Consider the following 144,179-nt stretch of genomic DNA (forward strand, 5'->3'; position numbering starts at 1 on the left):
CACTTTTTTTACCTTCTATCAGTGTTATTTTTATAAACATCAAGATTTCTGAAATGCTACATTCAATCAAGGATATTAAGAGGGTCAACTGACCACTTCTTCAATTTTTATATAAATGTCCACTTCTTCAGTGAGGAAAAAGTGTTCTAAGATGACCTCTTTGAACAACCTGTTAAATATCATTATATGACACATCAATTTGGTCTACATTCAAATCTCCAGTATTTTACAAGATTGAAATTGTTTAAGATTAAATGTAAAATTTAAAACACTTTTAGAAGTAAAAATCAATATTATTACTTTTTTACCTTCTATTAGTGTTATTTTTATAAACATCAAGATTTTGTAAATGTTACATTTGACTGATCAAAGATATTAAAAGACTGAACTGATCACTTCCTCAATTTTTATATAAATGTTAACTTCTTCAGTGAAGAAAAAGTTTTCTTAAGATGACCTCTTTGAACCACCTGCTCAACATCAATATTTATCCCATCAGAGTTGGCCAACATTCAAGATTTCCGGCATCAACTCCAAAATAAAAAAATGGTTAGCCGTGCGTCCGGCGAAAGAGTCACGAACATCAATGTTCCGTGCGTACGTAACGACGAAACGAATGCCTTTGCACACACGAGATTATCATAAAGAAGAGTTGTTGGCAATCGGGTCGACATAGAAATAAGTAATTTATTACGGGCGCAATAAAAAAAGGAGCTCGCCTCGTCTCTGGCGTGGCGATCTGTGTGCGTTTTCCTGGGGCATCGTAAACGTCAAAGTGTAACTTATGCGCTTCGTGAAAAAACTACTTGTATGGAAATGGTGCGTTGTAAATTGTCACATTTATATACAAAATACATTTTTATCTGTTATTGATTTGGTGATGGTGCTTTGAGGTGGAGTATTTTTGGAATCGCAATCGAAGCACCTTTATCATAAGATTCCAGAAAGTTTCGGCTTTAATCTAATTGACGTCAATTGCTTTTCACCTTTGAGGGTACTTAAGTCAAGGATATAAAGACATCCGATTAATTTATGAAGTAAAGTCTTTAAAGGGACATGCTCTGGAGTCGTTCGACTAGTTAAAACTCTCGTTCAATTTCAATGTACCATTTCGCAGTCATATTTGCAGTTGCAGGCGTTCTCGGGGCATTTAGCTTCGATCCTGTGCTGCAGGGCACGTTTGCAAAAAGCCAAACAACCACTGCGGTGCCATCTGTGTTGCAAGCATCAAACTGCACATTGTCGCAACGCACAGTGGGAAATTTGGGCAACAATCTTCACAATTATAAATTATACAAAAGCAAAGGAATAAATATTTATACAAATTATTTTAATATAAACATTATTTCCAATATTTTTCCATCAAATTATTTAATCTCTATCAAAGTCTGTCATTATTTCTAATATGGTGGCGTTATTGACAATATTAAATGATGGTTCAATTAGTAATCTAAATTCTTCTTTCACTTCTAACGTCAATCAGCACCTCATAATTTTGAGGAGACGTCCATACTACAAACATTGCATGTGGTAGTCAGTCACTTTTAATTCTCATTAATGATACATCCAAGAAATTATTTATCTTAGGACCCTTTAAAATCCATTCTTCCATCAAAGTAATGTCACATTGTGGAGTATCTCCAATATTTCTATGTAGATTTGTTGGCATGGTCAGTAAAATATCCATACTTCTCACAAAATGAGCATATATGGGACATCTTAGACATGAGACTTGAAATGGAGGCAACGTGGAATGAGGTATATCAGGACGAAATTGACCATCTCATTAAATTGATGTCGAAACAAGTCAATGAGAGTCTATATCATCGTGAACTCATCATTGTCAAATTAAAAATTGAGTATAGTGTGACAGATTATTGGTCTAACTAAAATGTCTGTAAAGCCATCAATTTTGAAGTTGGAATGGTCATTTTTGGCATACATATTAACCAAAGGCCATCCTCTGAAGAGTCACTAGTACTCCCAAATATTATACAGGCTGTTCGTTATTGACCTTTACATTGGTGCATCTTCAAACATAATAAATATAATGTCTGCATTCTTACAAAAATTGTGACAGATTATTGGTCTAACTAAGATGTCTGTAAAGCCATCAATTTTGAAGTTGGAATGGTCATTTTTGGCATACATATTAACCAAAGGCCATCCTCTGAAGAGTCACTAGTACTCCCAAATATTATACAGGGTGTTCGTTATTGACCTTTACATTGGTGCATCTTCAAACATAATGAATATAATGTCTGCATTCTTATAAAAATTGTGACAGATTATTGGTCTAACTAAGATGTCTGTAAAGCCATTTATTTTGAAGTTAGAATGTTCATTTTTGGCATACATATTAACCAAAGGCCATCCTCTGAAGAGTCACTAGTACTCCCAAATATTATACAGGGTGTTCGTTATTGACCTTTACATTGGTGCATCTTAAAATATAATAAATATAATGTCTGCATTCTTTCAAAAATTGTGACAGATTATTGGTCTAACTAAGATGTCTGTAAAGCCATTTATTTTGAAGTTAGAATGTTCATTTTTGGCATTCATATTAACCAAAGGCCATCCTCTGAAGAGTCACTAGTACTCCCAAATATTATACAGGGTGTTCGTTATTGACCTTTACATTGGTGCATCTTAAAATATAATAAATATAATGTCTGCATTCTTCCAAAAATTGTGACAGATTATTGGTCTAACTAAGATGTCTGTAAAGCCATTTATTTTGAAGTTAGAATGTTCATTTTTGGCATACATATTAACCAAAGGCCATCCTCTGAAGAGTCACTAGTACTCCCAAATATTATACAGGGTGTTCGTTATTGACCTTTACATTGGTGCATCTTAAAATATAATAAATATAATGTCTGCATTCTTTCAAAAATTGTGACAGATTATTGGTCTAACTAAGATGTCTGTAAAGCCATTTATTTTGAAGTTAGAATGTTCATTTTTGGCATTCATATTAACCAAAGGCCATCCTCTGAAGAGTCACTAGTACTCCCAAATATTATACAGGGTGTTCGTTATTGACCTTTACATTGGTGCATCTTAAAATATAATAAATATAATGTCTGCATTCTTCCAAAAATTGTGACAGATTATTGGTCTAACTAAGATGTCTGTAAAGCCATTTATTTTGAAGTTAGAATGTTCATTTTTGGCATACATATTAACCAAAGGCCATCCTCTGAAGAGTCACTAGTACTCCCAAATATTATACAGGGTGTTCGTTATTGACATTTACATTGGTGCATCTTCAAACATAATAAATATAATGTCTGCATTCTTACAAAAATTGTGACAGATTATTGGTCTAACTAAGATGTCTGTAAAGCCATTTATTTTGAAGTTAGAATGTTCATTTTTGGCATACATATTAACCAAAGGCCATCCTCTGAAGAGTCACTAGTACTCCCAAATATTATACAGGGTGTTCGTTATTGACCTTTACATTGGTGCATCTTAAAATATAATAAATATAATGCCTGCATTCTTCCAAAAATTGTGACAGATTATTGGTCTAACTAAAATGTCTGTAAAGCCATTAATTTTGAAGTTGGAATGTTCATTTTTGGCGTACATATTAACCAAAGGCCATCCTCTGAAGAGTCATTATTAGTACTCCCAAATATTATACAGGGTGTTCGTTATTGACCTTTACATTGGTGCATCTTAAAATATAATAAATATAATGCCTGCATTCTTACAAAAATTGTAACAAACTATTGGTCTAACTGAAATGTCTGTAAAGCCATCAATTTTGAAGTTGGAATTTTCATTTTTGGCGTACATATTAACAAAAGGCCATCCTCTGAAGAGTCATTATTAGTACTCCCAAATATTATACAGGGTGTTCGTTATTGACCTTTACATTGGTGCATCTTAAAATATAATAAATATAATGCCTGCATTCTTCCAAAAATTGTGACAGATTATTGGTATAACTAAAATGTCTGCAAAGCCGTTAATTTTGAAGTTGGAATGTTCATTTTTGACATACATATTAACTAAAGGCTATCCTCTAAAGATCCATTATTAGTACTTTCAAATATTACACAGGGTGTTCGATATTGACGTTTACATTTCATCATCAACTTTTTTAATTTCAATAATAATTAATATTAACTTTATCTATTTCATTTCTAAGATCATTCAGATTGTCCAGCTATTAGAATTTTATACTTTATACTACTAAAACTCTTCTTCTTTCTTTGGCATCCACTTCATCGACAAATTTATTGGCTTCATTTTTTCAAGTCTGCTCAATGTCCATACTTTTGTTTCTTGTCTTAGTTTTATCCTATCATCATACTAATATTCCAGTTTCATTAACCATTAGCTAACTAAATTAATATTTCGAGTACTGAGAGCAAGTGTGAGTTCCAAAACTATCCATTCAGTTTTTAGTATTATTTTAAGCACACAAAATTTTCCCCTGTGCGTCCCACAGTATCGATTCGTGCGAATCCTGCTGCACAGTTATTTACATTGTGCAACGAGTGAAATTACACAGAACGACGCTACAATGTTGTAATTGCGACATCGCCTTAATTACGATTGTTTGACGGATGGCGGTGGAGATAAATTTAATTTTTACGATGCAAATACCGAAATTAAAAAGTCCGTTTTTACACGGAATAATCGGACAGTAAACTAATGTTCGAATTTAAAATTAATTTAATACCACGCTCAACGACGGATTTACAATGGACAATCAACGTTTTATCTATTTTTTTATGGCACGAAATGTTCGAATGTGTTGTTTTAAAATCAAGATTTACGATTAATGTTGAATGCGCCACTCTTTATGATCTGCAAAAGTATATGGATCATTTTAAGTGGAATCGTAACAAATCTAAAACTATTAAATAATATATTCATTTTTATTGTCAACTGAATAAAATTATTCAATAGAATTGTCAGAGACGAGTATAAGTATCACTCAGAATTCATCTGGGTAATAAAATGATAAATTTGAAACAAAAACATCAAATGTACTTTAATCACAAAATTGGATATCAATAGTGTTATACATTATCAACAAAAAATAAACAAATATTTGACTACCCCTGTTACTGCCTATTCTAAAATTATTAAATAAAGTATTCATTACTATTGTCAATTGAATAATGTTATTCAATACAACTGTCACAGTCGAATATGAATATCACTGAGATATTTAATTCTGGTGATGTTCAAAGTATAAAAAATTGGCATCAGAATTTATGTAAATAATAAAAATTAAATTTGAATAAAGAAAATAAAATACAATAGGATTAAATATAATTACAAAATTAGGGATCCATAGTGTCACACAGTAATAAAACACATTACCAGCAGAAAATATACTAATATTTAAATACTTGTGTTACTGACTAATCCAAAATTATTAAATAAAGTATTCATTACTATTGTCAATCGAATAATGTTATTCAATACAACTGTCACAGTCGAATATGAATATCACTGAGATATTTAATTCTGGTGACGTTCAAAGTATAAAAAATTGGCATCAGAATTCATGTAAATAATAAAAATTAAATTTGAAAGAAGAAAATAAAATCCTATTTAATTACAAAATTAGGGGTCCATAGTGTCACACATTAATAAAATACGTTACCAACAGAAAATGTACTAATATTTAAATACTTGTGTTACTGCGTAATCCAAAATTATTAAATAAAGTATTTATTACTATTGTCAATTGAATAATGTTATTCAATACAACTGTTACAGAGGAATATGAATATCACTGAGATATTTAATTCTGGTGACGTCCAAAGTATAAAAAATTGGCAACAGAAAACACGTAAATAATAAAAATTAAATTTGAATGAAGAAAATAAAATCCTATTTGATTACAAAATTAGGGGTCCATAGTGTCACACATTAATAAAACACGTTACCAACGGAAAATGTATATAATATTTAAGTACTTATGTTACTAACTAATCCAAAATTATTAAATAAAGTATTCATTACTATTGTCAATTGAATAATGTTATTCAATACAACTGTCACAGTCGAATACGAATATCACTGAGATATTTAATTCTGGTGACGTTCAAAGTATTATATAAAAAATTGGCATCAGAATTTATGTTAATAATAAAAATTAAATTTGAAAGAAGAAAATAAAATTCTATTTAATTACAAAATTAGGGGTCCATAGTGTCACACATTAATAAAACACGTTACCAACAGAAAATGTACTAATATTTAAATACTTGTGTTACTGCCTAATCCAAAATTATTAAATAAAGTATTTATTACTATTGTCAATTGAATAATGTTATTCAATACAACTGTTACAGTGGAATATGAATATCACTGAGATATTTAATTCTGGTGACGTCAAAAGTATAAAAAATTGGCAACAGAAAACACGTAAATAATAAAAATTAAATTTGAAAGAAGAAAATAAAATCCTATTTGATTACAAAATTAGGGGTCCATAGTGTCACACATTAATAAAACACGTTACCAACGGAAAATGTATATAATATTTATGTACTTGTGTTACTAACTAATCCAAAATTATTAAATAAAGTATTCATTACTATTGTCAATTGAATAATGTTATTCAATACAACTGTCACAGTCGAATACGAATATCACTGAGATATTTAATTCTGGTGACGTTCAAAGTATTATATATAAAATTGGCATCAGAATTTATGTTAATAATAAAAATTAAATTTGAAAGAAGAAAATAAAATTCTATTTAATTACAAAATTAGGGGTCCATAGTGTCACACATTAATAAAACACGTTACCAACAGAAAATGTACTAATATTTAAATACTTGTGTCCCTGACTAAACTAAAATTATTAAATAACGTATTCATTACTAATGTCAATTGAATAATGTTATTCAATACAACTGTTACAGTGGAATATGAATATCATTGAGATATTTAATTCTGGTGACGTCCAAAGTATAAAAAATTGGCAACAGAAAACACGTAAATAATAAAAATTCAATTTGAAAGAAGAAAATAAAATCCTATTTGATTACAAAATTAGGGGTCCATAGTGTCACACATTAATAAAACACGTTACCAACGGAAAATGTATATAATATTTAAGTACTTGTGTTACGAACTAATCCAAAATTATTAAATAAAGTATTCATTACTATTGTCAATTGAATAATGTTATTCAATACAACTGTCACAGTCGAATATGAATATCACTGAGATATTTAATTCTGGTGACGTTCAAAGTATTATATATAAAATTGGCATCAGAATTTATGTTAATAATAAAAATTAAATTTGAAAGAAGAAAATAAAATTCTATTTAATTACAAAATTAGGGGTCCATAGTGTCACACATTAATAAAACACGTTACCAACAGAAAATGTACTAATATTTAAATACTTGTGTCCCTGACTAAACTAAAATTATTAAATAACGTATTCATTACTAATGTCAATTGAATAATGTTATTCAATACAACTGTTACAGTGGAATATGAATATCATTGAGATATTTAATTCTGGTGACGTCCAAAGTATAAAAAATTGGCAACAGAAAACACGTAAATAATAAAAATTAAATTTGAAAGAAGAAAATAAAATCCTATTTGATTACAAAATTAGGGGTCCATAGTGTCACACATTAATAAAACACGTTACCAACGGAAAATGTATATAATATTTAAGTACTTGTGTTACGAACTAATCCAAAATTATTAAATAAAGTATTCATTACCATTGTCAATTGAATAATGTTATTCAATACAACTGTCACAGTCGAATATGAATTTGAAAGAAGAAAATAAAATTCTATTTAATTACAAAATTAGTTAGGGGTCCATAGTGTCACACATTAATAAAACACGTTACCAACAGAAAATGTACTAATATTTAAATACTTGTGTCCCTGACTAAACTAAAATTATTAAATAACGTATTCATTACTAATGTCAATTGAATAATGTTATTCAATAGAACTGTCACAGTCGAATATAAATATAATTGAGATATTTAGTTGAGTTGACGTTCAAAGTATAAAAAATTAATGCAACAATCACTTTATTTTAATTCAATTTATTTAATTAAATCTTTTTTAAAAGTTTCTTAATTAGATATTTGATTAACTATCATTAATGTCTTTATTGTTTGTCACTTGAAAAATATTATTCATTATAATTGTTAAAATAATATCTAAAGTTGAAAAAATTTGCATAAAAAATAAAATTACAAAATTAATCACAGATTAGTAATAGAACAGGCTGTTGGACAAAACTTTTAACAATTAAAAAAACAATTACAATTACTTTTAACAATTATTATTTCATAGTAAGTATCACCGAAACTAATCTGGATTAAAAGAAAATGTTATTTACAGTAGTCATATAACTTTCAATAAGAAAATTATAACGAGCTGTTGCAATAAGTTTAAGCAAATGCAGCTGCATGCATACATAGCTAATAATATTACAAGTTGTAGTGACATTCTTACGACTTTACAAACAAAGCAATAAAACCGTAGTAGACTATTAAAATAAAATCATTCGGTTTAGTGTAATATATCTTATGTTCAGTTGACGCCTAAAAATTAAATGACCAACAATAAACGTCTATTTTCAATGTTTTGGCGAATATCTCATAATTTACAGCCGCAAAGATAAACAAAAAGGAATGCGATGCAGATAATAATAGTACCCCATCAACAATTAATGCCAATGATATTTAGAGGTAAGGTAAAAAGTGTTTTTGAGGTTTAAGTTTTAGTGCTTAAGCATTAGGATTCCGGAGTTACGACAATCAAAGGTGACATCCAACAAACATGTTCAACGTAATGCACTCTTATCTTGAAGTGTATCATTGTTTTTAACGAGGGCACTTAGCATTTAACTCATAAAAAACTTTTCGTAAGGACTTTGTATGTTTAAACCCCTTACTTTTTATTACCGTGACGGAAATGTTTTGTGTTTATAATAATTTTATACCTATTTAAGGAGAATCCATTACTATACCCTAATGATGTTAATTGGATGTTTTTGACCTTACTGGTTTGGTACAAGGAATAAATCATCAATTTATCCTTGTTTCCTGAATATCCTGTTAACACTGTATTATTTTTTCTCGGTTCGTCGGTCTTGATGCATTTTAAATTATCCAATTTAAAAGTTAAATATGAATGCTATCTGAAAGAATAATAATTCTAATACCATTAGACTTCAAAAATCGTCCTCTGAGGAGATAAAGTATCAAGATACATAAAATTACCATAGTGTAGTGCCACGCATCACAGGCTTTATCTCTCACAGACTAACTGGCAAAACAATCGATATGATGCTGGAGTTCGTGTTGGATGGGTTTAATTTTAAAGAAGATAGTTTTCGTTTTATGTCGGAAGCGACGTATCAGCTGTGAAATTTAATTTAACTTCCGGAATAACACAAATAAATATAAACTTCCAGCAACTTCAAGTGTCATTAAACAGATATCACCTTTTACGAACATTCATGAATCCCGTAACTGATTTGTATCTTCTTCACTTCAGTGGTTGAACACCCCACCAACGAATTTGTCTTTAAAACTTTTATTAAACGGTGGATTTATTGAAATAAATAATAAAACATCCAAAGCAAATGTCTTTGGTTCCTTCAGCGTTCATTATTCAATCCCTCTAATTACAACCGAGTCCACGTTACGTATAACTAGAAAACGGTCCATAACGACGATAATTTAAATGCAAATGCGAGTGGCCATTATGCCCCAACCCGAATGAAATCCGAATCGGTGCTTTACGCAAATATAGCAGAAAACGTCTCTTTAGAACTGATTTTAAGGCAACTCGTGAGCGTTTCGTTTACGAGGTGGATAGCTGCATTCTGATATGGAGTCAGGATGCAACGTCGCGGCAAAGCGTCGAGACAAGTGCCATATATAGGGAATGAGCCCCCCCATCGGCCCACCGCCCTAAAGTTCTGATACATATTACTCTTTATAGTAAATCGGGGCGAATTGATTGCGTCCACCTAAACGTAAAATAGCTTGTTTATACAAACATATTTTAATTTAAAGTGATGATTAATTGAATGATGTGTCAGTAATGTTTAAGCAGTGAAAGGAATTCCCTTAACTTTATTGCAAATAAAATTTTCAAGTGCTTTTGTAATATACAGAATAATGAATAAAGCGGAACATCATCTACAGATTAAATTTATGGATCGTAAAAAATTTAATATGAAGTTTATCCTTAAAAACCGTAAGGGCTTTGTGTCAGTTCATAAATTAGTTATTTTAAAATTATTTGCGTTTAAAATTGATATTTTAGTGGCGAATCGGTTTCATAAAGCAATTTTGCATAGAAATGTTTAATTTGAAGATTTATTATTAAACATAATACATGTGGAACTACTTAATTTTATTAATACTTCCTTTTAAAAATTGCTCTATATATTTTCACTGCTTAATTTCTCAAAATATTACATTTAATATTGTAAAAAAATATTTTTTGATTTTAATACATCATTAAAGGTTGGGTTATTAGTTTATTTATTGAAATTAAACTTACTTAACAAACAAGTCAATTAAATATGAGACAATTTGACAGGACAAAATTGATTAATTTATGATGACTGAAATTATGATTTTCAATAAATTATTGTTTAACAAAAAAATACTTAAAATAAAAAACAAATAGAGATATAATATGTTTAATTTCAAATAACATTTTAATTTTTTAAATCAAAATTTGCTTCTAATTATTTTGATAATTAATTTAAAAAAATATATTTAACTATAATTTTTAAATTTTATTTTAAATTCTGTATTTTAGTTAATTTTAAAACAAGTAATATAATTAATAATATTTAATTAATATAAATTAATATCTATATTTAGAAATACCACATTAAAAAATATATAATATTTAACAATAATTTAAAAATTAAAATATTTAATAATATTCTTAATTTTCGATGGTTAATACATATATTTTTAGTAAATTATATTACTTTATATTCGATTTTATTAATATTCTACACTAAAGAGTTTAAAACACACTTTTTAATTCTAATTTTGAACTTATTTATACAAAAAAAAAAAATTAAATTATCCTAGTGTTAAAAATTTCACATTAAAAAAGTAACAAAATTAAATAATATAACATTAAATCATCATATCATATTATTAGAAATTCTACGTTAAAAAAGATAAAATTTAAATTAAATATTTAATAATAAATTTAAAATTGAAAATATATAATAATACTCAATATATTGATTAATATTTTTTAGTAAATTTCAGTAATTTTTTATTCCACTTCAATTTCATCCCCTAAACTAAAGAGATTAAAATACGTTTTTTATAATAACATTTTTTAATTCTAACTTTGAATTACATATTGATTGTACATATGTAAAAATAATCATTAAATAGAAATTTCAATTTAAAAAAATATTAAAATTAAATCATATTTAATAATAAAATAAAAATTAAAAATATTTAATAATAAGTAAAGTAGTAAATTATATTACTTATATACCCGATTTTATCAATTTCATCCTCACACTAAAAAGTTTAAAATATCTTTTCTTTGTACAAGAAATAATTAAATCATTTTTAATTCAAATTTTGAACTTATTTATACAATTTATACAATTAAATCATCCTATTATTAGTAATTTTACATAAAAAACAATAATAAAATTAAATAATCTAACATTAAATCATCATATTATTAGAAATTCCACATTAATAATAATAAATTAAAATAATAAATTAAAAATAAAAATATTTAATAATACTCTTTCATATTGATTAACATTTTTTCATGAATTTTATTAGTTTTTACTCGACTTTATCAATTTCATCCCCTAAATTAAAGAAATTAAAATAAGTTTTTTATAATAATTTATGATAATAATAATAAATATTTTTATTATTTTTTAGTAAATTATATTACATTTTTTCTACTCTATTAATTTAATACTCCACACGAAAGAGTTAAAAATATATTTTTATAGTAATAAAAATTTGATGATTCAATCTTTGAATAACATATTTATCAAAAAATTGTAAAAATAATAAGAAATCAATATATTATTAAAAATTGTAGGTTAAAAAATAATAATATTAATATTAAACAATGTTTAATAATAAATTAATATTATGTAATAATATTCTTAATTTTCATAACTAAATATTTTATTCTTTTTATTCCACTTTATCAATTTCATCGCCGAAACTAAAAAGTTTAAAATATATTTTTATCATAATATTTAGTAACATTTTTTAATTAAAACTGTGACTCAAAGTGTTAGTTTATTGTTTATTGCAGTAATGTAAAAATAATAATCATATTATCAGAAATTCCACATTAAAACTTAAATAAAATTTAATAATATTAATTTAATTAAAAATATTTAATAATATTATTATTCCAATTTATAACATTTTTGAATTTTGTTTGTTAAAATAATTTACTTTTTATTTGATTTTATCTTTAAGCTTTTAACATTTTTAAATTAATCTTTATCGTAGAATTAAATAATATTAATTAAATGACTAAATTATTCACATTACTACAATCTTAGTTCCGTTATGTATTATAATTATTAATTTTAAATATAAATTCGTTAATTAAATAAAAATTTAATAATATATTTAATTTTCATATATCGTTTATTATATAATAATGTATAATAAATTAAAATGCGTTTCTTTTAGTTAGAAGGTAATAAAAATTATCGTTTAAAATCATTAAAATGATAAAAATAATAAATTTTTACTTTTAATTAAGTTTTAATAAATAATACAAACCATTTTATTCGGCATAATCAATTTGATCCCATAAACTTTGGGTTTAATTGTTTTTCTTTTCCTTTATTCATCTTTAAAATTATATTTTAGAATATTATTTTCAGCAACTAAATAAAATATTAACATGTACAATCCACACAAGTGTTTTTTAACAAATTTCCATCCATTTAATTTTAGGTTCAAAATTTATTACATTTAATAAATTAAACTTTAAATTTAAATTTAATTATGAAATAATGACTATAATAAACAATTTATTAAATATATTATGGTATAAACTATATTTTAATATTTAGGCTGCAGAGTTTGTCAACTATAAACCTAATTTAAACAAAATAAAAATTATAATATAACTCTCAATAAAAGTAAGAAGAAAATACCTCAAATATTCAAACATGGACTTCCATCCCCCAAACAGGGGGTTTGTTTTCGAGATCAGAAATGCCGAAAGGGACCTCTAGCGAATTATCCGCACAAGTTGAACGCTCAATAATGCGAACAACCCCCGGCGACATCTTCCGCCGTGGCCGCAAACCCTCCGGGGACCGGCGGGCTCTAAAATAGAGGGTGAAAGTTTTCTATTTTTACGCCACTCGAAACGCAATAAACCCCGCACGACACTCGTAAAAACGTGAAGTGTCACATTATGGCACCGATGCCTTTTTTAATTACCGCCGTTTGATTTTCGATTTTTGATTCGGTCACGGCCCGGACTCGTAAATTCGGTTTATTTCCGGCAATTGTTTATTTTCCCTCGTTCCGTTGTCGGATCGACGGCAAGATTCCAATCTTGTCATCCAATGCAGAGCCGGTCTCTTGTTTTGATTATTTTTATTGCGGAATTTACGGTCTTGCGTGGCTTTTACAGTTTTATGGGTTCGATAAAAATGCAGAGCAGTATTTTTTTATTGTGATATGATGATAAACTAGAGTGTGGCTATTTATTGTACATGTAAATAAATTAAATAGTTTATTTAATGGTCGAAACTATTATAACCATTATGTGTTAATTGAATCATAAAACGTGCAATTTACAAGTACAACTCCACATAGTTGAATATTATTTAGAATTTTTATTTGCCCATAATATTAATAATTTAATTATTATAAGTTTGTAAAATTCATGTAATATAAAAAAAAATTGCAAAAATTGACGATGCAAATTTTAATAAATGGTGGAGGAGCCGGTTTGTAACTACTTATTGTTATTGCAGATTTTATTCAATGGGATCAATGAATTGATAGTCATTTGCATGGAAATATCTTAATGCGACTTTTATAATTAATTTTATTATCTTGATATTGTATATTAATTAAACTCTTATCTATGTGCATTGGCAATATTGCGAAACTAGAAGTGAGTAGGAGTGAGTGCAATTTCAATTCGAGTGCAATTCTTATTTTTTGTAGGGATACTGTCTATTTATACTATGGTCTATTTATCATCATGTCTTATATCAATAAAATTAAATACAATATTTAATAGAAATTATTGGTATATATATGTAACTTTACAATTATAATTTTGAATAAATAATTATATTTTTTGCAATAAAAGATATTAAAAGTAACAATAAATTGTAAAATACTTCATAAGAATCAATTAAAACATAATCTAATAACAAACAGTGATTTGAAATAAGTTATTTGTATATATAATTAATATATCCTTTTTTATTAATTTAATTTTATTTTATTAATATTTCATAAAAATACATTATTAAAATTATTTTTAAAAAGAATCATTATAATTTAATTTAAAATTTTAAAATTGAATGAAGAATAGTAAACACAATTAAAACAATTTAATAAAATTTATTAAAACAAAATATTTTAAAATAATTATTAATTAAAATTAATAAAAAAATAAATAATTAAAATATGTATAAGAAATTAACAAAATAATTAAGATTACTTTATAAAATACGTATAAATAAAAATAAAAAAACTTCGTCCCTTATGTAAATAATTTTAAAAATTATATAAAATATTAATTAACTAAGACTTTTTTTATTTTATCATAGGTACTTTTGTATTTATGTATTATTAAAAATAGCAAAATAATTAAACTAAATAATAATTTATACGAATTTATTATCATAATATTTATTAATTTTTAAAAATATTTAAAATTAAAATAATTCAGTTACGTGAATAATAATTCTGAAATATTTAATAAAAATAAAACATTAAAATTACTTATTATGAAATAAAAAATAATAAAATGTTTTTTTGTAGTATACATAATTCAAAATAGAAAAATCAGTAAATTAATTGATTTATATAATTTTATTAACAAAATATTTATTTATTATTAAATATAAAAATAAATATTAAGTGATAATTAGTTTTTTTTATTTATCATAGCAAAATAATTAAATTAAATAATTGATACGAATTTATTATCAAGAAATATATATTTATTAATTTTTAAAACAGTTAAAATTAATTCTGTCAAGTGAACATTAATTACTTATTGTGAAACATAAAATAATAAAAAATTATTATTTCATAATTCAAAATAGTAAATTAAATGATTTATATAAATTTATTAACAAAAAATATTTATTTATTAATATATGAAAGAATAATGAAATTACTTTAACAACTGGTAAAAAGGAAATTATTTCTTGTATTAATCTTTTTATTAAATATAAATAAAATTTATACAATATTTATGAACATTCATTGAAAAATAATATTTCATACATATATGCAATAAATAATTATTAATTTATTTAATTTTATTGAATATAATTAAATAGATCATGAATTTAAACATTAAATAACTAAGATATAAAATTAATTTACAAAACATTATTATTAATAATTGAAGTTATTTTTTTTTATAAATGAATGATGAATTTTTAACATAATTTAACAATAAAATATTAATATATTATTTATCAAAATAAATTTTATTAAACATTATACAATAATTGAAAATTTGAAAATAAATAAATACGAATTATAATTCACATTTTACAATTAATTATTAATTAAAATTATTTTTAAAATAGGAATAAAAAAATTAATAAATAACATAATGAATTTAAATATTAATTAAATTTAAATTTGATTTTTACAAAAGATATTTTATAAAATGTATTTTATTTATTCAATTTTTTATAATCCGAATTATTATATATTTAATATAATATTTACTAAAATAATAATCAGACTGAAATTTATTAAAAACATTATCTAAATATTTTTAAGATAATTATAATATGAAACATTTATTATTTACTTTTACTTGAAATATAATTTTTGAATGTAAAATTGAAAATAACATACATAATAAGATTATTTAAAAAAATAAGTAATGTTTTAAAATTAGATAATTTTTAAAATAAAAAATGGTATTTTGATTCATAATGTGGAATGTACCATACCATACCATTAAATTAAGAAAATAGTTATAATAGTTAAAATGTAGAAAATAGTATGTTTATATTAAATTTCTAAAAAACATATAATTTAGTTAGAAGAATGCTTAATATTTTTTGTACTAAAAAATATTAGTTTTATGTTGATCGCATTTCATTTCAAAAAATTCTATTCCAGATTATGGCGCAATCCTTAACCAATTTCGTCAACACGCCACGTTCAACGATACCTCCCTCTAAAAGCAAGGCGAATAACAATTGTCTGCAACCCTTTTATGAAGTGCTTGTCTGCATTCAAGACATTTACGGAAAGGCGTAACAGAATTCGTGAAATTCTTTGAATGGTGTTTCTGACCTTCGGACTGTTCGTTTGACATGGATGCGAGTCGAAACTATCTCAACAACTAAACAAATTAAACACGAACAATTAAAACTAGTTTTACGTTACCTCGAGCAAAAAAAAAATTGATAGGTTGAAACGTTAATAAAAAATATAACGGATGAATCAAAGTTTGTTGAGTAATCCAAATGACCTCTTAAACAAATTATATGGCAATAAAAAATAAAGATACCTCTATGGTATTATCACATGAATATTGATTTCCGATTTTTTATCTTTTATTAGCGTTCTTTATGGCTCCGTTAATTAATAATATGGGTTTTAAATATCTTATCTTGGATAAATTTGAATAATGGAGCTAAATTATCTTTGATATATACATAGATGTATATATTTGAATAATGGATTATAATTATGGGGCCATTAAGTTTATTCATATCCTTCTTTTACTGTAAATATGGAGGGACCCACGAATTAATGCCAAAAACTTGTAGCATATATTTGTAAAAAAAGTTGGCACTATCTGACAACAAATTGAACAATTACCAGTGCACACGCAGGAAGGCCACAAGGCAATATAAAACCCGAACAAAAGTACTACGTACCGTTGTCCCAACAGGAAAATACGGTGGCCTCGTAAAAAAGGGTTGTGGGCCATTAAAAGTGCCCTTGTCCGGCCATTTGTTCGGTCGCAACGCGATTTTTTTTTTACTGTCGCCCTTACCTACGCATTTTCGAGTTCGTCCGTCCGATGCAGTCCTTCCGGAGCGTCCGGACAGTATTGATTATTCTATCGAAGTCCAATTCCTTAACATGCCTTATTGGATAACGTAAGTGTTTGAATCAATTTAATTTATTTTACATTAAATAATAACATGTGGGTGTAATGGTTTAACAATTGCAATTAATAATGTTAGATACTGACAAAGTTAACTATTAAAAGCCAGTTTTACTGTTTATCTATTTACTAATATTGTTTTAGCCGCCATTTTATATAAAAATCAGTCTCATAAATTTGTCACAATAATTTTCTTCAATTCTTTGTGTTGTTTTGGATTCAAATTTTAGATTATTAATAATCAGTTTCAATATAATCGATGAAATAATATTATTCAGTCGAACTGTCATTTTATAATATATAATTCACATTTATATTAATAAAAATATGAGTTAAATAATGTATAATATCTTGTTGTTAATATGAAAGGAAAGCTAAATATTTTTTTTGTCGTCTCCTCTCTCCTGACTTTTCAGTATAAATACAACACCAAAGGATTATGTAAATATATACGAAAAGTGCCACCATAATACGTACCTCCAACTTTAAATTAAGATAGAAGATAAGATGTCACCTGTAAATTTCCTGATCCCGTGAATTTCCCCCTTGTCTGGTGAGAGCAAGCAAGGAGTTTGCAGATTTTAAATAGAACTTTTCTAAAAATCAATACAGGCGAAACGTGATTGAAAATTCAAGGGGAATTGTATAACTTTATCCGTTTTATAAATACACGTTATGTCCGTCTTAACATTTTAATTGTGTTGCCCAAATACGCCGAAGTAATGAATAAATTACTAGACTGGAAAAGTTTTAACGAAATTAATGCGGAGGTTAGATTAGTTTGCGTTGGGCTAGGTTAAGTTAAATTAACTTTTTAACCAGCTGTTTAATTAAGCAAAATATTAAAAATAATAAAAATAAGAATGTCATAAAATAAACAAAGTATTATTTTCGTATGTAAATATTTCCTTAAAAATATGTTTATAAAATATATTGTGTAATTTTTAATTAACTAATATGTTCAATATATTTTAATATTATAATTTTATGGCGATTAATTCTTTTATAATTAATGGAAATATTTCGATAATTGTCTAAAATATTTAGGAAACAAAAATATTTTATACAAAAACATAAAATTTGATAATAAAAATTATTTTATAATCATTAATTAATTAAATATTACTTAAAATAGTTATTATATTCTACTTTTAATAAAAAAATATTTTAATAAATATTTATAATTTTATTTTATTTAAATCATTTGAAATATTTTCTACCAATTAAAAGTTCTACAAAATATTATAAAAGTATTTCCAATGTAATGTAAAAATTATTTTATTATAAATTAAAAAAAATAGTAATCTAAAAATGTTTCATTATATTATACTATGTATAAAAATTAATTAATTCTAATATTAAATTTTAAATTACTTAAAAAAATCTCTAAAAATAAAATTTATTTGGAAAAAATATTTAATTAATATTTATTTAATTTTTTAATTTTAATTAATTTAATGTTTTAAATTTTATAATTAAACAAATATTAAAGTAATATTACTTAGATAATTTGAATTTTACAAAAGAAATAATTATTTTAATTTAATAAAAAATAGAATTAAATACAATGAAATGATCTTTTCATTAATTTAAAAAAAATAAATTTTTATATAAAAAAAACTCAAATTAAAATATTAACAAAAACTAAACATTTTAATTTTAATTAATTTAATATTGCTTAATATTTATTCTACTATAAAATAATTACTATTTATTAGTAAAAAAATATTTCATGACATATTTTAATAAATATTTATAATTTTATTTGGAAATAATATTTTATAGTAATACTTCTTAATTGTAATTAATTAAAATTTTTAAATTTTATAATAGAACAAATATTAGAGTAATCTTACTTTCATAATTTAATTATGAGTTGAACATTTTACAAAAGTAATAATTATTTTATTTAAATAAAAAATTAAATTATAGAATTAAATACAGCGAAATTGATTTGAATTTTATTAATTTAGAAAAAAATAAAATTTTAATAAAAAAAACTAAAATTAAATTTATTAGCAAATACTATTTAACATATTTTTTTTATAATTATTTTTTGAAATAATTACTATTATTAATAAAAAATATTTTATGCCATATTTAATAAATAGAAATTTTACAAAGTAATAATTATTTTAATTAAACAAAAAATTAAATTATAGAATTAAATACAGCGAAATTGATTTGATTTTTATTAATTTAGAAAAAATTAAAATTTTAATAAAAAAAAATTAAATTAAACGTATTAACAAATACTATTTAACATCTTTTTAATTTTAATTATTTTATGATATAATTACTATTATTAATAAAAAATATTTTATGTTATATTTTAAGAAATATTCATAATATTAATTTATTTGAAACAGTAATAACTATAATGTATTATACACTATTTATTAATAAAGAAATGTACTCTATTTTAATAAATATAAATAATTTTAATTTATTTGAAATATTTGAAATATTATTTTACCAATTAGAAGTACTACAAAATAATATAAAAGTACTGAATCGGTAAAGTAATAATTATATTATTAAATAAAACAGAATCAATAATAATTATTTATTTTTAATTTTAATTATGCATTAAAATGTTAGTATTAAGATTAAAACTGCTATTCGAGAAGATAAATAACAAAATTACTTCAAAATATATCGAAAATATTTGATAGCAATACTTTTTAAACATAATTAATTAACTTACATACTTACATAATTAAATTGCAAATATTTTTTTAAAAAGAAATAATTAAATAGATAATAGAATTAGTGTATATTTAATGATTTAATTTTTATTAATTAAGAAGAAATCAAAGTAAAATATTTATTCATTAAAATAGCATATAAAAAATATTAATATTAATCATTTTTTATAATATATTGTATATTTAATTTCAAATTAATAATAATTTCTATACAAAATTTACAAAAAATTATTGGTAATTAGTTTTTTTTTCTTTATGTAATTCTAAATAATTTAATATTGTTTGAAAGAATTTTATAATTAACTTAAATTTAAAATAATAATTAAAACAAAATATATATAAAATATATTTTTTTTTTAATTTCTATTCTTAATATTTAACATAATTTTATTTGTCAGATTAGTTTATTGATGCATTAAACAATAAAGATAATTAAACGTCATTTATTTAAAATTATTAAAAATAATGATGAAAATAAAATGATTTAAAAAAGTAAATAAAAAGGACAATTAAAAAAAAAAAAAGATGAATTCATTTAAATTAATCGGAACAGCGCTCAATATTTCTTTTAAATTATCTGAACAAAATAAAAATATTTTAAACATGTAAATTTGTTCGTGCGGAACAACAACATATTTAAATTTAATTTATTATAAAAAATTGAATTAATAATTATGGCAAAGCACGTTATTTTAAACGTATGAGTTGTTTTCGTGTGTAAACATAGTAATGATATTATCATGTGTTATCTGCCACAATAACAATATTTTCAATTAGCTAAATTTGTATATAGATCAATCGACTTCGTTTATTGTATGTGGTATGAAAGAACACCTTAAGTTTCAAAGTAAAGTAAGTCCATGGATGTGTCTGCAGAGCAATTTACGGCCTCACCATAATGAATATAAATACGTTTAAGCTTCACTAACCTGACTGCTTAATATTCCGAATGGCCAGAAATGCTGCACTTATTTATTATTCTGGTCCAATTAAATGTTTGTCTGAGTAATATAAATTAGGTAGAATGTTATTAATAGCACAATATCCCGGGCGTGAAATTTTAATTGCTTTCCCATATTTAATGAAGTAAATAAATATTTTGATGCTTTATTAAATATAATTGGTGCCAGATAGTCGATCCAATGGTGACAATTATCGATTAAATTCATGAAAGCCGTGAGAAAACGTCGCGGCGAATCGATAGTAAATGTCGTCGTTATAATGACTTTTCTGAAACACAGACGCTTAACGGGGTGGAAGGATTCCCTGAAAACCGTTTTAAAATTAGATGTAAATGACGGCTGATATTGCAAAAACGATTTTTTTATCGATTTAATAATGTAACAACAATCAATTCCGAAGTGTATTAAACGTTAATCGTTAAAAAACATCTCTGGGAAAGCTTATCATCTGCGAAGTCGAAGATGGTCGGAGAATTAAATTACCAATGACCTTGACCAATCGGTGATGCATACGTGTATCAGTGGCGTCACATTGTGCACCAAAAAAAGGAAATGTGTATAAAAAATATTAATAATTTTGAGAACATAATATAGACAGTTTTTTAAATTTATTTAGCTAGTTTTATTAATTTTAAAAACTTTTGAATAAAGCTTTGTTACTCGACAGTATACGACAAATAATATACGGGGTACTTAACTACTTTTATGTACATGAAGTATAAAAGATAAAAAAATGTGTTCAAAGCTCAATTTGTTAGAACTTTCGTTGCCCCAAACTTTTCAAAAAAGGTGTAATAACTTTTTTATTTAATTGTCTTTTGATATAAGATAATTTCTTCATAAAGTCTCTTTAAAATTTTGAAGTAATATCTCTGACCGTGACCCTGAAATATTTATGAAGTCAAATTTGACTGCTTTAAAAAAGGGACATAACTCTTTGACAAACGGTACAATTTTTCTAGAGGCACTTTTTATACCTAATTTTTCAAATTTTTCTTCTAAATAAATTTGAGGTTATATCTCTGATCGTTCCTGAAATATTTTTGAACTTAAGTTTGGCTGAAAAAGTTGCATAACTTTTTTATTTAATTTTCATTTGACAAAAAAATTTTGCATATAAAATTTCGAGTTAATATCTCTCCCCGTTTCTGAAATATTTATGAACCCAAATCTTCTGATTTAAAAAAAAAGTGGCATAACTTTTTTATTTAATTTTTATTTGATAAACTATAAAAACCTTTCACAGGCATTTTGTATACTATTATATAAAAATATTCCTTAAAAAATAAGGTTTATTATATAAAATTTCATGATAATTAATAACTCTGGACTGTTTCTGATATATTTTTAAACTCAAATGTTCTGAAAAAATGTTATAAGTTTTTTATTTAATTTTCTTTTGACAAATGGTAAAAAATTTCTGGAGTCAGTTTTTTATATTCATGTATTGTATATTTCTGACATGAGTTCAAATATGGATGATTTAAAAAATTTAAATTGAGATAACTCTTTTATTTAATTTTCTTTAGACAAAGCGATAAAAGCTTTTTACGGACAGTTTTTATATCTATATCTACAACTACATAAGATAATTCGTTAAAAAATATTTCTGGAATTTTCCAAACTTAAAAGATGGTTGTATAACTTTTTTATTTAATTTGTTTTTGATAAACCTTAAAATGTTTCTATATGCACTTTTTTAAATTATTTAAATAAACATCCTATAAAATATCAAAAAATCACTGTTTCAAGAAATACATAAATTGTATAAATATAATAAATTATATTTACTATAATATTAAATTATATATAATTTCGAGATTATAATATTATAACTATATTAAATAACTCTAAATTTATCAAAAATAATATTGTTATATTTTAGCTAAAGATAAATTAATATATTATAAATTACATATTTTTAAAAACCTTGATTTTTCCACTATTTTAAGGGCAAATTCCAATAAAGTAAAATTGGACATATTATCTCAAAATTTTAAGGATTTTAAGAAAACACATAATTTGAATAAAATAAATAATATAATAAATCATGTTTAATATAATATTAAATTATATTTAATTTTGGTAAATTTCTAGATAATAATATTAAATAATTGATAAAAAAGGGCGTAACTAAAATTTAAGGTTAAATTGTGTTATTTACATTAGTCCCATATTTAATATCTCTAAATTTATCAGAAATAATATTGTTATATTTTACTTAAAGATAATTTAATAAACTATAAATTACGTGTTTTTGAAAACCTTGATTTTTTCAATATTTTAAGGGCAAATTCCAATAAATTAAAAAAAAAGGATATATTATCTCAAAATTTTAAAGATTTTAAGAAAACATAGTTTATATAAAATATATAACATAATAAATTATATTTAAAATAATATTTAATTATATATAATTTTGACAAATTTCGAGATAATAATATAAAATTGTTACTTATAAAAAAAGGCGTAATTAAATTTTGTGGTTATTTCCATTAGTCCCATATTTAATATCCCTAAATTTATCGGAAATAATAATGTTATATTTTAGCAAAAGATAATTTAATTTATTATAAATTGCACATTTTTGAAAACTTTGATTTTTCCAATATTTTAAGGGCAAATTCCATTAAAAGTAAAAAAAATTGGACATATCTCAAAATTTTAAGGATTTTAAGGAAACACATAATTTGTATATAATATATAATATAATAAATTGTACAACATAATTTCGGTAAATTTTGAGATAATAATATAATATTATTTATAGAAAAAGGGCGTAACTGTAATTTGTGGTTAAATTGTATTATTTTCATAAGTCTCATATTAAATATAAAATATAAATATTAAACCTTGATTTTTCCATTATATTATGGGCAAATACCAAAAAAGTAAAAAAAAAAAATGGGCATATCTCAAAAATTTTTAGGTAAGTATCTTATATTACATAAAAAGTATCTGTTGAATATTTTTATAGTTAACAGATAATTTAATATATCATAAACAATATGTTTTTGGAAAGCTTTTTTCAATATCTTAACAGCAAATTCAAGTAAACAGGTCATATTATCTCGAAATTTTAAGGATGAAGAAGTATCTGTAGAAGGTGTTCATAGTATGTTAAAATTAAATAAAAATTAGTTTTAAAATAAATGAGTTTTGGGCAGTTATCTTCCACCTGATCTGGAAATTTTGTAACAAAATTAAAAATTAATTCTTCTTAAGATATTTATTTAAACATTACCAAAAATTGTAATGTTAAAAATTTGGTTTAGAAGTTTTCTATCAAAAGTCTGAGAGTATTTCAAAACGTTAAAAGTGTTGAGGATATTATCGTTTAGATTTCCCCCTTTAAATGTCAATAAATTTCTTATTTCAAATGGACGATCATAAATAAAATTTTCACACCATTCAACACGAAATTTTATTTCTATATTATATATGTTGAAGCATATCTTATAGCTAAAATAAGAATTGACAAATATGTGAATAAATATTTTTATCCTTTGGTCTGTTTAATATTTTGGAATACTCTAAAATGTGTTCTAACAGGATGTTGCTTTGTCAATTTGTATGACAAGAACTCTTAAATATTAAAATTATACATTATTATGTATAATTTTAGTTAATAACTCTATCTGCAAAAAATATAATGAATTCCTTTAAGAAATTTCGGCTGAATTTAATTTAATTAATAAAGTTAATAAAACTAAGTTAGTGTAACGTCTATTTGTACCAGAAGTGATAACGCATTTCAAGTGAATTAAAAAAATTAGCTTCATGGTGGTCTATTTTAGTTTTCAAATAAAACTCTTAAAGAAGTAGTTAGTTCTTAAGAATAAGTAAATCAACAAAATGGTTTTCTTACTCATTTATTCATCGATCATTGAAAACTTCATTTTCTTAATTAATCACTACTGAAAAATTTGTTTCAAGTTTTGCCTTCAGTCGACGAAGAACGGCAACTTGGCCAAAATGCACATGCGACGTCAATGCAAATCAGAATGCCGCCGCATATCAGCCTGGAACCGTCGGACGAGCGGCGTCGATGGCTGAAAGAAGAAGAAAAAAAAAAACCAGAGGAGAACGCATCCGAGCACCAGCTGTTGATTGTCACCCGGAGGGTAGTTCTTTTTAAATTTCGCATCGTAGACGGTCGTTAGCTGAACAATAGCCCCAAACAACTGACAAAGGCCCCAAAACGGGTTTGGGCGTAACCTTGTGTCGTTGGTCGATATGCCAACATGGCCGCCGGTATGGATCCAGCGCCGAATTCATCACACACTCACACAGGAAAAAAAGTCCGAATCAGTGTCAATTTGCATCCTTTGCCGTCCTATCCGCACAGTGCATGTAGAATGTTATTCCATTATCATTTTTTTTTTGCTGGTGATCCGTGGGATAAAGCATTTTAATCGGCTCAGTAACAATAACCCCGATCCGGTGAATGTCGTGACTGGTGAGCGTTTTGTCTTGTCATTGAGGTAGGTCGAATAAAAACAAACGAACGAAATGTCAAACTTCAATTTTATTGTCGCGCCACTTGAATAGAAATCGTAAAATTACTCGGTCGGTCGTAAAAAAAAATTGGTAGTGGATGAGTTACGGTAGCCTGTTTATTTTCGGATTGGTTTAATTATGGCTTTTAATTTAAGACGGAAGTTGAGCCTAAATTTATCATCGTGTAAAAAATATAACCGTAAAAGTTTTACGAGGCCATAAACGGCTTGAGCAGATATATGACTCTTGCCACTTTTTTCTATTAGGTCCACGGACAGGACGTTTTATCAATATTGCCGCCCTCACCGTCATACTAACATTTTATGCAAAACTCTATTCTAATTAATTTAATTAATTTCGCCCCGTTCAAATGAAAGCAACCACATTAATTTTACCATTAATGAACGGCTGACATCTTTTATTTAGCTGCACGAAGATAAAACGAGGTAAGACTGCGTGGAGATATTTTTAGGCCTACGTAATACTCCCACACATATACCACAATAATTAACGACCAATTCTCCTAAAATATTCTATAATATACATATTTACTTATTAACATATAATTGCTTTTATTATTTCAGGCGTTTATACTAAATATTTAAAATTGCTCACTTGTTTGTTGTTTGAGAAAACTTAAATTTCAGTCGTAAAGCTTTGCCAACTTTACTCTTTAACTTATCCTACTGTACTTTTTTAATTATTTAATTTAATTTTGAAAACACCATTAAATCTACAACTAATTTACGGTTGTTCTGTAGAGTTTAAAATAGTAATTAGTTGTACAAATTTAAAGTTAAAGTTTGTACCAGTCACTGATATTTATTGTGAATGAATTGTGTGTTCATTTAAATCAATAAAACGTTTAATATACATAAAATATACTTTGTTATAAGATTATTGTTTAAGAAAATAAGTAAAGCTTGTCATTTACTTCTTAAAGTTCTAATCAATATCTTTAAAAATTGAGGCAGGTTAGTTTACACATAAAACAAATGTCAAACTAAAATTTTACTACTTGTTTTATTGCGCCTATAAAATTATTACTAGATCATAAAAATCTGTAATAAATTTAGACTCATTAAATAGTTTTATTATCTGTATACAAACATTATAATCGTGTCGGTTTAAACTTTTATTTGACACTTATTGTTATTTTATGACCTAATTAATTTCCATATTATTATAATTCAATTAAGACATAAAAACCTACATTTATTGATAATTGAATTTAAATTGTTGTGTTTGTTCACTAAAATATTGAGGATTCATGCCGTAAAGAGAGTCATTCACTTTGCTACTTTTTGCCTGACTTATTTAATCCCACTTGAAATGACACATTTTGTTTTTAAAACATAAAATATCGTCCAAGTTCACACATCATCATTGATTGATATGTTTTTATAGTGTGGATTACACTATATGATCATATCGCTTTCATAAGTAATCACTCCCTTAATTAATAGTAAGTGAAAACATTTAATATAATTTTTGAATAAGAAGATAATGTGCCAAATTTGGAAGTTGTCGTTGCTTAAAATATTTTTATAGCGTTATTAATTAAATAATATGTTTTTATTAGTACATTAAATATATTACTCGCATCATTAATTTTAAATTAAATTTTAAAATTTCAGTTGTTATAACGTTTAAATAAGAAAATATAGTTAGATTAAAAATATATGTTTATATCGGCACACTTACTACTAATGTTATTATTGGTTATAATGTTTTTATAATGTTTTAATTAAATAGTATGTTTTTATTATCAAATTAAATTTATTATTTGTATAAATTGCTTTAAATTAAAATTGAAAACTTTGGTTATAATAAAGTTCAAACAAGAAAACAAAGCAAAAATTAAAATTGGATGTTTTTATAGATACATTAACTAAATCTAAGAATTTTATAAGCAGGCCAAATGTAACTCTTAACTAACAATATTATAAAAGTTAAAAACTTTAGTTAATGCAATTTTTTACAAGATAATGTGGAAATTTAAAAGTGGTCGTTGGAGAAAATGTTTTTATAGCATTATTAATTAAATAATATGTTTTTATTAGTCAATTCAATATATTACTTGCATAATTTATTTTAAATTAAATTTGAAAACTTCAGTTGTTATAACATTTAAATAAGAAAATAAAATTAGATTTAAAGTGCATGTTTTATAGACACATTAACTAAACACAAAGGTTTTTAAAAGTAGGACAAATTGTAATGTTTGAACATGATTTTATAGCGTTATTAATTAAATAATATGTTGTTATAAGTAACTTTGGTTGTAAATACCATCAAATTTAAACTCTTTGTTTTTATAATGTAATTAATTAGATTAAGAGCTTTTATAAGCAGGGCAAGTCAAAGTCTTATCTAATAATATTATGAAAATTAAAAACTTCAGTAAATGTAATTTTTTTACGAGTTAAATTAAAAATTGTCGATGGTTAAAATGTTTTTATAGTCTTATTAATTAAATAATATGTTTTTATAAGTAAATTAAATATATTAATTGCATAATTTGTTTTAAATTAAATTTGAAAACTTTGGTTACCATAACTTTTAACACGAAAATGTCATCAAATTTAAACTGTTTTTTGTACAAATTAACTAAATCTAAAAGTTCTTAAAAGAAGGACAAATCATCACTTGTATTTTAAAAAAATGGAAAGTTTAGGTTATTATAATTTTTGAACAAGTAAACGGGGCAAAATTAAATTTTGTCATTGGCTATAATATTTTTATAGTTTCACAAATTAAATAGAGTGTATGTTTTTATTATTTAATTAAATTTATTATTTGCATAATTTGTTTTAAATTAAACAAGAATATAACATAAAATTTAAACTGTTTGTTTATGTTTTTATAGACACATTACCTAATCCAAATAGTTTTATTCACAGGAAAAATCCAATACTTGTTTAGTATGTTTTATTTATATTGAAAACTTTCAATTTTGAACAAGAAAATTCAGTGAACTTATCAATAAGTCCTTGATTAAAGTGTATTTCATAAATTGTAATTAGCTAATGCCATTATTATCAAATTAAATGCATTACTTTCAAAATTTGTTTGAAAATAAAATTGAAAACATTTGAACTGTATATTTTTATAGACATATTAACTAAATCTATATTTTACCAAAAAATTAAATTATAATTGTTATAATTTTATTATAATAATTTTTAAATAAAGTTGAAAACTTTTGAAGTGTATGTTTTTATAGACATATTAACTAAATCTATTTTTCAAATGTATATTTTTATAGACATATTAACTATATCTAAATTTTAACAGAAAATTAAATTATAATTTATTAATATAATATAATTAATAAAATTATATTTAATTTTATTATTATTATATTTTTTAAATAAATAAGTCAAATTTGAACTGTATGTTTTTATAGACATACTAGCTAAAAGTAAATCTTCTAATGTATTTTTTTCCAAAGATATTTAGCCAAATTAATCATTTGTTGTTAAAATATGTTAATTAATTGATTCATGATATTAAAAGCAAAAGGAAGTGGATACAATCGACTTCTTACGCAGTCATAGGCTGATATGTTTCTGTATTACCCTAACTTATGGTAATCATAATATTTTTACCAACAAGTATGGTGTTGAGTTTAAACTCCATTACTTACTGTTAGTTTCTCACATATTAATTTTAGTAAACAAATTAATATCAATAGATGTTAAAAAAAACATTTGATTATCATTAATCCCTTTCATCAATATGTATATTTATTATAGAAAAAAATAAATAATACAGATAGAAAAATATATCACAGCAGAAAGTCGTTATCGTATTTATATGTATACATAAATAAAATGTAAAGCTTGTTTAGTTTATTTGATTGGATAAAAAAATGTTTGTTTGTTAATAAATAACTGATAATGTCACAGTTGACACGTTTTAAATATGCATTTGACCCATAATTCAGATAACCCTCCTTTTTGATCGAGACGTATTTTTTATATTCACCATAACTAATACTTGAAAATACGTACTTTTATTTGGTTTTCTAAATATATTTTAGATTTTACAGATGTGTTTGCAAATCCCTGAAACCTCCAAAATTATTCTACGTTTCAAATATTTAAATTTATCTAGTTCAAGGCGGATCATAAAAATTTAAACAACTTCCTACGATTAAAAAGTGTATTTTAATTATCCACACGCGTGTTTTTGGCAAATGTAAATTTGCTTAACATCGCATTAGCGTCCATAAACGGCTCATTACAGACAATACTTAAACAAAAGTGTGTGTAAAAATGTCTAAAATGGCTTAATTTACCATCGTATTTTTTATCGCCATAATAAAGATTAAGTTAAGTTTTAGGCGACACCGTATAACGAATTTATAATCTTTATTGTTATTATAAATTTTATTTTAGCACTCAAATAATTTTTATAAACAATTTGTCATGTCCAGACCAAAGCTACCGGCGTACCAGATGTCACCATAAACATTGTGGTCATGTGGTTAATTTTATTTGGTCACAAAAAACCATGTTTACAAAAAATCTGGCGGATATGCCCCGACCTGCGGCTTCGTACCCTTTAGCCATGGTCCTCTTGTAATTTGGCCGGTGACCTTAAGAAACGTCGCCTCAACCCTTTTTATGGACACATTTTTTTACCGTGGCGTTTACCGAGTAACCATAAAAAAACATTACGGCGGATTTGGAATGCATTCGAAACCGGACAACGTGATTTACAGTTTAATTCTTTAAGAGAGAAAGAAAGAAAGAAAAAAAAAATGAAACGGTCAAGAGTCAAAGCCGAAGAGTTATCTAAGATGGAACGAAAAATAAAGAACTGATTCTCTGTAACCCGTTCACAGGAATTTATTGCATCTTAGGGGATTCAATGACCTCCTCAAGGATTATTACCAATTCTAATAAGTTTGTGCCGTATAGGTTACACCGATTATGGGAGAATGCCTCGTACGCAAAAGCGCCTAATAATTTATTCGGTTTAAGTCATTGATTAAATGTTACGTGTTTTATTAATTTCGCATAGCCCTCCACGTCTTATCGCACTATTAAAGGTTAATCGTGCTATAAAAAGTGCATCGCATGCCTTTTTACTTTATCACCGCGAATTCGTTATTTTCGGTTGAGTCGATGCATTTTTTTATGATTACGATGTGTCTGTAAAAAGGAGTTGTTATATAAAATGCTCTCTTTATATGTCAATTGTCAATTTGGGCCATCATAAAAATAAGCCATGCAAAAAGCGAAATCGACAGTTAGAAGCCATAAAAAAACACTAATCATAAAGTTTAGTAGTACTAAAATGCTTCAAAAGTTTCCCTTTTGCATAGCAATAATTTCGTATGGTTTTGTTTTATTTTGCCCCCAACATAAAATTAATTGATTGCCAATTTTGTGGCTGTAGGATTTGTTTAATTAAATCATAAAAGTCTTAAGCTGCTTTTATATAAAAATCTTGTTGCATCTTAAAATGGCATATAATATTTATTAACAACAAAACATATATGGTACTTTTCGATTAAATTAACCAGTGTCAATTTAATGAGCACATTTCATTTTTTTACTTTGCTACAATATACAAGTAATAAAAAATTATACAAAAATGCTTCAAAAAACTCTTAGAACAGGAAGAATAAATTATAATTTTATTAATTATTACTTTTTTATTTTGAATAGCATATTGTAACATACCTTTGTCAATGTTTAGGAAAGAACTAATACAAAAATAAAAGTGTTAATAATTTTTAAATTTTATTTTTTCACGAAAAATTATTGTATTACATAAAAGTATTATTAATAATTCATTATTAACAAATATTTTAAATTAAAAACAGTTCAAATTTCAAGACATTCAAAATTTCAAGAAAAAGAATGAAATATAATATTAATTCTACTAAAATATGGCCTTAAATTTGGCTATAAATTTACAAACAAAATTTTAAAAGACGAAATTTGTTCATAACATGAAGTTTTTTTAATAACAAAACTAAAGATAGAAAAAATGAACAATGAATGTATATTACGTAAATACATATAAAACTATTATTAAATATCGTGAATTCTCAATAATAATAATAATTTATTGCATAAAAGAAAGGTTAAAATATTTTTTTTTTCAATTTTAAATTTTCTACAGCAATTTTATTTACAAAAATTTTATGAAATGAACATTGTATATAAAATGAAGTAGATTTTTTATAACAAAACTAAAGATATTTTCAAAAATAATAATAAAATAATTGCTCGCACAAAAATCTATTTATAGCATAAAAAATAATTTCAATTAAATGTAGTTCAAGTATAAAAATTTCAAAAAATAAAAATATTATATAGCAATAATTCTAGTTTTTTACATTTATCAATAAATTATAATACAAAAATTTAAAAATTAAAAATTTTTCAAATTTAAGTTTTTCATAGAATTAAAATTTATTTTACTTTGTTTAAATCTATTTAATGTTAATTATTCTATTAAAATAAATTTAATTATTTTTGTAACAAAATTTTAATCCCTAAAAATGATTTATTTGAACAATATTTATTAGTTATAGAAAAATTAGGAAGGTAAACAGAACGTTAAAATATATTTAAAGCAAAATGTATATAATAAAATTTTAAACCTCAAAAAAATTACTTTTTTTGTTTTAAAAAACAATTTAAATTTGGTCAACAATAAAATATTTAAAGATAAAAATTTATAAAATTATTTTACAGAAAATTATTATTAATAGGCTTTATAGTATAATAAAATATTAAATCTTAATAACAAAGATTTACCTATTTATATATATTTATTAATTATAAAAGCATCTTAATTAATTTTTTTATTAATTTAGCTATTAATTATAAAAGAGAAATTTGAAAAAATCTTTTTTCAATCTTAAATTTTCTATAGATTTAAATTTTATTTTATTTATATTTAAAAAATATAATATATAAAATGAAGAAGATTAAAGATAAAAACATGAACAATGATATAATTAACTAATATCAATAATATTTGATAATAATAATTAATAATATTATAATTATTATATTATTATTAAGTACCCCTTTTTCAATAATAATAATAGTTTATTGCTCCTACAATGAAAGTATAAAATTCTAGTAAAATCTATCTTTATCTATAAACTACAAAACTTATTTTAACTTAAAATTTTAATAAGTAATATTTTTTTAATTTTAAATTTTCCATAGAATTATTTTTTTTAATTACAAAAATTAGATTATTTTAATAGCAAAACTAAAGCTAAAAAACATGTATGTATTCAAATCAAAGATCATCAACGTATATTTTTTAAGTTAATTTAAAATGAATGAATGAATTAAAATGAATCAATGAATGAATGAATGAATGAATGAATGAATGAATGAATGAAATGATATTACTTTACAATAAGTTCAATAAATGAATTTTTATTTATCAAAATTTGAACTAATTACTAATTATTTAAATCTATTCAGTGTTAATTATTCTACTATAATAAATAAAATTATTTTTGTAACAAATTGTTATTAATACGACTTAAAAATTATAATTCTTAAAAAATTATTTATTTGGACAATAGTTATTAGTTATAGAAAAAATTAGTAAGGTAAAAAGAATGCTAAAATATATTAAAATCAAATTGTACATAATAAAATTTTAAACCTTAGTGTTTTAAAACACAATAATTTAAATTTGATCAACAATAAAATGTTTAAAGATTTGTAAAATTATTTTGCAGAAAATTCTTATAATTATCATAATTAACAAAGATTTATTTAAAAAATATTTATTAATTATAAAAGTATCTTAATTTTTTTGGTTATTTGACATGAAATAATTTATTTTATATATATAATTTGACAATAGACAATATTTTATACAAATAATGTTATTTTAGAGTACCACCTAAAAATAGTTTCAGGCAAAATATTTATGCATTATAGACACATCTTAACTTCTTCTTTTTTTTTCTTAAAAAATAATTTATGGGATAGATTAATAATAATAATAAGATAAATTATTTCTGTTTAAATTTGATGACAGGCTCTATTTTATGAAAAAAATGTTATTTTACATTATTTAAAAAGTTACAAAAAATATGAAAAATATAGACAGTAATTATTAAGTAAAGTAAAAGTGCGAATTTCACTTTTTATATTTTCGCAGGTATTTAAAAAGACGTAAAACATTAAAAAAAACCTTTAAAGACGGATTTTATGCTTTTACAAGCCTTTTTATTGCAGATTTATTGACGCTAAAGAGTTATTAGTCAATTATTCACGACACTGTATTGTACAGTCGGTGTTTGCGAATCCCTACCTGTTTGCCAGCAAACATAATAATTACCTTTACAATTTTTTATTTTGCAAAACGTCCGTTGACCTTCAGGTGTACCGTCATTGCAGTAATTTATTAAAAGCAAAAGGGTTTTTTATGGCACGACAAAAAATGTACGAGTAACTGACCTAACCCTTCAACGAAGCTCGAATAAAACAAACCCTTCCGTGTGACTGTAAATTTCGAGGCCAAGTGCCCAATTTGTTTTATTGGTGTGGGACTGAACTTGGGCTATTTTTTGGACACGACTTATCAGTCCCTTTTCGAACTTTAATCAGTGTAGTTAGGTTCCAGTGAGTTTTGTTGTTGGACCAGGTTAGTTAATTTTGTTTTACCGTATATTAGATGCATGTATGTGCAGAGAATTACACGAAAAAGAAATAAACCTTTAAAATAATTGACTGGAAAAGTGACTATTCATTCATAAATTTCTCTATTGCTTTTATTATAAGAAATATTAGATATTATTTTATAAAGAAAATAGGAACAGAATTGGTCAAGTTGTGAAACATCCTGAATTCTTAGATGATGTGATACAACTAACCTCTAATTTTTTAGTTGATAGAAATCACTTAAATGTAAACCAGATTAGTCGGTTTTTTTAAATAACCTGACTTAGCAGTAAAAATCAGAGAATGAGATGAAAAAGAAAAAGCAATTAAAATAATTGATTGGAAAAGTGGCTATTCATTCATAAATTTCTCTAATGTTTTTATTATAAAATAAATTAGAGATTTTTTACAAAGAAATTAGGGACAGAATTGGTCAAGTTCTGAAACATCCTGAATTCTTAGATAATGTGATACAACTAACCTCTAACTTTTTAGTTGATAGAAATCACTTAAATGTAAACCAGATTAGTCGGTGTTTTTAAATAACCTGAATTAATAGACAAAATCAGAGAATGAGATGAAAAAGAAAAAGCAATTAAAATAATTGATTGGAAAAGTGGCTATTCATTCATAAATTTCTCTAATGTTTTTATTATAAAATAAATTAGAGATTTTTTACAAAGAAATTAGGGACAGAATTGGTCAAGTTCTGAAACATCCTGAATTCTTAGATAATGTGATATAACTGACCTCTAACTTTTTAATTGATAGAAATCACTTAAATGTAAATCAGATTAGTCGATGTTTTTAAATAACCCGACTTAGTAGTCAAAATCAGAGAATGAGATGAACAAGAAACAACAATTAAAATAATTGATTGGAAAAGTGGCTATTCATTCATAAATTTCTCTAAAGTTTTTATTATAAAATATATTAGAGATTTTTTACACATAAATTAGGGACAGAATTGGTCAAGTTCTGAAACATCCTGAATTCTTAGATAATGTGATACAACTAACCTCTAACTTTTTAGTTGATAGAAATCACTTAAATGTAAACCAGATTAGTCGGTGTTTTTAAATAACCTGAATTAATAGACAAAATCAGAGAATGAGATAAAAAAGAAAAAGCAATTAAAATAATTGATTGGAAAAGTGGCTATTCATTCATACATTTCTCTAAAGTTTTTATTATAAAATATATTAGAGATTTTTTACACATAAATTAGGGACAGAATTGGTCAAGTTCTGAAACATCCTGAATTCTTAGATAATGTGATACAACTAACCTCTAACTTTTTAGTTGATAGAAATCACTTAAATGTAAACCAGATTAGTCGGTGTTTTTAAATAACCTGAATTAATAGACAAAATCAGAGAATGAGATAAAAAAGAAAAAGCAATTAAAATAATTGATTGGAAAAGTGGCTATTCATTCATACATTTCTCTAAAGTTTTTATTATAAAATATATTAGAGATTTTTTACACATAAATTAGGGACAGAATTGGTCAAGTTCTGAAAAATCCTGAATTCTTAGATAATGTGATATAACTGACCTCTAACTTTTTAATTGATAGAAATCACTTAAATGTAAATCAGATTAGTCGATGTTTTTAAATAACCCGACTTAGTAGTCAAAATCAGAGAATGAGATGAACAAGAAACAACAATTAAAATAATTGATTGGAAAAGTGGCTACTCATTCATAAATTTCTCTAATGTTTATATTATAAAATATATTAGAGATTTTTGACAAAGAAATTAGGGACAGAATTGGTCAAGTTCTGAAACATCCCGAATTCTTAGATAATGTGATACAACTAACCTCTAACTTTTTAGTTGATAGAAATCACTTAAATGTAAACCAGATTAGTCGGTGTTTTTAAATAACCTGACTTAGTAGTCAAAATCAGAGAATGAGATGAAAAAGAAAAAGCAATTAAAATAATTGATTGGAAAAGTGGCTACTCATTCATAAATTTCTCTAATGTTTTTATTATAAAATAAATTAGATATTTTTTACAAAGAAATTAGGGACAGAATTGGTCAAGTTCTGAAACATCCTGAATTCTTAGATAATGTGATACAACTAACCTCTAACTTTTTAGTTGATAGAAATCACTTAAATGTAAACCAGATTAGTCGGTGATTTTAAATAACCTGAATTAATAGACAAAATCAGAGAATGAGATGAAAAAGAAAAAGCAATTAAAATAATTGATTGGAAAAGTGGCTATTCATTCATACATTTCTCTAAAGTTTTTATTATAAAATATATTAGAGATTTTTTACACATAAATTAGGGACAGAATTGGTCAAGTTCTGAAACATCCTGAATTCTTAGATAATGTGATATAACTGACCTCTAACTTTTTAATTGATAGAAATCACTTAAATGTAAATCAGATTAGTCGATGTTTTTAAATAACCCGACTTAGTAGTCAAAATCAGAGAATGAGATGAACAAGAAACAACAATTAAAATAATTGATTGGAAAAGTGGCTACTCATTCATAAATTTCTCTAATGTTTATATTATAAAATATATTAGAGATTTTTGACAAAGAAATTAGGGACAGAATTGGTCAAGTTCTGAAACATCCCGAATTCTTAGATAATGTGATACAACTAACCTCTAACTTTTTAGTTGATAGAAGTCACTTAAATGTAAACCAGATTAGTCGGTATTTTTAAATAACCTGACTTAGTAGTCAAAATCAGAGAATGAGATGAAGAAGAAAAAACAAATAAAATAATTGATTGGAAAAGTAGCTATTCATTTATAAATTTCTTTAATGTTTTTATTATAAAATAAATTAGATATTTTTTACAAAGAAATTATTGACAGAATTGGTCATGTTCTGAAACATTCCGAATTCTTAGATAATGTGATACAACTAACCTCTAACTTTTTAGTTGATAGAAATCACTTAAATGTAAACCAGATTAGTCGGTGTTTTTAAATAACCTGACTTAGTAGTCAAAATCAGAGAATGAGATGAAAAAGAAAAAGCAATTAAAATAATTGATTGGAAAAGTGGCTACTCATTCATAAATTTCTCTAATGTTTTTATTATAAAATAAATTAGATATTTTTTACAAAGAAATTAGGGACAGAATTGGTCAAGTTCTGAAACATCCTGAATTCTTAGATAATGTGATACAACTAACCTCTAACTTTTTAGTTGATAGAAATCACTTAAATGTAAACCAGATTAGTCGGTGATTTTAAATAACCTGAATTAATAGACAAAATCAGAGAATGAGATGAAAAAGAAAAAGCAATTAAAATAATTGATTGGAAAAGTGGCTATTCATTCATACATTTCTCTAAAGTTTTTATTATAAAATATATTAGAAATTTTTTACACATAAATTAGGGACAGAATTTGTCAAGTTCTGAAACATCCTGAATTCTTAGATAATGTGATATAACTGACCTCTAACTTTTTAATTGATAGAAATCACTTAAATGTAAATCAGATTAGTCGATGTTTTTAAATAACCCGACTTAGTAGTCAAAATCAGAGAATGAGATGAACAAGAAACAACAATTAAAATAATTGATTGGAAAAGTGGCTACTCATTCATAAATTTCTCTAATGTTTATATTATAAAATATATTAGAGATTTTTGACAAAGAAATTAGGGACAGAATTGGTCAAGTTCTGAAACATCCCGAATTCTTAGATAATGTGATACAACTAACCTCTAACTTTTTAGTTGATAGAAGTCACTTAAATGTAAACCAGATTAGTCGGTATTTTTAAATAACCTGACTTAGTAGTCAAAATCAGAGAATGAGATGAAGAAGAAAAAACAAATAAAATAATTGATTGGAAAAGTAGCTATTCATTTATAAATTTCTCTAATGTTTTTATTATAAAATAAATTAGATATTTTTTACAAAGAAATTATTGACAGAATTGGTCATGTTCTGAAACATTCCGAATTCTTAGATAATGTGATACAACTAACCTCTAACTTTTTAGTTGATAGAAATCACTTAAATGTAAACCAGTTTAGTCGGTGTTTTTAAATAACCTGACTTAGTAGTCAAAATCAGAGAATGAGATGAAAAAGAAAAAACAATTAAAATAATTGATTGGAAAAGTGGCTACTCATTCATAAATTTCTCTAATGTTTTTATTATAAAATAAATTAGATATTTTTTACAAAGAAATTAGGGACAGAATTGGTCAAGTTCTGGAATATCCTGAATTCTTAGATAATGTGATACAACTAACCTCTAACTTTTTAGTTGATAGAAATGACTTAAATGTAAACCAGATTAGTCGGTGTTTTTAAATAACCTGACTTAGTAGTCAAAATCAGAGAATGAGATGAAAAAGAAAAAGCAATTAAAATAATTGATTGGAAAAGTGGCTACACATTTATAAATTTCTCTAATGTCAGAATTGGTCAAGTTCTGAAATATCCTGAATTCTTAGGTAATGTGATACAAATGACCACTGAGTTGATGGAAGTCACTAAAACGAAAAGTTAGACTGTGTTTTTAAATAACCTTACTCAGTCATTAGTTTAGTAGACGGTTATTGTTGAACAAGAGTTTATTTGACCACATATCAGTCATAAAATTCAAGACTTTTGTAAGTTTAATTACAAGTTAAAAGTTAATTTTAGTACTTCACTGATTCCCAGAAGCAATCCTCAAGTAAATATGTCTTATAAATAGCAAAACATCGTAAATCTAATCTGTCATGCTATGTAAGTATATAGAAAATACATAAAATCGATTAAAGTGCTAATTACGCTTCTGTATGACAAGAATTTTGTTAATGTATTACGATCGTAAATTAAAGTCGACAATAAAATCTTTTATGTTTCCTATAAATAATATAGGTATATATAAGGTTTTATAATAATAACAAAACAGTTTATATTGGGTGTTAATTGTGACGATATTACGTTATGGTCGTTAAAATAATAATCTTGCCACATATTGGCCGCTTGTTAAACAATTGATTTCATTTTAGTTTAATCACCTCGTAAATTGTCTTTTTTTTTTTGAAGAAATGCCACACAAATTCTAACGATTATATCAAATTTTATTATCTCTTTTATGGGGTCTTATGTCACTAATAAAATATACAAAGACTTTTTGTGGGATGAAACAAACTGTCATTAAAAGTTGTTCTTCAATCTTTGTAAAACACCCATTTTCGGACCCTATAAGCAATTTTCCTTCAGGTTCCCATGCTAAAATTTATGGCGAGGAGATGCAAATACTTGGGGAGGGCAAGCCTCTTGAAAAATAGATTCGATCTACCCTCTGTAGTTATTATTTTACTCAGATTTCAATAGATTATATTTTTAGACATAAAGTGGCAATATACCATCAAACATTGACGTTTTGTAAATTGGTTTTCTGGAAATGATTCCAATTTTCTCGATGTAAGTTCTGCAACAAACACAATACGAATTTTAATTCAACTTCAAAAATGCAATAAAACTTTCAGGCAGCACCGGAAAACGTGTAAAATCTAAATTGTTCTTTGGTAATTATCGTTTGAAATGCGCCAAACTACCGCTGTTTTGTTTTCGATATTCTCGCATGCTTGGAAACTTCGTAGACGTCTTTATAAGGAAACTTTCCAGTTGCTAGATATATATTTAGTTTTCCACTTCCATTAACGAAATTTAATTAAAACGATTATTTCAGAAAATATATTCTCCGGTTACTTTAATCACGCAAAAGCTTTTAGGGTAATGTTATTTATTGTTTTTGCAAGTGTAATAAACAAATAGTTCCTACACTTTCTAATATTAACATGTTTAGTGCTCACCACAAAATAAAATTTGAATGAAATTTAATTGTAACTCAAGTAAAAAAAAAAGTGTCGGGTATGGAAATAAATGGCACGTTCCAAAGTTGTATCAGTAATGACCTCCATTTTTGGCAGTGCAAGTCAAGAATTAAATTGCCATGAAACTTTCCCGATTCGTAAAACGGGCAAACGAAAGACGGGACCTGAATTCGCACGGGGAACACATGTTTAAAATGGCAGGGCTTCTTAGGAGCCCGCCCAAATTGAATAATATATTCACGTAATATTTCTTATTAGTCAAGGACAGCTGTGCACACGCAGTGTGTTACAATGTAAGACAAAGTAGCTAATGATACGGTTTTAGCTTATGGAATTTGATGTGATTTCGGCAGGCCTTCGCCCAAGAAATTTAATTTCCGTTATGGGGCGCTTGGTGACTCTAAAGCGTGTTTAGTGTTGTATGTTAGGAGGAAGGTCTTATATTATTTTTAATAGTGGTAGCTTTCTTAAAAAAAATTAGTAATATAATAGAACATTAAAATTAACAAAGTGGAACCATATTTTGGCCATTGACCATAAGGGGATTACCTGGTTACTTAAAACTGTATCATCTTTAGTTAGAAGATGCAGTTTAAAAAGTTAAAAAATGTGTTTCAATTAAAACATATTTATTTTGTTTTGGTTTATTATAGATTTACGTTTTACTTTTACCTAAATTCAAAAAAAAAAAAGTTTAGGAGTAAAGCTTAACTAAATTTGTGGGTGTGTCTTCTTACACAGCTTGCCACGTTTGTGGTACAATATGGAATGACATGCGCAGTGTTTCAAGTACAGAAGCTTCAGTCTTCAAACATGGCGATATCATTTGATATTTAGTTACTTGTTACGTTACAATTAGTATTTCGAAATATGTAATAATACTAGAACAGCATCCACAAACAAATATGATAGGCGCAATCTATCAAATAGAGGGAACTCTATCTTGTAACATGGAGATATTAAATGAAATTTAATTACTTGTTATCTTACAATTAGTATTTCGATAAAACTGTTCTGTAGCTTGGATTATTTGCGAAGGAAGACTGGACAAGATCCGATGCAACTCTTCAATCATTCATCCCCAATTTAAAAGATGTTCTGTACTTCCTCGTAAACGAAACAAATATGTAATAATACTATAACAACATACACAAACACGTATGACTAGCGTAGTCTATCAAAGAGATTGATCTCTACCTTGAAACATGACGATATCAAAGGAAATTTAATTACTTGTTATCTTATAATTAGTATTTCGTGAAAACTGTTCTGTAGCTTGGATTATTTGCCAAGGAAGACTGGACAAGATTCGATGCAACTCTTCAATCGTTCATCTCCAATTTAAAAGATGTTCTGTACTTACTCATAAACAAAACAAATATGTAATAATACTATAACAACATGCACAAACAAATATGACTTGCGCAGTCTATCAAAGAGATTGGTCTCTATCTGGAAACATGGCGATGTCAAAGGGAATTTAATTACTAGTTATCTTACAATTAGTATTTCGAGAAAACTGTTCTGTGGCTTGAATTATTTGCCGAGGAAGACTGGACAAGATCTGATGCAACTCTTCAATCATTCATCTCCAATTTAAAAGATGTTCTGTTCTTCCTCGTAAACGAAACAAATATGTAATAATACTATAACAACATACACAAACAAATATGACTTGCGCAGTCTATCAAAGAGATTGATCTCTATCTTGAAACATGGCGATATCAAAGGAAATTTAATTACTTGTTATCTTACAATTAGTATTTCGAGAAAACTGTTCTGTGGCTTGGATTATTTGCCGAGGAAGACTGGACAAGATCTGATGCAACTCTTCAATCATTCATCTCCAATTTAAAAGATGTTCTGTACTTCCTCGTAAACGAAACAAATATGTAATAATACTATAACAACATACACAAATACGTATGACTTGCGCAGTCTATCAAAGAGATTGATCTCTATCTTAAAACATGGAGATATCAAAGGAAATTTAATTACTTGTTATCTTATAATTAGTATTTCGAGAAAACTGTTCTGTAGCTTGGATTATTTGCCAAGGAAGACTGGACAAGATCTGATGCAACTCTTCAATCATTCATCTCCAATTTAAAAGATGTTCTGTACTTCCTCGTAAACGAAACAAATATGTAATAATACTATAACAACATACACAAACACGTATGACTTGCGCAGTCTATCAAAGAGATTGGTCTCTATCTGGAAACATGGCGATATCAAAGGGAATTTAATTACTTATTGTCTTACAATTAGTATTTCGAGAAAACTGTTCTGTAGCTTGGATTTTTGCCAAGGAAGACTGGACAAGATCTGATGCAACTCTTCAATCATTCATCTCCAATTTAAAAGATGTTCTGTACTTCCTCATGAACAAAACAAATGTATAATAATACTATAACAACATACACAAACAAATATGACTTGCGCAGTCTATCAAAGAGATTGGTCTCTATCTGGAAACATGGCGATATCAAAGGGAATTTAATTACTTATTATCTTACAATTAGTATTTCGAGAAAACTGTTCTGTAGCTTGGATTATTTGCCAAGGAAGACTGGACAAGATCCGATGCAACTCTTCAATCATTCATCCCCAATTTAAAAGATGTTCTGTACTTCCTCGTAAACGAAACAAATATGTAATAATACTATAACAACATACACAAACACGTATGACTAGCGTAGTCTATCAAAGAGATTGATCTCTACCTTGAAACATGACGATATCAAAGGAAATTTAATTACTTGTTATCTTATAATTAGTATTTCGTGAAAACTGTTCTGTAGCTTGGATTATTTGCCAAGGAAGACTGGACAAGATTCGATGCAACTCTTCAATCGTTCATCTCCAATTTAAAAGATGTTCTGTACTTACTCATAAACAAAACAAATATGTAATAATACTATAACAACATGCACAAACAAATATGACTTGCGCAGTCTATCAAAGAGATTGGTCTCTATCTGGAAACATGGCGATGTCAAAGGGAATTTAATTACTAGTTATCTTACAATTAGTATTTCGAGAAAACTGTTCTGTGGCTTGAATTATTTGCCGAGGAAGACTGGACAAGATCTGATGCAACTCTTCAATCATTCATCTCCAATTTAAAAGATGTTCTGTTCTTCCTCGTAAACGAAACAAATATGTAATAATACTATAACAACATACACAAACAAATATGACTTGCGCAGTCTATCAAAGAGATTGATCTCTATCTTGAAACATGGCGATATCAAAGGAAATTTAATTACTTGTTATCTTACAATTAGTATTTCGAGAAAACTGTTCTGTGGCTTGGATTATTTGCCGAGGAAGACTGGACAAGATCTGATGCAACTCTTCAATCATTCATCTCCAATTTAAAAGATGTTCTGTACTTCCTCGTAAACGAAACAAATATGTAATAATACTATAACAACATACACAAATACGTATGACTTGCGCAGTCTATCAAAGAGATTGATCTCTATCTTAAAACATGGAGATATCAAAGGAAATTTAATTACTTGTTATCTTATAATTAGTATTTCGAGAAAACTGTTCTGTAGCTTGGATTATTTGCCAAGGAAGACTGGACAAGATCTGATGCAACTCTTCAATCATTCATCTCCAATTTAAAAGATGTTCTGTACTTCCTCGTAAACGAAACAAATATGTAATAATACTATAACAACATACACAAACACGTATGACTTGCGCAGTCTATCAAAGAGATTGGTCTCTATCTGGAAACATGGCGATATCAAAGGGAATTTAATTACTTATTATCTTACAATTAGTATTTCGAGAAAACTGTTCTGTAGCTTGGATTATTTGCCAAGGAAGACTGGACAAGATCCGATGCAACTCTTCAATCGTTCATCACCAATTTAAAAGATGTTCTGTACTTCCTTGTAAACAAAACAAATATGTAATAATACTATAACAACATACACAAACACGTATGACTTGCGCAGTCTATCAAAGAGATTGATCTCTATCTTGAAACATGGAGATATCAAAAGAAATTTAATTACTTGTTATCTTACAATTAGTATTTCGAGAAAACTGTTCTGTAGCTTGGCTTATTTGCCAAGGAAGACTGGACAAGATCCGGTGCAACTCTTCAGTCGTTCATCTCCAATTTAAAAGATGTTCTGTACTTCCTCATAAACGAAACAAATATGTAATAATACTATAACAACATACACAAACACGTATGACTTGCGCAGTCTATCAAAGAGATTGGTCTCTATCTGGAAACATGGCGATATCAAAGGGAATTTAATTACTTATTGTCTTACAATTAGTATTTCGAGAAAACTGTTCTGTAGCTTGGATTTTTGCCAAGGAAGACTGGACAAGATCTGATGCAACTCTTCAATCATTCATCTCCAATTTAAAAGATGTTCTGTACTTCCTCATGAACAAAACAAATGTATAATAATACTATAACAACATACACAAACAAATATGACTTGCGCAGTCTATCAAAGAGATTGGTCTCTATCTGGAAACATGGCGATATCAAAGGGAATTTAATTACTTATTATCTTACAATTAGTATTTCGAGAAAACTGTTCTGTAGCTTGGATTTTTGCCAAGGAAGACTGGACAAGATCCGATTCAACTCTTCAATCGTTCATCTCCAATTTAAAAGATGTTCTGTACTTCCTCGTAAACGAAACAAATATGTAATAATACTATAACAACATACACAAACACGTATGACTTGCGCAGTCTATCAAAGAGATTGATCTCTATCTTGAAACATGGTGATATCAAAGGAAATTTAATTACTTGTTATCTTATAATTAGTATTTCGAGAAAACTGTTCTGTAGCTTGGATTATTTGCCAAGGAAGACTGGACAAGATCCGATGCAACTCTTCAATCGTTCATCTCCAATTTAAAAGATGTTCTGTACTTACTCATAAACAAAACAAATATGTAATAATACTATAACAACATGCACAAACAAATATGACTTGCGCAGTCTATCAAAGAGATTGGTCTCTATCTGGAAACATGGCGATGTCAAAGGGAATTTAATTACTAGTTATCTTACAATTAGTATTTCGAGAAAACTGTTCTGTAGCTTGGATTATTTGCCAAGGAAGACTGGACAAGATCCGATGCAACTCTTCAATCATTCATCTCGAATTTAAAATATGTTCTGTACTTCCTCATAAACAAAACAAATATGTAATAATACTATAACAACATACACAAACAAATATGACTTGCGCAGTCTATCAAAGAGATTGGTCTCTATTTTGAAACATGGCGATATCAAAAGGAATTTAATTACTTGTTATCTTACAATTAGTATTTCGAGAAAACTGTTCTGTAGCTTGGATTATTTGCGAAGGAAGACTGGACAAGATCTGATGCAACTCTTCAATCATTCCTCTCCAATTTAAAAGATATTCTGTACTTCCTCATAAACAAAACAAATATGTAATAATACTATAACAACATACACAAACAAATATGACTTGCGCAGTCTATCAAAGAGATTGGTCTCTATCTGGAAACATGGCGATATCAAAGGGAATTTAATTACTTATTATCTTACAATTAGTATTTCGAGAAAACTGTTCTGTAGCTTGGATTATTTGCCAAGGAAGACTGGACAAGATCCGATTCAACTCTTCAATCGTTCATCTCCAATTTAAAAGATGTTCTGTACTTCCTCGTAAACGAAACAAATATGTAATAATACTATAACAACATACACAAACACGTATGACTTGCGCAGTCTATCAAAGAGATTGATCTCTATCTTGAAACATGGAGATATCAAAGGAAATTTAATTACTTGTTATCTTACAATTAGTATTTCGAGAAACTTGTTCTGTAGCTTGGATTATTTGCCAAGGAAGACTGGACAAGATCTGATGCAACTCTTCAATCATTCATCTCCAATTTAAAAGATGTTCTGTACTTCCTCGTAAACGAAACAAATATGTAATAATACTATAACAACATACACAAATACGTATGACTTGCGCAGTCTATCAAAGAGATTGATCTCTATCTTGAAACATGGTGATATCAAAGGAAATTTAATTACTTGTTATCTTATAATTAGTATTTCGAGAAAACTGTTCTGTAGCTTGGATTATTTGCCAAGGAAGACTGGACAAGATCCGATGCAACTCTTCAATCGTTCATCACCAATTTAAAAGATGTTATGTACTTCCTCATGAACAAAACAAATGTATAATAATACTATAACAACATACACAAACAAATATGACTTGCGCAGTCTATCAAAGAGATTGGTCTCTATCTGGAAACATGGCGATATCAAAGGGAATTTAATTACTTATTATCTTACAATTAGTATTTCGAGAAAACTGTTCTGTAGCTTGGATTTTTGCCAAGGAAGACTGGACAAGATCCGATTCAACTCTTCAATCGTTCATCTCCAATTTAAAAGATGTTCTGTACTTCCTCGTAAACGAAACAAATATGTAATAATACTATAACAACATACACAAACACGTATGACTTGCGCAGTCTATCAAAGAGATTGATCTCTATCTTGAAACATGGTGATATCAAAGGAAATTTAATTACTTGTTATCTTATAATTAGTATTTCGAGAAAACTGTTCTGTAGCTTGGATTATTTGCCAAGGAAGACTGGACAAGATCCGATGCAACTCTTCAATCGTTCATCTCCAATTTAAAAGATGTTCTGTACTTACTCATAAACAAAACAAATATGTAATAATACTATAACAACATGCACAAACAAATATGACTTGCGCAGTCTATCAAAGAGATTGGTCTCTATCTGGAAACATGGCGATGTCAAAGGGAATTTAATTACTAGTTATCTTACAATTAGTATTTCGAGAAAACTGTTCTGTAGCTTGGATTATTTGCCAAGGAAGACTGGACAAGATCCGATGCAACTCTTCAATCATTCATCTCGAATTTAAAATATGTTCTGTACTTCCTCATAAACAAAACAAATATGTAATAATACTATAACAACATACACAAACAAATATGACTTGCGCAGTCTATCAAAGAGATTGGTCTCTATTTTGAAACATGGCGATATCAAAAGGAATTTAATTACTTGTTATCTTACAATTAGTATTTCGAGAAAACTGTTCTGTAGCTTGGATTATTTGCGAAGGAAGACTGGACAAGATCTGATGCAACTCTTCAATCATTCCTCTCCAATTTAAAAGATATTCTGTACTTCCTCATAAACAAAACAAATATGTAATAATACTATAACAACATACACAAACAAATATGACTTGCGCAGTCTATCAAAGAGATTGGTCTCTATCTGGAAACATGGCGATATCAAAGGGAATTTAATTACTTATTATCTTACAATTAGTATTTCGAGAAAACTGTTCTGTAGCTTGGATTATTTGCCAAGGAAGACTGGACAAGATCCGATTCAACTCTTCAATCGTTCATCTCCAATTTAAAAGATGTTCTGTACTTCCTCGTAAACGAAACAAATATGTAATAATACTATAACAACATACACAAACACGTATGACTTGCGCAGTCTATCAAAGAGATTGATCTCTATCTTGAAACATGGAGATATCAAAGGAAATTTAATTACTTGTTATCTTACAATTAGTATTTCGAGAAACTTGTTCTGTAGCTTGGATTATTTGCCAAGGAAGACTGGACAAGATCTGATGCAACTCTTCAATCATTCATCTCCAATTTAAAAGATGTTCTGTACTTCCTCGTAAACGAAACAAATATGTAATAATACTATAACAACATACACAAATACGTATGACTTGCGCAGTCTATCAAAGAGATTGATCTCTATCTTGAAACATGGTGATATCAAAGGAAATTTAATTACTTGTTATCTTATAATTAGTATTTCGAGAAAACTGTTCTGTAGCTTGGATTATTTGCCAAGGAAGACTGGACAAGATCCGATGCAACTCTTCAATCGTTCATCACCAATTTAAAAGATGTTATGTACTTCCTCATGAACAAAACAAATGTGTAATAATACTATATCAACATACACAAACAAATATGACTTGCGCAGTCTATCAAAGAGATTGGTCTCTATCTGGAAACATGGCGATATCAAAGGAAATTTAATTACTTGTTATCTTATAATTAGTATTTCGAGAAAACTGTTGTGTAGCTTGGATTATTTGCCAAAGAAAACTGGACAAGATCCGATGCAACCCTTCAATCGTTCATCTCCAATTTAAAAGATGTTCTGTACTTCCTCATAAACAAAATAAATATGTAATAATACTATAACAATATACACAAACAAATATGACTTGCGTATTCTATCAAAGAGATTGGTCTCTATCTGGAAACATGGCAATATTAAAGGGAATTTAATTACTTATTATCTTACAATTAGTATTTCGAGAAAACTGTTCTGTAGCTTGGATTATTTGTCAAGGAAGACTGGACAAGATTCGATGCAACTCTTCAATCGTTCATCTCCAATTTAAAAGATGTTCTGTACTTCCTCATAAACAAACCAAATATTTAATAATACTATAACAACATATACAAACAAATGTGAATTGCGCAGTCTATCAAAGAGATTGGTCTCTATCTTACGATTAGTATTTCGAGAAAACTGTTCTGTAGCTTGTGAAATTAGTATTTTATAATTAGTATTTTGAATAAATTGACCTGTAGGTTGGACTGGATAGATGGAAATCCGAGGGTGCAATATCGGGTGATTATGATCGATAAAAGTCAAACAAATCAAAATTGCAGAATCTGAATTTGGAAAATCATCTTCGGCATTTATGAACGTGTAGTGCACTACGTCCCACTAAGATGGCCAATTAGTCCCTTGTAAACAGAATATTAATATGTATTACTACATTAATATTATATATTGGTATACAAAACAGTTTGGATTATTTGACAAAGAAGACTGGATTAGATGCTTCAATCAGTAATCTCCAATTTAATTGTTGTTTTGTACTTCCTTATCAAAATTTTTAAGTTGTTGTATAATTGTTGAAAGTTAAAATGAGAAAATAGTCAATTGGACCCTTGTAAACAAAACAATAATGTAATAATAGTAAAACATCATCCAGAAACAAACAGTATCCCACATTTACATATTCTATCAGTTTAACACAACAGCTTCAAACATTACATCTTCATCGTCATTCGCTGGAAGCGATATAATTCGGTGATTTGGCACTGAATCACAACATCACGGACCATAGGGTTTTCGGTTTCGGCCCATAAACACGTGACTCGTCAGTCGGTGGCACGATACACTCGATCATGCATTTAAAATGTATGGAAACGGGGGAAACGCACGGTGCTCTCGCCCACTCTTAATCCGTGCTGCAAGTGGCACGCTCATAAAATTATTAACAACACTTAATCCCGACGATATTGTGGTGTTGCGCAATTTGTAATTTACACCGACACCGGAATCACTAATAATCCATCACGGCGCAAGTTAATGTGTTCAGTGGGGGCGCGAGACGGTTTATATAATTAGATTTATCACATGTGATAATTTCGCTTGATGCTCGGATACACACTCACACAATTATTATGACTGCCGTACATGAGCGCATAAATTTAATAGATTAATTGTTTCGTCATTATTTCTGTACAGATTGAAATCAAGGATAGAAAAAACTCTTAAACTTAATCAATTATTAAATAGAATTTCGATATCAACTACGCAATATTTTGATTTTCATCAGATTTCTGTTAGATTAAATTTTATGAGTTCTAAACTGTGGTTTATTCATTACAATATATTAAGTTTACAAGATATTTATATTTTTCATGCCCCAGATTTTCTAATAACTTATATATTATGTATATAATAACTCTATAATCCTTAAATTCTGCAGAATTAATTTTTGAAATTTTAATTAAATTTGTTGGTAATTTGGTTGATGTCTCTCTAATTTCAGATACTCATGTTCTTTCAGATTAAGTTAGGTTAGGTTAAGTATGATTTCAGACTTAATAGGTCTTATATGGATTCCCTATTTTCTCTATATTCTTAAGTTGTTATTTTAAATTTTGATTTATTTCGATATTTTTCTAATTCCAGATAGTTTAGTCACATGAGGTTTTTAGATGCAGAGGTTCTTTTAGATAAAGGTCATGTTAGATTAGGTTTCTGACTTGTTATTTTGATTGTTTTTGTGTGGATTTCCTCTTTTTTTCCAGATTTCTTAAAGATTTCTAAGATATTATTTTGTATGTTGGTTTATTTCGAAGTCTGTCTAATTTCAAATACTTTAGTTAAATGCTGAAGGTCATTTAAATTAGGTTAGGGTAGTTTAGTTTAGGTTTCAGACTTATTATTAATGTTTTAAATTTTATAGATCCTATATGAATATATTATTTTCTCTAAATTGTTTAAAGATTCTTAAGATATTATTTTATATTTTGGTTTATTTCGATTTTTTTCGAGATATTTTAGTTTCAGGAAGTTTTTAGATTCAAAAATTCTTTCAGAATAGGTTAGGTTAGATTAGGTTTTAGACCTGTTGTTTTGAATGTTTTAGAGTTTATAGGTCCTCTTTTCTCTATATTTCTTAAAGATATTATTTTATATGTTGGATTATTTCGATGTCTTTCTAATTTCAGATTCTGTAGTCATTATGAGACTTTTAAATGCTGAGGTTAGGTTAGTTTAGGTTTCGGACTTATTATTAGTGTTTTAAATTTTATATAGATTCCATATGTTCTCTAAATTGTTTAAAGATTCTTAAGATATTATTTTAAATTTTGCTTTATTGTCTCCCTAATACTTTATACTATATACTTTAATCATTTTAGATGCTTATGTTATAAATTTATGCATTTTTGTGGACGACCTCTTTAAATTATTAGACTCTAGATACAGATAGATAATTTATTTTTCTTAATTTAGAATTATTTAAATTTTTTTGATTTTGGAGATATTTCGAAAATTTATTTTGGATAAATTTTTTGAAAACATTTAAAATTATTTTTTTATAACTTTCTAATTTTAATGTGAAAAGATTTATTCTAATAATCTAAGTCAAGTGATAATATTTTTAGATGTATTATTTTAATTTATTAATCTCCACAGAATCTTCAAATTTTTAGGCATTTTTTCTTTTTTCGAGATCCTTAACGTGTTTAGGTTTTTATTTTAAGTTATATCTTATAATTTGATCATTACATTTTTAAGATAAACCTATATAATATAATAATAATTAATTTATTAATTTTTATACATAATTTGAGATATATTTTATGAATTTTGCTTTATAAGCTGATTGATTATTTAATTATGACAATGACAATTTAATATGGTTTCTCTATCTATTTTAATTTTTTTTCAGGTTATTTATATTTTCCATTCTCTAAATCTGTTCTAAAATTGCTTATAGCCTTCTGGATTTTCTTCTTTAACTATTTTCATTTTTTAAAATTATTTTATTTAGATTCTTCATTTGGTTCTATTGATTCAACATGTTTTGATGTCTCTAAATAATCGATTAAATATAAATATTATTTCAATGAACTGACTTTATTTAAATACTTAATTTATTAAAACTTAAATTATTTTTTTCCTTATGTATAGTATTTTTAGATTAGGTTAGGTTTAGATATTTGGAATATTTTAAATTATAGATAGATCATTTAGGATTATTTAAATGCTTTTGATTTTGAAGATATTTTGAAGACTTATTTTGGATAAATTAGACATCTTTTTAATATTGTAGTATACCATGAATTCTTTTATTTAACTTTCTAATTTTAAACTGATTGATTTAAAGTGATTAGATATAATCTAATTAAATCATTGTATTTTTAAAAGTACTGGTGTTAAATTATTTTAATTTATTAAAATCCACAGAATTTTCAAATTTTTAGACTTTTTTTCTGTTTTTAGATCCTTAAACTCTTAAGGTTTTTACTTTTGTTTTTGGTCATTAATAAATAAAGTTATGATATTTTATATTAATTTAATCATCAAATTTTTCTTTTTAGACTGTTTCATTTTTCAAGATTTTCTAAAACTTCTAGTAATTTTATTATAATTTCTATTTTTAGATATCTAAATGTTTTATATATCCTTTAGACTTAATAGTTAAGACTCTTCTTTTTTTTAATTCTTTTATTTAAATCCTTCATTTGATTCTATGGATTCAACATGTTTCAATGACTCTAAAGGATCGATTAAATAATAAATATTATTCCATGAAACTGGCTTTATTTAAATCGTTAATTAGAATTAAAAATTATTTTTTAGATTATTTATAGATTTAGACTTCTGGATTATTTTATATATTCTAGACACTAATTAATTTTGTCTATTTAATTATATTTATTTATATTAATTAATAATTTACAAAATTTTAAATATCCAAGATATTCTTTGAAGTCTTATTTAAGTTATTAAAATTAATCCAAAAAGTTACAATGATACTTAACAATCCATTAAGTAATAAATATTATTCCATTAAACATCCATTATTCAAATTGCTAGAATAAATGTTTAGTTAAGAATTATATATATTAGCACCAGATAGTTATTCCTAAGAGTGCCTAGGTGTATAAATCCAAATAAGTTTAGTCCTACTTTCTATCCAACTAGTTACATCGCCGTGTAAAACAGAAAGTCGACGTGAACAAAAATGGTTGCTAATGGATAAAGAATAAATAAACTGATTAAAATATGGCCATGCGAACAACTTCAAACAGAAAGACCACCCAAGTGACTTTTAATCCCGCAATGCGGATTGTAATTGTTTTTTTGCTCTCTTTTCGTTACACAATATCGATAAAAGCCATCAACAGTCTGCTCAGTTTCCACTTGTCCTTATAATTATTACTATTACACCAGACAACTACATTACGATACCAATCGACTACGTATAGGTATTAATTATGCTTGTAACGTATGTATTAGTAATTAATTAAACGCGACTGTAAATTAATAGTAATTTATTGTTTTGGTTGTTTCATGTTTGTTCACTGTAAGGTAATTATATTAGTTGGAAATTGATTTCAATTCTCTATTGCTCTAAGGTAATTCCCATAAATTACCAATTAAAATGCTTAGAAAAATATCGTAACTGCGATAAAATTAACGTGAGTACTAATTGCAATTTCTGGTCGCATCCGGGGAATCAAGCCAACATAATCCGGGATTAGGCGGGACGATGTTCGACAGAATGTCGCTCCGATATCCAGATGGCCGTGATCGGGGCCGTTGCGATGGGATCCTTTTTATATTCATCGCGTAGCCGAACGACGAGTTGTTCGCCCACCCCTCGTTTGTTTCGGGGCGGCGAGGTGTAAGGGTCGACCGTTCCGGGGGCACCCTCCCGTATATATGAATATGATGGTTTCTGAATCATAATCTACGATGTTTGCGTGATGGGAAATTATATTTATTGTTACGGGATCCTCTTAATATCGGGGGCCACCCCGATTCGCCAGGCTCCCGGCTCTGCCGTGTAACGCACGCGTTCATCCGTTCCACTCGTTTATCATCATTAGATATAGATATTGTTTTCCTACAATTGCCGGATATGGGGAAAACGGGACTTCGCGTTCTGCATACGTATTTTGGTTTATGTCGTCCCGGGCAAAGTTTCACGTTCAAGTTCAACGCTAATGTTCAACATTGGTGCCTGTTCCAAAATATATTTTTACCATAAAAAGTATATAAAAATTGCTGCAAATTAATATTTTATTATAAAATATCTAAATCAAAAGATCAAAACCGAAATTTATTTATTTTTTCAACAGGGAAGGAGCTTGTATATGCAGAAAGTGTTACGATATAAATATTTAATAGATTCGATTTCAGTTCTCAGCTGTATCAAGCAACACTATCTACATATTCAATGATTTTACTTGTTTTTTACATTTTGAAGCAACATATAATATGATGAATGAATGAAATTGTTATTTCATTTATTTCATTAATCAGTAAAAGAGACATGGAAAGTTGGAAAGCAGTTGTATATACTGGATCATTGTTATGAAAATTTATGTCACATTGAATAAAAATATATATGTTAAATATTAATTTTTTATTCAATAATTTTTATATTAATTCGTTTTATTAATTTTCTTCGTTTTGTCCTATGATTTATAATTACGTTAGATTTTTTAATCCATATAATATCTAGACTATATATTCAGATTATTATTTTTTTGGATTATCAAAATTTCATAACTATTTATTATTTTGTATTCTTTAACAATTGGATTTTATTCTTCCCTTTATTATTACTTATATTCTTTAATTCTTTAGTGTCTTGAATTTTTATTATTTTGATTTAAGAAGTTTACTTATTCTGGATTCATAAACCCTTAAATTTCCTTCAGAACATTTTAGTTTTTCCATTTAATTGTATTCTTTAACTTTTTTTGAATGTTTTAGATTTTATACATTCTCTCCATTTCTAGGCTACTTATTCTCTTTAGATATTTAATTTCTTAAGAGATATTATTTTCACTGGCAGTTTAAACGATTTTACTTATTTTCATTATTTTGTGTTCTATATATACTAATAATATAATTATACATTACATTATACATATACATACATATTATACATTCAATTTCTTAATTTCTTTATTCTTTAAACGGCATATATTCTAAAGAATATAAAGCATCGAAAGAATTTGAAGAATCTAAAGAATCTAAAGAAAGAATCTAAATAATCTAAATAATCTAAATAATCTAAATAATCTAAAGAATCTAAAGAATCTAAAGAATCTAAAGAATCTAAAGAATCTAAAGAATCTAAAGAATCTAAAGAATCTGAAGAATCTAAAGAATCTAAAGAATCTAAAGAATCTAAAGAATCTAAAGAATCTAAAGAATCTAAAGAATCTAAAGAATCTAAAGAATCTAAAGAATCTAAAGAATCTAAAGAATCTAAAGAATCTAAAGAATCTAAAGAATCTAAAGAATCTAAAGAATCTAAAGAATCTAAAGAATCTAAAGAATCTAAAGAATCTAAAGAATCTAAAGAATCTAAAGAATCTAAAGAATCTAAAGAATCTAAAGAATCTAAAGAATCTAAAGAATCTAAAGAATCTAAAGAATCTAAAGAATCTAAAGAATCTAAAGAATCTAAAGAATCTAAAGAATCTAAAGAATCTAAAGAATCTAAAGAATCTAAAGAATCTAAAGAATCTAAAGAATCTAAAGAATCTAAAGAATCTAAAGAATCTAAAGAATCTAAAGAATCTAAAGAATCTAAAGAATCTAAAGAATCTAAAGAATCTAAAGAATCTAAAGAATCTAAAGAATCTAAAGAATCTAAAGAATCTAAAGAATCTAAAGAATCTAAAGAATCTAAAGAATCTAAAGAATCTAAAGAATCTAAAGAATCTAAAGAATCTAAAGAATCTAAAGAATCTAAAGAATCTAAAGAATCTAAAGAATCTAAAGAATCTAAAGAATCTAAAGAATCTAAAGAATCTAAAGAATCTAAAGAATCTAAAGAATCTAAAGAATCTAAAGAATCTAAAGAATCTAAAGAATCTAAAGAATCTAAAGAATCTAAAGAATCTAAAGAATCTAAAGAATCTAAAGAATCTAAAGAATCTAAAGAATCTAAAGAATCTAAAGAATCTAAAGAATCTAAAGAATCTAAAGAATCTAAAGAATCTAAAGAATCTAAAGAATCTAAAGAATCTAAAGAATCTAAAGAATCTAAAGAATCTAAAGAATCTAAAGAATCTAAAGAATCTAAAGAATCTAAAGAATCTAAAGAATCTAAAGAATCTAAAGAATCTAAAGAATCTAAAGAATCTAAAGAATCTAAAGAATCTAAAGAATCTAAGGAATCTAAAGAATCTAAAGAATCTAAAGAATCTAAAGAATCTAAAGAATCTAAAGAATCTAAAGAATCTAAAGAATCTAAAGAATCTAAAGAATCTAAAGAATCTAAAGAATCTAAAGAATCTAAAGAATCTAAAGAATCTAAAGAATCTAAAGAATCTAAAGAATCTAAAGAATCTAAAGAATCTAAAGAATCTAAAGAATCTAAAGAATCTAAAGAATCTAAAGAGTCTAAAGTGTCTAAAGAAAGGGTCTAAAAAGTCTAAAGATTCTAAAGAGTCTAAAGAATCTAAAGAGTCTAAAGAATCCAAAGAATCTAAATAAAAAGCACTTTTTAAGATTTTAAATTTTTTATGTAATTATATATTTCTTATATTTCTTAGTTATTTTGAATGATTTAAATTTGTAATACTTCAATTCAACAGTTAACTCTTCCAATTTACATTGTATCATTAAATTCTTAGTACTTTAAAGATTAATTACGTAATTAATTATAATTCTTTAAATTAATTATACTAAAAAATTAATAATACTAAAAAAATATTTAGAACAATAATAGAATCCTTTAAGATCTTAATTTTTCAAAAATGTTTTTCTAGATATTTACATAGATTTATTAATTCTCATTAGTTTTTTTAATTTATTATGTTCTAATCTTTAATAAATCATTAATTTGTTATTATTATTTAATTATAATTTTTTAAATTAATTAATATTAAAACTCTTATTTAAAATAAATTCGAATGCTAAAAAAATATTTATAACAAGAATAAGAATTTAATTTTTATTTATTTTTCAAAAATGTTATTTTAGATTTTTACATAGATTTTTTAGTTTTCTTGAATTCTTTGTATTTGTCATCTGATTTATTATGTTAAAATCTTAAAAATATTTGTTGTTCATTAATTTGTTATTATTATATTATAATTCTTTTAATTAATTAGTGATTAAATTACTATTTAAACTTTTATTTAAAATATTTTAAAATAGTAAAAAAATTAGTTAGAACAATAATAAAATATTTTAGGATCTTAAATTTTATTTATTTTTCAAAAATGTTTTTTTAGATACTTGCAAGAATTTATTAGTTTTCTTGAATTCTTTTTTTTATTTGACATTTAGTTTATTACGTTGAAAGAAATCTTTAAAGATTTGTTATTTATATTGTTCAGGTCTAATTTTACTATAACCTTGGCAAACTAGAGATTTTATAGAATTTTATTTTCAATTACATAGTATTAAAATTTTATAAAATAAACCAATTAATTTATTTATATTCTTTTAAGTTTTCAGGTCTAAATTTACTATGATCTTGACAAGATACAGATTTTATAGAATTTTATTTTCAATTACGTAATTTTAAAATTCTATGAAATAAACTAATTTATTTATATTGTTTGGATTTTTCAGATCATTCATTTTTTTTTCATTTGGTGCTTTTAGATTTTATTAAATAGTTAAAATTTTTTGAAAACGTATTTAAGATACAGTAAACAGAAACAGAAATTTTATATAATTTTATTTTCAATGCATAATATTAAAATAATATAATCCATTTTTTTTAAATAAATTTATTTTTTTTTATATTTTTATTTTAAATAATCAAAATTTGTTGAAAACATTTATAATTTCTAAACCATAAAATAAAATAAATAAAAGTTTTTATTCTTTACAGTTTTTCAGGCCCAAATTTAGTGTGACCTTAACAAAATAAAGATTTTATTAAATTTTACTTTCAATTACAATTTTTTAAAAATAATTTTTGTACATATATATTTTTTTGATATTGGTTTTAATATTTTATTAAATAGTTTTAATTATTTACAAATACATAAAATTAAATTTGAACTGAAACTTCTCAATATAATCATTGGACAAATATGATTATGTGTTAAAAATGTAAATACTAAGTTTAGTAAAGTCGACTGCTAAATGTTATTGTACGTAGAATGCAAGGTAAAATTTGCATTTCCTCCAGCAAATTAAATTCGAAACTTCCTGACCAACTATTCCCAGCTCCGAAATGTAATTGTACGCAACTCCAAAGAATTTTCATCCCTATGGAGCAACTCGAATTTCCATACAAAGTACAGTGCGCTGAGCATAATTAGAACGTTAGGTATGTTCAACAACCTTTAAATGTAATGTAAAATTATTAATTTAAACGAGGTGGATAGCAGCATGGCAGTTCATTTGTATGCAGCCGCCATTATAATACAAACTGGCAATTTGAAGGCCATCAAAATTTATCTACGGCATGAGAGTGAGCCTCGTTCACAATAATTTACGTTTTGTTTACTTTGTTACAGGTCCCTTGACGGATGAATGAAATTTTCGTTACCATTCGGATGGGCAATTTCATATAAACTTCCATCTAAAAATTGTAAGTTCTTTTCATCCATTGAATGAATTTGGGTAATAAAAAAACTAATACTCACATTTTTAGAAAATATAGTTTACTGTGTACCTCAATATAAAATTACTCTTTCATAAGGAAGATTCCTGAAAGATTTAAAGACATATTTCAAAGGGACAGTTATGAGCTTACACTAACTATACCCATTTCGTCTTTATATTTAAATAAAATTGGCATTTCTTTGCTGTCTCCTTAGCCGAACTCTTAATGGCAATAATTTCAAAATTTCCGGTGTAACATTGGGACCGTTCGTTGCCGGCTCGGACGTGACGTAACTCACTTGAAAACTTAATTACAAGAATCGCGTTCCCTTCAGGGGTAGCGGCTGCCGGTAATTGTAATTGGCGACTTGCACAACGGTGCCCTTTTCCAGTGCACGGGGTGCGGTCGCACGTCCCAATCCCGATTTTGCATACTTTTCGCATAAATTCGCAACAATCGCGATCGTTATTTACAAATTATCGGTTGAAATGTTCGTTTTACGATAAGGATTGGTGTTTTGCTAAGTGGATTAAATCGACTGTTGCGACCAGCTTTTGGTACGATATTGTTATGGATATTAAATGCTCCATTATACAAAATGTTTAAATTTAAAATCGAATTGAAATAAATAATAAAGTTTTATTCGTCAAAAATACACTTTGCTTTTTTCAGAATATTTTTCCCTGATTTTATTGATTTAAAACCATTTACTCCCTTTTATAAAAGAAAATTAATCTTAAAATTGAATCACGATAAACTTCAATAGTCAAAAAACAACTAAATATTAGAAAAACAAATGATATTTTTCTGTATATTTTATTTTAGATTTTACTTTATATAATTTCATAAAGTTATTCACACTAATTTAAAATCATTACAGAAGAAATAATCATTTTGTAAGTGGAAATAAAATAATCTTATTAATATAAACTTAATAGTGAATCAACAGCAATTTGAGCAATTTCTAGATATTTTTTCAGATATTTCAAAGTTAATAATAAATACAAATTCAAAAATGTTTGTGGAAAATTATTTCCATTTATTTTTTTCTTTTTTGTAAATAAAATTTATATTTTTTAAATTTTTAATAATAAATAAAAAACAATTAATAATAAAATGAAATAAAATGAATGTAAAAAAACTCGTTAAATATTACTTCCAAAATTTCAAATTTATATTCTTACTGAGTTTGGAAGGAAAAATGTAATTAAATAACAGAAATTAGAAATTATTATTATTTATTTATATTTTACAGATGCAGTTAATTTTCTAATAATTTTTTCTTGATTCAAATATGTCCAAATAAATTTCATTCATTTAAATTCTTAATATTTATTTTATTAAATTTAATATAAAAACTAAACCCATTTTTTAAAAATATTTATTATTTTTTGTATTTTTTACATCCAACAATTTTCCAGAATTTTATGTTCAACTACTTAAAAGTTTTAATATTTTTGTAAATTTTGAATTTATAATGTAAAAATAGTGATGAGTTTATAATTGGAGTTTTTTACCATTTTAATAAAAAACAAATGTTTCATATTATGTATTAATTAAATATTAAAATTATTAATTAAATTTATTTTAATAAAGCTTTAAATTCCTCATATTGTTTAAATAGTCCAGTTTATTATATATAAAATGCAAAATTCCATTTTTAAATTCTTTAAAATCTATAAATTATTTAAACTCATTCAATTATTTAGATTTTTTAGATCATAATTTATAACTAACTATAAAATAGATGTATAAAATTGTACAGTAAAACAGCAAAATTTATTATAACATATTATTTATAAACATATTTCATTTTTTATGTTTTTTTTTTTTTGTTATTCATTACAATTTTTTATAAAAAAATTATTTTTTCCTTAACTTTTTATTTAAAATTTAGTTATATATTTTTTTCATATATGTTACAATAATTGTCTGGAAAAATATTAATAAAAATAAAATATTTTTAAGCTTTAAATTATTTAAATGTTAAATTTCCACTTTTTAAATTTTCTAAATTATTTAAATTCTCCATTGATACAATAATAAAACGTACAATTTTATTTTTAATTGTATATTTTTAATTACATAAAAATTAAAGACTATTTTTTTAAATTATAAACATTTTTCAATTTAGTTAAATAAATTAGTTATTTAATTTATTACATTTTTATTTAATATTTTGTTGTTCTTTTTCGTATGAATAATAAAAATGAATGGGTAAAAAATGGAAAAAATAAAATTAATTTATTAAAGCTTTAAATTATTTAAAAGGTTCCTCCAATTTACACTTTTTAAATTTTCTAAATTATTTCCATTATTCTTTAAATTTTTTAGAGTTGAATTTACTGTGACCTTGATAAAATAATAAAAAGTATAAAATTCAGTAGAATTTTATTTTTAATTACCATACATTAATTACCATAAAAATTAAAAGCTATTTTTTTTTTAAATTATCCACTTTTATTTATACATGTCTCAATTTAGTAGAATAAACTAGTATCATATTCTTTAAACTTTTTAGATCTGAATTTATTGTGACCTTGATAAAATAAAAAAAGTATAAAATTCTATAGAATTTTATTTTTAATTACGTAAAAAATGTTTTAATTTCGTTGAATACAATTTTTTACATTTTTATTTAAAATTTTGTTCTAAATTTAGAATGACCCTGATAAAATAAAAAAATACAAAATTCAGTAGAATTTACATTCTTATATATTTATTTAAAATACATAAATTTTCGTATGATTTATAAATATTTATTAAATAATGATAAAAAATTGGAAAAAATAAAATTCGAATTAAAATCAAAAAGTCTATATTAAAATTTTACAATTTACGATTGATTTTCACCTTATTTTAGTAATAAATCAATGTTTCTACTGAAAATTAAATATAAAACAGCAATAACTATACCAACAATATTATTTTTGGTGCAGTTGAATTAAATCCATTATTAATAATGAATAGGTTAGGTTAGATGATAACAATTCTTCTTTTGTTTTAATTTGTATTTTTTGTTTATCAAAATAACAATAACTAAATTTTTTAAATTCCAATTCCGTTAATGGTTTGAGAAAAAGCTAAAAAACAATGTTTCTAGATTGTCTAGACATGCATATATTATATTTTATGATACAATTATTAAATACTTACCACAATTTATACCTCAGGATTCTGTAACAATTAAAATAATTAATATTTATTAACAATTCACAAATCACTGTATAATTATAGTGCAAGGTTTCATCAACAACACATTAATAACGTCAGGAAAATATTTCACACTCTAATAAAAATGAACAATAAAGTATTATTAATCATGTTTGAATTAGTACCAACAATAAGCCGACATTTATAGGTTTTTTATGAGGTACACGGTTGAAAAATATATTTGCATAAATTAAAATTAGCATTACAAATTTATCAATTATTATTAATATTGTTTGATTAAAAACATATTCATGCAAAATTGATTCGCGAATGAAAACGTAATTAAATTTCAAAATTACAATGACAACGGATAAAAATGTGTAACCGTAGGTATAGGTATGCAACAGCATAATATTAATTAATAAAAAAACTTGGTCTAATGACGTGCGTCACACCGGGAACAACACCGGGTTAGTTAAAAGCACTCAGGCCAATATGTTGTCTGGCCGTTCTACGGAATTAAAAATGCAATTTACAAAATTAACATCGTCCATATCGTCCGGGCTTCCACCACTGCGCCAAATTTGTGCTGTCGCATTTGGTTAAACGTGGAGCAATTTGGGAAATTATAATTCACCGTCAAAAAAAAAAAAATTACGTCAAAACACGAAACCAAATGGGGCGCATAAAACGGGCGATTATCTATTTAATGAAAATCTAGTGGCAGTGACGTTAAATAAATAAAAAAAAACGGGAATGTTTTACACACACGCGATATTAATTAAGGGTTGGAATTTTGAATGAAATCGCATAACCAATATTGTTAAAGTGCTTAGGTAACAGTTGTTTCTAATTTTCCTTACACGATAATCCGTTGGGGGTTCACGTCGGAATTGCCCTTGTGTCGTATTAATTTTGGAGAAGGTGCGCCCAGGAAGAAAATTTACTAAAACTTATGAATAATAAGAAAAACTAAACCCATTTTTTAAAAATATTTTAAAATCTGTAAATTATTTAAATTCTTTCATTTGTTATTTATAATTTTTTTTTCATTTTTAACATCCAACAATTTTACAGAATTTTATGTTCAACTACTTAAAAGTTATTTTTATAGTTTTTATATTTTATGAAATGTTTTAATATTTTTGGAAATTTAGAATTTATAATGTAAAAATAGTGATGAGTTTCTAATTAGATTTTTTTACCTTTTTTATAAAAAATAAATATTTCATATTACTAATTAAATATTAAAATTATAAATTAAACTTATTTTAATAAAGTTTTAAATTCCTTATATTGTTTAAATATCTCAGTTTATTACATATAAAATGAAAAAATCCATTCTTAAATTCTTTAAAATCTCTAAATTATTTAAATTCATTCAAATATTATTTATATTATTTAGATTTTTTAGATCTTAATTTATAACTTTGATAAAATAAATATACAAACTCTATTTTCAGCTTAATTAAAGTAAAAAACTAAATTTTATAACACATTTTTTATAAACATATTTAAAATTTTAAAAATAGTGATGAGTTTCTAATTAGATTTTTCAACGTTTTTTATAAAAGTAAATATTTCATATTGTTAATTAAATATTAAAATTATAAATTAAACTTATTTTATTAAAGCTTTAAGTCCCTATTTTTTAAAAAAGTCCAGTTTATTTTATTTAAAATTCAAAAATCCATTTTTAAATTCTTTAAAAGCCCCAAATTATTTAAATTCATTCAATTATTATTTACATTATTAAAATTTTTTAGATTTTAATTTATAACTTTGATAAAATAAATATACAAAATTCTATTTTCAGTTTAATTAAAGTAAAAAACTAAAATTTTTATAACATACTATTTATAAACATTTTAATTTTTTATGTTATAGTTTTTATATTTTACCATAAAAGTAATACGTATAAGTATCCATAAAAGACCACTTACCTAATAATCCAATTAATTTTTTTATTTATTACCATTTTTATAAAAATATTTTTTTCTTAACTTTTTATTTAAATTTTAGTTATATATATTTTTTTCATATATGTTACAATAGGTGTCTCGAAAAACATGAAAAAAAAAAACTAAAAATATTTAATTAAAGCTTTAAATTATTTAAATGTTAAATTTCCACTTTTTAAATTTTCTAAATAATTTAAATTCTCTATCATATCCTTTAATTTTTTTAGATCTATGTCCTTGATAAAATAATATAAAGTACAAAATTCTGTTTAATTACATAAATATATTTTTTTAAATTATCCACTTTTATATAAACATGTTCCAATTTAGTTGAATAAATTTTTTCATTCATTTTTCATTTTTCATATGAATAATAAAAATTAATGGGTAAAAAATGGAAAAAATAAAATTAATTTATTAAAGCTTTAAATTATTTAAACGGTTCCTCTAATTTACACTTTTTAAATTTTCCATTATTCTTTAAATTTTTTAGATCTGTATTTACTGTGACCTTGATAAAATAATAAAAAGTATAAAATTCTGCAGAATTTTATTTTTAATTACAAAAAAATTAAAGGCTATTTTTTTTTAAATTATCCAATTTTATATAAACATGTTTCAGTTTAGTTGAAAGTTTTGTTGGTCTTTTTCGTATGAATAATAAAAATTAATGGATAAAAAATGGGAAAAATAAAATTAATTTATTACAGCTTTAAATTATTTAAATTGTTCCTCTAATTTACACTTTTTAAATTATTTAAATTCTGCATCGTAATCTTTAAATTTTTTAGATCTGAATTTACTGTGACCTTGATAAAATAAAAAAAAGTATAAAATTCTGTATAATTTTATTTTTAATTATGTTAAAAATGTTTCAATTTAGTTGAATAAAATTTTTAAAATTTTTATTTAAAATTTTTGTATGAATAATAAAAATTATTGAAATAAAATTAATTTACTAGAGCTTTGGATTGTTTACATTTATTATTTATGACTATTATTATTATTACATTTAGAATACTGAAAACCATTGTTTTAATTCTCCAATTTCTCTAAATTATTATATTTCATTCAATTGTTATTATGTGCTTTAGATTGTTTAAATCTAAATTTAGTATGACCTTGATAAAATGAAAAAATACAAAATGCAGTAGAATTTACTTTCTTATATATTTATTTAAAATATATAAATTGTTCATTTTCGTATGTTTTATAAATTGGATATAATAGATAGGATATAGATTGGAGATAAAATAAAAAAGTATAAAATTCTGTAGAATCGCATAACCAATATTGTTAAAGTGCTTAGGTAACAGTTGTTTCTAATTTTCCTTACACGATAATCCGTTGGGGGTTCACGTCGGAATTGCCCTTGTGTCGTATTAATTTTGGAGAAGGTGCGCCCAGGAAGAAAAATTACTAAAACTTATGAATAATAAGGAATAATTCCGACAGTAGAAAGAATTGGTAAAAAGATAGAGGTTTAATAAACATAAATTCTCGTTTAGTTGCAATTTCCTTACGATAACCTGCTCCCGTATACGAGCAGGAAAGAATAGTAATATCAAAGTTAGGAGAGGTCCTACGCTGGGGCGCACGAAGTAGAAGGGGGCATAATCTTTGCTTCATTCGTTCCTTTTTGCTTTTATCTGCAAGAAATATAATTCTGCATGAAAATTCGGTTCAAGAACAGAAACTGGACTGTAGGGAAATAAGCCCCTATCTTTGCACGGGAATGTTAAAAGATGCAAAGTTATGTATATTGAGGAAGTGAGGAATCTGCAGTGTTTAAAATGCATGAATTTATATAATTTGAATTTCTTATCTCCTTTGTATATTGCCTCGGATGGAGGAAGAGCGGAACAACCGGCATCGGAACACACTTTATCTAATAGAATGCATTCGGATCTGAATTTATTCAGTTGTGTTGCTGAACACAATCCGAATTGTGCGAATAAATTTTGATTTTTTATCAATTTTATCAATTATCCACTCGTCCGTTGGCAAAAGTTGAAATGCACCGTTGGCCAATAACCTGTTCTGCGGTACTTCTGGAGCACAATTTCAATTGACCGTAAGGAATATAAGTATATTGTCAAAGTCGGTCGTTTATTAACCAGTAAATTAAGGAAATTCCGCAATACATTTCCATAAACATCAAAATTCAATAAAGGAACTACATTCTTTATGTTAATTAAGTAGATTATTCTATCTATTAAACGAATATTAAATGAACTGTTTATTAAGATATAATGGCGATCGAATGATTTTACAATAAAAAAAATTCACCGTAAATAGATATTCCCAGCTACGGGTGCATATCAAAAGACTTTATTGTGTAATAATTTTATGTGATATTCAACTCGCCTAATGGGATATTGTGAATGAACAGAAGCAGCCATCATATATTCCACGGAATATGTGGAAGCTTATTAAACAACCATACGTAATGGGAAGTTCATGGTTTCATAAACTTTGCCATAATTCTTTGGAGCGTGTGCGTTTAATAATGGCAATACATTAGATTAGCAACAATGACCAAGTAATGTGCCACTTTTATATTTATTTATATTGACTTAGTAGTTAAACAACAAATTTGATGAATCAATGGCGCAAGTCTTTAGTTTCTTAATTAAAAGACACATTTGAGAATTGATTGTGATTTCATTTACATTTTAAAGATGTTGAGATTTAATATCTTTTTAATATTTTGCTCATTTCAAGGGAAAAAGCAAATATTATAAAAAAGTTTTCTGATCAGTGAAAAGCTTATATATCAAATAAAGCATTAATAACTTCTTTGTTTTTGTTCATTTCAATATAAATCAAATACTAATCACAAAGACTTCTCGACAATGAGAAAGATGAAAATATTTATCTAATTGATTAGAATAACTTTATTGTGACTGTAGTTTAAGTTTTAAAATATTTTTCTTGTCAATTAACTTAGTTTTATTGAGATTTCAACTATATATTAAAAATGATAAAGCTCTAATAACTTTTTAATTTTTTGTTTATTTCAAAAAAACAGATATGTTCTGATCAGTGAGAAGTTTATATACTGATCTAATTGATTAGAGTAGCTTTATTGTGACTTTATCTATATTTTGAAAATGATAAAGCTTTAATAACTTTTTATTTATTTCTTCATTCATTTCAAGAAAAAAAGAAGATATAGTAAAGTTTTCTGATCAGTGAGAAGCTTATATATTTCCCTAATTGATTAGTGTAGCTTTATTGTGACTTTATCTATATTTTAACTTTAACAACTTTTTAATTATTTCTTCAGTTCAAGAAAAAAAAAGCAGATACTGATCAGAAAATTTCTCGATAATGAGTTTTAATTTTGAAAATATTTGTCTAATTGATTAGAATAATTTTATTTTGACTCCGTCTATATTTTGAAGATGATAAATCTTTAATAACTGTGGTTTAATTTTTAAAATATTTCTCTTGTTAATTAACACAGCTTTATTGAGATTTCCAGTATATATTGAAGATGATAAAGCTCCAATAACTTATTTGTTCATTTCAAGAAAAAAAAGCAGATGTAGAAAAATTTTCTGATCAATGAGAAGCTTATATATTTGTCTAATTGAATAGAGTGGCTTTATTGTGACTTTATCTATATTTTGAATATGATAAAGCTTTAGAAACTTTTTAATTTCTTGTTCATTTCAAAAAAAAGGGCATATATTTTAGGAAAGTTTTCTGATCAATGAGAAGTTTATATATTTGTCTAATTGATTAGAGTAGTTTAATTGTGACTTTATCTATATTTTAAATATGATAAAGCTTTAATTGTCTTTTTAGTATTATCGTTCATTTCAGAAAAGTTTTCTAATCAGTGAGAGGTTTAATCAAAACATTTTTTTAATTGATTAGAATAGATTTATTATAATTTTATATATATTTTGAAGATGCTAAAATTTTAATAACTATTTAATCTTTTGTTCATTTCAAGAGAAAAAAGCAGATATTATAGAAAAGTTTCTTGATCAGTGAAAGGGTTTTATTTTCAAAATATTTTTCGAATTCATTAAAATAGCTTTATTGTGATTTCATAATAATTTTGAATATGATGAAATTTCATACTTTTTTATTTTTTGTTTATTTCAATAAAAAAAGCAAATATCAAAAAGTATTCTAATAAGTACAAAGGTTTAATTTTGAAAATATTTATCTATTTGATTAGAGTAACTTTATTGTGACTTTGTCTATATTTTAAAAATGATAAAGCTTTAATTGTCTTTTTAGTATTGTCGTTCATTTCAGAAAAGTTTTCTAATCAGTGAGAGGTTTAATCAAAACATTTTTTTAATTGATTAGAATAGATTTATTATAATTTTATATATATTTTGAAGATGCTAAAATTTTAATAACTATTTAATCTTTTGTTCATTTCAAGAGAAAAAAGCAGATATTATAGAAAAATTTTTTGATCAGAGAGAATGAACAAAAAAAAAAAAATTAAAAAGGTATTTAATTTTAAAATTCATTTTTATTACAATTACGTCACAATAAAGCTATTCTATTTAATTAGAAAAATATTTTTAAAATTAAGTTTCCCACTGATTAGAAATTGCTGTTTTTTACTTCATATGATACTTCATGACAATATAGATGAAATCACTATAGAGCTAATCTAATCAAGTAGAAAAATATTTTTTAATTTGAATCTTCTCATTATTTAAAAAAAAATTCTGTCTCTACCTTTATCTTGAAATGAACAAAAATGAAGATGTTATTAAAATTAAAGTTTATAATAATATTAGAAATAATCTAATCTTCTCAATGAGTTTAAAACTTATATAACAATTTTTATTTCCTTAAATGAACAAGAAAAAGTAAGACCAATTAAATAAATCGTCATTAGGATTTAATTTAGTAATACAAAATTGATCCATTTAGTTATAACAGATTATAATTAAGAACAGAGACCTGTTGTATAAATGTAATAATTTTTAATTATCCCCAATCTTAATAAAAAGGAACCTCTCTCTTATAATCTCTCACCTTGCCACCGTTGTTTAATTATTCCACCCTGGAAAAATTAGAAAGTCAGAATAAACAGAATTTATTACAGAAAATACTACAATGAAAACTTAATTATGATTTAAATCTTGACAAGAAAGAAAAAGTAATTAAAAAAACAGCCGAGGCAACCGAAAAGGGAAGTTGTAAATAATCCGAAAGAAAACATGAATTATGAATAAATTAGAGGTCGGAGAATAATGGGACTGTTTCGGATAATGGATGTAATACGAATGGCTAAATTAACACAGTATGCATTTCATAGAATTTCAATTTGTATGGATTGTGTATTATTATAGGGAACGTATATTATCCTGTTGGTACTCGCTGGGTGGTGGAAACTCACAATGCAAAAATATGCATAAATTGTTATGAAAATCCTTAATAATCTTAATAATTTTCTTTTATTTTTAGTGCTTGAAAAGTTGAATGTAAATTACTTTTTTAACCTAGGACTTTGCAGTAAGGTTAAAAATAGTTTTTCTGCATCTAAAATGTTAATGGTATGCAATGGTATATTGGAATTAACCATGGCCTGAAGCCAATAATAAAAAACTTCCTCCCGCCATTCGAAACCGACACATGCCCGATCCGAAACTGTTCCCGAAACTTTCCGCACGGCCACGAGCTAAGAGTCCAGGCCATTTTGAAAGTCTGCAGCAACGCTTTGAAAAGTTCTTAATTAAAGTAGGTAGCGGCCCACCGCCCCCCCTCGTGCATGGCCGCAGTTACGGAACGGTCCCACCCTCGTCCCCATCCGGTCCCTCGGTTCTTTTCTAGGTCACAGGGATGCATTTCGGCGAACAATGCGCCGCTCTGTTGTGTTCTTGAAGGAATCCGAGGGAATTGTCAATGGCCGCTGATGCAGTCGATGTTTCCACTTAAGGTCCACAGTGTTACCGGCACTGTTTGTTCGTGCAATATTGGGTAGTTTGTAGTTATTGGTTTCTCAAATGCGTCATTTAATTACGATGCAATCAAAGATTTAAGGAACTGAAGACACTGAACTTGTACCTATGCATTTATATTTATTCTATTCAGTAATATCAATCAAATTTGTTCGTTTTTAAACTACTCAAACAATATAAATATACATAAACAAAATGGACAAAAAAAGTTATTAAAGTTTTCAGCATAGACGAAGTCACAGCAGAGTGTAGACGAAATAACAATAAATACATTCTAATAAATTAGGCAAATATTTTCAAAATTAAACCTTCGTACTGATTAGAAAACTCTTAAATAATATCTGCCTTTTTCTTAACCTGAACAAAAAATTAAAATGTTTCATTTCATCATGTTCAAAATGTAAATGAAATCACAATCTATTTCTGTCTAACTATTTCAATCAATTAAAAAATATTTTGAAATTTATGCCTTCTCACTAATTAGAAAAAACTTTGATAATATTGTGACTATATCTTTATTTTGAAGATATGAAGTACCAATAGCTTTTTAATTTTTATTTATTTCAAAAAAAAAACAGGCAATATAAAAAAAGTATCTGTGAAAAGGTTTGGCATTGAAAATATATTTTTAATTAAGTGAATAGCTTTTTTTAATTTTTATGTTGAAAATCATAAAGTTTTAATAACATTTTTTGTTGATTTTTGTTAATTTAAAAGAAAGAATAGTTTATAGAAAAGTTTTTAAATCAGTTTGAAGAGTTAATTTTGAAAATATATTTCAAATTAATTAGAATAGCTTTATTATGATTTGATCTTTATTTTGAAGATCATAAAAATTATAATAGCTTTATCATTTTTTGTTAATTTTATGTAGTTAAATGGTTTTCTAATGAACGAGATGGTTTAATTTTAAAATATTTTTCTAATTAATTAAAATAGCTTTACTGAGATTTGATCTTTATGTTGAAAATTATGAAGTTTTAATAGCTTTCAGTTTTTTGTTCATTTTGAAAAAAGAAACAGATATTTTAGAGGTTTTCTAATAAATAGAATGTTTAATTTTGAATATATTTTTCTAATTAATTAGAATAATTTTATTGTGATTTTTTCTTCATTTTAAAGATCATTAAGTTTTAATAGCTTTTTCATTTTTTGTTCATTTCAAGAAAAGAAGCAGATATTTTAGAGGTTTTCTAATTAATAAGAAGGTTTAATTTTGAATATATTTTTCTAATTAATTAGAATAAATTTATTGTAATTTTTTCTTCATTTTAAAAAACAAGTTTTAATAGTTTTTTCATTTTTTGTTCATTTCAGATATTTTAGAGGTTTTCTGATCAATCATATGGTTTAATATTGAAAATATTTTTCTAATTAATTGAAATATCTTTATCGGGATTTGAACATTAATTTGAAAATTATAAAGTATTAGTAACTTTTAATTTTTTGTTCATTTCAAGAAAAGAAGCAGATTTTTTAGAGGTTTTCTAATTAATAAGAAGGTTTAATTTTGAATATATTTTTCTAATTAAATAGAAAACTTTATTGTGATTTTTTCTTCATTTTAAAGATCTAAAATTTTTAATGGCTTTTTTATTTTTGTTCATTTCAGATATTTTAGAAGTTTTCTGGTCAATCAGATGGTTTCATTTTGAAAATATTTTTCTAATTAATTAAAATAGCTTTATCGGGATTATGAAGTATTAATAGATTTTCATTTTTTGTTTATTTCAAGAAAAGAAGCAAATATTTTAGAGGTTTTCTAATCAATGAGAAGGTTTAATTTTGAATATATTTTTCTAATTAATTAGAATAGATTTATTATGATTTAATATTTATTTTGAAGATCATAAAACTTTAATGGCTTTTTCATTTTTTGTTCATTTCAGTTATTTTAGAAGCTTTCTAATCAATCAAATGGTTTATTTTTGTACATATTTTTCTAATTAATTAAAATAGCTTTATCGGGATTTGATCTTTATTTTGAAAATTATAGAGTATTAATAGTTTTTCATTTTTTGTTCATTTCAAGAAAAGAGAAGAAGATATTTAGAGGTTTTCTAATCAATTAGAAAGTTTAATTTTTAATATATTTTCCTAATTAATTAGAATTATTGTGATTTTATCTACATTTTGAAGATGGTGAAGTTCATTTTTCTATTAATTTCAAGAAAAAAAATATTTAATATATTTTGTCCATATTTTAAAGAGTTTCATAAATGATAAATGATAGCATAATATTAATAAAGATAAAAATGTAATGTCATTAGCAGCATGTATAGGTGAAAATAAAAAGGCAATAAATACTAAGATGAAAAATTCCACAGACGACCGTTTCTGGTTCACCTCGCGAAATAGTATCGGCATTATTAAAGCCCCAAAACGGTTATCTGCCGTTATTTTTATTTACCGGATTATTCGCTGTCGTGGAAAACTATTTTCCATTGTTTAATAATGCCGCCGGTGGATTCCGGGCTTGCGATCACGTTCCATATTTGGAAACATCGAAATTCCCCGATACTCATTTCAGAAAATTGCAATCGTGACCTTATACACGACGACCACTTATATGTGTTTCCTTCATGCCGCCTGCAGGCATCCTAAAATTCCCTGGGACGAAACAGATATCGGTTGTTTAAACACGTTTCGCCATCGAGACAAAAGGTCTGCGCCGAGCTGCCTCTCTTCGACGTTCGCTTTAATTTTCGTTTGCTCTGTTTTTGGCTTGCCAAGCGAAATCTTGCCTTTTTGTTAGATCTTCTTTATTTTATGTAATTATAATGTGTAATTACAATGTTAAAAGTGCCCTCTCGCATTTTCTAAGGGCTCCAACAAACGAAACTTCTTGAAGAATATCATTAATGAAGAGATAAAAATTGGAGGACCTGAACCAGGTAGTGGATATGGAACACAAAGTGCAAGAATTGAATATATTTTTCCTGCTGACTCTATTTCTATTAACAAAAATTTTTATCAGAATATCAGATAAAGAAAAATGAAGTCAAAGTAGTTATATTCAAATAATGAATTGGGTACAATATAGTACCCAAATTCATTTTTAATAAACTATAATTGCTTACATTAGAAGGCAATTTAGATCTTGTTTGGAAGTTTGAGGAAAAGTGTCTCTTCATTTTGTTTTTTGCTTCTAAACTGTTCCTGGGGAAGTACTCTCCAGGCGTATAGATATTATAATAATAATATGTAATTTGTCTATTACAAATTATGTAGATAATGTTAAAAGTCTCCTCTGTAATTTTCTATTGTGTCCAACAAACAAAACTTCTTGAAGAATATCATTAATGAAGAGATAAAAATTGGAGGACCTGAACCAGGCAGTGGATATGGAACACAAAGAAAATTTTATAAGTGCAAGAACTGAATATATTTTTCCTTCCAACTCTATTTCTATTAACAAAAATTTTTGTATCAGAACATCAGTTAACGAAATATGAAGTCAAAATAGTCATTTTGAAATAATGAATTGGGTACAATGTAGTACTTAAATTCAATTTTAATAAACTATAATTGCTTACATTAGAAGGCAATTTAGATCTTGTTTGGAGGTTTGAGGAAAAGTGTCTCTTCATATTGTTTTTTGCTTCTAAACTGTTCCTGAGGAAGTACTCTCCAGGCGTATAGATATTATTATAATAATAATATGTAATTTGTATATTACAAATTATGTAGACAATGCTAAAAGTCTCCTCTCTCATTCTCTATGGGGTCCAACAAACGAAATTTCTTGAAGAATATCATTAATGAAGAGATAAAAATTGGAGGACCTGAACCAGGAAATGGATATGGAACACAAAGAAAATTTTATATGTGCAAGAATTGAATATATTTTTACTTCCAACTCTATTTCTATTAACAAAAATTTTTATCAGAACATCAGATAAAGAAATATGAAGTCAAAGTAGTTATATTCAAATAATGAATTGGTTACAATATAATACTTAAATTTAATTTTAATAAACTATAATTGCTTACATTGTTTGGAGATTTGAGGAAAAATGTCTCTTCATATTGTTTTTTGCTTCTAAACTGTTCCTGAGGAAGTACTTTCCAGGCGTATAGATATTATTATAATAATATGTAATTTGTCTGTTACAAATTATGTAGACAATGGTAAAAGTCTCCTCTCTCATTCTCTAAGGCGTCCAACAAACAAAACTTCTTAAAGAATATCATTAATGAAGAGATAAAAATTGGAGAACCTGAACCAGGAAGTGGATATGGAACACAAAGAAAATTTTATAAGTGCAAGAATTGAATATATTTTTCCTTCCAACTCTACTTCTATTAACAAAAATTTTTATGAGAATATCAGATAAAGATATATGAAGTCAAAGAAGTTATATTCAAATAATCAATTGGGTACAATATAGTACTTAAATTCAATTTTAATAAACTATAATTGCTTACATTAGAAGGCAATTTAGATCTTCTTTGGAGGTTTGAGGAAAAGTGTCTCTTCATATTGTTTTTTGCTTCTAAACTGTTCCTGAGGAGGTACTCTCCAGGCGTATAGATATTATTATAATAATAATATGTAATTTGTCTATTACAAATTATGTAGACAATGCTAAAAGTCTCCTCTCTCATTCCCTAAGGGGTCCAACAAACAAAACTTCTTGAAGAATATCATTAATGAAGAGATACAAATTGGAGGACCTGAACCAGGAAGTGGATATGGAACACAAAGAAAATTTTATAAGTGCAAGAACTGAATATATTTTTTCTTCTAAATCCATTTCTATTAACAAAAATTTTTATCAGAATATCAGATAAAGATATATGAAGTCAAAGAAGTTATATTCAAATAATGAATTGGGTACAATATAGTACCTAAATTCATTTTTAATAAACTATAATTGCTTACATTAGAAGGCAATTTAGATCTTGTTTGGAGGTTTGAGGAAAAGTGTCTCTTCATATTGTTTTTTCTTCTAAATTGTTTCTGAGGAAGTACTTTCCAGGCGTATAGATATTATTATAATAATAATATGTTATTTGTTTATTATAAATTATGTAAACAATGCTAAAAGTCTCCTCTCGCATATGCTAAGGGCTCCAACAAACGAAACTTCTTGAAAAATATCATTAATGAAGAGATAATAATTGGAGGACCTGAACCAGGAAGTGGATATGGAACACAAAAATTTTATAAGTGCAAGAATTGAATATATTTTTCCTTCTAACTCTATTTCTATTAACAAAAATTTTTATCAGAATATCAGATAAAGAAATATGAAGTCAAAGTAGTTATTTTGAAATAATGAATTGTGTACAACAGAGTACTTAAATTCATTTTTAATAAACTATAATTGCTTATATTAGAAGACAATTTAGATCTTGTTTGGAGGTTTGGGGAAAAGTGTCTCTTCATTTTGTTTTTTGCTTCCAAACTGTTCCTGAGGAAGTACTCTCCAGGCGTATTGATATTATAATAATAATATGTAATTTGTCTATTACAAATTATGTACACGATGCTAAATCTCTTCTCTCATTCAAGAATTGGATACGTAATTCAAAGCAAATTTTTCAAAAATCAGTTCAAAAATTATTTTATATATATATTATATATTTTTTCTTCTAACTCAATACATCTAACAAATAATTGTATGAAGAAATATGAAGACAAAATAGTTATTTTGAACTGGACGACTTCAGAAAACCAAAGCAATTTCATTGGACAAGTACATTGGAAAATAAAAATTTAATATTACGTGTTGGCGTCTTCACGAGTGGCCTTTTAATGCGTTTAATGATAAAAGACACAGTGACACATTTAAGATATAGATTCTTCATCCTAAATAACTTTTTGACTTTAACAGGTCCGGCCTAAAATTTTAATTTAGTACTTGTAACAGACACACCAGTCTATTCTCAACCCGCAGCCTTTTTCTGAACTACCTATCTACTAGAATCAATTTTGTGACTCAGCCATTTTTCATCGAGTCACTTGAGTGAGGAATCTCGTCTGTGCGTCGTCACGTCGTTAGTGGTATGGGTTGGAGGCGCGAAAAATTCATTGAAGTTGTGCATGGAACACATCTAGAACGACGTGAAAATAAACACACAATGCGAAATTCATAAACAACGCTCTCCGACATTCGAGGCCCTCTAAATTTGCGAGTTTATAAGAGTCGGCACGGAAACGCACGGTCTTTATGTAACCAGGTTTGCACCGCAATTATTTACGTGGGTTTTCTAAATGTGAACACTCAAAGGTAATTCCTGTTTAGATAATTAGAATTTTGGAAAATTTTGTCTTTGGAACAAATGCTTGGTACACTTGGTACAGATTGAACTAATATTGTAGAGAATTTATAATGTTCTTGAGTCGTAAATCTGTTTGAGAGAGTAAATGCCAATTAAAACGGTCGTAAAATTATATTTTAGTAGTCTTTATAGCGCCGTCTCTTTAAAAGGATTCTAAATATGTTGCACGCTGTTCCGATATCATTTTATTGCATATTGTTCGAATTTTCTCATCTACTCCACTATATTTAGCATTTGCTGCCCACACAATACTTCTGATTTACGATGTTTCGTTTCTATTTCAATAAGATTTTGGTTTTTAGAGTCGTTAATAATTCTTTTATATTGGCTAAGACATTTAGTATTAATCAGAATAATAATTGGTTGTAAAACTTACTCAATTCCCATTGGCATTGATTTACGATAATTAATAAAAAATCAAAGTGACTGCTTGGGAAGATTTACGGTGTGGCTTAGAAGACCTAATTATAAATGCATGTTAACTAATAACTAAATCATAAATATGCATCAAACGCAGACTCTGGCAGAAAATCTTTGTGCCGGGTTTTCAATTTTTTCCATTTTTAGCATCCGGTACTTAGTTTGCATATCAGATGAGCTCACCGACCATCTCCCATTTTATTAAAACTTTCAAGTCAGCTTTATCTTATCTCCGTTTTCTAATCTTTTATGCACACTGTGTCCCCATAAAAAACAGACTTTAACATTAATATTACAATGACGTATTAATTTTTGAGCTCCAATTATAGAATAAAGAATTTTTCGGTCAATGATGAAGAAGAAGGATGTTGTGCGTCCGCCCGTTGTAATAACGAGTCAGTGCTCATGCAAATGAACGAGACAAAGTAAAACCCGGGGGGCGAAAATATCGCAGACGTGGGCGCTGCGAGGGGCGGCGACTCACACCTTTCATATGGAATCCGAATGAGCGGGGAAAACGTGGCGAATAAAAATACGTGCAACTTTTACCAAACTCGTCTAACTTTATAAAATCTACGTTTACTGGAAAAATGTATAAAGCACTTTGAAATATTCGCTTCTGCTCGAATGGCTCATGCTTCTGATATTTTGCACGCCACTACGCCCGCAGGAATGGTCAATTGGCTGCCGGCAGGAACGGCTGCATTTCAAATTCGGCCATGAAACATGCATTTTCATACGCTCCGTGTTCGGCTATTGCGGAACCCTGATGTAATTCAATGCAGAATTTTGTACTTTATTATTGGCCCTCACCGAGACATAAATGAGTTTGTTCAGTTACAATTTATGCTGCGAAAGTTTTGCAACACATGTAATTGCATATTAGTTTTGGCAAATTGCTTGTATTGTGTGCTGGACCAAAGTTTATTATCTCTATTGTGCTACAAATCTATTTTATGGTGAATCCCTGAAAGTGATATAACAACCCAACTTTATCTGCCATCAAAGCTTCATACATTATGCAAAAAACGTCAAATGGAAATATTTACAATTACGTGCCGGTACTAACAATAATAATAATAAATAATTTGATCAGTGACAAGGAATTTTTAGGCACCAAACTAAAGTTGAGGTAAAAAATGTCTTGTAAACGAGGTAACTACGTACAAAATCCGGTCTCCAGCGATTAGACACAACTAGGGGGATGAAGCACGCTCCCCCGATGACGGAATAAGCCGGTTCAGAGGAATTCCGAATCAGCCCGTGGCCTCCATTACATGTTATCAGTGTAATTCAACGGATACCCGGCGATGGTTGTTGGCTAAATGGGCCCCGTAACAAGCCTCTCCATTACAAAAACTCATTCAAGAAACAACATTCCACACTCCTAATAAAAACGGATATTCGTTTTGCATAAAATACGCGGGACTGTCGCGACTACCCCTCCTAATTGTTCCTTCCTGTTTCCTGTTTCTTTTCTTCACTCCGTTATTTTGGGCTTAATTTCTGACGCTAGGGCGATAAGGTGACGTTCGCACTTCACTTTTTAACATTATGGGGAATTTGTATAGAATACTATAATTGTTTTTTTGTCCAGCTTAATTTAACTGTGTCATGGGGGTTTCTGTTTTGACGTGTCTTCTCAACATCTAATCTAATCTGAAGGTTATCTTTCGATACTGGTCTGTGGAGTGTACTAAAACTATGAAACAAATACAATAAGTAGATGTATAGATATAATTGTTATTATAATATGTTATTTGTTATAATCGTGTAGAAAATTTTATAAGTGCAAGAATTGATGAATATATTTTTTCTTTTAACTCTAATTCTATTAACAAAAATTTTTATCAAAATGATAGATGAAGAAATATGAGGTCAAAGTAGTTATTTTAAAATAATGATTTGGGTACAATATAGTACTTAAATTCATTTTTAATAAAATATAATTGCTTATATTAGAAAATAATTTAGATCTTGTTTGGGGGTTTGAGGAAGTGTATCTCCATCTTGTTAATTGCTTCTAAACTGTTGCTGGGGAAGTACTCTCTAGACGTATAGAAATTATTATAATAATAAATGTAATTTGTCTGTTACAAATTATGTAGACAATGTTCAAAGTCTCCTCTCGTATTTTCTAAAGGCTTCAACAAAAGAAGCTTCTTGAAGAATATCATTAATGAAGAAATAAAATTGGAGGACCTGAATCAGGAAATGTATATGTAACACATAAAAAAATTTATAAGTACAAGAATTGAATGTATTTTTTCTTCTAACTCTATATCTATTAACAAAAATTTTTATCAGAATATCAGATAAAGAAATATGAAGTCAAAGTAGTTATAATGAAATAATGAATTGGGTACAATATAGTACTTAAATTCATTTTTAATGAACTATAATTACTTATATTAGAAGACAATTTAGATCTTGTTTGGAGATTTGAGGAAAAGTGTCTCTTCATTTTGTTTATTGCTTCTAAACTGCTGCTGGGGAAGTACTCTCCAGGCGTATAGACATTATAATAATAATAATATGTAATTTGTCTATTATAAATTATGTAGACTATGTTAAAAGTCTTCTCTCGCATTTTCTAATGGCTCCAACAAACGAAACTTTTTGAAGAATATCATTAATGAAGAGATAAAAATTGGAGGACCTAAACCAGGAAGTGGATATTTAACACAAAGAAAATTTTATAAGTGCAAGAATTGAATATATTTTTTCTTCTAACTCTAATTCTACTAACAAAAATTTTTACAAAATATTAGATGAAGAAATATGAGATCAAAGTAGTTATTTTGAAATAATGAATTGGGTACGATATGGTACTTAAATTCATTTTTAATAAACTATAATTGCTTATATTAGAAGACAATTTAGATCTTATTTGGAGATTTGAGGAAAAGTGTCTCTTCATTTTGTTTATTGCTTCTAAACTGTTGCTGGGGAAGTACTCCCCAGGAGTATAGACATTATTATAATAATAATAATATGTAATTTGTCTATTACAAATTATGTAGACAATGCTAAAAGTCTCCCCCCGCATTTTCCAAGGGCTCCAACAAACGAAACTTCTTGTAGAATATCATGAATGAAGAGATAAAAATTGGAGGAGCTGAGCCAGGAAGTGGATATGTAACACAAAGAAAATTTTATAAGTGCAAAAATTGAATATATTTTTTCTTCTAACTCTATTTCTATTAACAAAAATTTTTATCAGAATATCAGGTAAAGAAATATGAAGTCAAAGTAGTTATTTTGAAATAATGAATAGGGTACAATATAGTACTTAAATTCATTTTTAATAAACTATAATTGCTTATATTAGAAGACAATTTAGATCTTGTTTGGAGGTTTGAGGAAAAGTGTCTCTTCATTTTGTTTTTTTCTTCTAAATTGTTTCTGAGGAAGTCCTCTCCAGGCATATAGATATTATTATAATAAAAATATGTTATTTGTCTATTACAAATTATGTAGATAATGTTAAAAGTCTTCTCTCGCATTTTCTAAGGGCTCCAACAAACGAAACTTCTTGAAGAATATCATTAATGAAAAGATAAAAATTGGAGTACCTAAACCAGGAAGTGGATATGTAACACGAAGAAAATTTTATAAGTGCAAGAACTGAATATATTTTTTCTTCTAACTCTATTTCTATTAACAAAAATTTTTATCAGAATATCAGGTAAAGAAATATGAAGTCAAAGTAGTTATTTTGAAATAATGAATTGGATACAATATAGTACTTAAATTCATTTTTAATAAACTATAATTGCTTATATTAGAAGACAATTTAGATCTTGTTTGGAGATTTAAGAAAAAGTGTGTCTTCATTTTGTTTATTACTTCTAAACTGTTCCTGGGGAAGTACTCTCTAGATGTATAGATATTATTATAATAATAATATGTAATTTGTCTATTACAAGTTATGTGGACAATGCTAAAAGTCTCTCCCCGCATTTTCCAAGGGCTCCAACAAACGAAACTTCTTGAAGAATATCATTAATGAAGAGATAAAAATTGGAGGAGCTAAACCAGTGGATATGTAACACAAAAAAAAATTTTATAAGTACAAACATTGAATATATTTTTTCTTCTAACTCTATTTCTATTAACAAAAATTTTTATCAGAATATCAGGTAAAGAAATATGAAGTCAAAGTAGTTATTTTGAAATAATGAATTGGGTACAATATAGTACTTAAATTCATTTTTAATAAACTATAATTGCTTATATTAGAAGACAATTTAGATCTTGTTTGGAGGTTTGAGGAAAAGTGTCTCTTCATTTTGTTTATTGCTTCTAAACTGTTCCTGAGGAAGTACTCTTCAGACGTATAGATATTATTATAATAATAATATGTAATTTGTCTATTACAAATTATGTAGACAATGCTAAAAGTCTCCTCTTGCATTTTGCTGAGGGCCCCAACAAACGAAATTTCGTGAAGAATATCATTAATGAAGAAATAAAAATTGGAGGACCTAAATCAGAAAGTGAATATGTAACATAAAGAAAATTTTATAAGTGCAAGAATTGAATATATTTTTTCTTCTAACTCTATTTCTATTAACAAAAATTTTTATAAGAATATAAGATAAAAAAATTTAAAGTCAAAGTAGTTATTTTGAAATAATGAATTGGGTACAATATAGTACTTAAATTAATTTTTAATAAACTATAATTGCTTATATTAGAAAACAATTTATATGTTGTTTGGACGTTTAAGGAAATGTGTCTCTTCATTTTGTTTTTTGTTTTAAACTGTTGGACTTTAACTTGTCTTCTCAACAAACTAATCTAATCTGGAGGTTATCTTCGACGCTCTGACTTCGAGGTGTATTAAACATAGGAACCAAAAACAATACAATGTGTGCACGTACAACGTGTCTTGTACAAATTCGATAGCTGGATATGCAGTCGATTTAATTTGAGAAAACAAACTGTGCTAATACCAGTTCGTCGGAAAGTGCTCTCCCGGCGTACAGAGATGGTATCGGGGCACATGGGTGGAAATGGTGTTTATACACGCCATTTCGGATCGGCCAAACCTGCTCCTGCATCAGAATTCGTTATCACGCCACCAACATCTATTGCACTCCTGCACATAACAAAACTCTCCTAAACAAACCATATTTCATCCCGATAACGGCCCTCCCTCCGTTAACTTATGTCGCCGTGCACAAACTGGCCGCCTCTCACTCACCTCCAAATCGTAAATTGCACTGTTTACTGACTCTTTATTGTTTAATCAACACTGTGTTACAATAGCAAACCGCTGTGTTGAGCACTAACATTGATAATGAATTAGGGCCGAAGTGGGGTACTCCTTGGAACGTTTTAATGGTCAACAGTAAATATAAAATTCCTCAACGAGTTCTCCATGTTATATTCAATGTTTCGATGTGATGGCAATCCAGAATAACGTGCACAATTAATTATTTGTGCAGGTTAACCAGTGGAACAAATGTCGTTTTCGTGTTCAGTGTCTACGCAACGATACTTTATAGAATTCATATGTGAAAATTGCTGGTCCCAAAGGTACTTCCAGCCTTCTTATAAAGTAATTCCTGACGTGACTAAAATACAATTCCTGGCGGAGAGGATGGGGGCGGAGCGTGGAGGAGAAGAAACGAAAGTTCGTTTTGTTCTAAGGGAGTAATATTTTCTTATTCGGGTTTAAGTGTGAAACCGTGTGCAAGATAAAAGATTGGTTTGGGATTAAAGCCGGCGGCAGTGGGTCGATCGACGACTTCCGTACGGCTCCCCAGGCGTTATTTCCTTGCACGGGTCTCATTGCTTTATTGAAACACTCCATGTACTGATGGACTTTGCCGGACAATCGACGCCATTCCGTCCCATGATTTACATCGGTGTCTTATAGAAATTTGTACCGGAATTGGGGTCCTAGGCATCACATTGACATTTCCCTCAAGACATTATTATTCAATTTTACATCGAACATCTCTAAATTTGATCACTTATTATCTCAACAATTTTTGATTTCCCAGATAAATCACAAATTGAATTCAATTTTGTTTAATACATTATTCAATCATCGATAATCGAAAGCTTTTAGTCGGTGTGTAATTAGACTAAACATGTTTCAGGAGTGCACTACAAAAAGTTTATTTTTTATAATGTACTTAAATCAATGTCTTGGTTGACAGATATATTGTGAAGGAGGTTAATTGAAATAAGTTTTTATCTTAATTGGTATTATGTGAATTTTATTAGTATTACTGACAACAGATTCCAATTATTGATTGGGGTTGTCCATTTATTAAAAGGATAAAAGGATGTTAAGTTGGTACCATCTTGTAAAGTACCATATGGATGTTCATAATCTTTATGTTCGTGGAACTCATTACCTTCATTTATAATGTAACCGCTGTCGCATAAAATTGCACACACACACTACAAAACCAAATCCATCACGTTTCCCGTAAATAATGCATTCAAGTGCATTGAAAAACAGCAATTAAAAGTCCTCCAAGTGGTACGGAGCATTTGCCACGCCAGTCCCCTAATTGATAATATGTTCCGCCCATGTGGGAAATAAATAATCCAGTACGCCACTAAGACCTTACCTGGCCATTCTCGGTCGTCTCGTACCTGGTCGCGCAGTAAAATCAAGATTATACACGGGTAAAAAGCCTCGAAAAAACCTCGCAGTACGTTTGAATATTCACATAACTCGACGGTAAAACATTCGAATGGCCGTCCGTTTGTCGGCGTACTAAATTAAAAAACAAATGACTCTATTAAATTGTACTTGTGCGAATGCCATGGAACTCCTGCCGTACAAGATTCGCGACGGCCTGTTTGGTTTTCGACGTTTCAGAACGCTCACCAGGTATCGGAATAATGGTACATTGTCGTATGCGGCTTTTATTAAAGTCGTCAAACGTGCTCGCCGAGAACAAGATGGAAAATGTCAACGACAAGGCGCATTTACCCGTTTTAATGCCCATTATTTACTACAATGGGGTGTCAGATTTCGATCAATGGCATCTTATCACCGACAAACTAGTTCTCGTTTCAAGCCACACCATTACAATGGTTAATATTTATTTTATCGCCAAATTCAAAACACCAAATTGGGTACAATCTAATGTAACTTCATATTAATTCGTTTTTACAACAATTAGGTCTTGATGTTTGAAGATTTGGTGAAGTGTTTCTTCCTTTTAATTATTGATTAGAAATATGTATAAATAAGAAAAATTAGGGTGGAAGCAAATTATATTTATCTTTTTCTCTCTATTTATATATTGTCTTCTTCAATAAACTGAATTTGGAACAAGAATTAGAAAAATATAACAATATATATCATGTTTTTCTATTCCATTCATTTTTAAATGAATTAGTAAATACCAAGATGATCTAATTGGAAAATCAACTGTTTTATTTTAGACCTAATTGATTCCATAACAATGTAATAATAATTACATTAACGATTTAACGTCTTATCATCACCAAACTAGTTGTCGTTTGAAGCTGCACCACACCAATAGTTAACATTTATTTTATCAACAAATTCAAATCAATAAAGTGGGTGCATTCTAATGTAACCTCATATAAATTCATTTTTGCAACATTTAGTTCTTGTTGTTTGAAGGTTTGAGGAAAAGTGTTTCTTCCTTTTGTTTTTTGTTAAGAAAGATATAAAAATGAGAAGGATTAAGATGGAAGCAAATTGCATTTTCCTTATCTTCAATAAATTGTCTTCAAAACAAGAATTAGAAGAAAATAAAAATCTATCTCTTGTATTTCCTCTTCCATTCATTTTTAACTAAATCGGTATACACCAGGATGATCTAAAGGAAAAACCAATTGTTTGATTTTAGACCTAATTGATACCAGCAAAATCTAATTCTATTATTAGTATTAATGTTTTAACTCCATTATTTACTATAATAATGTATCAGATTTCCATCAGTGGCATCTTATCATCACCAAACTAGTTGTCGTTTGAAGCTGCACCACACCAATAGTTAACATTTATTTTATCATCAAATTCAAATCAATAAAGTGGGTGCATTCTAATGTAACCTCATATAAATTCATTTTTGCAACATTTAGTTCTTGTTGTTTGAAGGTTTGAGGAAAAGTGTTTCTTCCTTTTGTTTTTTGTTAAGAAAGATATAAAAATGAGAAAGATTAAGATGGAAGCAAATTGCATTTTCCTTATCTTCAATAAATTGTCTTCAAAACAAGAATTAGAAGAAAATAAAAATCTATCTCTTGTATTTCCTCTTCCATTCATTTTTAACTAAATCGGTATACACCAGGATGATCTAAAGGAAAAACCAATTGTTTGATTTTAGACCTAATTGATACCAGCAAAATCTAATTCTATTATTAGTATTAATGTTTTAACTCCATTATTTACTATAATAATGTATCAGATTTCCATCAGTGGCATCTTATCATCACCAAACTAGTTGTCGTTTGAAGCTGCACCACTCCAATAGTTAATATTTATTTTATTATCAAATTCAAAACAATAAATTGGGTGCATTCTAATGTAACCTCATATAAATTCATTTTTACAACATTTAGATCTTGTTGTTTAAAGGTTTGAGGAAAAGGGTTTCTTTATTTTGTTTTTTGTTAAGAAAGATATAAAAATAAGAAGGATTAGGATGGAAGCAAATTACATTTTCCTCATCTTCAATAAATTGACTTCAAAACAAGAATTAGAAGGAAATAAAAATTTATCTCTTGTATTTCCTCTTCCATTCATTTTTAACTAAATTGGTATACACCAGGATGATCTAAAGGAAAAACCAATTGTTTGATTTTAGACCTGATTGATACCAGCAAAATCTAATTCTATTATTAGTATTAATGTTTTAACTCCATTATTTACTATAATAATGTATCAGATTTCCATCAGTGGCATCTTATCATCACCAAACTAGTTGTCGTTTGAAGCTGCACCACTCCTATAGTTAATATTTATTTTATTATCAAATTCAAAACAATACATTGGGTGCATTCTAATGTAACCTCATATAAATTCATTTTTACAACATTTAGATCTTGTTGTTTAAAGGTTTGAGGAAAAGGGTTTCTTTATTTTGTTTTTTGTTAAGAAAGATATAAAAATAAGAAGGATTAGGATGGAAGCAAATTACATTTTCCTCATCTTCAATAAATTGACTTCAAAACAAGAATTAGAAGGAAATAAAAATTTATCTCTTGTATTTCCTCTTCCATTCATTTTTAACTAAATTGGTATACACCAGGATGATCTAAAGGAAAAACCAATTGTTTGATTTTAGACCTGATTGATACCAGCAAAATTTAATTCTATTATTAGTATTAATGTTTTAACTCCATTATTTACTATAATAATGTATCAGATTTCCATCAGTGGCATCTTATCATCACCAAACTAGTTGTCGTTTGAAGCTGCACCACTCCTATAGTTAATATTTATTTTATCACCAAATTCAAAACAATACATTGGGTGCATTCTAATGTAACCTCATATAAATTCATTTTTACAACATTTAGATCTTGTTGTTTAAAGGTTTGAGGAAAAGGGTTTCTTTCCTTTGTTTTTTGTTAAGAAAGATATAAAAATGAGAAGGCTTAAGATGGAAGCAAATTAAATTTTCCTTATCTTCAATAAATTGACTTCAAAACAAGAATTAGAAGGAAATAAAAATTTATCTCTTGTATTTCCTCTTCCATTCATTTTTAACTAAATTGGTATACACCAGGATGATCTAAAGGAAAAACCAATTGTTTGATTTTAGACCTAATTGATACCAGCAAAATATAATTCTATTATTAGTATTAATGTTTTAACTCCATTATTTACTATAATAATGTATCAGATTTCCATCAGTGGCATCTTATCATCACCAAACTAGTTGTCGTTTGAAGCTGCACCACTCCAATAGTTAATATTTATTTTATTATCAAATTCAAAACAATAAATTGGGTGCATTCTAATGTAACCTCATATAAATTCATTTTTACAACATTTAGATCTTGTTGTTTAAAGGTTTGAGGAAAAGGGTTTCTTTCCTTTGTTTTTTGTTAAGAAAGATATAAAAATGAGAAGGATTAAGATGGAAGCAAATTACATTTTCCTTATCTTCAATAAATTGTCTTCAAAACAAGAATTAGAAGAAAATAAAAATCTATTTCTAGTATTTCCTCTTCCACTCATTTTTAACTAAATTAGTATACACCACGATGATCTAATGTAAAAACCTATTGTTTGATTTTAGACTTGATTGATACCATCAAAATGTAATACTGTTATTAGTATTAACATTTTAACGACCATTATATACTATAATAATGTATCAGATTTCGATCACTGGCATCTTATCATCACCAAACTAGTTGTCGTTTGAAGCTACACCTCTCCAGTAGTTAATATTTATTTTATCACCAAATTCAAAACAATACATTGGGTGAATTCTAATATAACCTCATATAAATTCATTTTTGCAACATTTAGATCTTGTTGTTTAAAGGTTTGAGGAAAAGGGTTTCTTCCTTTTGTTTCCTGTTAAGAAATATATAAAAATGAGAAAGATTAGGATGGAAGCAAATTACATTTCTCTCAACTTCTTTAAATCGATTTCGAAACAAAAATTAGAAGAAAATAAAAATCTGTCTCTTGTTTCACTCTTCCATTCATTTTTAATTAAATTTGTATACACCAGGATGATCTAATGGAAAAACCAATTGTTTGATTTTAGACTTGATTAATACCAGCAAAATGTAATGCTATTATTAGTAATGTTTGTTAATGTTTTAACGTCCATTATTTACCATAACAATGTGTCAAATTTCGATCAATGGCATCTTATCATCACCAAACTAGTTGTCGTTTGAAGCTGCACCACTCCTATAGTTAATATTTATTTTATCACCAAATTCAAAACAATACATTGGGTGCATTCTAATGTAACCTCATATAAATTCATTTTTACAACATTTAGATCTTGTTGTTTAAAGGTTTGAGGAAAAGGGTTTCTTTCCTTTGTTTTTTGTTAAGAAAGATATAAAAATGAGAAGGCTTAAGATGGAAGCAAATTAAATTTTCCTTATCTTCAATAAATTGACTTCAAAACAAGAATTAGAAGGAAATAAAAATTTATTTCTTGTATTTCCTCTTCCATTCATTTTTAACTAAATTGGTATACACCAGGATGATCTAAAGGAAAAACCAATTGTTTGATTTTAGACCTAATTGATACCAGCAAAATCTAATTCTATTATTAGTATTAATGTTTTAACTCCATTATTTACTATAATAATGTATCAGATTTCCATCAGTGGCATCTTATCATCACCAAACTAGTTGTCGTTTGAAGCTGCACCACTCCTATAGTTAATATTTATTTTATCACCAAATTCAAAACAATACATTGGGTGCATTCTAATGTAACCTCATATAAATTCATTTTTACAACATTTAGATCTTGTTGTTTAAAGGTGTGAGGAAAAGTGTTTCTTCCTTTTGTTTTTTGTTAAGAAAGATATAAAAATGAGAAAGATTAGGATGGAAGCAAATTACATTTTCCTCATCTTCAATAAATTGACTTCGAAACAAAAATTAGAAGAAAATAAAAATCTGTCTCTTGTTTTTCCTGTTCCATTCATTTTTAACTAAATTAGTATACACCAGGATGATCTAATGTAAAAACCAATTGTTTGATTTTAAACTTGATTAATACCATCAAAATGTAATTCTATTATTAGTATTAACGTTTTAACGTCCATTATTTAATATAATAATGTATCAGATTTCGATCAATGGAATCTTATCATCACCAAACTAGTTGTCGTTTGAAGCTACACTACACCAATAGTTAATATTTATTTTATTATCAAATTCAAAACAATAAATTCATTTTTACAACATTTAAGTTTTGTTGTTTAAAGGTTTGAGGAAAAGGGGTTCTTCCTTTTGTTTTTTGTTAAGAAAGATATAAAAATGAGAAGGATTAAGATGGAAGCAAATTACATTTCTCTCATCCTCAATAAATTGACTTCAAAACAAAAATTAGAAGACAATAAAAGTATATCACTTCCATTAATTTTCAACTGATTTAGTAAATACTATGATCTAACTGAAAAATCAATTTCTTGATTTGTGCCATCAAAAAAGTTGAAATGAGTAAGTTTTGAATTTGAAATATATTATTAATACCAAAATAGGAAAAAAAAAAAACAGAAAAAATTATGATATTTATTGTGATTGAAACAAAAATTAGAAAGATGTAAAAATGTGTGCCTCTCCTTCTCTCACTCTTCCATTATTTTTTTTTTTAATTAATTTAAGTGGTAAAAACTAAATTAATATAAACGATAAATTGTTTGAATTCAAAGTTGAAAAGATGTTAATCTTGAAACCACTTCAGTTTCTATTAATTGAAATAGTACTGGTTCCTCATGGTAAAATGATTAAAATGACCAAAAATGTATCCGCAATGGGAGTATAACTTATTAAAATTCACCTACTTCTCACATGAAACCCATTAATCTCTTCGAAAAGCTGGATGTATTTAATGGTAGCAATTTGTGTGTTATAACTTAACGTTTTCTACAAGGTGAAAACTAAGATTACACAAACTCATCTCCAAAGTGTTACACCATCTAAAGTTAGCGCTCCATCCACCGGCAAAATTTAAATTTCATTTTAATAACTCCCGACTTATCTTTAATTTGTTGAACAAGTGCACTCGCGGTTAAATTCGGCGCAGTTCCGCCGCCGTTTGTCTGCATCCCCATGTGAATGTTTAGTCGCTTTTAAAACAAGTTCGAGAATAACATGGCGCTGGTTTTCAGATGGTATCTTGTACGGGTTGGTGTATGCGACACATCCGAGATGTGCACACCGAGGCGGTATGCACACCCAGGATATATGGGCCATGAAGGATGCAAAATAGACCGCCGATATCGTCGCTGAAATCCTCCGGGCCGATGCTTCCCATGCATTTAAGATTGCCCGTTCGCGCTTTGTGCAAAAATGTGTTTGTGTATTCATATTTTATGGGTGCACGTAATGGTCCTGATCTGACATCCGGCCACTGAAAATTCTCTAATAAATTATTATTAGCTTTCGTAACTTTAACAATAAGGTAAAATATACCCAGTTTGTTCAATAACAGTAATATTATGGGGACCATTTTATTAACTATTATTTTTTATATACAGAATCATTTCACTAATATTTACAAAAACTGACATTAATTTTTTTAACCAAAAATACGCTATAATATATGTCAGTTTAGGACACTCTGTATATTTTGACACACTAATGAAATTGAAAAGGTCCTCAAAAATTTAAATTTGTCTAAAAATTCCTTCAAACTTAATGAAATAATTTTGAACTTGTCTCTTATTCCTTAAAATATTACTATAGTCTATTCGCACAAGGTTCGAACTGAACACACTATAGAACCGTTTTTGAATATATTCTTTTGAACTTAATAATTTAGCATAAAAATGTACATTATAACTGATATTATTTAATTAATTTTAAATAAGAAATAATAAATTATAAATATGTAATCGGAAATACTCGATGATACTTTTTCTGAAAGCTTCTGGCAAAATTTAAGTGTGAAGTAAAGAGAATTTTATAACTGAACATTCTGTACACTTAGATGGACTTGTGGAAGGTAAATAAATAGGTAAATGTTATGTATATTTCAGCCCTAAGAAGCCTAAAAATATTCCAAACTCTATTTAAAAAAAGCAAACACATCTCGTTTATTTTCTCCCTCCATTATATGACGAAAATAGGTATCTGTATAAAGTTTTTATATCTGACAAAAAAATAAACAAATTTAATAACTAAATGTTTTCACAATCTAATATACATGTCATTTTGGAAGTCCCTGTATATTTTGACACACTAACGAAATGGAAAAGGATTCAAAAAATTATAAATTTATCTAAAAATTCTTTCAAACTTAATGATATAATTTTGAATTTGTTTCTTATTCCTTAAAATATTACTATAGTCTATTCGCATAAGGTTCAAACTGAACACACTATAGATCTGTATTTAAAAATATTGTTTTGAACTTAATAATTTAGCATAAAAATGTACATTATAACTGGAATTATTTAATTAATTTTAAATAAGAAATAATAAATTATAAATATGTAGTCAGAAATACTCGATGATACTTTTACTGAAAGCTATCTAGGCAAAATTTAAGTGAATTAAAGAGAATTTTATAACTGAACATTCTGTACACGTAAATGGATTTGTGAAAGGTAAATAAATAAGTAAATGTTATGCATATTTCAGCCCTAAGAAGCCTAAAAATATTCCAAACTCTATTTAAAAAAAACAAACACATCTCTTTTATTTCCTCCCTCCATTATATGGTGAAAATAGGTATCTGTATAAAGTTTTTACGTCTGACAAAAAATGAAATAACCAAGTTTAATAACTAAATATTTTCACAATCTAATATATGTTACTTTGAAACACCCTGTATATTTTGACACACTAATGAAATGGACAAGGCTTCAAAAATTTATAAATTTATCTAAAAAGTCTTTCAAACTTAATGAAATAATTTTTCACATAACACTTATTCCTTAAAGTATTACTATAGTCTATTCACATAAGGTTCGAACTGAACACACTATAGAACTGTATTTAAAAATATTGTTTTAAACTTAATAATTTAGCATAAAAATGTACATTATAACTGACATTATTTACTTAATTTTAAATAAAAAATAATAAATTATAAATATGGCACTCCTGGCAAAATTTAAATGTGAAGTAAAGAGAATTTTATAACTGAACATTCCGTACACGTAGATAGATTTGTGGAAGGTAAATAAACAGGTAAATGTTATGTATATTTCAACCTTAAGAAGCCTAAAAATATTTCAAAGTCTATTTAAAAAAGCAAACACATCTCTTTTATTTCCTCCCTCCATTATATGATGAAAATAGGTATCTGTATAAAGTCTGACAAAAAATGAATAAACAAGTTTAATAACTAAATATTTTCACAATCTAATGTACATCACTTTGGAACACCCTGTATATTGTGACACACTAATGAAATGGAAAAGGCTTCAAAAATTTATAAATTTATCTAAAAATGCTTTCAAACTTAATGAAATAATTTTGAACTTAACTCTTACTCCTTAGTATTACTATAGTCTATTCACATAAGGTCCGAACTGAACACACTATAGAACTGTATTTAAAAATATTGTTTTGAACTTAATAATTTAGCATAAAAATGTACATTAAAACTGGTATTATTTACTTAATTTTAAATAGATAATACTAAATTATAAATATGTAATCAGAAATACACGATGATACTTCTTCTGAAATCTATTCTGGCAAAACTTAAGTGTGAAGTAAAGAGAATTTTATAACTGAATATTCTGTACACGCAAATGGATTTGTGGAAGGTAAATAAGTAAGTAAATGCTTGTATATTTCAGCCTTAAAAATATTCCAATCTCTATTTAAAAAAGCAGACAAATCTCTATTATTTTTTCCCTCCATTAGTTTTCTTGTGTGCTATGTAAATATATTTAAATTTAACACGCACAAGAAATATTTTCGTTGTCTGTGACTACCCCACTACTAGAATACAATAAAGTATAAAATAATGTTGAGAAATAAGGGTGGTTACTCATTAAATTAATTTGAAGAAACAATTTAAATAACATTCAAGAAGTCTTCAGAAACTTTTGACATCACGAATTATTTTTTGTCATGTGAAAGTCAAAGAACTTATGCAAATTTTAAGTAATTGTAATGTAAGTTTATGTACGAATGTCAATTGAATGTGACAAGAATTAAGTTATAAATTTATAAGTAATTGCTCAGTTGTATTATTGTGTATTTCGAGAAGTTATAATATATATAATTTATTAATTTTAAATAAAATTAAAATCTTTTGTTCACAATTTTAGATCATCAGTTCATTTATAATTTTACCTTGGAATTCATAATATTGTAGTTACACCAACAAACTAATTGCTCTCATTTATTGATTTTTATTTGGTTTCCTTTTTGTAGCTAATGAGTATAACTTTGTGGGAACAATATCTAAATTATGAATGATTTATAGCTCATTAGTGATACGGAAATGGGTCTCCAATGGTGCTTTCCATGATGAATGAAGCTGTTGTAGTAGAAAATGATTGCTTATGTAAATTTTTATAACATGTTGAAATATCTTATTGGGTGTAGGAGTTAAATTTATCTTAATTTATTATAAAGAAGATAATTCCGAGGTAATCATCTATGGTACCGTTTAAATTTTATTAATTGTGCGAGTACTGACGAAACACACTTTTACTTCCTGAAAAATATAAACACCATTTCCATCCTCCTTTCATAAAAATTAACTTCCAGCAGATGCATCTGCTTTTCGCACAAAAAGTTCGCATATTAAGGGATAAAATTCGCCACCCCTTGGTTGTAACAAGATTAGTAACGTACGCCAAATAGGGTGTCTACCATAGATGTAAGAAAGGGTAAAAACAAGGGGCGGGTAATTGTGGTGAGAACCAAGAAAAAAATATTTTATCTGGTTTCAGGATCTCAAACGTAATAATATTTTGAAATATTTATCGTTCACGGTTATGCCATGTCGTGCATTTATATTTTATCTTTGTAAAACCCTCGTATGAATTATGGAAACATGCAATTAGAACGTAGATATATCTTATCCTCCTCAACTAATTCATTCGGATATTCCTTTGCCTACTTGAGGTACACTTCTAGCAAAATACAAAATAAATTTCATTGTAGCATGCACTTTTCTTTTAACAATAAAGTGTGCAATTTATGGTAATTGCTTATTTCAATACATTATAAATAGAAATAAGGCTCGTGATTAAAGTTAATTAAATAATGGTAATATGTGTAAATAAATGTATACATTTCATATGTGAAGTAATTTAATGGGCTATAATTGAACACTGCAACTAATAAATTAGTGCCGTGCCATTAGTATCATATGGATCCGGGTTATAATGTGGCTGATTTCATTACAGATTAAATTTTTTTTGTCGTTATAAAATTAACTGATTATTTCTTACTTTGTAATTTAGTAACTGGACTAGTATAGTTTATGATGTAAATTATTTACGTTCACCGTTACTACTTGATAAAATTTGTTGAGAACTGGTTTTTTAGGTTTATTTTTTGAAAATAGTGATGTTTCTTTTTCAGGTTTAACCGGCCACACTGACGCAGGAAATTAATAAAGATTGCTGACACTCCATTCAAGGCTCCAATTAAATTGATTATTTCCTGTAAGTTTTTAAGAATTAATCGGTTAATTGCAAGCAAATCATGTACTGGACAATTAACACAATCATATATAATAATAATTATTTATGTTATTATTTTTTTACAGCAAATATTTTCAGAAAACGATAGGAATGGTCAAAAATGTGAGACACGAGCCATTTCATTAAATATTACTATATAAGGTGATTTTAAAATGTGTGGTCAAAATTTGGAAGTACTTAGAACACATCAATAAAGAAGAAAAACTAAATATTTTTTTTCTAAAGTTGATCACGTACCAAATTTAAACACGATTTGATCTAAAGTTATGGAAATATGAGTTAAAAACAATTTTTAAAATTTTAATTTGAGGAGCTGTATTTCTTCAGAAGAAACTACCACTTAAAATATAAATTAAAAAATATTTAATTAAAATATATAAATATGTTTACAATTAAAAAATATATAAATAAAATAATAAATATATTAAATTACGTATAATGTATATTCAAAATTATAAAATATATTAAATTAACTTTGTCAAATGTCATAAAATCTCTAAAATGAGAATTTATTAAATGACTTTTTATTTTTTAAAGTATATAATATTAAAATTTAAAAATCAAAAATTATAATAATAAACAAAATATAAATTGAAAAATATTTAATCAGAATATATAAATATAAATATGTGTATATAATTTAAAACATATGAACAAAATTAAACTAAATTATAAAAATTATAAAATGTTAAAATATGAGTATATAATTTAAAAATATATAAATATTATTAAATTAAGAATAAAATAATAAATTATATGAAAATTTAAATATGTTAAAAAGAAAAGTATAAAATATTTTTAATTAAATTGCAAATGTTATAAAATCTCTAAAAATAGAATTTATTAAATGATTTTTTTTGTAAATTTAAAAATAAAAAAGTTATAGTAATATAAAAAAATATAAATTAAAGAATATTTAATCAAAATATATAAAATAAATATCTAATATAACATATGTATACATATGAACAAAATCAAACTAAACTATTAAAATGATAAAATGTTGAAAAATGTGTATATAGTTTAAAAATATTTAAAAATTATTAAATTACGAATAAAATAATAAATTATATGAAAATTTAAATATGTTAAAATGAAACGTGTAAAATATTGTCATAAAATCTGTAAAAATAGCATTTATTAAATGATTTTTCATTTTTAAAGTAAATAATATTAAAATTTAAAAATCAAAAATTATAATAATAAACAAAATATAAATTGAAAAATATTTAATCAGAATATATAAATATAAATATGTGTATATAATTTAAAACATATGAACAAAATTAAACTAAATTATCAAAATTATAAAATGTTAAAATGTGAGTATATAATTTAAAAATATATAAATATTATTAAATTAAGAATAAAATAATAAATGTTAAAATAATATAAAAAAATATAAATTAAAAAATACTTAATCAGAATACATAAATATAAATATGTATATGTAATTTAACATATACATACATATGAACAAAATTAAATTAAACTATCAAAATGATAAAATGTTGAAATATGTGTATATACTTTAAAAATATATAAATAAACAAAAATAAACTAAATGATCAAAAGTATAAAATATTTTATATTTTTTATAAAAATAAAATTGTCATAAAATTTCTAAAATTAGCATTTATGAAATGATTTTTTATTCTTTAGAATAAGTAATATTAAATTTTAAATGTAAAAATATATAAATATTATTATATTCAAAATAAAAAAAAATAAAAAATTAATTATAAATAATTTAGAAAATTGTATGTATATTTAAGAAAACATAAATTTATCATAAGTCATTAAAAAATAATAAATTGTATTTAAACGTAAAATATTAAATACTTAAATATTTTAATTTACATTGAATAGATACTAAAATAATTAAAGTATATTTATAATATTTATAATAATTAAAAATATTTAATTAAAAACTAAAATACATAATTACAACAATTAGTTTCCGAGTGAAAAGTAAAGATAAAGTAATATAATTTTGTTTAAATGGCTAAAAACAATTACGAATTTTTAATCTTTTTTATATGTTTAAAAACTTAATTTGAGGAGATGTATTAACTAATAAATTTTATTTAGATTTTCTCCATTATTGAACGTTTTTTTACTGCTCTCAAATTCTGGCCACCTATTTCAGAAACATTTTGTATTTAATAATGTCTAAGATTTCTGATCAATTTAGTAATAATTATTACTGGTGGCTATGAAACATAAAAAGTAGTTGTGGTTCAGAAAATATTTGGATATTAATAATTTTCTTGGATGACGTATACACCAAATATATTACTTGATAAAATTGTTATAATAAGTTAGTAATTTTGGGTCAAATTTTGAAGTTTGAATTTAAACATATTACCTTGAAATTTCAGTTTGTTATCTATATAAAAATTATTACTATTTATAATTAATTAATAAAATAATAAAGATTAAATGCATTCACATAAATCATGTGGTCACAATATTTCTGTTAACAGTATCTTAAAAAATACTCTAATTCTATTTATTCGTCACGTCAAGATTTAAATAAAACATGTGTTCTCACTTATACAAGACGTAGTTTACATTGTTTGTTTTTAAAAACACCTTATATAATGATTGCAAATTACCATTCACCAATATTTCAAAATCATTAGTAGTAAAAGAGGCCTTTTATCAACAAAATATTAATTTCTTATTCCACCTTAATCCATCCAGTTCACCTAATGTACAAAACTATGGACCTTCTTTAACTTAATTAACTCAAAAATTTAGACACTAAAAGCTCAATAAGGCCATTACTCCCAACAAACCCAATTCGGCAATATATTAAAAACTTTCTACACAAAGTCTATCTGAAATATCTTAAAATCACCTTATCAAACTATGAAAGCTGCATAGATACTATCAATGGAAGTTCCCATAGTTTATCCCATATAGAAACTTCCCTCAATCGAATAAAGCTGTATAATCTAAGTTAGATGTCCATACAAGTTTGGTTAAATCACTTAAAATAATTGTTATAAATTTAAAATGTATGAAATAATTAATATTCTCAACTTGGTAATATGATGTTTGAGTATTAATAAGAGATAAAGAAAATATTTTGCTTGGAAACAGAATATGTTAATGTAGGTACACATTTTTCATGTGCAGCCTCCAAAGTGGACACGACTGGAAAAGATCGACGAGACGATAAAATGAGCCGCACAGAGCAACAATTTTAATTTAAAAGTAACCTAAAATATTGTTATTCAAGAAAAGACATTAAGTGCGACATAAATCACTTTTCAGCATGTTTACAGCGGCCATATGTTACCGAGCCCGTTAGAGCCCGTCGGCAAACGAGATTGTTCATAAAGCCCGACCCACATAACATACACACACACAGACCACGATCTCTACGACGTTTTTTAAATTATGGCTTTTAATTTTACACCAATGAGGTTAATCATACTTTACAATAAATTACGTTTCACGCATACGTTGAACTTTGTGATAAGTAACTGGTTATGCGTGGAACGATCATTCACATTGAAACTTGAATAAGAAAGAGTCTTATGTCACAGTTACAATCAGTAAAAAAAAATGCTTCATATATTACAGATAATTATCCTCCATATTTAAAAAGATTTATTATTTTTCTATTTTTACATTCGAAATATTTATTTTCAATAAAAATAATAAAATAAAATACTTTTTATTATATGAGTATTATTATCTATTGTACTTTTTTTATACATCATATTTATTGTTTTTAATAATTATCCTATATATTTAAAAAGATTTATTATTTTTCAAATTTTTCCATTGCGAAATATATATTTTAAATAAAAATAATAAATACAATTTGTTACATGAGTATCATTATCTTCCTCCATTTTTTCTTTCATTACTTTACAAAAACTTTTTATATAAATCATATTTATTTTTTTTTATTAAAAATACATATTTTTTAAACATTGGCAAAGAACATTTAAAATATATTTATTTTTATTATTATTTATTTAAATCATTTTTATTAATAATTTTTTGATTTTTATATAGAACAACCCCTTAAGAAAATATAAATTTTTAATTAATTTTGTAAGTACAACAATATAAATTTTACATGAATTTTATTTTTTTACTTTGTAAGTAGAAATTAAAGAAACTTTTTTAGAAATACAAATTAATTTTCTCTTTAATTTGGTTAAATAGAGAATAAAAGGTAATTAATATTTTTTATAAAAAAAATGTTTTTTTTATAATTTATTATTTTATAAATTGTTTGTTTGGAAAACTTCTTTTTAATATTCCAAATATGAAACATATAATTTATTTAAATAATCCTTGTAACTTTATTTAATTAAATTTAATTATTTTTATTAAATTTAAAATTAATAATTATTTTACATTTTAAACATTAAAATGTTTTTGCAAAATAAAATTCAAATACAATTTTTTTTAATTTTTTAGAATAACTAAACACAACATTTTAAATTATAATATTTAATTAAATGGAATTAATTAATTTACATATTGGATTAAATCAAGATAAATTAATTACAATATGTAAGCTTACAACATTTGCATTTTTTTTTTTTAATTTTTTAGAATAACTAAAAACAAAATTTATATTTAAATTATATTTAATTAAATGAAAATAATTAATTTACATATTGGAATAAATAAAAAAAAAATAATTACAATATGTAAGCTTATATTTTTTGTTAACAACTCATACAAATATATGAATCTGAAATCTGAAAAAATTAATAAAAATTAAATTAGAATGTAGAATTTTATTAAATAAATATTAAATAAATAAATATAAATATTTTGAGTATATTTTTAATACTTCAAATCTTTTTTTTTAAATAATTATTTTGTTTTTCAAATATTAAAATGTTGTTGCAAAATAAAATACGAATAAATTAATTAAATTTTGTGTTCTAGGAAAAAACAGATTTTGTAGTTTTTTGGAATAAATAAAAACTATAATATATATATATGTTTGCATATAGTAATTAATTTATTTTAATGTAATCCAATATGTAAATTAATTATTTCGATTTAATTAATTTAAATTTTGTTTTCATTTATTCCAAAAAACTACAAAATTTATTCATACAAACATAAATCTAAAAAATATATATATATATATAAAAATTAATTTAAATAAGAGAAATTAATTAAATATAAATTATAAGAAATATTTCTTTTTACAAAACACACTTTTGTGGTTAAAGAAATGGTCAGTTAATACAAATATTTTTAAAATTTTTTGAAGTAAATTTTTAATATATCTAATCTTAAATTTATAATTATTTATATTTTAAATATCAATCAATAAAATACAAATAATATAATGAAATTTTGTATATTAGGAAAAATAAATTTTATATATTTTTTGATATCTCATATCTTAAATTTAAATAATTATTTTACATTTTAAATATTAATTAAATAAATGAAATTAATATATTCATAATCAAACACAAAAATTTAATTATTGATAATAATGTTTTGTAGAAGAAATATTAAATTTTAAGGTTTATTATAATAAATAAAATAAAAATTAATATATTTACTTTTTTATTTTTATAAATTAATGCTTTTCAAACAAAATACTGTTTTTGAATAAATAAAAAAAATGTATTTATAGCGTAACTAACTTTTTCAAATCAATTAAAAGTACAAATTAATTTAATATATTTAAATTTGAATAAATTAGGATTTGTGTTCATAATTTGAAAACTAATTATTATTTAATGAATATAATAATTTTTGTCACATATAAAAATTAATTAAAAAATTTTATTGATGTTTACAAATTATATTATATTAAGAAACCAAATTATTACTCGAAATAAAAGATAAATAATTTAAACAATTTTACACTTACGCTATCTTGTCACAAATTGTCAAGGTTATCTTCCACCATGTTCTGTGGAATCTCTAATTTTATCTAATGGTCCATCAAGGACGACATTACATTAAAATATGTAAAAATGCAGTGGTGGGCGTTTAACATTATAAATATGTTGTTATAAATTATTTGCTATAATTTTTAACATATTGAATTTAAAATTTCTTTGAGATTTTTACTTATACAAAATAATAATGTAAAAATATATTTATAAAACATTTATTTTTTAAATAACGCTTTAAATGCCAAAAATAAATATTTAAATGTTTAGCCTGTAATTTTTTTTTTATTTTATTTATTTTTTTAAAGTGGAACCATTTTTCTAATATTTTACTATATTTGCACCTCATTAATAAGAACCAAATATAGGTAATTTTGCTGAAAAGCAACAAATTTGTTTCATTTGAATAAAGTTATTTTATTAGAAAATTTAATTCAATATTTATAAAAATAGAAAAAAAAAATTATATATTATAAATTTATTTATATAAAGTAAATATACTAAATTAAAGTTCTTTGCTTTTTCTTATTTATACAAAATAATAAAGTAAAAATATATTTATAAAACATTTATTTTTTAAACAACGTTTTAAATGCCAAAAATAATTATTTAAATGTTTAGTTTGTAATTTTTTTTCATTTTTTTAAAAGTGGAACCATTTTTCCAATATTTTACTATATTTGCACCTCATTAATAAGAACCAAATATAGATAATTTTGCTGAAAAACAAAAAATTTGTTTCAATTGAATAAAGTTATTTTATTAGAAAATTTAATTCAATATTTATAAAAATAGAAAAAAAATTATATATTATAAATTTATTTATATAAAGCAAATATGACTAAATTAAAATTCTTTGTTTTTTTTTTATTTATACAAAACAATGATGTAAAAATATATTTATAAAACATTTATTTTTTAAATAACGCTTTAAATGCCAAAAATAATTATTTAAATGTTTATCCTGTAATTTTTTTTATTTATTTTTTTTTTTAAGTGGAACCAATTTTCCAATATTTTACTATATTTGCACCTCATTAATAAGAACCAAATATAGATAATTTTGCTGAAAAGCAACAAATTGGTTTCAATTGAATAAAGTTATTTTATTACAAAATTTAATTCAATATTTATAAAAATAGAAAAAAAAAATATATATTATAAATTTATTTATATAAAGCAAATATGACTAAATTAAAGTTCTTTGTTTTTTTTATTTATACAAAATAATAATGTAAAAATATATTTATAAAACATTTATTTTTTAAATAAAGCTTTAAATGACAAAAATAATTATTTAAATGTTTAGTCTGTATTTTTTTTTTTAATTTTTTTAAATGTTTTACTATATTTGCACCTCATTAATAAGAACCGAATATAGATAATTTTGCTGAAAAGCAACAAATTTGTTTCATTTGAATAAAGTTATTTTATTAGAAAATTTAATTCATTATTTATAAATATAGAAAAACAATTATAAATTTATTTATATAAAGCAAATATGACTGAATTACAGTTGCTTTTTATATTATTATTTTTTTTATTTTCTACCTACCTTCTTCACGTCCCCCGTAACCGCCGAACGGCACTGATACAATCAGTGACGTATGCGTTTGCGAGTATACTAGGTATTTTATGCAGCGTCTGTGTGTGTAATGTGTGGAAATAATGCCCGGGACAGGCAGTTCCTTGAGTCGGTGGGTGCACTTTTTACACGCAGACTACTCTCTAAACTGAGCATTTTATTTGGCGCGCCAGACAATGCCGGAGGACGCTTTTACCATTTTTTTTTCCTTCTCTCTTTCCCTCTTAAGGCTGCTTATCGCAAATGATGCCGTCTCTAAATTATGGAAATTAAGTCGTTTTCCCGTGGCCGGATTCGGTTTGTTTGGTTTTCCATTAACGGGACGGGACGGGAGGTGTGGACCAAAGTAAGCTCTGTGTACAGGGTGTCCCAAATCTAGAACTCAATATTTTGAAATGTAATTTTATTTATTTATTTTTAACATACGTTTAAAACTTTCTACATTTATTTTTTCTATGCAGTATCAAATATCTCAAAAATATATCTTGTTAAAATTTCGAGATAACATTTCGAGATAAATTCAAATTGAAAATATTATTAATTTATTATTATTCAAATGAAAAAAATCAACAATTTGTGAAATATTAAATTATGACAACTATTTTTCATAAATTTCGAGATAATTAATATTCGTATCTTTAAAACATAAATGGGGAATGGTTAAATGATATTACTTTACTTTCGCCAATCATACCTTTAAAACTTTCTACAGTTATTTCTTCTATGCAACATAAGATATCTCAAAAACATATCTTGTTAAATTTTCGAGATAACATTTCGAGATAAGTTCAAATTGAAAATATTATTACATTTCCCGTCCCAATATGAAAAAAATCAACAATTTGTGAAATATTAAATTATGACAACTATTTTTCATAAATTTTGAGATAATTAATATTCCTATCTTTAAAACATAAATGGGGGATGGTTAACTGATATTACTTTATTTTTGCCAAACATCATACGTTTAAAACTTTCTACAGTTATTTTTCTATGCAGTATAAGATATCTCAAAAATATATCTCGATAAAATTTCGAGATAACATTTCGGAATAAATTCAAATTGAAAATATTATTAAATTTCCCGTCCAAATATGAAAAAAAAATTAACAATTTGTGGAATATTAAATTATGACAAATATTTTTCATAAATTTCGAGATAATTAATATTCCTATCTTTAAAACATAAATGGGGGATGGTTAACTGATATTACTTTACTTTTGCCAAACACCATATTTGGTATTATCAACAAGTTATCTCTGAAAAACTCTTTTTCCATGTTTCATAGAACATAATATTAATTATCTCAAAATTCGTTGTGCTCTACTTAATGATGTATGTATTAGTATATTTATTTTTGATATATAGTTAAAACTTTCTACAGACACTTTTTCTATCTAACATATAAAAAATAACACGTTAAAATTTCGAGATATCTCGAATTTTTTTTATTTCAAATAATAAACATTATTAAATTTGCTTTTAAAATATCGATTTTCAAAAATATATAATTTGTAACACATTAATTTACGTCGGATTTTTTTCGTAAATTTTGAGATAATCAATGTTACTCTATATGAAACATAGAGGGCTAACATGTTATCTAAGACACAAAAATTATTTTTTAATTTTAATTATTTATAGGAAAATTTCTATTAGTATAAATGTTAAGTATTATCAACAAGTTACCTCTGAAAAATCCTTCATCCATGTTTCATAGAAGATAATATTAATTATCTCAAAATTCGTTGTGCTCTACATAATGATGTATGTATTCTTTGTGTATTTATTTTTGATATATGATTAAAACTTTCTACAGACACTTTTTCTATCTAACATGTTATCCAAAAAATAACACATTAAAATTTCGAGATACCGTGAATTTTTTTATTTCAAATAACAAATATTATTGGATTTGCTTTTAAAATATCGATTTCCAAAAATATATAATTTGTAATACATGATTTTTTTTGGTAAATTTCGAGATAATCAATGTTGTATCTATGAAACATAGAAGGTGTAACTAACATGTTATCTAAGACACAAAAATTATTTTTTAATTTAAATTATTTATAGGAAAATTTATATTAGTATAAATATAAAGTATTATCAACAAGTTACCTCTGAAAAATCATTTTTTCCATGTTTCACAGAAGATAATATTAATTATTTCAAAATTAGTTGTGCTCTACTTAATGATGTATGTATACTTTGTATATTTATTTTTGATATATGGATAAAACTTTCTACAGACACTTTTTATGTCCAACATATGTTATTTAAAAAATAACACATTAAAATTTCGAGATATCTCGAATTTTTTTATTTCAAATAACAAACATTATTGAATTTGCTTTTAAAATATCAATTTCCAAAAATATATATTTTGTAATATATTAATTTACGTCGGACTTTTTTGAAAAATTTCGAGATAATCAATGTTGCTCTTTATGAAACATAGAGGGTGTAACTAACATATTATCTACGACAAAAATTATTTTTTATTTTTAATAATTTGTAGGAAAATTTATATTAGTATAATTGTAAAGTAGAGTTAAAGATATTGATCGTCCTTAAATTCTTGCAAGTGCCTTCCTGGCACCTATAAATTTGCCAGCAAACTTAATTTCTAACAGCCCGAAGGAATCCAGACGCAAGGATGCAGCATGCAATTCCGCATGCTCGAACATTCCCATCTTAACGACAATGGAACTCAACATAAATAATTACTTAAGAAAAAACCCGGCTCGCATAATTAATTAAAAAACATAAAGCACACGGACTGAGGACGACTGCACTCCCATCGGGGATTTGAACATTTGCATTTGTAACACGGTACGCAATTCGGTTTTGAATTCCGCACAACCGGTTTTCGATTTCATGGATAAACTTGTTTACCGAATGAAACGCCCGTGACAGTAATAATTCACCGTTAATGCCGGACGGTGGCGGGATACGGAATTTTATATGCGCCAACCGTGTTCTTCGGATGCCGAAATTGCGGGGAGGGTTGCGCATTCGCCAGTTTTTCAAATCTATTGCCCGCTTTTTATTACATTTTAACCGGATGTATTTGTGATCAAAGAACCTTCTTTGTAACACAATTAATATTAATAAATAACATCATAAATTTTCATTTATATAATAATGAAATAATTTAAATAAAAAAGTAATAAATATAGTAAAATGTTGACCCCCAATTTATATGACAAATTTTAAGGAATTATAATTAATTTTTAACATTTTTTCTGTGCAAAATTTAATAAAATTTTTTATAAATAATAATTATATTTTATAGCTTTTTAGCTAATTAAAACTTAATACTGAAATGCACAAAGTTGGTGAATAAAGTTAAGAAAATAATAATTATTTAGAAATATTTATAATAAATTTTCAATTCAGTTGTATATTTTAAATAATAAAAATATTAATACATTAATAATATAAAAAATGTTTTTTTTTTATATATTTGATATATTTATTATAATATATATATATATATATATATATATATATATATATATATATATATATATATATATATATATATATATATATATATTTAATAATTTGTAAAATAGTGTTCAAAACAGATGCATAATAAAAATTTATAATAAAAATATAAATTTAAAAAATAATTTTAATATAATTTTTTCTTTCTATATTTATTATAAAAAATATATATTTAATAATTTGCAAATAGTTTTCTACACAACTGTAAATTTATATATTAAATAAAAATATTAGTGCCACAAAATGCTAAAAACACATATTTTTAATATCAATTTTTTTCTATATTTATTATAAAAAATAAATATATTAACTAATTTGTAAAAAAAATTCAATACTGATGTATATTTTAAATATTAAAAATATAAATATAACGAAATATAAAAAATATTTTTTAATATTATTTTGTCTATATTTGTTATAAAATATAAATAGATTTAATAATTTGTAAAAAGTTTTCTACACAGCTGTAAATTTTGAATAATAAAAATATTAGTGCCACAAAATATAAAAAATATATTTTTATATCATTTTTTTTCTATACTTTTCTATACTACTAAATATAAATATAACGAAATTTAAAAAATATTTTTTAATATTATTTTTTCTATATTTATTATAAAATAAATATATTTAATAATTTGTAAACAGTTTCATACACAGCTGTAAATTTTAAATAAACAGAATATTAGTGTCACAAAATATAAAAACAATATTTTTAATATCAATTTTTTTTTCTATATTTATTATAAAAAAATATTTATATTTACTAATTTGTAAAAAAAAAATTCAATACAGATGTATATTTTAAATAATATAAATATAACGAAATATAAAAAAAAAATTAATATTATTTTTTCTATATTTATTATAAAAAATAAATATATTTAATAATTTGTAAAAAGTTTTTTACGCAGCTGTAAATTTAAAATAATAAAAATATTAGTGACACAAAATATAAAAAAAGTATATATTTAATATCAATTTTTTTCTATATTTATTATAAAAAATATTTATATTTACTAATTTGAAAAAAAAATTTCAATACAGATGTATATTATAAATAATAAAAATATAAATATAACGAAATATAAAAAATATTCTTTAATATTATTTTTTCTATATTTATTATAAAAAATAAATATATTTAATAATATATAAAAAGTTTTGTGCACGACTGTAAATTTTAAATAATAAAAATATTAGTGCCACAAAATATAAAAAATATATTTTTAATATCAATTTTTTTCTAAAAATCAATACAGATATATATTTTAGATAAGAAAAATATAAAAATAAAATATATTTTTAATATTATATTTTTTATATATTTATTATGAAAAATATTATTTTTTATATTTATTATAAAAGATAAATAAATAAGTTGTAAATTTTAAAGAATACCATCTTTTCTATATTTATTAATTTGTAAAAAAATTTTCAATATAGCTGTACATTTTAAATATTAAAAATATTAATACAATAAAATATTTTTTTAATATAATTCTTTCTAAATTCATTGTAAAATATTTACTAATTTGTAAACAGCTGTAAATTATAAAAATAAAAATATTAATACAAAAAATATAGAAAAATATATATTTTTAATACCATTTTTGTCTACATTTATTATAAAAAACAAATATATTTACTAATTTATAAAAAAGTTTTCCACACAAATGTAAATTTTAAATAATAAAAAAATTAGTGGTACAAAATAAATAAAATAATATCATAATCATAATTTCTCCATATTCAAATGTATTTAATAATTTGTAAAAAACTTTTCTATACAACTGTAAATTAAAAAAATATATAAATATAGTATATTAAAACAACAAACTTTGATATATGTGTTTCAATATTTATTATAAAATATATAGGAAAATATAAAAAATACATATTTTAATGTCATTTTTTTATATTCATTTTTTAAAGAAATATAATTATAATTTGTAAATTTTTAATTGAAAAATATTTAATACAAATAAACAAAAATATATTTGTAATATATTCTATACACATTATAAATACTTATTATGTAAACTCGGTATATTTATATTGTGATAAATTTTATTAAGAATCTTTCGCAATTAATCTTAATACCTTCCGAAATAAACAAATTCGTGTTTAAAATACATACCTGCAAGTTCTGGTTGTAACAAAAATGCTCAGCAAATGATTCATTTAATTTAACGCTTGCTTAATATGAAAACAAACTATTTTTGATGTTTAATCGAATTTTTATTAGATAAATCTCGAATATAAAGGTAAAGTGAAAATTTATGCAAGCTAATTACAAAAATATTTTTGTTTTAAACATAAACCAATATATTATCTCAATGTAATAATAAATAAATTTTACAACGGAGTGGATTTTTAAATAAACATCAGTTTAGTAGAGTCTATTCAATGATACGGGTCCATCTAGTGACAACATTCCAAACCTTTAATGAACGACCTACACTAATGTCAATTCATATTAATAATTAATTAATTAATTAATTAATAATAAATAATAGTTAGATATTAATATAACATGTATTATTTAGTTAGTTAATTTTATAGAAACTAATATTTTTTATAACTTATACTCCTTCTCTTAATTTGTAACAAACTATTTAAGGAACAAGAAATAAGAAGAAATAATAAATACTAATCTAATCTTTTAATTATTGTCGTCAAAATATTATATTTTATTTTTTATATAAAAAATATTTTAACTTAATTTTTATATTATTATACCGTACGAAAAATGCTCTTCGTGTCTGGATGTTGTAAGAGATGGATGCACGACAAAGAGAGAAAAGTTTTGCCCGGTAGTAAGAATCCCTACTCTCAGAGACAATGCGCCGTGCTGGTGCGCGCCGGCGCACAATGTAAATTAATCTTTGCGAATGCATTTAGTAACTCTCCGTATGCGTAGGGATGTAGTTCGAGTTCTTCGGATGCTCCATTTAAATTCCGTAACTTTGTATAATTTTCAATCTGTAAAATGAAATATTTTTTGAGGGTATATCGAAAACAAAAATAAGTATTCTAAAAATAAACTACTTTTTTCAAAATAAAAATGTATCCCAAAAATTAAATAAAATATACTAAAAACAACGTCTGCGGAGACGAACCGCATGCTAAACGCAGCAAAACCAAATGATCCCCTCCAGTCAGTTCGGCCCGCCCACATAATTGCATGTATATCTTTCCTTTTTGTTTACAAAGGGGTATTGATGTTCCGTCTCAATATGCGAGTAGACACACTCATCATTTTTGATACGGTATATACAACTAATTTATTTTAATGTTGTGTTGCTAATTTCTAAATTACATAACTTAATTAGTACAATTACTATAATATAATTATTTATATTATTCAGCACTAAAGTAAAAATATTTAAAATATGATAACCACCATAAAATGTTGATAAAAAATAAGTGAAAATAAATTTCAATTCATAGTATAAGTATAAATTTTAAAATTGTTATTGATTTTCAACACTGAAAATATTATTAAATAAAAAATCATTAAAATACTTATAATAATAAAAAACTTAATTTAAAATGTTTTTGTAGACTTAAATCAGTTATTTTAAAAACTTAATCAAAAACAAATAATATAAGTACTGTTTTTATAATTGTTTAAGTATTTAGTACTGCTGGTAGTGTTAAATAAACAATAACTGAAAAATAGTTTTGGTTGACAAAAACCAGTTATAATTTTAAAATGGTATGGTTTTTGTTATGAGCAGTACTGTACCGAAGGCAGTTCCATTAAAAACAAGTTTTTTACCTGGCATTGTTATTTCGGTACAGGGAGGATTGGACCGTTGTGCCACCCCGCACAACAATGATTTCAGCAACATATTTATATAGTGTACGTTGTCGTTTGCAGGCAATGGTCGTCTGGAGAGGAGGGCGTTTGATGACAGCTGACTATATTGTGATATTGTGACATCATAGACGACAGAGGCCAAGTCGACCCAGTAGTACGTCGTGGTGCGTGACAGCTTGACGGGGAAAGGTCGAAAAATCGGCCGCCGCCGACGGAAAGCAATTGTGCGATGTGCAAGTGCCAATGTTTGTTGTGCTAGGTTAGTTTTTTGTGCGAAAAAACAACGCAGTAGACAATCTTAATGGTCCAGTAGTTTTCCAATCTTCCCTTATCAAATCGTTCGATAAACTCGTCTCTTTATGAGTTTAATGGGTGCAATATTCTGGTGTCTCTGTCTTAATGGGTTCTGTTCTCTGTCTGGAACGAAGCATGGTCATATATTAAACGTCATCCCGGTTGACCCCGCCTTTTTATAAACGGATATCAGATGCAGTCCCTCCTCTTATGCATGCTATAATCCTTAATCTATTCTCATAAATGCACTCTAGAACGTGACTGTACCTTCTCAATTTTGCAGCGTTCCACGCTGGCACCCCGTCATAGGTGCTCATTCTAAGGTACGCCACGGACGCCCGTTCGACAATTTATGTGTTTATGCTAAGAATCAAAATGTGCAATATAATCACGTTCATATAAACAACGATCATCCTGCGAGCGTGTGGTACAGATAGGCTACAACCACACCCTGATAGTCACATTCTGTACGATATGGGATATAAAACGGAAAATCCTGCCCACAACTACGGGGGAAGCCGCCCCGTCCGACCGAATGCGTCGGCGTCGACATCCCGTACACCAGCGCCGCGACGTCCACATCACACCACCGCCAGACGTCTTCACAGTTAGTTGCGTCCCGCTCTCCACACCAGAAGCACCTGCTTCTCTGTCAAACATCTCCCTGACTCACCTCATGTAAGTACCACCACCATCACACGCACGCATCCTCCCAAGCACGACCTGCAAAACAACAAAATTATAAAAGTCACCTCAGTTCCGCGACCGGTACGTACCCAAACGAGTCGTGCGTCTCCCAGTCGTCCCCGGGGGTTTAGCACCCCTTTAAATCCATCGCGATTGGAACGACATAAATTCGGGGCACCCCAAGCTCCCCGGTGTGCTGTCACACTTGCACCCCGGAGAATCAAACCTCCCCTTTTCCATCTACTGAACTATTGAACTAACCGCTTGTTTTTGTGTTTCTCAGGTCCGTCCGGAGTGCGGCGAGGAGCGTCAGTGGTTCGTCGAAGTGTCCGGTTTCTTTAGTGAAGATTTAATGGAAACCCCCTGTACGTATACTGAATGTATCCTGAGTGTGATCTTTTCCGGTATACCTTCAGTATACGTAACAGGAGGCTACATTGCAACATGTGAAATTCGTCAGGATCTTCAAAGACTGGAACTGGATTATGATCTAATGGAAATGTATTTGCCAAGTGACAAACAGTAATTGTCATTTACTTTTCTCGATTTCGTCAGTTGGCAAAGGCATAAACTTATACAATATGTGATGCTAAGTTTAATTGTGTAAAATGTATAATTGCTTTCAACCTTACAAACTAGGCTAGGCAGTAAAATCATAAAACTGAGCAAAATTGTGAATGAATAGAGCTGTAAGATTTAATGTACTTTATTAGTATTTTAATAACCTATTAAATTTTATAGTTCAATCCAATAAACTTTATTTAATTAGCCTATTGTACTTTTGAAGTTTTTTATTAAATTTGTATGAACTTTAGTGATAACAAACTGAATTAAATAAATGGTTATTTAAAACACATGTGTTTATATTTTGAAGACAATTGTCTTCCTTAAATACTTCATTGACTCTCACCTAATTAGTTAGTTATAAAAAAGAATATAATTATCCTGTTATTTCTATATTTCATTAATTGATTATTAGAATACTAATATAAATACTATGTATATGAATATACATAATTTAACAAAATAAAGTGTCCCTTCTTTATTACACATACTGATACGATATAACAAGTTGAATTATATTGTTATACAATTGTTAAAATATTGTACTATTAATAAATAATATATAATAAATGTGCCTTTCATTGATTTCAATGTGCATTTAAAAATACAAGACACTATATAACATAATTGACAATGATATTACCTAATTTAGATTTAACATTTAACAGTCACTGAAAAATGTTCTCAAATAAGTGCTTATCTATTATTTTTCTCAATTTATTAAATAAATAAGTCATAACAAAATATATTGTACGTGTGACCACCAAAAACACTGAAAATAATCAATTCAAATAACTAATTTTTAAATCTGCAGACAACAATTGAAAACTTAATAAACCAAAAATTGTTTCATCTATTATTTTCCTCCATTTATTAAATAAATAATTGATAAAATATATTGTATGTGTTACCACCAGGAACACTGAAAATAATCAAATCCAGTAACTAATTTTTAAACCTGCAGACAACACAACAATTGAAAACTTAATAAACCAAAAATTACTACATTATAGAAATATGTCTATTTTATGTAAACATTCAAAATGTATATTTATATATTTATGATTAAGTGCAAGTTTTGTTTTATTAAAATTGTACTTTTTTATGTTTTATAGATGGGTTAGCAATTTCTTGTTATTACTACGACTATAATTGTGGGCACTATTTTCAATAAAGAATTAATTTTTTGTCCCTGCATTTATTTATATAAACCTACTTTAAAACCTTTTTATTGTGTTAAACTTTCATAAAAAAACAGAAATTAAAATCCAATTAGACAATAATTTTACATGTTGGCAACACTGATCACGGATAATATTGCATAATGTGAAGAGAAAGTTATAATGGTGCAATAAAATAAAAGAGGTGACAAAAGGATTGAGTAAGGGATGACTTTCTAAAATTTTTTTAAGCCGTTTTACGACCAGTTATTGGTTATTGGTTGTGCAAGCTGGTTCGAAATATTGTGTTTTATATTGGGAAGTTGTGCAATTTGTGTTTTTTATTAATTTTAATGTGAAATAAGTGAGTCATGTTGAAATGCATTGTTTTCGTTATTGTGATGTTGGATTAAAAACTATGTTAATTGCTTATAGGTAACTTTATTTTAATTTATAAATTTGGTGTATTTATAATGACATGAAGGAATTATACAGGATAGAATTTAATTACAAGTAAGTCTATTAGAATATCATAAAAATTATTAATAATAAAAATATTTAAAAACAAGCATAAAAGGTAATGTTTGTGGTTTAAAATGAAAGTTATTTGTTATTATTAATGGAAATACATTTCTGCCCAACAATAATTTAAAAATCAAACTTTACATGAGTTTAGTACATGTTAATGTACATAGATGGCGCACACACGTCAAATATAAAATCAATTGGTTTATTTTATTACCAAAAGTTTATGGGTAGTAAAACTTTGTATTTTAAAATTTAACCATACTGTATATAACACTAATTATTATGGATTATTAAATTTGACTTTCTTTTTCCAAGTTGACTCGGATTAACTTTTTTTTATTTATTTAATTAAATATAATTTAATAAACTATGAGATATAGAGAGTTAAATAAAGCTCACCTTAAACATTTAAAATAATATATTAAGTACATTATAATAAACAAATTTGTATTTCAAAATTCTAAGAAAATTAAATAAAACAATTAGAATAAAATAATATATTAAACTAAGAAATCAACTTCGTTGTGATTTTTTATTATCGTTATTTGAAAAGTATTTTATACGACTTATTTTAACAGTAATTAGAATATATCTTAACACTTATAAACTTCAAACTGTTGATCAACTAAGAGATACAGGGGTATTGAAAGTTATTTACAAAGTGTTTTCAATTTCATAATTACGTAATTAAGTTTATTAATTAAATAATATTTTAATTCATTAATATTGTTGTAGACTAAGAATGAAGAAGTCCGGATAATTTCAGTGTATTTGAAATTTAAATTATATAGGTTAGAGATAACTTGATCTAAGTTTAGTAATTAAATAATATTTTAATTCATTAATATAGTTGGAAACTAAGAATGAAGAAGACTGGATAATACAGCTATAGTAATTTCAGTGTATTTGAAATTTAAATTATATAGGTTAGAGATAACTTGATCTAATTTAGTTTACTGTTTATTAAACCGCACGAACTTGAGCTATAACACTAAAACGGAATTTATGTATATTTTATGTCGGAGATACACAACTAAACTAAACAAATTTTTGTTTGAGATTTACTCAATTATGTTGTTACTCTTAGGAACGTGATTATTACTAAGGTACAAGGATTTTAAGTAAATTTTCAAAAGTGTCAGAGCTTATTTGGATATATTTAGAGCAAACTTCATGTCTTTCCTGGATAATATTATTTAAAATTAGACACATCTTTTATACATCATAGTTTGATGTCAGTATCCCAAACCATTTTGTTCAACTTCCATATTGATCCTTGAATATTATTGGCACACAAACTTCTCTGCTGGAACTCAAGAGTTCAAAGTTTTCTACATAAAACCATCAATTTTTATCTTTTTGAGCCAGTTCAATTTTTAATTTGCAATCAGAATAGATATTTTGATATTGTAATAGACGACAAAGCACTAAAATGACATAAACTTAAGACAAGGATAGTAATTGTTATTTGTCTTTAAAGAGTACTCTTAAAGCTCAACTTGCATACAAACAATCCAGTCGTTGGAGTTCGCCAAGTGGTAATAAAGAAATAAATTGTTTTTATAGTGCTGTCAACAATTTTTTATGCGTGCCGACCGTAAAAGTTGGTTAAACAGTGCAATAATGCACATAAAAGAAGAATTACTTAACCCTTGATATGCCGTCACATCTTGTAAGATGCTTAGAACAGATTTAAGTGTTCAACGTCGCCTTCATTGAGGTAATGTCCTGAACATTGTGCGTGCCATTTGTCCGAGGGTTAATTTTAATCTTCTCAAGTAAAATCAACCAGGTTTAAAAGGTGATAAATTTTTAATTGACTAATCAAACACAATTATTTAATTACATTTATGTGAATATGTTATCAGATATATTTATTGAAAAATAATAAAAAAAATAAACTTCTGTGTATTAAACATTAAAGTATTCCCTATTGTTATTATTTTTTAATATAATTGAAAATAATAATGATGCTACAAATACTTACCCTTTTTTTATTAAACAAAACCACAATAAAATTCAAAACTATTTCCATTTTCGTTGATTTTAAATTTTGGAAAAAATTAGAGAGTATTCACTGTTTTTTTTTAAATTGTCTATTATAATTACTTTTTAATATATTTATTACATTAAAAAATAACACGCCTATTTTGTTTTAGAGAATGGTAAATTATTAAATTTTGAATCTGCTGAAACTGAAACAATATTATACGAGGTTAGTTCCTGATTTATATGATATTTTTCTTAACTTTTTATACTTTGTACAGTGAGGTTAGAAGATTCAATGAATTGAAAGGATTAATGATGGTAAAGACATTTTCCTCATTTTTTATTAAACAAGCCATAGTAAAATTCTAATCGATTTGAATTAATTTTTTTCCATATTCACAGTTTAAAATATTACAATTTAAAGATTGTTATAATAAGAATATCAAATTCTAATTGGAGATAATTATATAGTATTCACTGTTTTTTATAAATGGTCTACTGTAATTACTTTTTAATATATTTATTAAATCAAAAAATAATATGCCTATTTTGGTATTGAGAATGGTAACATATTAAATTTTGAAACTGCTGAAACTGAAACAATATTTTACGAGGTTAGTTGTTCCTGATTTATATGATATTTTTCTTAACCTTTTTTACTTTGTACACACACATAAAGTGAGGTTAGAAGCTAGTGACAATGAATTGAAAAGAGTAATGATGGTAAAGATATTTCCCTCATTTTTTATTAAACAAGCCATAGTAAAATTCTAATCGATTTGAATTAATTTTTTTCCATATTCACAGTTTAAAATATTACAATTTAAAGATTGTTATAATAAGAATATCAAATTCTAAATGTTTTGAGATAATTATATAGTACTTTGTACATATACATAAAGTGACAATGAATTGAAAAAAGTAATGATGGTAAAGATATTTTCCTCATATTTTATTAAATAAGCCATAGTAAAATTCTAATCGACTTGAATTAATTTTTTCTCATTTTCACAGTTTAAAATATTAAAATTTAAGGGATGTTATAATAAGAATGTCAAATTCTAAATGTTTGGAGATAACTAGAGATTATTCACTGCTTTTTTTTAAATTATCTACTGTAATTACTTTTTAATATATTTATTAAATTAAAAAATAATACGCCTATTTTGGTATTGAGAATGGTAAATTATTAAATTTTGAAACTGCTGAAACTGAAACAATATTTTACGAGGTTAGTTGTTCCTGATTTATATGATATTTTTCTTAACCTTTTGTACTTTGTACATATACATAAAGTGAGGTTAGAAGTTAGTGACAATGAATTGAAAAAAGTAATGGTGGTAAAGATATTTCCCTCATTTTTTATTAAACAAGCCATAGTAAAATTCTAATCGATTGGAATTAATTTTTCCTCATTTTCACAATTTAAAATGTTAAAATTTAAAGGAATATATATAGTTAATTAGATAGTATTCACTGTTATTTTTTAATTTTCTACTATAATTACTTTTTAACATATATATTAATACACCTATTTTGGTATTGTGAATTTAAAATTATTAATTTTTGAAACTGCTGAAACTGAAACAATATTATACGAGGTTAGTTCCTGATTTATATGATATTTTTCTTAATCTTTTTTTACTTTGTACATTGTGATAATGAACTGAAAAGGTAATAAAATTTATTAAACAAGACCATAGTAAAATTCAAATCGATTTATGATAATTTTAATATTTTCTTATTATTATATTTTGAAGATGTTATAATTTAAGGAATGACAATTTGGTCTATTAAATTATCTGAATAATTTAATAATTTTTCAGATTATTGTCTTTATTTTAAGTTACAATTAATTGATAGAAAATCAAGTTCTTTTAAAAAGGCTCCTGAAAATAATATGTTTGATCAATCATATTTTATTGTGTTTAATTGTGATTGTGACTTTTTGTGATTGAAAAAAAAAATGTTTTCAGCAAAATAAAATATATATTTATTATATATTATGTAATTAATATGAATATTAAAATTTGAAATACTGAAATTAAACTCAAAAATAAGAAATGTTTGCTTGTAACACTGTTTATGTTTATAACATAAACTTACAGGAAAGTGGCACTGATGTATTGTCAAGTGAACCCAAAATTCCAAGTACAGGGGAAAAAAAAAGTCAAGGAATTCGCATCTTAAGCTTTGGAATGTTGTAAACCACATGTAAAACATCCCCTTGTCGAAGGACCCCCAATATCGCATTGCACCGACCGACTCCTGCATCATTTGCATTTTCGCCTCCGTGCCGGGCAGGCAAAAAATCCGCCGAAAAATCCGCCAGTTATTGATTTCGCTTTGGCGGATGCATAATAGAACGCATGTGCATGGGATTGTTACAACCGTGAACTGACTCGGTGAAATTCCATTCGGGCGGCCGTCCGGTCGAACCGCTCTCTCGGCCCGCCAGATTACGGGGGACCGATGCAGCAGCGACGGAGGGGTGCGAAGGGGGGCCCGCCCGGCTGTGCGAGAACCGGGAGTCGCACACAACCGAATAGTGCCCCTGCTCCTTGATTGGCAACCCCGGTAACCATGGTAACACGCCGGGTGGGGTCATGCACAGCCATCTTGAATGGGAATCATCCCCGGTGCAGCTGATTGAGATACTAGGGGCCCAAGCCTGAAAACTTAAGGCCGGACTGCTTTTAACCGGATCGTTTTGATTGTGTTCACCTCAATTTTTGTATGTTCGAACAATTTTTCGGAAAATCTGTGTTTAATTTAATAATGCTCAATTTTATTTCTTTGATATCTCGAAGTCTCGTCGTTTTAGAAATATTTTTAAATAATTAACATTTGATTGAGTTGAAAAAAGTGTTATTATTATTATTGTGTTCTTTGTGACAATGAATAAAAACATCCTACAACAATTTTTTGCGTAGTATAAAATACTTAACCTCAAAAATTTCGAGATAGGTACAACTTTTTTTTTTAATAGAAACCTTAATTGAATTTACCAGAACAGGTTGATAAAAAATATATAATTTATACAGATTGAACATGATTAAACTGCGAAGATTAATGTTACTGAAAGCATTTAATTGTTATTAATTTCAATATTAATTATAAATACAAGGTGAAATTTTGAGATAATATGTGAAAATTTAGAAAATTTAGAGATAATTAAATATCGAGATAATTGTGGTCTAGAAACAGATTACTAATTATTCATTTTATTGATGTTTTACAACCAAATTTTAAAATAGATTAATTTCCTTCACCCCAATTATTAAATGTATTAACCATCATTTTGATTCTATAACCACTTTTTGAGTAATAATAAATGTTTCTTAGAATTTCGAGATATGTACAAACTTTTTTTTAAATGTAAAGTATAATTTAACAAGTTTGTAAAAAGTCAAGTTTTTCATAAATTTGTGATAAATATTGAGATAATATGGGAAAATCTTAGTTGAATTTTCCTTTAAATTATCTGAAAGGAAATTAAACTTTCCTAATATATAAAACTTGTAATTTATCAAATTATTTCAATTAAGATATTTCTGGTAAATTTCGAGATAATTGTGGTCTAGAAGCAGATTACTTATTATTTATTTTATTTATGTTCCACAATCAAAATTTCAAATAACTTAATTTTCTTCACCTCAATTATTATATGCTTCAAAAATTTTTCTAAAAAAGTTTATCAACTTTGATATTTCTTACCCTTTTTGAAATATCTATTAAAAATTAATATTTGGTTGATCTCGAAAAAGTGTAATATTTTTTTAATTATTGGTTTTTTGTTTTTGATGAAGGGTTAAATATTCTACGACCACTTTTTGCTTAATATAAAATATTTAACCTCAAAAAATGTTTCTTATAATTTCGAGATATGTACAATTTTTGTTAAAATGTAAATTATAATATAATAAATTTGTAAAAAATCAAGTTTTTTATATATTTGTGATAAATTTTGAGATAATATCTTAGCTGAATTTTCCTTTAAATTATCTAAAAAAAAAATTAAACCTTCCTAATATATAAAATTTGTAATTTATCAAATTATTTCAATTAAGATATTTTTGGTAAATTTCGATATAATTGTGGTCTAGAAACAGATTACTAATTATTTATTTTATTTATGTTTCACAACCAAAATTTAAAATAACTTAATTTCCTTCACCTCAATTATTATGTGCTCCAAAAATTTTTCTAAAAAAGTCTATTAACTACCCTTATGATATTTCTTACCCTTTTTGAAATATCTATGAAAATTAATATTGGGTTAATCTCGAAAAAGTGTAATATTTTTTTTATTATTGGTATTTTGTTTTTGATGAAGGGTTGAAATATTTTATGACCACTTTTTGCTTAATATAAAATATTTAACCTCAAAAAATGTTTCTTATAATTTCGAGATATACATAAACTTTTTTTTAAATGTAAATTATAATTTAACAAGTTTGTAAACAGTCAAGTTTTTCATAAATTTGTGATAAATTTTGAGATAATATGGGAAAATCTTAGCTGAATTTTCTTTTAAATTATCTGAAAAAAAAATTAAACCTTCCTAATATATAAAATTTGTAATTTATCAAATTGTTTCAATTAAGATATTTTTGGTAAATTTCGAGATAATTGTGGTCTAGAATCAAATTACTAATTATTTATTTTATTTATGTTCCACAATCAAAATTTCAGATAACTTAATTTCCTTCATCTTAAATATTATGTGGTCCAAAATTTCTTCTAATAAAAGTATATTAACTACCATTTTGACATTACTGACCTTTTTTAAAATGTCTATGAAAATTAACATTTGGTTGATTTCGAAAAAGTGTAATATTGGTATTTTGTTTTTGACAAAGGGTTAAAACATTCTATGACAAATTTTTGCGTGGTATAAAATATTTAAACTCAAAAAATGTTTCTTATAATTTCGAGATATGTACAAACTTTCCTTTTAAATATAAATCATAATTTATAAAAAGTCAAGTTTTTCATAAATATGTAATAAATTAATTTATACAGATTGAACGTGAGTAATTTGAACTACGTCTTGTATAGATATAACATAAATAAATCAACACCATGTTTTAGTAAAATCTTATCGAATAAATTTAGATTGGTAGTATTTTTGGAGATACTGTTAATGGAAATATTGTGACAAGATTTATGTAACCGAATGTATTACATTTTTTAAATTTAAAAATAGATACAAGGTGAAATAATAAATTTGAAATAATATGGGAAAATGATCACTGAATTATTTGTCTTTAAATTATCTGAAAAAAATTAAACCCTCCTAATATACAAAATTTGTAATTTATCAAATTATCTTAAGTTTTATCTGATCTTCAGATATTTCTGGCAAATTTTTAGATAATTAATATTGTATTCCGTGAAACATAGGGGACATAACTTTATTTTATTATGTTATTATTTTTTTATTTTATTTATGTTCCTTGTCTTGATTGTTTAAAGGTAGACAATAATACCATAAATTATATGTTTATTAGGGCGTCTATAAAAAATATAGAAAACAGTATTTTTCATAGGAGTTTATAATAAAGCTCTCAAATATGATATTTAATACAATAAGTATTATAAAAATATATTAACTGCCAATAATTTATTTGAACATTTGTGTAATTATACCACAATTTTAACGAATATAAATTTGATTTTTAAAAACATATCGAAAAACACTTCCTATATTTCGTAAAGGACGATAATAAATATCTCGAAATTAACCAGAAATATTGTTATATCTTAGCTAACATTTCCGATAATTTAAAGGTAAATTCAACTATTGTTTCTATATGAAAAAAGGATGTAAATTTGCCAAAAACAAATATATAAAATTTAAATAATTCATAATAACAATCACAGAAATCAACATGTGGCAATAAATATTTAATAAAAAATTGTTTCAACACTTAAGGCAGTTGTCAGTGTGTCTGGTCTGGAAATTACATTTTACATATATATTTCTTTTCAATTAACGAAAAATACTATGATCTCATTGTTTAAAAATAAATATGAAGATTCCAAATGTTTTACTAACATAATTTACATCAAAATTGTATTTAATAAATAATAAGTTAAAAAAATTATGTTAACAATTACATATTATTTAATACAATTATAATCATTAACATATAATTATTTAATTTATTTTTTAAAGAAACACAATTAAGGATTTTAAATTATTTCAGAGATTAACAAGATTTGAATTGAATTGAGCCGTAAAGTTGAGGCCTTTTCGCTTGTAGGCCCCAGTTCGCTGCAACACTAATACGGCCATAGGTGGCTTTTTAGTTCGGTCATGTTTATCTTTTCGATTTTATACGTTTTTTCGGACATAAAGCCTCGTTGGTACGATGTTAAAGTGATAGATGTGACTGCGATGAGGAGTGTGTGTACTACAAAATGTTTCCAGTTGATACGTTTCACCTGATGGGTTTTGTGTTTGTAACTATGCGTCGGTAATTCAACTGTGGTTATTACAATTAAACCAAAGCAGTATAAAAAACGTAACTTTGCAAATTGTTGGTTAAATACGGACAACTACGACTTGTTTCTTTTAGTGGTATTACAAAATATCCATTTATCCAATAATTGTAGGTGGTATTTACCATAAAAGCTTTGGTTTAACAAAGAGGTTTGATTTTTTCTTCGATAAATTTGGAAGAATAAGTGAATAAAATTGTAAATTAATCTAGCATGTCTGACTATTCATTTTAGTGGTAAATTTGCATGGTTCTGTCAAAAGACCACCATAGTAGGCACGAGTTCGATTAAATTAAGATCATTTTGCATTCTTCCACCAACTTAATGTGTTCTTTAATTGACATGGTTAATAATTAATGCAAATGCGCATGGAAACTGTCTCGTGAGGGTAAATAATTAAAATTTATTTAACCATTACAGTAAGGTATTTAAATTACCGTATTATTGGTATTTTTCCATAAAATACTTTAATATACGCACAGAATTTATATCACATAAATTAACTACTTGACAATATCTATAGGTTATTCTATCTGTATTTTATCATTAAATTATGTTGATGCATATTTGTCTTAATCTAATATTTTATCGTTAATTAAACAAAAACTATATAATTTATTTGACATTTTAGCTTCTTTTGTAATTACAGTGATAATAAAATTAATGAGTGTTAGATTTTATGTTTAATTAATATACTGTATGAATAAAAATGAATGAGGTATGACGGTAATAATATTCAGTCTCTTTTAAACTTTACATTGAACAAATAAATCTTATAATGGCACAAATAAATTAAAGATATTTACGATATCTGAATGAATTATTTATTATAATATTTTTTATAATATCTTATTATTAACAGTAATCTTAATATTAAATCTTTACGAAATAAATTCATTTTAAAACGATATAATATATTTAATTAATATAAAATGTAGATTTTTTTATATATTATGATCAAATAAGACTATTTTGTGTCAACATATTTATTTGAATATTGATTTTATCGGAATATTATGGGTAAAAATATATATAATAAAATTAAATCATTAAAAAATCACTTTTTTACATAAAATTATTATTAAGATTACATAAGAACGATATAAACCATTTCATATTTTTCAATCAAAAATTTATATTAAGTTTAACATCTACAAAACTATAAATCTCTATTAGTTTTCATTTAATTGATCCTCAAATCAAATAAATGACTATAAAAAACCATATGCTTGAATCTTTGATATTTCTCTTTTATTCTGCAGTTTTCAGAATCATTGTTTATTTTAATACGTAATATATAATAATGATAAAATTAAATGTTTGTTTTAAATTTTTATTAAATAAATACTGCACTCATATTTTATTAATATTAAATGTATTACAATAATTATACGCATAATAGAATCTTTAAGAAATGTAGTTTAATTTTAATTATTTATTAATTAATTAATAAATAATTAATTTATTTAGTTAATTAATAATTAATTTTCTTTGTAAAAATTGTAAAAACATAATATTAATTAGTTTTTAATTATTTTATAAATTAGTAATTTAATTTATTATTTAAAGAATATGAAATATTTTAATTTAGAATTTAGGGATTTATAGATGCCCCCCTCAAGATTTTTAGCTTCCTTTTTAAATAATTTAGAAAATTTAGGATATAATTCTTTCTTTTATAATAAGTTGATTTATATATGTTATTTTAATCAATTTTTTTTAATTTATTTTTCTTAGATTATTATAGAATAAGGATACATAAAATAATAATTTTTAACATGATGATTATAATGTTATCTTTATTTAATTTTTTATTAAATAAATACATTAATATTTTATTAATATTAAATATATTATATGAATTATATGTGAAACACAATATTTTTAAAAAATACAATTTAATTTTGAATAATTGATATAGTTTAGATTTATCTATGACAATATTTTTAATAGATTTTTTATAAAATATATATATAAATATAAATTGCATAAAATTAATATTAATTTTTAATTATTTTTTAATTCAATTTATTATTTGTAATAATAAAATATTTTATATTATTTTATTAAATATTACCCAAAAGATTTTTAGCTTCTTTTTTAAATAATTTGAATATAATTCTTGTTTTATAAAATTATTGTATAATAAATTGATTTTTAAGTCAGAAAAAAAGTAGTATATTATTTTAATCAATGTTTTAATTTATTTTTCTTAGATTATTATAGTACTATTTTTATTTTAAATTTTTATTAAATAAATACATTCATATTTTATTAATATTAAATATATTATAAGAATTATATGTGTAACTCAGTAACTTTACAGTTTAATTTTGAATAATTACATTTAAATTTATCTATAAAAAGATTTTTATTTTTAAATTACTATTAGTTTTCAATTATTTTATAATTCACTAGATTATTTGTAATAATAAAATATTTTAATTTAAAATTTAGGGATTTATAGATGCCCCCAAGATTTTTAGTTTTAGGATATAATTTTTTTATAAAATCGTTGTTTTTAAGGCAGAAAAAAAGTACTATGTTATTTTATCAATTTTTTAATTTTTATTAAATAAATACATTCATATGTTCTTAATATTAAATATATTATAAGAGTAATACAAAATACCTTTAAGAAATACAGTTTAATTTTGAACAATTGATATAATTTACATTTATCTATATTAGATATCTTCAATATATTTTTTATAAATTAATATTAATTTTTAAATATTTTTTAATTTAATTTATTATTTTTAATAATAAAATGTTTTAATTTAAATTTTAGAGATTTAGTGATGTTCACAATTGTCTTAAGATTTTTAGTTTTCTATTTCAGTATTTTAAATTTAATTTGATAAAATTATTTAGATTGTTTTTTATTATTCGACGTGTTATAATCGCACCCAAATTTTGATCACCCTAGCAGCTTAAATGCTATGTTAAGTTATGTACTAAGTTCATTAATAATCTAAAAAAAAAGGTTATAATCATTTTTGAGATATTTCAGATTTAAATGTTTAAAGAAAATTAAAGTGAATAATGTCCTGGTCCATTCGCCATTTATCAAAAAATAAAATAAAATGAAAAAAAATGTCATTACATTTTTTAAAAATCTGTCAAATTTTCATAGACATTTCAGAAATTATCGAAGATTTAAAAATTCTGTTTGCGTCAATAAACCTTTTAAAAAATGAGCTCCGGACGCATATGACAGTTTTTTCTTACCTGCCTAGAGGTACTGGCAACAACCAAAACTAACCAATCGGGGACACCCTGTATAAAAGGTTTGTTACGTTATTGTAATTCAACTGAGGGGGTACCAAAAACTATACATCTTTGTATACATAATAAAAGTGTGTCCTGTTTAGTTTCGTAAAATATATCAAACATTGGCAGACACGCGTAAACTGAGAAAATACTTTCATCGTCGACTTTTTGTTTGAAAATCCGTTCGTAAATTAACGCCCGACAATTATTACTTAAATTATTTGTGAAAACTGCCTGTTTAATATGAGATCTAAGATGGCTAGATCGTTTATTTAAATTATTTTAATTTACGACATTTTAATTTAAACTAACTTCCTAACGTAATGTTTATTTCTACTCAACATGTAAATAATGAATTTAGCAATTTTTGGGCTTTCATGTATCAAAGAAAAAAGTTTTTACAAAAAAAAACTAAGAAAAATAGGACATTTTAATAAATTCATTGAGTCTAGACGCCCACCACAAAAGTAGATGCATTTATTCATTGAATTAATTCAAATATTCCCCATTTACTAATTTAATAACAGCAACAAAACGAAGGATAAAACATCCATTAAATTGTACAAGATGATGTAAGCTATAAAATGTTATCTATAAAGCATTTTTTGTAAAGCACACCTTTTAAATATATAAGATTAAAAATATAACAAACAACACAATGTACACCGATAAAAACAAAAGTCATTTTTATCATCCGAGTACGTGTAAAAATATTTAATTTCTTATTGTATTCCGCAGTACAAAGTCATGTTTAGCGCTGGTGTTAAATTACTTGTAATAAACGGATTATTTTATTACAAATGGGCACTAAAACTATAATAAACTGCGTTGTAAACACGGTTTTAAATCAGGGGTCACGGAGAACAAGCACATCCTTTGATATATGACCAGATTTCTGCTAATTATTTAGCGAGGAGACAATAAAAATTGTAATAAATTATGATGCCAACAATTCGTTTGAAAATCATAATTAGCGTTTCCTCTTTCTTCTCCAGTACTTATAATTTTTATGGTACTTAATAACTGTATTAGTTCTAAATAATTTCAGTAAATTAATTAATTACATACATGTTATAATAAAAAAATATTATTATTATAAATTTTTTAATTATTTTAAATAAAGTCTATTTAGTTGTAGATTTTATAGGTATTTAATAACTGTATTAGTGTAAATTTTTAAATAACATCAATAAATTAATTAATAACATACATGTTATAATAAAAAAATATTATTATTAACACATATGTTCTAATTTTTTATTCAACAAATATTTTTCTCTGATCTTATTCTGTAATAATCTAAGAAAAATTATTATAATAAAATAATGGTTTACGATATATTTAATAAAAAAATAATTAAAACAGTACTACTTCAATTTACCAAAAATTCAATTTATGAAATGACGATATTGCATTAAAAAAAAGATTAACAACACAAACTTCCTAAATTATTTAAAAAGAAAGTTAAAAATCATCAATTATAAATCTCTAAATTTTAAATTTAAATTAATTTCAAAATTAAAAATTGAAATAATAATTTAAAATTAAACAAACTGTATTTCTTAAATATATTGTGTTATACAACACCTTATAATGATACATTTAATTATCTTTAGTTAATTTCGAGATAATTATTAGTGTTGTCTGTAAAACTTATGGATTTATGTTTTGAAAACAAAATACTTAGTTATAATAATGTAAATTTTGTGATATATTAATAATATATTATAAAAATTCTCACAAATTATGAATTATTTGAATATTTCTGTTTGGCAGAGATTTTTTGAGAAATCATTAAAAATTAAAATTTTATTAGAATATTTTTTAATAATACATAATAATTAGAAAATTTAATTATAAATTTTGTTAAAATATTTATAAAAAAATAAATAATTAATTAAAAAATAAGTTAATAATCAATTATTGATTTTTGAAACTAAAGACAATATTTTTTCTCAAAAAATAATAATAATTAATTGTTAATTAAATAATTAATTATTAAAAATTATTATTAAATTATGTCAAATATATAATTGTAATGTTTATAATAAATGTAAATAATAAAATTAATAAAAAATTTATCAAATATGTATAAATTCTTTGAGTACCCTATATATATTTTTTAAATTTCATTCGTAATTTTATCTAAATCAATTTATAAAATGACGATATTGTATTAAAAAAAGATTAACATTCCAAACTTCCTAAATTATTTAAAAAGAAGGTTAAAAATTATAAATATAAATCTCTAAATTTTAAATTTAAACTAATTTCAAAATTAAACATTGAAATAAATTAATAATTTAAAATTAATTAAACTGTATTTCTTAAAGATATAATTATTATAATATACTTATTTCATAAAAATTATAAATAATATAATAATATATTATATAATCTAAGAAAAATAATGATAAAATATTGATAAAAAATTGAGTGGACTTTTTTTCAAAAAAAAAAAAAAATTAATTTATTATACTACGATTTAGTAAACAAAGAATTACATCCTCAAATGTTCTAAATTATTTAAAAAAGAAAGCTAAAAAATTTAAAGGAATTATGGTTATTTTCAATCCCTTAATTTTAAATTAAAAATATCTCTTATTTGAAATTTAATTTTGAGGCTGTACTTTTTTCAGGAGAAATTTTAAAAATTTACTTAGTTTCGGAACACCTTAGAATGATACATTTAATTATCTTTAGTTAATTTCGTGATAATTATTAATATTGTCTGTAAAACTTATGGATTTATGTTTTGAAAACCAAATACATAGTTATAATAATATAAATTTTGTGATATATTAATAATATATTATAAAAATTTTGAATTATTTGAATATTTCTGTTTGGCAAAGATTTTTAAGAAATCATCAAAAATTAAACTTTTATTAGAATAATTTTTAATAACATATAATAATCAGAAATATTAATTATAAATTTTGTTACAATATTTATAAAAAAAATAAATAATTAATTAAAAAATAAGTTAATAGTCAATTATTGATTTTTGAAACTCAAGACAATATTTTTTCTCAATAAATAATATTAATTTTTTATTAAACAATTATCAGAATAATTTGTCATTATTATATAATTAATTGTTAAAAATTATTATTAAATTATATCAAATATATAATTATAATGTTTATAATAAATGTAAATAATAAAATTAATAAAAAATTTATTAAATATGTATAAATTCTTTGAGTACCATATATATTTTAAAAATTCATTCATAAATTTAGCAGTAAATAATAATTTCTATTTAATTGAAGACTTTATAGGTATTTGATCATTGTTGTTACGTAATTCAATAATTGTTTTAAACTTAAATTTTGAATAAAAATATAATATATACAAATAAAATAATACTAATGTCGATAATATAAGAATAAAAAATTAAAATTAATGAATGAATGAATTAAATTGAATGAAAAATTAATTTAAACTTTAAAACAATATTAAAAATTACAATAAATAACACATTTTGTTTTCCTGTCTTGCTTTGACAAAGATGTAGTTTAATAATTTATTAATTACATCTTCATCAAAACTAGACAACTTATCATTAAAAATTCATGTTGCGATCACTTAATTACTATTCCAAACACCATCTCCTCACTGGAAGAGGAAACACATCATCCTGAATAATCCTGTCCACATCAAACGTCTGTCGTGTAACAGTTCGGACGCCGCGACGGCATTTTTAAAGTGCACTGCAATGTGCCGTCAAATCGTTCCACTTCGGTCCTTATTTCACCGTGATTTCCAGACGAACGACTGTTTGTTCTGCCGGACAATCTACACGAGAGGGAAGTTTTAATAATAAATTGGCTTTATTGTCGCAATTTACATTGCACCCCCGCTTTTAAATTGGCGAACGTTAGTTCTCAAACTTCTAGATATTTTTGTTTGCGTCACACTTTATAGGTATTAATTTAAGATTTATAAAACAATCGAAGAAGAATCTGCCCGGTTATCTTATGGCCGTTAAGCTCGCAGACCCCATTAAATGTGGCCGGATAATTAATTAAGCTTCATTTTATCCCCGGGAATTTATGAGTGCTGGCTGAAACCAAGGAGACACAATTGCAATCGACCCATTTTATGTGACCTCTTAGGCGACGAAACCATCGTAAATATAGCGATCCCCCTCGACAAAACCCAATCTATTAATTTATACGGATTGAATACAAGCAATTTAAAATTACGTCTTGTACGAATGTAAATAAATCAACAGCATATGTTTTATTAAAGTCTTAACTTGGCGAATAAATTTAGAATGGGTGTATTTTTGGTCATACTATTAATAGAAATATTGTGACGACAAGATTTATGGGAATACATTTATTTTTTATTATTTTAATGGTGGATGGTAACTATATTTTCTATATTTTATAGATCACAATAATAATTATTTCAAAATTGTCCAGAAATATTATTATAATAATTAATAATAATAATAATAAATAATAAAAAAAAATAAATAATTTTAAATAATAATATAGATACTAGCAATAATGTTTTTGATTAATTGTACACTTCTATTTTTTTTAATTATTTTATATGTGGCCATTCTATATATATATATATATATTTTGAATTTATGTATATTATACTTGTTATTCTATACTTTCATCATCCTTTTATTATCTAGATTTATTTACATTATACTTATATATTTGAAATTGATTAATAATATTAATAGTAATAATTAATTAATTAATTTTAATTATTATTATTTATATTAATATAATAATAACGATATTTCATTAATTATTAAATTAAAATTATTATTATAATTATTTACCTGGGAAAAATATTTTCTTCTTGGTTATCAAAAACAATAATTATATTATTTATATATATATATATATATATATATATAATATTATTATGACATTATTAAAACAAAAATTAAATTTTAAATTTACATATTAAATAATAAAACAACAACCACCTATTAATAATATTTTTGATTAATTTTACACATCAATTTTTATTTTTTAAGTATTTTATATGTAGAAATTTTATTTTATTTAAACATATATGCATATTATATTCGTTATTATATATATTCTACATTTTATTATTTATATTTATTTTAGTAATAATAATAATAATATATGTATTTAATTAATATTATTTTTATCATTATTTTATGAAAAAATAAAATACAATAAACATAAACTCCTATTTTAATTAAGTTGCACCTTAATTAATTGCTTAATTTTTTATAAATAACTGATTAATATTTGGCCAAAATTTATTACTAAAACTGCAAACTATCAATATTTAATCATTTAAAATTATTATTAATTTCTAATAATTTTATAATATTTTATTTAATTTAATTTATTATATAATAATAAATAATAAATATTAACATTGTAATTAATAATAACGTTTTTCGTTAATTTTATACTTTTTATCTATTTTATTTTATACACTTAAATAAATATTGATATTATATATTATTATTTATTTTATTATTTAAATTTATTTAAATCTTGAACATTATAATTGTATATTTGAAATTTAATAATAATAAAATGTAATAATTATTATTATGTCCTATTTATTATTTAATTTAATTTTTATTTTTATTATTTATATGAAAAAAAATTAAGAAACTTCTATTTCAATTAACTAATATTTTGATTAATTTTTTAAATAATTAATTATTTGTATATAAATGTATAACTGAAATAGGTAATTATTAAATAATGATAATGATATTATTAATATTATTACAAACAATAATAATAATAAATAATAATATAATTTATTACTTATTTAATTAAATTAAATTAAATTAAATTATTATTAAAATTTAAAATATATACATTTAATTGCTTAATTTTTTATAATTAATTGATAAATACTTGGTCAAAACTTATAACTAAAATTGCAAATTATTAATATTTAATTATTATTAATTTATAATAATTTTATAAAATTTTATTTAATTTAATAAATAATTTATTATAAATATCAAATACAATAATATATATTAAGATTGCAACTTGTAATAACTTTTTTCGTTAATCTTATAGTTTAATTTTTTATTTATTTTATAAGTAGAAATTTATTTTATAAATTTAAATATATATGGCTATTGTATTTATTATTATATATTATTATTCATTTTATTATTTACATTTATGTAAATTTTAAACATTATAATTGTATAATTGAAATTTAATAATAATTATTATATCTTATTCATTATTTAATTCAATTAAATTAATTTTTTATTATTTATATGAAAAAATAAAAACAAAAAACTTCTATTTCAATTAACTAATATTTTAATTAACTGTTTAATTTTTTTAAGTAATTAATTATTCTACAACTAAAATTATTAATTATTAAAATTATTATATGGTTCCTACATTTTATTATTTACATTTATTTTAAACATTATAATTATATATTTCAAATTTAAAAATAATAGCATTAATAGTAAGAATAATAAATTCATTAATATAATATATTAATAGTAAGAATAATAAATTCATTAATTATTATTGTTATTATTATTTATATGAAAAAATAAAACACAATAAATATAAGCTCACATTTTAATTAAGTTATACTTTAATTAATTGCTCAATTTTTTATAAATAATTGATCAAAAAATATAACTAAAATTATTAATATTTAAACCAATTAAAATAATTAATTTCTAATAATTTTATAAAATTTTATTTAATTTAATAAATTTATATTTTTAATTTAAAAATAATTAAAGAAGTCAAAATGTATTATTATATAACAATAAATAATAAAGATAATAACCATTTTGGTTAATTTTATACTTAAATATATAATTTTTTATCAATTTTATATGTAGAAATTATATTTTATAAATTTAAATACATATGAATATATTATTGGTTATTATATCTTTATTGTCCCTATCATATAAAATGTCTCTCTTAAAATTCAATGGGATCAAACACTTTAGGTATATTCATTTTATCTAATCTTAAACATTTTAATAGTATATTTGAAATTTAATAATAATAATATAATTTAGTAATAATTATTATGTTTTATACAATATTTAATTTAATTATTATTTTTATTATTTATGAGAACAAAAAAAAAACAAGAAGCTTCTATTTTAAATTACTAATATTTTAATTAATTGTTTAATTTTTTAATAATTAATTATTTGTATAAAAATATATAATATAACTAAAATTGTTAATTATTAAAATTTTATCAATCAAAATTATTATTCATTTCTAATGATTTCGTAATTTTTTATATAATTTAATAAATTTTTTATCATGAAACGAAAATATTTATATTTATTTATTATAAGGTAACTTTTACCAATTATTAATAATTAAACATTTTAGTTGATATGATTTTGTTGATCTATAATGTTGTTTTACTGTTTTTAAAAATGTTTGCTTTTATTTACTTATATTTATACTTAATTTATTATTTATAGTATTGTATATCTTAACATTATCAAATGTATTTTTATGTACAATATTTTTAAATTATAATATTACACTTTTATGCCTTATAAAATGTTCCAAATACATACATAATTATTATTTCTTAATAACTTGTTTATTATGTAGAAAAATTTTCGTGTTACATATATTATCATTGAATAATTTAAATTTTCTAAAATTTAATTGTTCACACTAAGAAATGCAATTCATATTTAAATTAATTTGTTACGGTTCCAAATTAAAAAAAAATATCAATCAATATACTGTTTTAAATTTAAACACTAAGTAAAATTTCATAATTTTCCGTTTTAAGTTGAGAAAAGCGTTTTCCGTCGCTTACTTCTCTCCAACTATATCTATGTCATTGTTCTGTATAAAAAAATCTCATTTTAAATCAAGGAAAACTAACAATAAATCAGCTCTCTTTACGTAAAAATAATTTGAGCACAACAAGCTAATAATTGTCCACATTTTTTTAATTTTTCTCGACCTCTATTGTTGTTTAAAGAGCCAAGAAAAATAAAAATTAAATCATCATTTGCGCAGTATTGTATTATAATTATTAAACCGAACGAATTAATTAGTTTTAATAATTGTTGTATCGAATCCCAGCCATATTCCGGCGGTATGTCTGGGCTGAGTTCACAAAATCACGCCGCCATTATTGTGTCTACGGTGTTGCTGAACTCTGGCGACGTTCGCCGCTCCACCGGCCTTATTTCCTCATCGCATAGGGTCGATTTTGGGGCGGCCGGGGCCGCGGCCGCATGATAAATAGACGGTAATGGACCATCGCGTGACGTCACACCACTTCACTCACGTCTGCCTCTCGAAAATGGATGTCAGTCAGCTATGACATAAATTTCGGAAATTGGCAGTTAGGCAGGCAGGCACGTTGCCCTAGGTCGGCGTTTTTAGGTTTCGCTGCGGCCAATCGATGTGACCGCGACAGAGATTTGAGAGGAGAGACACTTTCTAAAATTTAGTGTGTTTCGTGTTATTGTTAAACGTGGTTAATCTTCATGGCGAAGTTTCAATCCGGTGTTTATTTGTTGAATTTTCTATTTATTTATGTGCTTTTTATTTTTGTTGTTGTTGAAACTGTTATCGACTTACTTTAATTTACTTTATGTAAGTAGTTATTGTTTTAAATAAAACATAAAGTGCCGTTTAAAATTATTACAAATCTGTATCTAATATTTATGACCTGTTTACCTTGTACTCTAATCATTCCATAAACTTTGCAATTGTACTAATGGATTAAATAAGAACGAAACATGCTAACCATAATTCATTTAAGAAAAAAATCTCCCAGTTATGTGCATACCGTCGCTTTACTTACAAATATACCCGTCATCATTATTGAAATGTCTATGTCTCTATTTAAGACTTTAAAAAATGTTTATTTAGTTTATGTACTTAATATTTACTTTAAAATACGTTTCCCAAAACATATAATTGACACACAGTTTTATATTTATAGTCACACTATAAAAAATAATTCCCATGTTCAAAAAATTAAAAAAAAAAAAATACTTAAGATTTTCTTTTCTAATAAATCTAAAAATATATTAATTAAAAATAAATGTCATTTTAATTATAAATAAGCAAGATATTATAAATATTATTATAAATTTCGTAATAAATATTTATTTTTATAAATTTATATATTGTTATTTTATCTTTATAATTTTCTTATTTACCATTAATGTCATTTTTAAGTATATTTCTTTTATACTCACTTTTACGTATATGTAATTAATTTTAAATTTATTTACAAAAATATTTGTTTTTTTTTATTTTTCTGAATATAATTAATTATTAATATTCCTTTTTTCACCTTTTTTTCCAATTATTGTTTTTAATTACGATATTTATTGTTTTTTTTTTTTAATTTATACAATTTTTTTGAAATTTATATAATTTCATTTTATTTTAAAATATTTGAAATAAGATTTTTATCTTTTTTTATTAGAAAAAGTTTTTTCTATTAAATTACATTAAATTATTTATTCTAGTTCTCTGGCTATAATTTTTAATTTAAATAATTTCAATTTCATTTGGGATATTTTCAATTCTTCCCTTCAAATAATATTAATTAATAAATTTTACTTTTTTATTAATTTTGATTAATATAATAATAATAATAATAATAATAATAATAATAATAAATAATTGGAAATTATTTTGTTATTTGTTTAAAATTTTAAAACTATAATAGCTTTAAACAAGAGACTAATTTATATGAAACTCTTTTAATCATAATAAAAAAATATTTTTACGTTTTATGCAATTTTACATAATATGTAAGTAAATGTAGATAAATAAAAATATAAGTTAATAACAAGTTGGACAAATTGAAGTCAGTAATATTCTAATTGGCTGCATAGATTCCAGGTATTTTAAATAAATAATAATTACTAATTTAATCTCAACTTTTATCTAAGCTTATTTAAGTACAAAAATTATTTAAATAAAAAAATTTATATAAAAATTACCTGTTGTCAGATTTACTGAATTACTTTGAATATATTTTTTACTACATATACTAATTTAAAAATCTACTAAAAATGATAACAAATTTAATAATAATATAACTAGTGATAATAATAACGAATCAGACACTAAATAAAAATAATAATAATTTATTCAATTAATAAAAAATAAAACATAATTCAAAAACAACATTGAACCTTTCCGTATTTGTCCATTTAAGTTTTTTTTACAATAAAATATGTAAATTTTATTAAAATCTTATAATATTATTAAAATCTGTTATAATACTAATATTGTTATATTGTGTTCTAATATAATATATAGATACTAAATTAATTAAAATTAGACTAATTAAATAGATTTTTCATACATTTTTATTAGATATTTTTGAAATAAATAATGATTATTATAATTTACTTTTCATATTTTCGATTTCGACATACATTATTTATATTAAAATATTCAAATATGTGAATATAATGTAAATAAAATTAACAAATACAATAATTTAATATGTGTGTGAAATATTATATTATTATTATTAATAATAAAAATTAAAAAAAAATACTAAAATATTATTAACATTAGTATTTTAACATATTATTAAAATTAAAATATTTAAATTTAAACATGTAGACATAAAAAATGATAAAATTAACTAATACCAGCATTAAAACTATTGAAATAATTTAAAATGTTTGGTGTTTACATTATTATTAATAATATTAAAAATAAAAAATTAGACTTAAATATGCATAACTCATAATAATAAGTAACTCATTCATCTGATAATTTAATAAGTTAAATTTGAATTTCAACTTTTATTGTTGTAGTATAAATTTTATATTGTTTATTGTTTCATGAGAACTTTTATTTTATGGATCATTTTAAAAAAATATATTTATTATCTGTAGGAATTGAATAACTTAAATTTCTAATAAGTTTTTTAATAATTTTTAACTTCAATTTTTATTGTTATAGTAAAAATTTTATATTGCTTATTTATATTACTTATTATTTTATGTGAATTTTATTCATTACTATATTTTCTGAACGATTTTAATAATTTATTTTTTAACTACAGGAATTTAAAAACAAAAATTTCTTATAATTTTGAATTTCAACTTTTATTGTTATAGTAGAAATTTTATATTGTGTATTTATATGGCTTATTGTTTCATGAGAATTTTTATTTGTGATAATATGTTCTGGACTATTTAAAAAAATTAGTTGTTATCTGTGGGAGTTGAATAACTTAAATTTCTAATAATTTTTTAATAATTTTGAATTTCAATTTTAATTGTTATAGCAGAAATTTTATATTGTTTATTTACATTGCTTATTATTTTAGGAGAATTTTTATTCATTTCTATATTTTATGAACAACTTTTAATAATTTATGTATTATCTATAGGAATTTAAAAATTAAATTTCTAATAATTTTGAATTTCATTTTTTATTTTTATAGTAGAAATTTCCTAATATATTTTCTGACGAATTTAATAACTTAAATATCTAATAAGTTTTTTAATAATTTTGAATTTCAAGTTTTCAATTTCAAATTCATTCAAGTTTTATATCATTTATTTATATTATTTATTGTTTTATGTGTATTTTTATTATTGTATTTTCTGAACTACTTTAAAAAAATTAATTTATATATTATATGTAGGAATTTAATAAAATAAATTTATTAAGTTTTTTAATAATGTTGAATATCAATTTTTATTGTTATAGTAGATTTATTTTATATTGTTTATTTATTTTGCATATTGTTTTATGATGACGATAATTTTATTCATTGATATATATTTTTAAATTATTTTTAATAATTTATATATTATCTACACGAATTTAAAAACAAAAATTTCTAATAATTTTGAATTTCACCTTATAATAATAATATAATATAATAAAATTTTCGTATTATTTAAAGTTTTTTAATAATTTTGAATTTCAATTTTTATTGTTATAATAAAAATTTTACATTCTTTATTTATATTGCTTATTGTTTTATGAGAATTTTTATTCATTGCTATATTTTTAATAATTTAAACTATGAACTATTTTTAAAAAAATATTTACTATGTGCCAACATGAATTTAAAAACAAAAATTTCTAATAATTTTCAACTTTTAATGATATAGTAGAAATTTTACATTGTTTATGTGCATTTTTATTTGTTATTGTAATTTCAGAACTATTTTTTAATCAGTTTTTTAATAATTTTAAATTTCAACTTTTATTTTTATGGTAGAAATTATATATTGTTCATTTATATATTATTATTTTATGTGAATTTATTGCTATATTTTTTTAATTTTCTGAATTTTTAATTATTTATTTATTATCTACATGAATTTAATAACTAAAATTTCTAATATGATTTTTTATAATTTTGAATTTCAACTTTTATTGTTATTATAAAAATTTTATATCATTTATTTATATTGCTTATTGTATGTACATTTTATATTATATTTGATTGTTTAATTAAGTACATTGAGTGTACATTAATATTAATAATATAAACATTAAAAAATACAAATATTTAAAAACAATTTTAAAAATTTAAACAGAGTGTAATAAAAACATTGTATATTGTAGAATTTTCTGAATAATTTAGTTTTTCAATAAAAATGTAATTTGTGTGTTGGGAATTTATTCATGTATTAATACGCCATATTTGCACTGATTTGTCGCATTTGAAAAAATATTTCAGTTAAAATTCAGTAAATGTATGCGTATTATTATTAATTTTTAAAACCTTGTATGTAATTATTTATTTATATTTATGTTTTAACAACACAATAAGTTATCGATTTTACTTTATTTATTTCAATTCACTAATTGAAAAAGTCATGTTTTTATTTACATTTTTCATTTTAAATATAAAATAAAAAGTTTTGAACAAAACACTAAGAATATTTTTTATCACAAACCCATTTTCAAATAATTTTTCTATTCCTATGCGAGGAGATGACAGTAAATTTAAATAAAACTTTGTTCAGTTCATGTCGCGTCACAGTTTGTTGCCAAAGCCTTGTACAATTTATTGTAGGAAAGATGTAAATTATGATGTCGGCTGCATAATATCGCTTCAGATACAAAACCTGGGGTTTATGTCCTGTGACTTCGCCGTTTTAAAACAAAACGAAAGGACTCTGTCCTTTGCAAAACAATATAATCGGACTCTTTTATGTCATTTTCGTCTGAAAACTGTCTAGAATTAAACAATTATACGCTATTAACGTTAATTTACGTCCGCCATAGAATGAACTTTATGCATGCCACAGAGTTTTTATAATAATTTACTACGAAATTTAAATTACTCTTAATTAATCTTAGGTGGGTGGTTAAATTTACAATATCCTCTTATAGTTTATTCATTTTAAGAGTTAAATAAACGTCATAAAAGACGAAAATGTGCCTTCTAGTTCCTAGATTGTTTATTTGGGCCAAAAGAACAAACAGATCTTAACACTTGCACTTCCGTGAAAGCTCCCAATTCCAATTTAAGGACAAATAGGCATAAAATTTAAATAGAAACGCATCGAGAGCATCACGTCGGATTATCCATTACGGCAAATAGAAAAGCAAAACCGACGCAATTCCCCCGATGGCAGGAAAAACTCATTGTTCTCCTGCTGAACAGCAATTTCCTTCCACCGTTCCACGTTGAGACAACGCCAGATGGTCCGAACGAACCGCATTCGATTATTCCGCACAACTCAATTTGCTTAAGCCCCACGTTCTCCTCCTAATCTTGTTATTAAACTATTTATATTTATTGATCTGGCTACGGATTTCGAAGTGTCCTTCCGGCCATGCCATCTCCCCAATGGTCCGATAGAAATTTACGGTAACCGTGTCCTGCACGAAAGTGACGTAGATGGGATTTGGTGGATGGGATTAATTTTATAATTATATTTATACTTCATAAACATGTAAATAATGTAAATTATTCCAAAGCTGCTGATTCTGAGGTTCAAGTTTTGTTCGTGGAAGCTTCTTAATTATTAAGGCGGTGTTTTACTTACAGGATTATTGTTATAATTTTGCTTTTTCATTCCTGGAAAGCTTTAGTAGGATTATTCTTGAAATGAATTATGGAGGTATCACGATAATTTACAAGAACAATAAAGAAACGTCAATAATAATCTGATTAAACTTGTATTAACGTAGAATTACAGAAGAAAATTGAGGGGTGACAAAAACAGTGTAGTTATTTATAATTAAAATTTTTGAAATAGTCTTTCATTATTTTCAGATGCCTCAGTGACGGACGCCAATGGGCGGCAACGACGGTGTACCACGAAAATTAGAATGAAAGCGACGGGGAGAACAATTGAACATCGGGATTACAGATGGCATTTATCGCCGTGGAGGAAAAGTCTGCCCGGAGCAATTGCAGTTTTGTAAACATTGGCCAATTCCCGCCATTCACCTGTCTCTCCCCAATTTATTTATCTGCCTCCGCAGTTCGCCTCTCTCGTTCAACAACGCCGCTTATTTCGTTTTATTTATCGTCTTATTTCGTGTGCGCCACCCTCCTACGGCCGTTTCACGTGGCGGCCGCCCACGATGGGATCGACCCCCGGGACACGTTGGGACTGAAACGGCGAAAAAGGTCACAGTAAAATAAGTTGATATAGAATAAATAGTTAAACATAATAATTAATTTCAGATAATACACCACTTTAAACAATTTTTAAATACAGATTTTTAAGTATAATCTCTTGGCAACAAAAATTAAAATACACCAATACATAGACAATAGACTTATTTTGTTTTAGAGAAATAATATGAATTTATTCAGTATTTTAATGAAAAAAGATGGATAAAATCATAAGAAAACATATTTCAATTTAAGTAAGTTCTAAAAATTTACGTCCATAAAATTTTAAAACTCTCATTGAAAACAAAATAAAAATATAAAAAAATAATTTCTTAATGTTATTTAATTAAGTGGAAAAAATAAATTAATATATTACACACTGCTTAAACTAAAACAAATCATAAAAACAATAGAAAAAATATTTTTTTAAACAGATTTTTATATAATATTAAAAAAGGAACATAATTTTTACATGTTTGGTTAATTTTTTATTTATAAACTATATTAAAGTAATAATAATAATAAAATAATTATTTTCATCTTTAGAAAAATAATTTTATTTAAAGAATTATTACATTTTTGACCAGTTTTTTATTGTTCTTAAAAATTCAAAATATTATTTTCACACAAATAATTTTGAAATTCAATTAAAAAAAAAACTGAAAAAATGTAAAAAAATAAGGTTAAAATATTTTAAAAAATGAATACATTTTAAATAATTTTTACATTTTTGAGCAAAATTTCCATTTCAGAAAAGTAATTTTGGAATTCACTTAAAAAACCTGGAAATCCTTTAATCAAATTTAAATAATAAAATCATTTAAAAATGAAAATCAAGAAATTTAGAATAATCTTTATACATTTAATAAATATTTTTATCTCCATATTATCTAAAGCTATACTTTTACATAAAAATAATTTTAAAATTAACCTGAAAAATATGAAAACCTTTTAAACCAGTTTATATTAAAAATTTAAAAATCAAGAAATTTGAATTAAATTTTACAGGTTTAAATAGATTTTATTTCTAAACTATATTTAAAGTTAAAATTGAAGAAATACCAAATTAATATTTTTTGAAAAACAATTTCGAAGTTTCATTGAAAAACATCCGAAGATAATTTTGAAATATCAAAAAATAAGACATTTTGAATATTTTTTTATAAATTTTATTAATTCCTAATTATCTAATTAATATTTTTTGTAAATTTGGAATTTCACTGAAAAATATAAAAATTCTTTAAAACACATACTAAAAAAATAAGAAATCAAGAAATTTGGAATAATTTTTTTTCACATAATTAAATTAATTAAATTTAATTATATTAAAAGATAAAATAAAAACATTAAATTAATTATGGATTTCAAATGAAAAATTTGAAAGCAAAAAATTTTAATTAATTCTTAATTATTTAACTAATATTTTCTGAAGCTTAAATTTGGAATTTCGTTGAAAAATTAAAAAATTCTTTAAAAAAGTAATAATAAGGAATCAAGAAATTTGAAATAATTTTTTCACATAATTAAATGTTTATGCCTAAATTTTATTAAAATATAAAAATTAAAGTGGATCTCAAAAAATTTGAAAAAATTTTGGAAACAGAAAATTTTCAAACCTTTTAAGCAGTAAAAGTCATTTGAAGTAGATACGTTTAAAATATTTAAGTAATTTAAAAATAACAAAAAAATCATCTAAATAATAATTTAATTTAAATTTTACTCCTTTAACTATATTTTAATTTTTAAACTATATTTAAAGTTAAAATTAAAAAATTATCTAATTAATATTTTTCGAAGTTTAATTGAAAAACATGAAAAATTTTAAAATATTAAAAAATCAAGAAATTTTATATATTTTTATTAATTTCTAATTATCTAATTAATATTTTCAGAATTATAAATTTGGAATTTAATTAAAATAGACAATTAAAAAAAAATACGAAATCAAGAGATTTAAAATATCTTTTTTCACATAATTAAATATTTATATCTAATTATATTAAAAGAAAAAATTAATAAAATCAAAATAAAAAAATAATAATTTTGCATTTCAATTGGAAAATTTCAAAAAATTTTGAAAACGGAAAATTTTAAAACATGAAAGTTATTAATAATTTTAAAATATTTAAAAAATTAAGAAATTTAAAACAATTTTGATATATTAATTTAAACAATTTTTATATATAGTAATTTTCTAAAACTGTATTTAAAAAAAAATAAAAAAACAAAAAAAAATATCTAAATAATATTTTCCACAAGAGTTTTATTAAACTGAATATTTATTGAAATATTTTTTTTCATTTTATGTGTCATCAATATCAATTATTTATAACGATTCATTTTACACTAAATGTTATATTACAGAAAAACAAAAACTATTTATTTCTCTTCTAGTATCTTTTAATATTGTTTATAGTTTAAAAATGTTAATATCGGTGATAATAAGTTTGAAATTATGAAAATTATTGATTGATAGTGTCAAGTCACATGTAAGGTCATTTTTGAAATGTTATTTTTTAAATAAATGAAATAATTGGTTGTTTTTTAATATTATTATTTATAAAAAATATTATTATACATAATTAAAAATAGAAACAATAAAGGAATTAACAAAGAATATTATATTATAAAGATGGAAAATAAGATAAAAATACTAAACAATTAAAAAAATAAAATTTAATTTTTAGAAAATGAAAGTAAATTAAAATTAAATTTTAAAAATCCCAGAAATAAATGTCTAAATTTGTTAATGTTATTTAAAAAGCAAAATTATATATATTAATTATAGATAAAAGTGTAAGTATCTAAATATTTAACAAAAAAAAATATTTCTGAGGCACAAAAGTATTCGAAAAGTATTTAATAATGAATACTGAAAAAGATACAACAGTCTTACGGTGACTTATTTATCTACATTTGTCCCAAAGTGCGCCCGCATCCCTTACAACTACCGGCCATCGCAAACGGTTGTCTAGATTGATTGCATTTCCCAGATAAATATCGTTCTTTTGTCCGTTTGCGTATGTTCGTACCTACTGCAATTTACCTGAAACGCCCTCCCGGACCAACGATCTATTGCACATTCAATTGAAATGGATTCCGACCATTTCCTTCTTACTGCACACACGACCGATAAAGGTGATTTGCGTGTCTGAGGTTATTTTATCAGGTGACATTACGGGTAATCCCCCAATTTAATTCTATGGTTCCTTGAATGGATGTTGTTGCGTCACCTGGCTGAAGCAAGAAACTTTTGTTAACTAATTTAACATTTTAAAATTAAGATAAACTTGTCAACTTTACTTTAGATGAAAAAATGAATGAATTTGAGATGAAGAATCTCTTATCAAAAAAAAAAAACCTGAAGAGCTATTACTAAACGGAACGAGTCCAGTACAATAAATCCTCCGGATTAATACTGCCCGTAAAGTGTATTTTTTTACGGAAAACCTAGAAATAAAAATTTTTACGACTTCGCTGATCACAATCGCTTCAGATGTACCACACATACAAAAGCGAAGGCATTTCCCATGGGTGAACAGTTATATTTTTATGGCCGTATTAGATTCACACCATTTTCGGATTGTAAATACGTCGGGCGACGAATACGAAATGGAAAATAGCCGGGGCGGAAAGCATTTTAACTATCTCGCGGCACGGTCTGCGTTTTCACTCTTTTGACTCCGAAACCTGAAACCGATTCAGAACAGAAATTATGTTTTGTTCGCAGGGGCATAACGAGAGCTGCATTTAGATAAGACATTCCGTAGATAAGGTTCCACACCACGAAACGTTAGTCTCGTTTAAATTGGGTCTTGAATGTTTCTAATTAAGCTTAATGTAATTTTGAAGATTATTTACGTACATGTTTTAGAGCTTCGTTAATAGATTATTTTTTTAATTTTCGATAACATTGGGTAAGGAATTATGTTCAACTCATTTGGTATTCTGTTTATTAATGAACATGAATAATAAAATTTTGATAACAAGTAAGAGTACATTTTAATATGTTATAAATATAACAGAATAGGATGTTAACTAAGTAATTATAAACTTAGTTCTTTTTATTAGAGACCAGTAAAATATATACAATTCCCATAGATGGAGAAGCAAACTTCATTTTTTTTCTCATAGGATTAAATCTATATAACATAATATATATAATTTTACAAAAATTAAATAATATTCATTAAAAATGATACAATATTTTTACTAATGAAAAAATGATTACTTATCAAAGTATGATGAAAAAACATAGGTAAATATAATTTTCTTAAAAATATACTAAGAATGAAACTGCAACGACCTCTATGTCTTTTTATTAAAAACATAAATAAAACTTTTATCTCTTTCTCCCACCACCAAAACTATAATTAGGTGTATAAGCAGAGAAATAATTAAACTAATAAATAATCTGTAAATCATTAATATATGACTAAAATTCATTACAATTACGTACATAAAAATGATTGTTTATTAAAGTAGAATAAAAAACAAGTTTAAACACTATTTTCTTATAAATATACTAGATATAAAACAACAAAGACCATTTTAACTAGGTAATGTCATACTTTTAGTCAAAATACATAAATTCAACTAATAAAGTTTCGATAAATTTATAAACAGAGAATTAATTAAATATTAAAGTTACAAATATTGATATAATTAAATTTTGTTAAAAAAACATAACACTGTCTATAAAATGTTATAAAATAAACAATATCCATTACAAATGCTTAAAACAATTTTTTTATTGTTAAATTTATCATAATCATTATTAAAGTATGGTAAAAACATAAATAAAAATTATTTTGTTATTTTTTTTTCTCATAGCATTAAAACTAGAATTAAATTTATAAACAGACAATGAATTAAAGTTTGATAAAAAACAACAAAATCTATAAAATATAAAAATGATTCTTTATGAAAGTAGGATAAAAAACAAGTGTAAACATTTTAGACACTGTCTATAAAAGTTTACAAAATAAACAAAATTCATTACAAATGACGATTGGTACAATTTTATTGTTATATTTATCATAAAAACAATATTTATTTAAGTATGGTAAAATCATAGATGAAAATCAATTCTTTAAAAATATGTTAGGAATGAAATTGTAATGATAAATTTAATCAAATAATTATTGATGTATAATTGTCATCATAAAAAATATAAATAAATCTTAACAAAATCAAGAAATTATTAGAAAATAAATGTTCATAACAAATTTGCTATGAACATGATTAATATTATTAAACATAATTACGTTTGGCAAAATTATTATTTTTTTTTTAATTATCATAAAAATGATTATTTATTAAAGTAAGATAAAAAACAAGCATAAAAAATATTTTGTTAAAGAGATAATTATAATATATTCATAAACTTTTGATTAAAAAGCTTAGTTAGAAAACATAACACTCCCTAAAAAACATTTGAAAATAAAGAACATTAATTCCAAATAATGAATTGTACAATTTATCAAAAAAAAAAAAAAGTATTTTTATTTTAATTTAATAATTACAGACATACAATGTATTAAACAGTTATATAAAACATTTAAAAATAAAATTAAATCTATTTTAAAAATGTTACAATTAATATCTCTTGCCTGATTTAATAAAATTTCATAAAAATATAAGAGCAAATTTTATGTGTTTAAAAATATAACGTTGAAAAATTACAGTGGTTACTTTAATAAATACAACATTTATAATTAAGTTAAATCCATTACAAAAAGCTTTAATGTCACCATTTTATTATATACAGAATCAACATAAAAAATTGTATGGTCGTATATTTTGTCATAATTATAGTAAAGAGGAAGATAATTAAATTTTTATAAAATGAAGAGGTGGCTTTGTTTTATTAAACATTTAACAGAATTAAAAATAATAATAAAAATAATATTTCAACCAGAAAATGGGAGATCTTGATTCTAGTTGGTTTCTAATTTTATTTTTGTCATAGAGCAGTAAAAATTAAACAAAACAATTAAATATTAAATAAGCAGTTAAATTAAAAATTAGACCGATTTCTATCTATATTTTACATTGCCTCGTTTGGCATTAAAATAGTTTTATTATTATAAAGTCCATTATTCAAAAAACAAACTAGAAATATATTTTAACCAGGTAATTTTTACAGTCCAATAAAATACGAAAATATTTTGAGTCTGAAACTACTAAACATAGTAATTTATAGAATTCCCATATAAACTGAACAATTTAAAAATCCTTTAAAGTGCATTATTAAAAACAAAAAAATTCTAGCGTTAAAACTAAAAATATTGGTTCAACTAAGTAATTTTTACAGTCCAATAAAATAGAAAAATACTTTGGGGGAAAGTCCAAAACTACCAAACACAATAATTTATAGAAACCCCACATAAATCGAACAATTGAACAACCCTTTAAAAAGCCC

General features: G+C 24.7%; 1 long non-coding RNA gene across 1 annotated transcript; it reads left to right on the top strand.

Moving 5' to 3' along the window:
- Positions 1-25,414: 25,414 nt before the first annotated feature.
- LOC126265062 (uncharacterized) lies at positions 25,415-93,301 on the top strand. Its single transcript, XR_007547618.1, has 3 exons — positions 25,415-25,521; positions 58,150-58,223; positions 93,218-93,301. It is a non-coding gene; the product is annotated as an uncharacterized LOC126265062 (long non-coding RNA).
- The last annotated feature ends 50,878 nt before the right edge of the window (positions 93,302-144,179 follow it).

The sequence above is a fragment of the Aethina tumida genome, chromosome 3 (genome assembly GCF_024364675.1).
Source record: "Aethina tumida isolate Nest 87 chromosome 3, icAetTumi1.1, whole genome shotgun sequence".
Classification (NCBI taxonomy): Eukaryota; Metazoa; Arthropoda; class Insecta; order Coleoptera; family Nitidulidae; genus Aethina; species Aethina tumida.